The 144,179-nt window shown below is 37.0% G+C and overlaps 1 protein-coding gene and 1 non-coding gene across 4 annotated transcripts; both read right to left on the bottom strand.

The window, feature by feature from the left end:
• Positions 1-30,945: 30,945 nt before the first annotated feature.
• On the bottom strand, positions 30,946-78,510 carry AGTR1 (angiotensin II receptor type 1). 3 transcript variants are annotated; one of them, XM_025448946.3, is made up of 4 exons: positions 78,224-78,509; positions 72,684-72,774; positions 68,899-68,983; positions 30,946-32,960 (listed from the first exon to the last, which is right to left on the bottom strand). In XM_025448946.3, the coding sequence occupies exon 4, from the start codon at positions 32,908-32,910 to the stop codon at positions 31,831-31,833; it is 1,080 nt and encodes a 359-aa protein (XP_025304731.1). In that variant the 5' UTR covers positions 32,911-32,960; positions 68,899-68,983; positions 72,684-72,774; positions 78,224-78,509; the 3' UTR covers positions 30,946-31,830. The 3 variants fall into 3 exon arrangements, with proteins under 3 accessions (XP_025304731.1, XP_025304730.1, XP_025304732.1); XM_025448945.3 differs by lacking the exon at positions 72,684-72,774; XM_025448947.3 differs by lacking the exons at positions 68,899-68,983; positions 72,684-72,774 and having other exon boundaries at positions 78,224-78,510.
• A 54,782-nt stretch (positions 78,511-133,292) lies between these two features.
• Positions 133,293-133,399, bottom strand: LOC112661239 (U6 spliceosomal RNA). The gene has a single exon (XR_003137545.1). It is a non-coding gene; the product is annotated as a U6 spliceosomal RNA (small nuclear RNA).
• Between the last annotated feature and the right edge of the window lie 10,780 nt (positions 133,400-144,179).

Genomic DNA, 144,179 nt, shown 5'->3' with positions numbered 1-144,179 from the left:
GCAGGTTTGCAGAGGCAGACCTTTGATCTGATAACATTTTTACCTTGACCTACTTAAATTTGTTCTCATGTGGTTCTGGAATAGATAGAACCAATGGCAAAATTGATCACCATGGGGGCTGCATGCCTCCATGGTAACCAGTGGCTGATGAGATAGTGGAAGTAAATGTTATAAATTCCTGATTTATATAGTCAGATGCCTCGGGTGTCTCTCCAGAACAATTCTATTAAGTTCTTGGTACTGCTTTCACATGGAAAACTTACATTTTGTGCATGTGTATTGGGTAATTGAGTGTTTAGCTGCTTAATTTGGATACTGACATTTTTATGTGTAATAGATATGACTGTCATATTCAAGAAGACCGATGCAATTTCAGAAAATGGATTTATGATAATAACAAATGGTAGACTCTTTTGGCTGTCCGCAGAGTATTGCAGATAGTTTAGTGGCAAAGAAAAAGTGTGACTTTCGATGGCTTATTATTGGTTGAGACATATTCTACAGAAAAATTAGAGTAGAATAATTGGCGATATATCTTATGTTTTACGATCTGCAGGTTCTTGAATGCAGATTTGTGGTATTATTTCTTAATAAGAGTATAAGGTATAGTCATGTGTACTAAGACAGGCTTAATGAAGAACACATTTATGATACAGATTTACCTTGTGTAAATAAGTAACAGAAAGATAACAAGCAAATATATACACCTGGAGCTGTATTTTTACTTATTTCTGCTCTTTATTATTTCCTACCTTTTATTTGCTTTGGGTTTGTTACTCTTTTTTTTTTTTTTCTAAACTTTTGAATTGGGAGCATAGATTGTAGATTTGGTAGCTTCCTTTTTTACTAATATATGCATTGAGTACTACAAATTTCCCTTTTGACACTACCTGTATCTACTTGTATTGTTACTGAGTGAATTTTTTGCCTTCCTTTGAGACTTCCTCTTTGACCTATGGATTGTTCAGAAGTATCTTGTTTATTTTTCGAGTTTATGGAGATTTATTTGCCTGTTATCTTTCTGTTACTGATTTCTAGTATGATTGCACTGTGGTCAGAGAATACACCATATTAGTTTGATGACCGTGCCATCACAGAATACCACAGTCTGGGTGGCTTAAACAACAGAAATGTATTCTGCAAGCTACAGGTCCAACATCAAGGTTTTGGCAGGCTTAGAGGGATCTGCCCTTGGATTGCAGATGCTTACCTTCTCACTGTGTCCTCATATGGCCTTTCCTCTGTGCACCACAACCCTGGCATCCCTTTTTCTTCTTATGAGGACACCAGTCATTTTGGATTAGGGTCCCACTCTTAATGACCTCATTTAAACTTAATTACCTCTTTAAAGTTCCTGTCTCCCTATACAGTCACAGTAGGGGTTAGGGAGACGCAATTCAATTCATAACATATACTATATATGATTTCAATTCTTTTAAATTTATTGAAGTTTATTTTCTGGCCTAGGATATGGTCTATCTTGATATATATTCCATGAGCACTTGAAAATAATGTGTGCTTTCTGCTCTCATTGGATGAAGTATTCTATAAATGTTTCTGAGTTCTATATCCTTACTGATTTTCTGCCTATTTTTTCTGTCAGTTGTTGAGGAAGAGGTGTTGGAGTCTCCAATTATAATTATGAACTTGCCTGTTTCTCCTTTCAGCTCTATAAGTTTTCACTTCACATATTTTGCAGTTCTGTTGTTTGGTGTATACACATTTAGGATTGCTACATCCTCTAGGTGGATTTCTTTCTTTCTTTCTTTCTTTCTTTCTTTCTTTCTTTCTTTCTTTCTTTCTTTCTTTCTTTGTGGGGAGAGAGAAAAGGGAGAGGGAGAGAGAATCTTAAGCAAGCTTCATGCTCAGTGCATGAAGCCCAGTGAGAGGTTGGATCTCATGATCCTGAGATTATGACCTGAGCCAAAACCAGGAGTTGAATGCTTAACTGTCACTCAGGCATCCCTGTTTCTGGTCATTTTCTCTGTTCTGAAGTCTACTTTATTTGATATCACATAGCCACCCTTGCTTTCTTTTGATTAATGTTTGGATGATATATCTTTTCTATCTTTTTGGTTTCAACTTGGTTATATCATTATATTTGAAGTGAGTTTTTTGTAGACAGCATACAGTTAGGTCATATTTTGAAAAACCACTTTGCTACTCTCTGTCTTTTCACTGATTTATTTAGATCATTTACATTTGTATTAGGCAGAAAATGTTCCCACAAAGATGTCCACATCCTAGTTTCCAGAACTTATTTACCTTACATGGCAAATATATTACCTTACAGAGGGCAGCCCCGGTGGCGCAGCAGTTTAGCGCTGCCTGCAGCCCAGGGCGTGATCCTGGAGACCCTGGATGGAGTCCCACGGAGCCTGCTTCTCCCTCTGTCTGTGTCTCTGCCTCTCTCTCTCTCTGTCTCTATGAATAAATAAAAAAAAATCTTTAAAAAATTATATTACGTTACAGAGATAAGGGGAATTAGGGTAGCAGATAGAATTAAGGCTGTTAATAAGCTGACATTGACATGGAGATACCTGGATTATCTGGGTGGGCACAATGTAAGCATCTAGGTCTTTAAAAGTGGGAGAGAAAGAATAAGAGGTCAGAGTAAGGCAGTATGAGAAAGACTCTATCTGTCTTTACTGGTCTTGAAGATGGAGGAGGACTGGGGGCAAGACGGCGGAAGAGTGGGGTCCCCAAATCACCTGTCCCCACCAGATTGCCTAGATGACCTTCAAATTATCCTGAAAATCTACGAATTCGGCCTGAGATTTAAAGAGAGAACAGCTGGAATGCTACAGTGAGAAGAGTTCATGCTTCTATCAAGGTAGGAAGACGGGGAAAAAGAAATAAGGAAACAAAGGCCTCCAAGGGGGAGGGGCCCGGCGAGGAGCCGGGCTGAGGCCGGGGCGAGTGTCCCCAGGACAGGAGAGCCCCGTCCCGGAGGAGCAGGAGCTGCACCAACCTTCCCGGGGGAAAGGGGCTCGTGGGGAGTTGGAGCAGGACCCAGGAGGGCGGGGATGCCCTCGGGCTCCCGGGGACACTAACAGACACCTGCGGCGCGTGCAGGAGAGTGCGCCGAGCTCCCTGAGGGCTGCAGCGCGCTCGGCGGGACCCAGAGCAGCTCCGAGGGGCTCGGGGGCGGCTCCGCGGAGGGGGCTGCGGGGCGGGAGCGCGAATCCAACAGCGCAGGCCCTGGAGCACCGGGCGCCGGGACACAGCCCAGGATCCGGCCTCCCCCTGGGACAGGCAGAGGCCGGGAGGGCCCAGGACAGCGAGGACGCTCCTGCCCCAGCTGAGCAGATCAGCGGCCCCGCCCCGGAGCCTCCAGGCCTTGCAGGCGGAGAGCTCTGGAGTTCCTGCGGGGGCTGAATCCAGGGCTGCAGAGCTGCCCCGCCACTGTGGATGTTCCTCCTGGGGCCTCACGGGGTAAACAGCCCCCACTGAGCCCTGCACCAGGCAGGGGGCAGAGCAGCTCCCCCAAGTGCTCACACCTGAAAATCAGCACAACAGGCCCCTCCCCCAGAAGACCAGCCAGAGGGACAAGTTCCAGGGGAAGTCAAGGGGCTTAAAGTATACAGAATCAGAAGATGCTCCCCCGTGTTTTTTTTTTTTTTTTATTTCTGATTGCTTCCCCCACCCCTTTTTTTCCCTTTCTTTCTTTTTCTTTCTCTTTTTCTTCTCTTTTTTCCTTTTTTTCTTCCTTTTTTCTTTTTTCTTTTTCTCTTTTCTTTCCTTCTTTCTCTCCTCTCTTTTTCTCCTTTTCCCAATACAACTTGCTTTTTGGCCACTCTGCACTGAGCAAAATGACTAGAAGGAAAACCTCACCTCAAAAGAAAGAATCAGAAACAGTCCTCTCTCCCACAGAGTTACAAAATCTGGATTACAATTCAATGTCAGAAAGCCAATTCAGGGATCCCTGGGTGGCGCAGCGGTTTGGCGCCTGCCTTTGGCCCAGGGCGCGATCCTGGAGACCCGGGATCGAATCCCACGTCGGGCTCCCGGTGCATGGAGCCTGCTTCTCTCTCTGCCTCTCTCTCTCTCTCTCTCTGTGTGTGTGACTATCATAAATAAATAAAAAAAAAAAAAAAAAAAAAGAAAGCCAATTCAGAAGCACTATTATACAGCTACTGGTGGCTCTAGAAAAAAGCATAAAGGACTCGAGAGACTTCATGACTGCAGAATTTAGATCCAATCAAGCAGAAATTAAAAATCAATTGAATGAGATGCAATCCAAGCTAGAAGTCCTAACGACGAGGGTTAACGAGGTGGAAGAACGAGTGAGTGACATAGAAGACAAGTTGATGGCAAAGAGGGAAACTGAGGAAAAAAGAGACAAACAATTAAAAGACCATGAGGTTAGATTAAGGGAAATAAATGACAGCCTGACGAAGAAAAACCTACGTTTAATTGGGGTTCCCGAGGGCGCCGAAAGGGCCAGAGGGCCAGAATATGTATTTGAACAAATCATAGCTGAAAACTTTCCTAATCTGGGAAGGGAAACAGGCAGTCAGATCCAGGAAATAGAGAGATCCCCCCCAAAATCAATAAAAACCGTTCAACACCTCGACATCTAATAGTGAAGCTTGCAAATTCCAAAGATAAAGAGAAGATCCTTAAAGCAGCAAGAGACAAGAAATCCCTGACTTTTATGGGGAGGAGTATTAGGGTAACAGCAGACCTCTCCACAGAGACCAGGCAGGCCAGAAAGGGCTGGTAGGATATATTCAGGGTCCTAAATGAGAAGAACATGCAACCAAGAATACTTTATCCAGCAAGGATCTCATTCAAAATGGAAGGAGAGATAAAGAGCTTCCAAGACAGGCAGGAACTGAAAGAATATGTGACCTCCAAACCAGCTCTGCAAGAAATTTTAAGGGGGACTCTTAAAATTCCCCTTTAAGAAGAAGTTCAGTGGAACAATCCACAAAAGCAAGGACTGAATAGATATCATGATGACACTAAACTCATATCTTTCAATAGTAACTGAACGTGAACGGGCTTAATGACCCCATCAAAAGGCACAGGGTTTCAGACTGGATAAAAAAGCAGGACCCATCCATTTGCTGTCTACAAGAGACTCATTTTAGACAGAAGGACACCTACAACCTGAAAATAAAAGGTTGGAGAACCATTTACCATTCAAATGGTCCTCAAAAGAAAGCAGGGGCAGCCATCCTTATATCAGATAAACTAAAATTTACCCCGAAGACTGTAGTGAGAGATGAAGAGGGACACTATCTCATACTTAACGGATCTATTCAACAAGAGGACTTAACAATCCTCAATCTATACGCCCCGAATGTGGGAGCTGCCAAATATTTAAACCAATTAATAACCAAAGTGAAGAAATACTTAGATAATAATACACTTATACTTGGTGACTTCAATCTAGCTCTTTCTACCCTCGATAGGTCTTCTAAGCACAACATTTCCAAAGAAACGAGAGCTTTAAATGATACACTGGACCAGATGGATTTCACAGATATCTACAGAACTTTACATCCAAACTCAACTGAATACACATTCTTCTCAGGTGCACATGGAACTTTCTCCAGAATAGACCACATACTGGGTCACAAATCGGGTCTGAACCGATACCAAAAGATTGGGATCGTCCCCTGCATATTCTCAGACCATAATGCCTTGAAATTAGAACTAAATCACAACAAGAAGTTTGGAAGGACCTCAAACACGTGGAGGTTAAGGACCATCCTGCTAAAAGTTGAAAGGGTCAATCAGAAAATTAAGGAAGAATTAAAAAGATTCATGGAAACTAATGAGAATGAAGATACAACTGTTCAAAATCTTTGGGATACAGCAAAAGCAGTCCTAAGGGGGAAATACATCGCAATACAAGCATCCATTCAAAAACTGGAAAGAACTCAAATACAAAAGCTAACCTTACACCTGAAGGAGCTAGAGAAAAAACATCAGATGGACCCCACGCCCAGCAGAAGAAAAGAATTAATTAAAATTTGAGCAGAACTCAATGAAATCGAGACCAGAAGAACTGTGGAACAGATCAACAGAACCAGGAGTTGGTTCTTTGAAAGAATTAATAAGATAGATAAACCATTAGCCGGCCTTATTAAAAAGAAGAGAGAGAAGACTCAAATTAATAAAATCATGAATGAGAAAGGAGAGATCACTACCAACACCAAGGAAATACAAACGATTTTAAAAACATATTATGAACAGCTATACGCCAATAAATTAGGCAATCTAGGAGAAATGGACGCATTCCTGGAAAGCCACAAACTACCAAAACTGGAACAGGAAGAAATAGAAAACCTGAACAGGCCAATAACCAGGGAGGAAATTGAAGCAGTCATCAAAAACCTCCCAAGACACAAGAGTCCAGGGCCAGATGGCTTCCCAGGGGAATTCTATCAAACGTTTAAAGAAGAAACCATACTTATTCTACTAAAGCTGTTTGGAAAGATAGAAAGAGATGGAGTACTTCCAAATTCGTTCTATGAGGCCAGCATCACCTTAATTCCAAAACCAGACAAAGACCCCGCCAAAAAGGAGAATTACAGACCAATATCCCTGATGAACATGGATGCAAAAATTCTCAACAAGATACTAGCCAATAGGATCCAACAGCACATTAAGAAAATTATTCACCACGACCAAGTAGGATTTATCCCCGGGACACAAGGCTGGTTCAACACTCATAAAACAATCAATGTGATTCATCATATCAACAAGAGATAAACCAAGAACCATATGATCCTCTTATTAGATGCAGAGAAAGCATTTGACAAAATACAGCATCCATTTCTGATCAAAACTCTTCAGAGTGTAGGGATAGAGGGAACTTTCCTCGACATCTTAAAAGCCATCTACGAAAAGCCCACAGCAAATGTCATTCTCAATGGGGAAGCACTGGGAGCCTTTCCCCTAAGATCAGGAACAAGACAGGGATGTCCACTCTCACTACTGCTATTCAACATAGTACTGGAAGTCCTAGCCTCAGCAATCAGGCAACAAAAAGACATTAAAGGCATTCAAATTGGCAAAGAAGAAGTCAAACTCTCCCTCTTCACCGATGACATGATACTCTACGTAGAAAACCCAAAAGCCTCCACCCCAAGATTGCTAGAACTCATACAGCAATTCGGTAGCATGGCAGGATACAAAATCAATGCCCAGAAATCAATGGCATTTCTATACACTAACAATGAGACTGAAGAAAGAGAAATTAAGGAGTCAATCCCATTTACAATTGCACCCAAAAGCATAAGATACCTAGGAATAAACCTAACCAAAGATGTAAAGGATCTATACCCTCAAAACTATAAAACACTTCTGAAAGAAATTGAGGAAGACACAAAGAGATGGAAAAATATTCCATGCTCATGGATTGGCAGAATTAATATTGTGAAAATGTCAATGTTACCCAGGGCAATGTACACGTTTAATGCAATCCCTATCAAAATACCATGGACTTTCTTCAGAGAGTTAGAACAAATTATTTTAAGATTTGTGTGGAATCAGAAAAGACCCCGAATAGCCAGGGGAATTTTAAAAAAGAAAACCATATCTGGGAGCATCACAATGCCAGATTTCAGGTTGTACTACAAAGCTGTGGTCATCAAGACAGTGTGGTACTGGCACAAAAACAGACACATAGATCAATGGAACAGAATAGAGAACCCAGAAGTGGACCCTCAACTTTATGGCCAACTAATATTTGATAAAGGAGGAAAGACTATCCATTGGAAGAAAGACAGTCTCTTCAATAGATGGTGCTGGGAACATTGGACATCCACATGCAGAAGAATGAAACTAGACCACTCTCTTGCACCATACACAAAGATAAATTCAAAATGGATGAAAGATCTAAATGTGAGACAAGATTCCATCAAAATCCTAGAGGAGAACACAGGCAACACCCTTTTTGAACTCGGCCACAGTAACTTCTTGCAAGATACATCCACGAAGGCAAAAGAAACAAAAGCAAAAATGAACTATTGGGACTTCATCAAGAAGCTTTTGCACAGCAAAGGGTACAGTCAACAAAACTAAAAGACAACCTACAGAATGGGAGAAGATATTTGCAAATGACCTATCAGATAAAGGGCTAGTTTCCAAGATCTATAAAGAACTTCTTAAACTCAACAGCAAAGAAACAAACAATCCAATCATGAAATGGGCAAAAGACATGAAGAGAAATCTCACAGAGGAAGACATAGACATGGCCAACATGCACATGAGAAGATGTTCTGCATCACTTGCCATCAGGGAGATACAAATCAAAACCACAATGAGATACCACCTCACACCAGTGAGAAGGGGGAAAATTAACAAGGCAGGAAACCACAAACGTTGGAGAAGATGCGGAGAAAAGGGAACCGTCTTGCACTGTTGGTGGGAATGTGAACTGGGGCAGCCACTCTGGAAAACTGTGTGGAGGTTCCTCAAAGAATTAAAAATAGACCTGCCCTACGACCCAGCAATTGCACTGCTGGGGATTTACCCCAAAGATACAGATGCAATGAAACGCCGGGACACCTGCACCCCGATGTTTCTAGCAGCAATGTCCACAATAGCCAAACTGTGGAAGGAGCCTCGGTGTCCATCGAAAGATGAATGGATAAAGAAGCTGTGGTCTATGTATACAATGGAATATTCCTCAGCCATTAGAAACGACAAATACTCACCATTTGCTTCAAAGTGGATGGAACTGGAGGGTATTATGCTGAGTGAAGTAAGTCAATCGGAGAAGGACAAACATTATATGGTCTCATTCATTTGGGGAATATAAAAAATAGTGAAAGGGAATAAAGGGGAAAGGAGAAAAAATAAGTGGGAAATATCAGAAAGGGAGACAGAACGTAAAGACTCCTAACTCTGGGAAACGAACTAAGGGTAGTGGAAGGGAAGGTGGGCGGGGGGTGGGGGTGACTGGGTGACGGGCACTGAGGGGGACACTTGACCGGATGAGCACTGGGTGTTTTTCTGTATGTTGGTAAATTGAACACCAATAAAAATTATTTTATTAAAAAAAAAAAAGAAGATGGAGGAGGGAGCTACAAGCCAAGGAATGCAAAGACCCTCCAGAAGCTGAAAAAGGCAAGGAAACAGATCCTATACAGCCTTCATAAAAGAATGTGGATTTGCTGACCCCTAGATTTTAATTTAGGCCTAGTGAGACTTGGGTCAGATTTCTGACCTAGAGCTATAACACAATACATTTGTGTTATTAGAGAGCCCCCAAGTTTGTGGTAATTTGTTACAGCAGCAGCAGAAAACCAATAGAGCTTTTAATGTAATTATTGATAGGTTAGAGCTTGTTTTATTGATTTTTTTGTCTTCTATTTGTTCTGTTTTTTATTTCTCTGTTTTCCCTGACTTCTTGGGTTATTTGAACAGTTTTTAAGAGTTGTATTTTATTTATGTATAGTGTTTTTGAGTGCATCATATTATTTAGCTTTTTTAGTGGTTGCTCTAGGTATTATGTGTGCCTAACTGCTCACAGTCTACTGCTATTGTCATTTTATCCTCCTCCATTTATAATTGTCTTAATATTTCCTCTGCATACACTCAGGGCTGTATCAGACACTGTTCTACTTCATCTTTTAACAGTCAAATGTAGTTTAGAAAATGAAAGAGAAGGAGAAACTATTGTATTCACCATGTTTTTTTCTTACTGTGTTTTTTCTTTTTTCATGAGGTTCTGAGTTTGTTCCTTTTGTCATTAGCTTTCTGTTTAGAGAAACTTCTGTAGCTGTTCTTATAGAGATAGGTTTGCTGGTGTCTATAAGTTTATCACTCTTGACAAAATACAGAAAGTGTTAAGACATCATGTCTTTGACTACTTTTTCAGCCCAGCCCTCTTTCTCCTCTCTGTGGGGCTCTGGTGACATGAATGTGAAATTTTTTTAGCAGTCTCCCAAGCCCCCGAAGCTCTATTTATTTACTTTTTTATTTTATTTTATTTTATTTTTTTTTACCATCTGTTTTCTCACTTTTTCATGTTGGGTAAGTTCTATTGTTCTTTCATTTCTCTGATTCTTTCCTATGCTCCCTCCATTTTGCTGTTGAGATTATCCACTGAGATTTTTATTTTGGTTATTTTCCACTTCTAAAATTTCCTTTTTTTTTTTTTTGTGTGTGTGTGTGTGTGTGTGTATCATCTGTTCGTTTGCTGAGACTTTCTCCCCTTATTGAGGCTTTTACTTTTTAAAAAATTTGTTTTAAGAGTGTTCACAATTGCTCATTGAAACATTTCTATGCCAGATAATTCTAACATCTTTATCATCTCAATGTTGGCAGCTATTGATTTCCTTTTTCATTCAATTTCAAATTTCCTGGTTCTTGGTGTGATAAGTGATTTTTGCTGGAACCTGGACATTATATTGTGAGGCTGTGGATTTTACTTAAGCCTTCTGGTTTATCTGGCTTTCTCTGAGTCTGCTGTGTCCGGGGAAGTCACAGTGCTACTTCATTGCTGCCAGAGGGAGTTAGAAGTTCAAGTTTCCCACTTAGCCTCTTCTGACACCTGCCTGGGGCCGGGGGGCTCTAACCTTACTGCAGGGAGGGTGGAAGTTCTGGCTTACCATGTGGTCTCTACTGAGAGGAGAGGGTAGAAATCCAAGCTTCCCAGTGGTCTTTACTGACATTAGGGGAGGACCTGGTTTCTGGCCAGGGGAGGTGAAAGTCCCAGCTCACTACTTGACTCTCACTGAGTGCAGGGCTGTTGAGGTTCCTCATCAGGTGGAAGTCTAGGCTCTGTACTTAACCTTTGCCTGCTGTGGGTGGGAGTGAGGCCACATTTTTTCTGTGGTATTTATCTGGAGTAGAGCAGTTATTATCTAAAAGTGTTCTTCTTTCTAGGCTGCCGTTTTCCTAGTCCTCTGGTTAGAGCAAGTTTTGGATGGGGCTAATTTTTGTCTGTGCCTGTTGATGTTTCTGCATTGTCATATCAGTCAACTTCAACTTCAGATAAAACCCCCAGGAACTCAGCATCATGTCTTTTGTAGAGTCCTGAAGCCCCTATCTAGTCTGCTGGCTTCTCTCCATCTTTCAGAGTCTTCTTGTTTTTATCTTCTATATAATGACCATGGTTTTAGTTGTACTCAGTGGGAGGAATAGGGAAAAGTACCTCTACTCCATCTTCCCAGAAGTGCAAATCCCCAGGGGCTGTATTTTTATTATTCCTGTGGTATTTCCAACTCTTCCAAATGTATATGCAAAGTGCCAGGCACTTTTTAGGAAACATATATACTAAGGAAATAATTTTAAAGAAATAATATTTGATGTCTTGTGAACCACTTATCTATGTTCATTTATTGACTTGAAAATATTTTCCGAGGTGTAGAGGACACCTCCGCAGCTTCCTAACTGGTCTCTCTGTGTGTACCTGTGCCCTCCCTAATGTTTATTCATCACATAGTTGCCAGAGTGAGCCTTTACAAAGGTAAAGCTGATCGTGAACGCTTCTTCCTAAAATGCTCCAATGATTTCCTGCCCTAATTCTGAAGGAATCCAGAGCCTTTACTATGATTAATTCAAGTAAGAAAAGATTCCAGAGTGAGGAGCACTGGAGTTCTGACCTTGGCTCTGCCACCCAGATAAGGGTATGACATTGAGAAACCATTTGATCCCTCAGGGCCTCTCTTTCTCTGACTTAAAAATCAGCGAGTTTTAGATCAGACCCATCCCAAACTTGCCACTGTCCTTTAATATTCTATGAAGATAACAGACAAGTATACTTAAGTACTTATGTATATAGGATTTTTCATATTTGTGTAGAAGTGTATCTCTCCTTGTTTCAGAAGGAATCTAGAAAAATTCTAGAAATTCTACTGTGATGTTACTCAGAATAAAAACCTTATAATAACCTACATAATCACTGCAAAATTTGCATATCCTCCCCACTTTGCATTTGCCTTTCTTTCTGCCTAGAATGCTTTTCTCCGGGATATTACACTGGTTGACTTCTCATTATCTTTGTTCAAGGTCGCTATCACAATGAGGTCTTCCCTGATACTACCCAATTTGCAACAGAATCCCTGCCTCACCCCTAACACTGGCAATCGCTAACTTTTTGCCCACTTTTTTCCATAGTACTTACCACCTGTGTGTTCTATGTATCTTATTTATTTACTTATATTCTACTTATTTTACTTGTCTGTCCCATTCATTATCTTCTTACTTCTTGTAGAATGCTATTTCTGTTAAGCAGAGGTTGTTTATTTTAATGTTTAATTGTTGTATATCCAACAATTTAGGAGTGTTAGGTGCTCAAAAATATTTGTTTTTAATTAAAGATTTTATTTATTTATTCATGGGGGGCGGAGGGAGAGACAGAGACATAGGCAGAGAGAGAAGCAGGCTCCATGCAGGGAACCTGATGTGGGATTCGATCCTGGGATTCCAGGATCATGCCCTGGGCTGAAGGTGGCGCTAAACCACTGAGCCTCCCAGGTATCCCTCAAAAATATTTGTTGAATGAATGTTACATTCACGTCTTATTGTGAGTTTAACTTTACTTTGTCATTAAGAATGACAGAGAGAAGGAGTTGACATTCTTAGATCCTTCTTTTCATCAACCTTCAGTTTTGCTCATATTTATCAGTTGTCCAGCACATCGAACCAGGCTCATGAAGGTACATTTTATTTAAGTGCAATATCAAATTATCAAAAGGAATCAGATTCCAGCAGCACTTAGAACATGTGAAAACAATATTTAAACCAACGAAATGCACAGCATACTAGTGTTGTCTGCTGAACCTACCAAGATTTTGTATGTTGGAGTATGATCTCACACAAATGAAAGCTCTGATTCACACACTGCACAATATTGTTACCAAGACTGACTCATCTATGTGACTATTTCAGCTCTTAATTGCTTTGCTAAATGCAAATGCTGAGCCATGGCTCAAGATGTGGGTGGGCTTGCAGACTCTTTCTCCACTTGGGCACATCTGCATTTTTGTGTACCCAGATACCTTAGCTGGTGTCCTATCTACTCTTTTGCATCTCCCCTTAGAAATGGATTTCTTTTTTTTTTTTTAAGATTTTATTTATTTATTCATGAGAGACAGAGAGAGGCAGAGACATAGGCAGAAGGAGAAGCAGCCTCTTTGCGGGGGGTCGGATGTGGAACTCCATCCCAGGACCCTGGGATCATGCCCTGAGCGGAAGGCAACACTAAACCACTGAGCCACCCACATGCCCTTAGAAATGGATTTCTGATCTGTGAGCCAAGAATGGCTCAAAGGAAAAGCTGGCACCATTATCTTCTTAATTTGCTTGGAGGTGAGAGCAATCTTACTGTTACTAATTCTAAACTGCTGAATAGAAAGGAGCATTTTGTTTAAAAGACTGAAGACATAAATGTTCCAGTCTGGCCACCAACTTTGAGTCTGGTGAACATTTAGCTTAAGAGTATAAGGAAAAAACCACTTTTAGAATAAGAAATCTTGATTTTTTGTAAGTGCCTTTTTTTTAATGGGCTCAACATTGTTACTTACCAGTGACTAGCCAAATCCTGGGTCTTACTATGGAGATTTGTAGAAAAAATAAACTGAAGCCTAAAGGAGAATCTTCAGTTTATTTGGTGCTTGCACCATTGGCTTCCTTCCAGTTATTCTGGGTCTGTGTAGGTTTCTGCTGAGTTTTCAGTAACAAGTGGGGCCTGACATTTCCTTAGCTTATCCATGAGGTCAGTTTTATTTCTTAGGCAGGCTATTTATCTTGTTCATAACAAACCATTGGGGTGAGAAACAAACTGGCCTGGGCAGAAGCAACTTTCTTAATTCATGTTAGTACTGAGACAACATCTCCACTCTTTACAAAAAAACCCCAAAAAACAAAATAAAAAAGCCCCAACCAACCGACCAAGAAAACAAAAAGTCCTCTCCTATGGATTTTGCAGAATCTCTAAATTGTTTTATGCTCTTCTTCAGTCAGAATAATTTTGCTTGTTATGCACTGTTGATGGTGAAGCTGTTGGTAGGATTTAGCGTCTTGTTCTTTTATTTTATGAGAACCAGGGCCGGCACAAAATGTTATACATCATCTGAAAGAAGATAGATTGGAAATGGAAGCCATCACTAAGTCCTGAAACATGAAATCCTGAGCCTGAATGGTGGCTTAAAAATTCATCCCTTCTTAGATAAGCTGACTTGATAGAGCTAGATTGGTGAGAATCTCATGTACGATATGGTGTGTTTATAAAGTTACAGGTCATTTCCTTTACTTTCCTAAACATGTTTTTCAAATTGGTTTCAAGTTGATCCAGCTGCCTCTAGCAGAGTATCTCAAAAGCATAACTGCCCTAAATATGACAGATAGCTAGCAGCTGTTGTTGCAAAACTGACACTGCATTGGAACTGCCTCAACAATGAAGCTGTGCTTTGTAGAAGCCACACACTCTGAAATATTTGTCTTTGTGATAAGCTTTTGCAAGAAGTCTGTCCTGATGGTAACACTGAGAGGGTGCATCCTGCTATCTTTGGATTTTGTTATAAATCTTTCCAGGAGACCAAACTAAACTGAGAGATGTTATGTACATTTATCAATGCAGAGTCAGCATTTTCTACACTGATTTCACAGATATTTTGGTTTCTTATACCATATATCACAACTTGGACTTTCTCTCCATTAGCCTTCAACTATGTACATTTGGATTTACTTTATGATTTGGGGCCTGTTGAATGCATTATTTCCGTGTAGGTAGAGAATATGGCAATATACAATGTTAAGTGGGTCTTTAGGAAGGACATGGAATTTATAAAAATCATCTAATCCATGTGGATATTTTTCTGGCTCATCTTGGTGCTCTTTTAATTTAAGCTTTTTCTTAAATACTGTATTTGCAATTTAAGCACTGCCACATGCTGCCACTGCCGTTACAAAGATACATTAGATTGATAGAATGATGCTGCATTCTTTATGACTGAAGAAAATAATGACTTCCTCTGTTCTCTCTAATCATGTTTTTATGGTTTGTTTTCCAAAATACTGCATACTTGACCTTAAAAGGGGAAAAAGACTGCACATTTCATTTAACGAGTAATAAAAAGTTGGGTTCTCATTTTGCATTTAAACCTATGGGGAATACATTTTACTATAAGATATTTTCATCATGATCCCTAGGTCTCAGACAATTCTGGCTGACTCTGGCTGCTTGAGGACTGTATGTCTTAATAATTGAAAATAGATGCGATGAACTTTGACCCATTTAACTTTCTGTGTCTCGAGTTGAAAACTACTTTTCAGTCTTCCATGAGATTTTAGGAAGCCACTATTTTAAGTAAAAGGAAAGAACAAAATAAAACAAAACTCATATTTTATCCTCTCCCCTTCATTATGTTACATTTTAATGGTGCTCCCATTACAATTTCTAAAATAAATGGTGATAATGATCCTCTCTGTCGCACCTTATTTAAAAGGTAGAGCACTTTTAATGTGCTCTTCTGAGAGAAGTACGTTATTTGAATGCTTTTCTGATTTAAAGTATACATTTAAGAAACCTGGTCCTTTTTGACGCTTCAGATCTCCTATATCAGGCAATTTGTGTGTCCAACATCATTCATAAAAATGGGGAGAGCCCTAAAAGAACACTAAGCTCTTTCAAGCGTAATAAAAAGCATCACGACTGCATTCCTTGGAAAATGAAATAACATTGTAGAGAAGACAAAAAATTAATTTGGAACTTTCCCTTTAATTGGTTAAGAACCTAAAGTCCCCCAATTTTGGTTACATAGACCTTACTCCTAAGTTGTGAGGTTAAGGAATAGACTATGTCCTTTTGGCAGATTCACAAATTTTCTACCTGTCAATTTGGGCCAGAAACTTTAAATAAAAGTGCATTTCATTTGTGTAATGCAGTGTCTAAAATACTTTGGTCATGCTGGTTAATTTATCAAACTACAAAATTATGCATGGCTCTGATGAGTCATGTAGTTTAGAATGTTTACCTTAGTTATTGAAAATTATACTATATTCATCTTTAAGAAATCTTGAGAAATTTCAAGTAATATATTTTAGAGTATATTTCAGGGAATCTATAAGCTTTATTTCATTCTGACCAAAAATAAGTGAGTAGCAGTTTGTTAAATCTATTTGTTTTCTCTTGGACTAATTGTAGAAAGATGCTCAGAGGTTGTTATTCTCATTATGCTTTTCTTAGCTTCAGCAGAGTGTTGAATCCATGTTCCGTAGCTGCTTTTCAGAATGAATTATTAGTTTTAATGAAACAAAAAATATTCATAATCCATTTAATTCATTTACTGATCATTCAAGAATTTGGTGTTTCTTTTGCTTTCTAACACAGTATAGAGAACATGTTTCGCTTAGGATTTATTTGATGAATGTCGACTTATTTTCAAAAGAAATGAATCGGTGTTAAAATTTAATCAGAAACTAGTGACTAAATTGTTACTCAGTCTATACATAATCCAGACAATGTGTTGCCACTTGCTAAGTAAGTTTTTAAGATTTGTTATTTTTAATCTTTTTAATTCACACTCACAATCACAGACACTCACTCCATATAGGGAGGCCAACAGCAAAACTTGTTTGGAGGTTTGCGTGTATATAAGAGGGGTAACAGTGGGGGGTCATTTTTGCTAAGTGTCCACTCTGCTCTGGGCATGCTAGGTAATTACACAGGTCTCATTTTTTTTTCAGGTCTCATTTTTGTAATGTGCAGTTGTATGTTTGGAAAGCGAATCACACCTTGGCCATTGTGGCTTATGCATAATTTTAGTTTCTCAGCTCTGCCTGTCTGCTGGTTTCTTTGTTGTTGCTCATTGTAGAATCAGAGACTGGGAAGCCTTGGAGACTTTCTTATAGATCAGTGGAAGGATTTACCTATGGGATCTCCGAGCTGTTAGATACTTTATTATTATTTTTTTAAGGATTTTACTTATTTATGAGAGAGAGAGAATGAGCAGAGGGGATGGGTAGAGGGAGACGATGACTCCCCACAGAGCAGGGAGCCCAACTTGGAATGTGGTCTCAGGACCCTGGAATCATGACCTGAGCTGAAGGCAGACATCCAACTGGCTGAGCCATCCAGGCACTCCTGTTAGTGACTTTAGAGCTCATCTAATTCAATCCCCTAATTTTGTGGAGGAAGAAACTGGAACTCCAGGAGATTAAACAGCTTTCTCAAGGTCCCACGGTCACTAAGTAGTGGGCTTTTTGTACTTCTGGACTATTTTCCTTGCATTCCAAGTCTATGGTGTGTGGATGAACTCTCTTCGGTCTGCAATCTCTGGATTAGATGGATACCCTTATCTGTTTTTTTTTTTTCTTGTTGTTTTATTGTCTATTTAGTTTATTTCGTTGTCTGCCTTTGCTCTCAGTGCCATCTTATTCCTCTCTTTTGGTGGCATCTGAATCTTTGCGAGTATTTTACTGTTGCAATGTTGGGCTTGGAGATTTTGAGAAATCAGACTAGAAGTTTGACATTATGGAGCTTGAATGAAAGTAAATTAGGATTCACTCAGATGTATACCAGGAAGCTCAGTCACAAAGTTGGTGGAAAGACTAAGCCTGAACATACAATCTTCCCATGTGTTACATGATGCATTCTTTGGTGCCTGCATTACCTATTAAAGTTTCAAAAGTGTTTTTTTATTCAAGCCAGTGTTAGAAGAATGAAGAGTTTATGAAAGGATCAAAGCATTTATTCCTCAATTTCCTTGAGCTGTAGTACGAATCCCTTGACATTGGTGAATCTATTCATAGAAACATGTGTTTGTCAGAGAAAAAGAAGTCACTCGGTATCCAGTCAGCGAAATACTCATTCGTTGTGTGTGTGTGTGTGTGTGTGTATCAGGGTATGATAAATTATTATTTCCACAAACCCGTGTTTTCTTTGGGCTGGCGAGGGGATATTACTCAACAGGTTGCCTTGAATTCATTGTGAAAATAATAATTTTCCCTGAACCCTCTAACAACTTGTTTTGTCATTTTGTACTTCAATATCTTTAAATGTTGAAGATATCTTAAGATGGTTCCTGAAGATATTTGTTACAATAATTGAAAATAACCTTCCCGGCTTCTAGCTTTGATCTTCATGAAGTTCTCATCTCAGGCATGTTGGCACCACTGTGTGGAGGGCTGCCCTCTAAAGTGTGTATTGGTATACTTAGAGCTGGTTTTGGTTGACACAAATTAATTAGAATTGTAAATCATTATATGACTCTTCCATTCTTCATTGGGAGCAGTAGTTAAAATGCTGGCACCGGCTAATTAACAGGCTCGGTGCTGCCTTGTGTGTGAGGCTAGTCCATAAAGAATTTGATGCTTTCTTTCCTGAAACAAACAAAAACAGCTTTGGAACTGTCAGGAAATAACAGCAGCACTTGAAGGCTAATCATTACCAGCTTTTGTCATGTGGTTGTAATTGTTGCATGAATTCTGCTTCAATCAGGGAAAAATATGCCTAAGTGCCAGTAAAAGTTTTTATGCTGCTATGAAATTTTGCAATTTATGGCTTTGTACAGATCAGCCTGTGTTACTAGGCAACACTGTATGTGTCATTCACTCAAATTATTCCTTAATCCCCAGCATTGCTACAAACTCAGTTAAAAAAAAGCACACACAAAAAAACATAATAAACTATTGTAACATAGGGTTAAATCTGATGACAGAATTGAAATGGAAGTTATGATGCTGACAAAAGAAGCCGCATTTGAAAAAAATACACTGGACAGAAAACAATAAGAATATTTAGAGCTTAACCATATTCACCTCAGAAAAAAAAATAGTAGTTCAAATGGATTTAATGATTATGTAGTTCTCTGATTGGCCATTAAGCTGGCCAGGTTTTTGGCACTTAAGCAATCATATTTGTGATTCTGGTTTTAATTAAGAAGTACACTGCAGGATATTCAATGACCAGGGAAGTGTGGTATTGCTGCTGGCTTGCTGTGCATCCATATGCATTTGAGAGAAGATAAAACCCTGAAAGAGATATAATGGCTCTTTCTCTCCATCTTTTAATAGACAGTCTGCCTGAGACATTGCTGCACAGACTGAGTCTTAGAATTTACATGAAGTCTAAGCACTGTCATTTTAACAGGCAAGAAATTCCAGCTTGTTCCTCAAAGCAATACCACATTACGTGGCAAAGACAGAGTGATAGACACTTCAGAGATGTTCGATGACTTGGAATGGGATTAGAGAAACCCTAGAATCAGGGTGGGAGCAGCTGCAGTAACCTTGGTTTGTGGTGTGAAGCGTTTTCTGGTTTGAATGCATTTAGTGTTTTGAGTTTCTGCTATTATAATTGTCAAGCAGCCTAAATGATACTTCATAGATAGTTATTATGTTGAAAGTAACAAAAGTCAAATTTTGAGCAGAAGCTCCCCAAGATTCATTTTAGTACAACTCTCTCATATGGGAAATACTTCCTAGGTGACAGCATTTCTCCTAGGAAATAGGAGATTTGAGCTCAAACTTTGGCTGTACTCAGACTTCCTGTACTAACTGGGTCCTCACTTTCCAGTGTGAGTAGATAACACTCCTGAAGCAGGGTTGGATTGTTCCTGCCACAGGTCCTTTGCTTTGCAGTTTCACTGTCTCAGGAACTGGGAATCACAGCCCTTGGGGCATGTGGAAGTTGTCGCTATGAAGAAATAATGACGAACTGCTACTCGGCTGGGTTTGGCTTATTTGAGCAGCTTCTTCATGTAACTAGGTTTCTCCTTCCTAATTACTGGTAAAGCTAACTTCTCTTTTTCCCCTTCCCCAGATCCCCTGAGAGGTGACTTGTCATTTCCTCTAATTGCCTTTTCCTATTATCAGGGTTGACCTATGGAGTGATTTCAGGAGTCCTAGAAACATCTGCTCCAAATTTCTCTCCCTCTGTCCCATATTTAAGAGTTGGAATTCCATTTTCAAAATCCCATTTCTTGTAAGGCATTGTCCTGTGTTAAAGCCGAAAGCCTCCAAGAAGTCTAGGTTCACCTTTTAGGGCCATGGTGTCATTGCCTATGAAATGAAGGGGTTGCAGAAGATCATATCCAATGGCATTTCTTTTCCTAAAGTTGATAACATGTGCAGCTTTATTAGACCCTTTTTGATGGAACTAAAATCTGCCTTGATAAGGGACAGGGGAAGAAAAATTTATACAAGTGTAAGGTATTTGGTAAGTAAGAGATTAGCCCTGAAATTTACTAAAAGAACATATAGTTAAAGGGAAGAAAAATTAATCTTTAACTTCAACAAAATTAATCACCTGCCCCCAGTATTTCTTAAAATGTGAGGTTATAATAACATGATTTTTATGCCCACCTATGGTAAATGGATATGATTACTTAGAAAGTGTACATTTAGGCATTAGCAACACAATGATTTATATTTTAAAATAAAGATGGTGTTTTAAATTTTTCAAATAACTGTGGAATATGAGAACTTGTTCGAAACTAAGCCTAGTGATATGCTAAATGGATATAAGGGGGGAAAAAGTTGAGAAGCTAGTTCCACCTAAAAATCCATTGGATGAACCCCATGAGTGTGCTTCATGAGTGAGTATATCCACACAGATCTTGAGGGCACATCCATACACAAAGCAGTAAGAGGTTCTGGAAAGTAGGAATACTAGGAAGTGACATATCAGATTGGCAGAAAAATAGGAAGATTGATGGGGCATGAATCCTGAATAAATAATATTATGAGATCCCTCTATTCCATGACGAGTTTTTCTGCTTTCCACTACTGGGAAAGTACTAATATTGAGTACCACTAGACTATCAGTAATGGGGTTGAACAATTCTCTATCTTACATGTGTGTGCTAGAATTTTTCTAAGGAAATATTCTGACAGTCTGCTTCGGGGAGAAACTGAGTCATTTCTGACAGTCTGCTTTGGGGAGAAACTGAGTCGCTTAGTCTGCTTCAGATATGGTTGATAATCAGCAGTGGGGAGATAGTGAGGTAAATGACTAGGCTGCTTTATATGAAAAAATAAGAGAAACTGGATTTGCTTTCCCAAGGGAGATGCTAATATTAGAGGAGAGTGTGGAGAAAGAAAGGGATGATGTATGAGATGGGGTGAAGGTGGGAACTTGTATGGGATATAGAGAGAGATGTCCAGAGGGCTTTTTGAATAAAAAGTATCCTTTAATGTCTATGAATGTGTGTGTGTGTGTGTGTGTGTGTGTGTGTGTGTGTGTGTAGTTGGAACTGTTTTACATCTGTATCACATGGAATGGGGGCATCCTACAGCCTGTATGGAATAGTGAGATGACCTCTAAACTGAACTGGGAGAAGCAGATGGCTCGAATGAGACCATGGAAATGTAAACTTCTCAGACTTCTGCAGAAAGTTTTGGAGATCTTGGGCTTTCTCAGGGAGTCTGAGTCAATCTTACTAAGATTTCAGTGGACCCAGAGGTCCCCGCTGACCTCACAAGTGCATTGCTATTCCTGCCAAGCACTGCTTTTGTACCACAGTAGTGGATACCCTCACATCACCACCTACTGGATTGGTGGTGTCATGCTCTTGGTCTTTATAGAATCATTACAAAAACAACACTATAAAAATCAGTCCTAAATGAAAAATGATCCATCATGTGACTGTTTATCTCCATCCACAATCCTATATGAGAAATTCTCTTAAGGAATCTAGTGTCAAGACGATTCTGCTCCTTGGGAACCTGGCCTGCTGTTGCTTTGATAGAAATAACTGGAAGTACTGTAATATTTTCTTCTTTTCATCCTGCCTGCAAGAGGTTCAGAACCTAATATCTTTTTCAGTCACAACTCTTCTGTTAGCCTGCATCGTCGGTCATTTTGCTTTTTCCTTTCTGTGGTCCTTATTTCTGATTTCTACAATATTGCCCTGTTTTAATGTGATCTTTATTGAAAGCTGCTAAAATCCTCTGTGGAAATATCTAGAGTAAAAATAAAATATACCTTTGATTTTGTTCAATAAAATTTTTCATTAGAATTGCATCAAATGCTAGAAATACTATAGGGTGTCCTGGTAGAGCTGCCAGCTGCACCATCATGCCCACGTATTTCATTTCTGCACTTAGTGCCTTCTCTGAGGATTAGCTGCTTAGTGGGACCCACACCTTTATTTGGTCTCCCGTGGAAGTGGAGGTGTAACCACTGGCTTTAAGTCATGCTACCAGCTGTCTTTGTTCCCAATATTCATGAGTGAATTTAAAATATACATTTTGTGCAAGCCTATTAGATTTGCCTATTTAGCCTCAGAAACGACACTGCATTCTTTAAAAAGATTTACTTATTTATTTTAGATAGAGAGAGGGAGTCAGCAGGGGGAGGGGTAGAGAGAGAGACTATCTCAAGCAGACTCCCCACTGAGTGGGGCTCAGTCCCACAACCCTGAGATCATGACGTGTGCTGAAACTGAGTTGGATGCTCAACCGACTGAGCCACCCAGGTGCCCTGACACTGTACTTTTTATTACAGTTTTTCCATGAAATAGGTTATTTGGATGAAGTCACATGCAGTGCAATTTGAGAAGGTGAGGGAGAACACATAAAAGAGAGAGGGGGAAGAGAGGGGAGAAGCATGTAAAAGAGAGGAGTCATAAAAATTGAAGACCAAATACTTTCTCATTTACTACCATGCATGATGCTAACACATGCTGCTTGCATAATGCTCTTCTTTTCCTTCTTTTCTTTAATTTTTTTTTTTTAGGATTTTAATTATTTGAGAGAGAGAGAGAGCACAAGTGAGTGAGAGAGAACACAAGCAGCAGGGAAGGCCAGAGGGAGAGGGAGAAGCAGGCTCCCTGCTGAGCAGGGAGTCCAATGCGGGCTCCATCCCAGGACCCTGAGATCATGACCTGAGCCAAAGGCAGATGCTTAACTGACTGAGCCACCCAGGCACCCTGCCCTTCCCTTCCTTCTTGATCCCAAGAGTTGTCAAACTTGGCCCTGATGACATTTTGGACTAGATGATTCCTTTGTTGTGGGACAGTTTTGTGCATTATAGCAGCATCTCTGATCTCTCCCCACTGGGTGCCAGCCAGTAGTGCTTTCTTCACCCAAGTTGTGACAACCAAAAATGTTTCCACACATTGCCAAATATGCCCTGAAGCACAAAATCATCCCCAGTTGAGAATCACTCATCTACCTCTGTGCTCACTTTCCTATCATGATAGGTTTCATCACTACTTTCTGATTCATTTGGCTGCTGGAACTTTCATCATGTCATGGCCATTCTCTCAGCTTGTGGCTGAATTGCTTTAAAACGTTAAGAAATGTTTCATATGTAACCAGTACTTTCTATCTGTCCTGCAGCTGGAAGCAAAAAGTGAGGTGGTAAGCATGTTTTACCTCATCAGTTGCAACTCTCTTATCTCTCACTGTTTTGAGTACCATCTATTTTGAGGTGATTTTTTTTTTTTTTTAAATAATGCTCCTAGAACTGTCCTCAGGACTCATGGCTGTGATTTTCACCTTCATCCTCCCATTTTCTAGGCATAGTTCAAATAAATAAAATCACACTTTTGTTTTCATTATTCGAGGTATATTCTTCATATAAATTTATTGCCAAATCTGAGCTGTATACCCAAAAAGGATATCTATCTCAGAATAGAGTTTCTCCACAATGTTTTTTCCAAAAGGACATTATTCCATTAGGTTGTAAGGAAGTAAAATTCGATATGAAAATTATTTTCGGAATTTCCTTCCCCCTTTCATTTAGGAAATGCTATCTAAAATCTTGGATGCAGAAAGGACCAGAGAGCACTGAACTAATTACTGTGATGGTTAGCAGTCATAGCCTGTTTATTTGCTAGAACCAGTATAAGCTCATCCAAAATCAAATTACAATAAATGTAAAATCCAGTGTTATGTCGTATAAGGTCAATTAGTACTTTCCATTAATGAGTCCAACTTTCAAGGATGAAGACTATTGTAATTATAGCTCGAAACCCAGTAAGTATGAGTTTAAGACAAAGTAAAATATTACACTGATTTTGAATAAGCAGATGTGGGCAATATTTTGGAAGGTACCTATATGATTCATATTTTGTGATGCCACCCCCCTTTATGGAGGGAGGCAGCATAGTTTAGTAAATAAGAGCACATATTCTGGAATTAAAATGCCTGGGTTTAAATTTCATCTCTAGCAGTTGCCAGTCATGTTATCTTGCACTGATTATACAAAATCTCTAAGCCTCTTTTTGTCTCATTGGATAATAATGGAATGATAAACTGGTTGTTGTGAGGATTAAATAATATAATGCATATAAACAGGAAACTCGGTGACTATCCTGTAAGAATTTGATAAATGGCAGCTGTAATTTAGATTTTGCTAAGGATTGGATTTTGGTTGACAGAAAACCTATTAACAGGCTTAAGAGAGAAGAGAAGTTTAGAGGGTAATGCTAGCTCCTGGCACAGAAAGTCAATTTTAAAATGATGTCATAAGGACTTGGTTTCTCTCCATTTCTTAGTCAAGCCTTTCATATCTTGATTTCATACATTGGCTTTATTCTTAGGCTTCCTGTGAAAACTCTAGGAAATTCTTGCCTCTCCCTTTTGAATGACCAAATGGTTGCAACTTCTCCTCATATCTACTTATGGTCTGTATGAGAAAGAGAAAGCTTTTTATCTGATAGCCTGTTTCAAAATCAAGAGATTCACCTTGATTGGTTTCAATTAGGTTATGTGCCCATTCTATTGCAATCAGATGGGCAGATTTGGTTAGGTCCTCTCACATTCCCCATTGGATGTTTTGGCAATAGGAGTAGAGCTCTACCAGACTCTGGACTAAATATGGGAAGTGGTGGGCACCGAATGGAAATAGGTGGCTGTTTCTGGAAGAAGGTGGAACAGATAGGGGGATTCAAAGAGCGGCCATAAAGATTATATAATTAGTGAAAAAGTCTGTCCTTCCTTCCTTCCTTCCTTCCTTCCTTCCTTCCTTCCTTCCTTCCTTCCTTCCTCTATCCTTCCCTCCCTCCCTCTTTCCTTTTCTTTTCTCTTCTTTTTCTCTTCTCTTCTCCTTCCTTCCTTCCTTCCTTCCTTCCTTCCTTCCTTCCTTCCTTCCACTTGTTATATGAATGAATGAAAATCACATTTACTTATTTGTAAGGGCATCAGATTATGTGTTTGGGGACTCTATTCTCTCTCTTTTTTGTTTTGGTGCATGTCTGCAATGATTGAAATTGAGGTACAGCTTTACATTCTCTGGCTAACATACCTTGCTTTGTGTCCATTCAGTACTCTTTAGAAACTTGGCTGTAACAATAGCTGCTAGGAGAATGCCAGATCAAAGCAAATCCAGATCTGGGGGCTTCTCCATCACACAGTGCTAGCTGATGCATAGTATCTCTGCTCAGGAGTCTGCAGATATGATGTTTTTTTTCTCTGTGGTGAACTCTATGAAGGCTTCTTTCTGTTGGCTAACCCCAGCCTGCTTTCTCTCTGCCATTTAGCAGAATCAAAGCTTATTTTGTGAAAATTTTCATTTAGCAAATGTGTGTGCTGATCTGGCATAGTAGTACTTCATCTGGCTTGGAAAGAGGTTCTGTGAAGTATGTCCCAACTCACTGGGAGGGTCAGCCAGGATTACTATTTTTCATCGTGTTCAATTTTTCAAAGGAAGCTTATTAAGACATGGAAAGAATGAAGAAATGGACTCAGAGACATATATGACTCATTACCATTTTGATATTTGAAGCAGAGTAATTATAATGGCAAACTGGCTTATAACAGTTTCAAAATTAAGGGCTCCTGGGTGGCTCAGTCAGTTAAGGGTCAGACTCTTGATTTCAGCTTAGGTCATGATCTCAGGGTTGTGAAATCATGAGATGGTGAGATCGAGCCATATGTCAGGCTCTAGGCTCAGCTAGGAATCTGCTTGAGATTCTCCCTCTCTCTCTCTCTGCCCTTCTCCCTATGCGTGCTCTCTCTCTCTCTAAAATAAGTAAACAAATCTTAAAAAATAGTTAAAAAATTAACATTTATTCATCAGATTTACATCTCTGTGCACATAGTATTTTCCTATAATACTGATTGAAGGGCAAATCTCAGGTATTTAAATTCTTAAAGGGTTATTCTACAAAGCTAATTTGTATAATGGGTGATTTAGATTAAATACCATTAAAGATAAATTCTCTCATTCTAACATTCTTTTGAAAGAAAAAAAAGACAGTAGGGCACCTGTCTGGTGGCTCAGTGGTTGAGTGTCTCGCCTTTGGCTCAACTTGCAATCCCAGGGTCCTGGGATCGAGTCCCACATCAGACTCCTCGCAGGAAGCCTGATTCTCCCTCTGCCTATGTTTCCGCCTCCCTCTCTTTGTCTCTCATGAATAAATAAATAAAATCTTTTAAAAAATGAAAAAAAGAGGCAGTAATTTAATTTTGGCTCACTCTGAAAATTTGTATTTTTGGACCTTATTTACTTCATTTCTCAAGTATGGAGGGTCAGCTTGTTGAATGAAGGTCTTACCCATTGGATTTGGGGAGGGTAGGATATGGTATTCATAGGGTTGAAGAGTTTAGAGAACATCCAGGTCATAGAGAGAGAGGGGAGCCTAGACAGCATGCAGATCATGTATTGGAACTCTCAGGTGATACGGGTGCTCATTTCCTCTCTATATTTACCATTTCATGGTCTAGATCATATTTATTATAATGCTGTAGGCAACACAAGAGTGTTTTATCAGTGTGAAAACTCAGGGGGAGAGTTCTATTTAAAATAATTTATGACAGTAGGTACTATGAGTACCCTTAGTCCCATCCAACTACAAATCCTTCCATATCACCATACCTCTTCCCTCTAACAGGCATACTACACTGGATGTCCTAGTCCTCACCCTCTTCTAAGGAGACATGAAAGAAGGACAGTTCATGTGACCCTTATTAAGTTAGGGACCAAGATATTTTGGGACCTAGACTGGTATCATTCCCACTAGATGGCCAGTGAGTGATGTGCTGGCCACTAATAAAAGGAAAATCTTTTTAAAATTTTATTTTATTTTATTTATTAGTTGAAGTATAGTTGACATACAATGTTACCTTGGTTTCAAGTGTACAACAAATGTAGTGATTCAACAGGTCCATATGTTATGCTATGCTCACAAGTGTATTTACCATTTTTTACCATACATAAGGTAAAAAATATATTTTTTTATATTCCCTATGCTATACCTTTTATTCCTATGACTTATTCATTCCATAACTGGAAACCTGTATTCCCTTTCCCTTCACACATTTTGCCTATCCCCATACGTACTTCCCCTCTGGCCACCATCAGTTTGTTTTCTGTATTTATGGGTCTGTTTTTCCTTTTTGTTTGTTTGTTTGTTTATTTGTTGTATTTTAGATTCTACCTATAAGTGAAATTATTTAGTATTTGTCTTTCTCTATTTCTCTTAGCATAATACTCTTTAGGTTTATACATTTTGTTACAAATCGCAAGATTCTTTTTTTTTTTACAGCTGAGTATTCCATTGTGTGTGTGTGTGTGTGTGTGCCCACACACACATGTATATACACTGTGTGTGTATGTGTATGCATATCTTACATCTTTTTTATTTATCCATTCATTTATCAGTGGACACTTGGGTTGCTTCCATAGTTTGGCTATTGTACGTAACGCGCAATAAACATAGGGATGCATACATCTTTTTGAATTCGTGTTTTTGTTTTCTTTGGGTAAATGTCCAGTATTTGAATTACTGGATCATATGGTATTTCTATTTTTAACTTTTGGAGGAGCCTCCCTACTGTTTTCGCTAGTGGCTACATCAATTTACCTGCCCCCCAATATTACATGAGGATTCTTTTTTCAACATCCTTGTTTACACTTATTATTTCTTATTTTTTTGATTCTAGCCATTCTGATGGTGTAAGGTGATATGTCATTGGTTTGGATTTGCATTTCTTTCATGCTTAGTGATGTTGAATATCTTTTCATGTGCCTATTGGCCATCAGAGAGCAAGTTTTTATTGGTCAAGCAGGAAGGAACACATGTAGCTATCAGCTATAGATCATTATATTCTGTTCCTTGATTAGAGACATGGATGCTGGTTCTGAAGTATGACATAGGCATCAGATACAGGTAGAATCAAGGACTCAAGCATCTCAGGGCTTTTTGTCTTTTCTGTTAACTTCACTCTCACTTGGGTCCTGGTTGCTAATAAATTCCAAGCTTACATTCACAACTTCCAGCATTGGGAAAGGGCCAAGTATCCATCAGTATCTGTTTGAAAGATCCTTAGGAAAAAAATCTGTGATTGGTTTACTTCAAGCCTGGATCAGTTAACTGTGGCCTGGGGATAGGATTAGGTAGGAAAATGGCTCATTCTGAGATGGTCCTGTCCTTGAGTGAGGTGGGGAAATTCCTATGAAGAGGCACTGCATAGATAGTTCCACAGGTGTTCACTACACAAATATATCAGATGATAGTGGATGTAGTTACAGATGTCATATTTTAACTATTCAATCAAATTTTTAAATTTGGAAAATCTGACTCTCTAACCATTAGCTCTGATATTCTATCTCTTCCATTTTCTTGTTCCTTTTACATTAATTTTTCAGTCTCTTCAAAGCCTCCAGGACCTTTTCTCTCCCAACGTGCAACCTGAAATATATAAAAATCATAAAGGGACAAATCTTGCCCCTTAACATTGTCTGCTCTTTATAACTTGCTTCCCTCCCTAATATTTAGGTCCCATCTTCCTCTGGTTAGTCTGGGTCCAGTGGATACAACATGGCCCTGGGGACCTAAACATCCACATTTAGCTCTTTTGTGAGGATTGCACCCTGAGCATTGAGGCAGTATGTGGCTGCCTCCAGGCTTCTGTTTACTCCTCAGTCTCATCTGTTACTGATTTACTTTCTTCTTTACCCTTGGGAAAATCATCTTACACACTAGTATCCAAAATTCCCTGGGACTCGTTTTCTTCACTCACTTCACTTTTGTGATTTATCTGAATCTGTTTTCTCTTCTCTGGTTACCCAGATTGGCATGTTCTGTTGGGGGAAAAATGGCCCAGTATACAGATTTATAAAACTGAGAATCTGTGGCATCCAATCTCTGTGAGCCTTTCCATGGCTTGCCAATCAAGCTACTGCTTACTTGGCTCTCTTTCATACTGCCCACAGCAGCTGATTGAAATGTTTACTGTTGGAATGCATATTGGGATGATTTGGCACTTGTATCCTTATGGTAAATATTCCTTTCTGCATAAATTTTCAAAATATTCCAAAAAAATTCCAAAAAAATAAGGAGTTCACCTAACCTCTGAATATGCCCATGAAGAGTAAATTATGGCATCTTGTCCTAACATTTTCGTAAGTAGAATCTGCACTTCAATATTAAGTTGGTCTTACTGAAAAAAGCAAGATTAATCATTGAAGTTACCAATGTCCATTTCACAAAATGGGACTGGGAAAAAAATCACAATATAATTTGATTAAATTTAAATGAAAATGAGGCTTGGAACATGTTATTCATGCCAGCTAATAAATGCATGACATAAAGGATATCTAAATGCAATTATCTGCCAGAAATCTTACCAACTGTAACTTACCAAATGGTTCTGCAAATTTGAAGTACTTGTAATAACTTAGATTAAGATGAGTATTGAATTAAAAAATGAACAGTTATACGTTTGACTTGGAGGGAATTCAAATAGGATAAGTTTACACTATAATTTGGAGTGAGATAGAATTTATTTTTTAAGCATAATACTTTGTGAAAATAGCAACAGAACTTTGGAGTTAGTGAAATTAAAAATAATGTTAAAGGAAAATAATATGAGACATATGTAGCCACATTTATTCTCAAATAAATTCTCTATCCTTGGCAATGTGAATATAATAGGCTGTTTTGTGGAGATTCTGACCAGCCCACCAACGCCTCTCTGAATGCCCGCCCCCTTGCCCACAGCTTCCATTGACTGTTTCATACATCCCCCCTTCTTTTGGCTACTGTTTATTGAGTCAGATGATCACATCAGCCTGCTCCATGTGGGCTCCCAAGCCAGTGAGGCCTCTAGGGAGAAAAATGAGGCAGGAATGCTAGAGTACTTTCTCTAGGGCAGGTGCATCCCTGTTATAGGATGTAGTAACTGGATTCCAGTAAAATTTCCTTATTAAATTTAGTAAATATGGCATGCTTCGGGAACTGTGCTGAGATATATTCATACATAGTTGGTAGTATTATAAATTGTTATAAGTTTTCTGGAAAATATTTGGCAATATGTATTAAGAGTATTAAAAATGTTCATATCTATGTCCTTGGTTGTACTGCTTCTAGAACTGTACTGTGAGTAATTTATCAGATTAAATACTTGCACATTTGTCACAGTGCAATTTATGATCTTGAAAAATCAGAAAAAGCTAAATGTTCCAATTTTAGGACTAGCTAACTATATCAGAATGTGTCTGTATTTTGTAATGTTACTCAATTATTAAAATGTTTTAGAAAAAATATTTAAGGGTGTAGCAAGCTACCATGCTATGACATCAAGTGAAAAGTCTGTATACAAAGTACTATACATATTCTAACTCAAATATACAATTCATATATGTATGTGTTTATAATGAATGCAAAAAAAGTAGAAGAAAATGCACCCAAATGTTAAAAATGGTAATTTTTAAGCAGGAAAACTAATTGTAACTTATTTTTTATGCTTTACTATATCTTCATTTCCTACAATGATCATGTATATAATTAGAAAAGTTCTATTAAAAAAATTGTGTGTAAAACAGTGTCTTATATTAGTGTCATAAGAAATGGGTTTTTTCTTTGTTGCATGAAAAATTTTGAAAAACTCAAAAGGATATATTTTTTCCATGCTGTGCAGTGGAATAAATTGTATTATTTATCTTTGCAATGGCAGGATATAAAATGTATAAGAAATAGTATTAAACTGTCTGTTGTATTAAAATTTAAATGGAAATGTGTTCATAGTTATATTTGTCTTGTTTTAAAAAGAAATCAGCATCTATTTTAAGTAATGGAGATTAAATACGTTACAATAAAATTATTTTATTTTAATGTAAATATGTTTACCAGATTTTAATCAAGTAACAACAGTTTAGAGATATAGATATACATATACAGATAAAACATATATTTTTTAAAACTGTAAGGCATACTTTATGATATATAATCTTTTTACCACAAAATATATATACTTCTCAGATTATGAAACACAACCGATATGACTAGGAAGACACTACTACCTAGGACCAGAGTAACACCTTTACAAGTAGTTTAGCTTTTATATATGACTTTGGTAATATCTGTATACAAATAAGCCAAATAGTTGGCATGTTTTGGCAGTGTGAATCTGTAAGACAGATGAATTTCACAGAAGTTTCTGAAACTTGACAATTACTACTTAGCAAGTCTATGTACAGAATGTGCAGTAGCAGGTACAAGTGAGCCAGGGTTGCTAATAGCTAAATAGGAACAAAAGCTTACTGCCCTTTGGAAATTGGGCAGAGCAATCTTGAGCTCTGATCCCCTGTTACTCCTCTCGAGGTTTAACATATTCCACATACCTTTATGTGGAAATCAAACTTAACAGAACAAGAGCAGACTGGGGAGATGGAATTTCTGCCAGTAAAATTTTCCCAATCACATTCATCCAGTTTCTGACCTCATTCTTTGAGTGGCCATCATCTTTCTAATGTAAAATGTGGCAAAATGTGGTTTGCTTTGTTTTGTTGCACGGGGAAAGGAAAGCTTTTGTTCAGAGCTTTAGAAAGGTTCACTGAGACCAAATGACCTTCTTAAATTCTGAAAAGTAGCTAATGCTCATTTGATAGTGAAGGGGAATATACTATAGGGGAATGTTTTTCTTGCTTCTTCTTTTACAAGATTACTTCACCCACAGGTTTCAAGTGTGTCACTCAACTTCAACACATGAAGCAGACTTCTTGGTGGATGCGTTTCCATGATCTGAGGGGCGGTAGGAAAGTGTGCTCATTTTTGTTGATAGGCTTGAGTGGGATTTGGCCTTTGGAGGGATGTATTTCAGAAGCTGGAGAAAATATTTTTTAAATTTTTTCCCCAGAAAGCCATAAAAGAGAGGATTCAGGCAATTGTTAAAATAAGCTATGCAAATAGTGATGGGCATGGCGGTGTCAACAATATCTGCAATTTTACAGTCATGTATGATGCCCAGCTGAATCAGTACGTCCAGAAAAGTGAATATTTGGTGGGGAACCCAGGAAAAGAAAAAGAAAAGCACAATTGCCATAATTATCTTGAAAATATCATCATTTCTTGGCTTGTTCTTCTGAATCTCATAAGCCCTCTTTAGGGTCTTCCAAATAAGAGTATAACTTGTAAGAATGATCAGAAAAGGAAACAAGAAACCCAGTATGTTCTTGGTTAGGCCCAGTCCAATGGGGAGGGTTGAATTTTGGGATTCATAATGGAAAGCGCAAACTGTGATATTGGTGTTCTCAATGAAAAACACATTTCGGTGGATTATAGTTGGCAAACTTGCCAAGCCAGCCAGCAGCCAAATAATGATGCAGGTGACTTTTGCCATAAGCATTGTGCGCCGAAGGCGGGACTTCATTGGATGAACAATAGCCACGTAACGATCGATGCTTAGACATGTAAGTAGAAACACACTGGCATAGAGGTTGAAACTAACACTGGCTGAAGCGATCTTACATAGGTAATTGCCAAAGGGCCAGCGGTATTCCATAGCAGTGTAGACAGCCCATAGTGGCAAAGTCAGTAAAAAGCACAAGTCAGCCAATGCTAAATTCAAAAGAAAAACACTGGCCACAGTCTTCAGTTTCATGTAAAAGTAAATGACAATCACTACCAAGCTGTTTCCAAATATTCCCACCACAAAGATGATACTGTATAAAGTAGGGATCATGACAAATATATAATTATGCCTTCCAGCTTTGGGACAGTCATCTTGGATTCTTTTAATACCATCTTCAGTGGAAGAGTTGAGGATCATTTTGATCTCCTGGGTTAATTAATCAGTCTCAGACACTATGCCAAATGCACCTGGAGAAAATAAAAATGAAAAGATTAAAAAAATTAACTTTGGGTTATAAACATGCAGTTTTATTTTTCAATAATAAATATAGTAACTCAACTTTAGTCTTAGGAAAAAATCAATAATATTTTCTGGAGAAAAACTGAACTGAGAGAGTCTAAGTTTACACATTTAAATTAATTTTTAGAACATATTGCTTTTCTAGGAAGTGATAAACACCCTCCGGACAAATGGAAGTGGGGATCCTATGTAAATAAACTTTATGTCTTTTACATTTTTTCTAGAAGTAAATCCTAGCTTCCAAATTGATTTTAAAAACATAATCTAAATCTCAGAAAATAACACTGAATTAAATTCATTATTCAGGAAGACTTGAGGTTTTTCAGAGGTAGGCAAGGCTAATTAATTAGTCTTTAACCTTAGAAGTATGACAATCTGTATCTTATTCTTCAAACCATATCTTACATTTCATAATCTTTACTTAAATATAAACATTATTAGCATCCTCCCTGAAGTGGTCAGAATAGCTGCCTCTGGGTTACTGAGGAATTGGTCATTGTGGGAACTGATTTAGGAAGGGATAAGGGAGAGGGCTCAAAACTTTGTGGACTAGCATTCTTGCCATGGTTTCCCAGGCCACTACAGTCAATACCCACTTTATTCTTTAACTTCCAGCTCAGTCTAGGAAAAGAGACTGAATCTCCTAACTTTTGTGCTTGCCAGAGATTTCTGGAGTGAACTCTGGGGTTAACCATTCATATAACAGGAATGTCAGATGAGCAGAATAGGTCAGGGTTATCAATAAAACATATCTTTTGTGGGGGCTTAAGATGGCAGCAGTTCTTTAGGATTTTTGGAAGAATCAGATGCTCAGTAATGGGCTCCATAAAGACTTTTGCAAATATTTGCTTCAATATTTTACATAATAAGTAATCAAGTTATTTATTTATGTGATTTAGAAAATCAACATCTTCTGCCCTAGCAGAGTCCATCAGAAAACCTTTGGGAGGGAGGCTGAGGACACTGCAAGTGTAACATCACAGGATGTGGCACAGGCACACTCTGAGGTAGAAGCTCAGCATCTGGCACAGGTGGGTAAGGGGTGCTGGGTGGGGGAGGGGGTCTGGGTAGGAAAGGGGTGCTGGGTAATGACCCTCTTGCTACACCAGGGGCAGGTCCATAGAAGGGCTTGGCCATCCATTTCTCTTGTAGCAAGGTGTCCTGGACAAGAAGAGGAACAGGAATAAGACACTGCTAGTCTGCCCAGGATAGCTGTGCTTGGCCTCCAGGAGAGCTGGATGAACACATACACCTAATGGTGGTGTCCATCTTGGGGTAGGTGGTGCTGTGAGAAGGATAAGACTCAGGTAGCCAGATCTTAAGAGAGAACACTAGGAAGAATGAGCTTCTTAAATGGCTCTTTGCCTCCCCCGAGAGGTAGGTATTCTCCTTACCCAAGGTTTTGGCTTTTTATCCTCATTATCTTCTCCTTTTCTACTCAGCCTTATGTAATTGGAACTTCTTCCCCCCTTCTCTCATTAGCATCCACAAACAAGCAAAGGTGACATCCTTTGTGGAGCCTTTCTGACTTGTCTAGGCAACTGGCTGTTCCATTTGCTAAGCCACTCTGGATACAGACACTATAACGGTCTGTTGACCAGTGTTCTCCAGTGGTACATCAGCTGCTTGAGGGCAGGGCCTGTTTCGAATAATGTAGGCCCCAGACTATTCCAGGGGACAGATGATAAATGTTTGATGAACAGTGTGCCGGAGGACAAAAGAATGAGTAAATAGCATATAACTTAAAAGCTATGAGTATAGCATATTGAGAGTAGTTTCTTTGGGACCAATGAAATAATTTATATTTGTTCCTGAAAGGATCTTACAGAAAACACTCAGTGTTAACCTGGGCCTCGCCTTGCATAAAAAAATCAAAACCAACAACAAAATCATACCAAACCCAACAAACAGACAAAAAAAAACCTCCTTGGTACTTTTAGAAGTATTTGGTTTCTAAAACAGAAGAAGATGAAAAGAAGGAATAAATATAATGGAAACTAGGGCTAGGCTCTCAAGGAGATGTGACGTGTTTCTTCCTCATCCAGAAGGATTTCCCTACATTTTGCTGACTTTTCAGTTTATTTTATCATAGTTGCTGAAATTATACCAACTTAGAAGTATAAATTTCTTTAGGTAAATAACTATTCCCTATTAAAAATTAAAGGCTTCATGGAAGGTTTATGGGCTAGCAGTCATTTATGCCTTAATGTGTATTAATTTACATATTTGTTCTAACATCTGGTTGAGATCAGTTGGATTTTGCCTAGGAAAAAAGTGGAAATGTCAAGGTTAAAGAATCTCAAAGATTAAAAAGCAGCCAGGGTGAACTCTATAACTGAAAACTAGGGCAGAGGTAAATATTTGTTTCAGCTTGGATGCAAGGCCACTAACAGATAGGAAGGGATAAACTTAATGCTTTAGAATCCCTTGGGTGCTCTGAGCTTGGGTGCTGGAAAATAGGGAGGAAATTCTCCTCTTTTTCTTTTCTCTCTTGACCCTAACTCTAAGAGTACACGTCTCAGGCTGGTTCTATGAATACTATCTCTGAGTGGATAGAAGGTTATTGAATAGCCTGGAACCGTAACCATCATATATTAAAGAATTTCTATGGGAAAGAGTTTGCATTTGAAAGAACCGATTTATAAACATAGGTTTGGACTCCAATTCCTTCACAATCTGAGTTCAGTTTCTTCAGTCCCATCGATCCACGTTGACTAATACTCAATATATAAAAGGCTGCTCTGAACAACTAGGGGAACATCCCTGGACATTTTAGTAAGGTATTTATTATTTAAGTGAGTATATCACTTGAGAAACTCTGGATATCACATTGAGTATACTAATTAGAAGAACATTTTACATAAATGTTTATATAAGTAACGACCAAGACTTCCTGCCAGGTAAGGAAACAACTTTTCTCATATTTGAGGGGAACGGAAAGGGAAGGGGAATTTTAGATGATAGAAACTGTGGGAGCAAGCATAGGGAAGCATAAATGCAAACAGTTCATTCAGTGGGCAGTCATCCATTTATCATATATCCGCTGAACACCTACTATGTGCTGGGGTTAAGGATGCAAAGTGAAAAGTTCATATTCCTTCAGGCATTTGAGTCTAGCGGGGGCAAGGCGGGGAGAAGAGCTTTAAAGACAGAATTGTTCCAGTGTTGAATACTATACCATAACAGGGTCATGTGGAATATTCTGTATTTATCATTGATCCAGTTTGGTGGTGGGAGACTGGAGGAGTGCTCAGGGGCACTTCCCAGAGAAGTTGGCATTTGGACTTTGGAAGACGTATGGAAACAAAGTGGTTAGAACTTAAAGGCAACAGTGGGCCAGCTGAGGTAGAGTAGACATTGTCATCATTGAACTTTGCCCTCCCTACAGACATCTGCAGCCTCACTCATGGGAAACTGCTCTTGTAAATTTACAGATATCGTACAATCCCCTGGGCAGTGGTGTGGGGTCTGAATGTGCACTGGATGTGAGGGTGACATGGCCATACTGGTGTGCAAGAAATCTCATTCTCAGTCTGCACTGTTGCCGCTGATAGGCTTTCTAGAGAAAAACTGATTCTCAGGAAGAGGTAAAATGGAACTCCTGTGATTAGTAGGCACCTATGATGATGATAAATGAGTGTGAAAAGTGTAGGGTTCTTTTCTCTTTGAAGCTGAAAGGACGCTGTTTTGATGAGGAACCAAAGGAAAGAGATGTGATGTTTAGGGACGGCAAACTTATGAGTCCTAGAAAGCAGCTACATTTTATCCTACTTTTTCTCCCAGTAGGGTTTTAGGCAGGCAGGTTATACTGATAAAACAACAACAACAACAACAACAACAACAACAACAACAACAACAAAACACAGGAGGATCCACCTCTCCCTATTTCTGGGTCTCACCATAGCTTTTACACAGTCTGTGTGGCTTATATAAATTCCATAGCACTATTTCTTCTTTAGGGGAAAAGAGATGGGATTTGGAGTCAAAATATTTATAATGGAATCTTCCCTTGCCACAAATCTGTATGGCTCTGGGTAAGTCACTTCGTTTCTCTGAACATAAGCCTCAGTTCCCTTATTTGTAGGAAATGGGAACAGTGATTCTTACTGCACAGGATTGTTATGGTAATTAAATGAAGTAACACAAAAGCACTGGGCATAGTTTTCAAACAGTTTGTTTTTAATAAATGTGTTTTTCTGAATCTTTATTATTATTATTTTTTTAATGCAAGGCAAACATGGACTTAGGCATGGCTCAAAAAACCATGCAAGATTTTTTTTTTTAATTGTATCATTGCTAAGCTCTTTCTCTTGCCATAAAAGGCTAAAAATAGCAGGATGTTGTTCCTTCAGAGTATGAGTAAAAAAGTCACCTTAAACAGCTGAATACATTGGCCATGAGTCAGGTGGGAACTTTCAGTCTGCTGTAAACACAAAGCTGGCCCTTGGTGGTCACACTACATTTATCCATCGCTTGCTTTCATAGTAGATACCTTGTGTTCCTTGACAGCTTCCTTTATTCTTAAAAACAAGCCTAAGAAACATTCTTTCTCTCTCTCTCCCTTCCCTTCCTTTCCCTTCCCTTCCCCCTCCCTCTTCCTTCCTTCCTTCCCTTCCTTCCTTCCTTCCTTCCTTCCTTCCTTCCTTCCTTCCTTCCTTCCTTCCTTCCTTCCTTCCTTCCTTCTTCTTTCTAATGCTAAGAATATTTCCCCAAGACTTTTGATTAGAATATTAATACCTCCTTAAGCTTTTAGGCAAGCCAAGACCAATCTAATTAAATTGTTCATTACAAGCTCCTTTTTTAATGAGTTTGTAATCTAAGGGAAAAAAATACCACATAGTTTCCTATGATAATAAAGAGAGAACTAACAGACAAAGTAATTATATTTTAGAATAATCTTCTATCAAAGTATCTTTCTCAGATATCTAAAAGAGTAGACTAGTGTTTGTAAGTCATTTGCTTACAGTGCTGGGCAGCTCAATAAACCATCCTGTTCAAAAGTCATTCTCTTTATTGCTCTTATTTTATAATTCAGACTTTAGAAAGCAACTGTTTCTGCTCCTGTGTGTTTTTTTCCCCTCCGTAATGAATGAGGCATTCTATAGGGAACAACTGTTAGTCAGTATCCATTTGTGAATTCATTGAATCATAGAAATTGGCAGTAAAATTTTTAGAGTTTCTACTTGTTTCTTTTTCAAATCGACTTGTTCTTATTTCTTAACCTTCTGTTCTTATTTTATGGGGTCTATTTGTACCCTTCTCTCTTTAAACATTTCAAACATCTGTATGTTAAGAGTCCCTATCCAATTCTTTTACTATTTGTAGTTCGTAGTTCTTCTCATATAAATTCTGTTTGTTTCATCTGTGGACACTCTTTCTTGGCATTTGCCTTCATCTAAAATTTTATAATCTCTGACTGTGAGTTAATCTGTAGTGGGGATTAACTTCTTTAGGAGGCCTGGTGTCTGGATAGTGGTGGCCTGTGAAATTTCTGCTTGGACATAAAACACTCACTTGATCTGGATAAGTTTTTAATGCCAGTACTCAGCCTAGTTTCCAATGCCATACTTTTTCTTCAGATAATGCAAATTAGGCCTCTCGCCCATTCTCAGATTTTTGCTGGTCTGCAGAAGTTATCTAGTTTTGGTCACAATAGGCAGTAATTTTCCAGTTTCTGGCTTTACCTAGGAAAGCCTGTTTCATTTGCCTTTAGTGCACATGTCTAATGGTCTTGACTTCCATCCTGGTAAACTCATTAAAACTTTATCTTGATTGTGTAACCGGTATTGATTCTTCTCTGGCCCATGTGGTCTCAATTATTTTTTTCTTTTAAAAAATTATTTATTTTTGAGAGAGGTTATGCCAGAGAACACACGACCTAGGGGGTGGCAGAGAGAGGGAGAAGCAGGCTCCCTGCTGAGCAGAGAGCCTGACTACATGGGGCTTGATCCCAAGACCCTGAGATCATGACCTGAGCCCAAGACAGACCCTTAACTGGCTGAGCCACCCAGGAGCCCCATGTGGCCTCAATTCTTCTTCAGAGCTGTGATCTGATATTTTATGTGTTTGGAGAAAGAAGGGTAATGCCCATGATTGCTAAGTTCATTGTCTTCATCTTGACGGGAAGTTGCCCTACACATTATTTGGAGATAATGGTTAAGTTGCTTGGACCCAGTAAGCTTTTGATTATAGTCTTGCCCCATTCATGTTTACCCTCATGCCTTTTAGCGAAGCACCCAAGCCCTTCTGGTGGTACTCTCCTCCACAGTGGTAATCCTGGCAGCCACGAAGAAGGGAGCTTGGCAAAGAGCTTGGCACCATGGGGCAAGTGACCAGAATTGCTTTTAAATCAGATGCAGGAGAGAATGGCTGGCAGTCCAACTAACGTCTCTATGTTAAATACTTTTCTGGGAGATGATTTGGTTCACCTCTGCAATTCCTAGGTGAATATTTCTCTTAGGACACACAATATATTTTGTTAAAATTATTGCCATATTAAATAAGTACTCAAGATTCAGTGTCCTTAAATTTAATGATACGTCTAAGTGGTAAATAGTGGTTTCTGGCCCTTTTCCCAAGTCAGTTTCATCCACTATGGCCCGCCCTCACAAGAAATGAAAACAGAACTGCCTTCCTATTTCTGCACATACCAGTTGTAACCAGCTGTGGTGATGGTGGTTAAATGTCCTGCCATCTTCAACTAGCCTTCCCCTTTGCTTTGCAAAATAGCCTAAGAATAGAAAGAACTCAGCTTTCTGGAAGGAAAATCAGAAGTTCCTTCCAAGTTAGGTGTACACATCAAGGAAAGTAATCCTAAATTTTTGCTTGTTAGAAATGATTCAGTACTTTAATATATAAGAAAGTAACACCAAACTACTGTTCAGCTTCTCTCCACTTCAGATGCTTCTATTTATCATAATAGTTCAAACAACTCACTTGTGATGAATATTCCAAGCCCCCAAACAACTAACTCCCTTTATTCCTATGATATTTCTTCCCACTCTGTTCTAACTCTTGGCTGTTTTTTGTTGTATTTTTATTTTTATTTTTTATTTTCAAAAAGAAAAGAGAAACAGGTAGGGATGAAATATATGTCCTAAGTCTAATCATGTGCTAGAAATCTTCCTTTGACATGTTGGTGATAGTCGAAAATATTCTTATGTTAAAAATAGAGGGTCATGGAAGGCTTCAGTGAGCCTTGAAAGAGTTGTGCTGCACAGACTAGGGGAAAAGGAAAATAAATCCAACTTGGAAGAAAGTTTGTATATAAATAAACTCCTGTCCTCTTATACTCCCAAATTCCTCAAACTTAGGGACTCACTGAATTTCCCCAAGGGAATCATAATCACATTTCAAAGGATCAGCATCTCGGCCATTCATCAAAAGGGAGGAAACATCATTTTTAATAATAAGGCTCCTGGAGACTGTTCACAAGCTTTTCTTTTTCAACAGATGAAAAAGGCAGCTCCTATACAGGTATCTCCATCAACAGCTGTTTTATCCAACTTGTGAGCAAACCCCCAAATTTTGTATGTTAAGCCACTGCATATTTGCTTCTCTGAGACTTTATTTCTTTTTATTTATTTATTTTTCTACTTCTCTGAGACTAAATCAGCAGCAGAAGCTGCTTGTCTCATTTCACATTCCACTTTAAGGAGTATGAGGAAAGTTACTGGGAAAGAAAGGAAGCACTAATTAATTTGTACTCTTAAGAAATTATGGTATTACTGCAGAATTTATATGCTATATGAGTTTTATGTTAGAAATTATTGGCCACATGGCAATTCATTTCAGATTAAAGTTTTAAACATTTATAGAAATCACGTGATCATACATTTTAAATGAAGCTAGAAAGATCAAATAATACCTATATTGTACATGTTTCCCCAAATTGTCCTATGTTCTGATTGCAATAGGAATACTCTCTGAATGATAGTCTACAAATTGGTCCTACACAATGTATAAAGAGCCTAGGATTCTAATTTTGAGTTTCTCATTCACTAATTAGGTGGCTTTGAACCAGTCATGGTTCATGCCCTAGTTAGAAAGTCTGGATTACATCATCCTATGAAAAAGGTGGCACAATGTGTTATTGTTAAAATAACTCATACGAAACAAACCTATTTTCAGGTTTCTTTGTGGGGAAAATACAACTTTTTAAAGTTTAGCAAATAGTTAATGGGATTCAGGTGGCCAGATAAAAACACAGAGGGTGAGGGCAGAGTATTATAAAAGAACCTCACAGTAATATATTATTTGGAAATACTATTTTGAAGTGTTGTATTAGTCAGTGTTTTGAAGGGCTAAATAGATTTTTTTGCCCTAAGAAAATGAATTCTGTAAGGTAATGTTTGATATTATCAGAGAGTTACTTTTTTTTGATATCATAGACTTACATTTATTTTTGAAACAGTTTTATGTGTTTTTTTTTTTTAAGGCATTAAAAACTGAGACAACAGAATAGTCTCTTAGAGAAAGCACTGGACTAGAGTCCTGTCAAATAGTCTGCTCTGTCACTAACCACTGACACAATCTTATACAGGTACCCCTTAAATATCACAAAATGTTTAGAATGGAAATACACTTGTTCTCACCTCTCTATTTCATAGATTGTTAAAAGTAAACAGTGAAGTCTTCGGAAGACATAAAAAGAATTTGAAAATATAAATCTTATAATTTCTCTAATGCAAGGATGAGTGAAATTTAATGAAGGAAAGCTCAGAACTTCAAAAACTAGTGGAGCTTTCTTCATTCAGAAATTCAGCAAAAATATTTTTCATTATTTTAATCTAATGCATTTATTTCAAGAATTATAATGAGGCATTTGATTAATGCTGAAAGAAAGCTCAAATGGCAGATACTGTATGGCTTCTACATTTAGTACTTGTAGCAGCAAATGTCTGGGTATAAAGTGGGGCCCTTAGATTAAATCTGACCAATAGATGTATCTTCTTTGGCCCCTGAAGCACTTATGGCTTTTGGGATTTGAATTTTCTGTGGTTTACTAATCTTCATTGCTCTCTATTTTCCACTTCTTTGGGTCACTGCTGTTCAAAAGAAATTTAATGTGAACCACATACGTAATTAAAAATTTCATAGTAGCCATACTAAAAAAGTAAAAAGAAAAAGATGAAATTAATTTTAATAATATATTATTTAATCCCATATAGCCAAAATATTATCATTTCAACATGTAATCAGTATACAAATGGAAATATTTTACTTTTTTTTTGGTACCTAGTCTTAAAAATTAAGAGCATAATTTATGTTTCCAACACATCTCAGTTGAAAGCAGCTGAACACTTCAAGAGTTCAGTCATCACTTGAGGCTGACTACCAAATTAGAAAATACAGTGTTAGATGCTTCCCTCACCTACAGAGCCCTTCTAGCAATGGTTCTGAAAATGTGGTCCCAGAAACAGCAGCATCAGCCTCACCTGGGAATTCCTCAGGAGTGCAAATCTCAGGCCCCACTCCAGACCTACAGAATCAGAAACTCTGTGGGTGGGGTCCAGCAGGCTATGTTTTAATGAGCCCTCCAGGTAGTTCTGATGCACACTAATGTTTTAAAATCATTGCCCTACTGTCACCTTAATTTGCAACTCTGGCTTGTATGCTGCTAATCATGATTAATAAGCAAAACCAAGTCCAAATGACAAAAGTGCCCTTGGCTGAAATGTTTTTCATTTGGCTCTTCTGAGGCATCAAAACCTAAAGTCAGTATGACAGACTCCTAAAATATAGCTTGAGAATTATTCATTAGATTGTGTATTTCTTTCAGACACTTAGGACTAGTGTAGTTTAGGGGTGCCCAACAGGATGTTATCCAGTAAAATACCCCTTGCACTTATTCATAAATGTCTGGAATTTCTCTAAGGGGGAACTGGGTTGACAGTACCCACTTCTACACCTCCAAGATCTGCCGGAGGGAGGAAACAGATACACTGACTCAGGTAAAAGCCAGACTAACACAGTAGAAGAGCATGGTGATGGAAACTGAAAGATCTGAATCAGTAAATGAATTTATCTCTTATGAGCTGTGATGTCTTTAGCTTTCCTCTTAACCTGTGACTCATTTTCTTCATCTGGAGAATGATAATGACAACAAAGAAGTAAAAAAAAAAGAAAAAAATTCCTGTCAGTGTCACAACATTGTTGGGAACCTCATGAGATTGTGTATATGGAGCTGTCATAAGATCCTGAAAATTTGAGACTTTTGTTAGTGTTATTAAATGTATACGACGGTATAAATGACTAATTTCCCCCCTACAAGCAAATCTGGATAAGGAGAATTGGGAAGCTGCACTGGGTGCTGGAAGTGGAAGAAGCTAATGTACCAAAAAAGAGGCAGAGAGGCTCAGAGAGGGAGGCAGGTGGCACTGCTGACAAGCTGCTTGGACTGGACGGTTCTCCAGCTCTGACCATTCTCTCGAATACCTACATAATTTTTAAATATGAATTACAATGAAACCACACCACTGATTGTAACAAAAAGTTTAGACCCTTCTATCTTGCTATTATTTACCATTCCATTCGCTTCTATGTGGGACTACTTGTATTTTCTAACTAAACAGCCTGTGATAAGCGGCATGAATGCTGGGCCAATAAAAGGTAACAGCACTTTGCCAACTGAAAAATACAATGAGATCCTGGTGACTGCTGCTTCCTGTGAAAACTTCATTAGCAATAAATGGGTTACCAGATGTCACACGTCAGATTTGAAATTAAAATATATTCCCAGTATTTGTGTGCAGTCTGAGCGGCAGGGAAAAAAAAAAAAGAAGCCTTTCCAAGAGAGCTGCATAAGATGCTGCACCACTTTTGCCTTCGATTGTCTGTTTCTCCTCTAAATGTAAAATAAAATGCATCCCTTGGTTTGTAAAGTGGAAATACAGCATTTCTGCATAGAAGGGCTATGTAGTGAAGTGGCATATTACTCATGCAGCAGCAACTCTTTAAGAACAAGGAAATATTTTTGAACATTCTCTGCCACACCAAGACCACCATCTCCTCTTGTTTTTAACTTTGCCAAAGCAATTTCTCCTTTTCTTGCCTCCGCTTTCAGCAAGCAGTCTCTGCTTTTAATTTTTTTTTAATTTTTATTTATTTATGATAGTCACAGAGAGAGAGAGAGAGAGGCAGAGACATAGACAGAGGGAGAAGCAGGCTCCATGCACCGGGAGCCCGATGTGGGATTTGATCCCAGGTCTCCAGGATCGCACCCTGGGCCAAAGGCAGGCGCCAAACCGCTGTGCCACCCAGGGATCCCCAGTCTCTGCTTTTATTACTGACAACAAAACTGCTCAAGTCAGCAACTGTTAACGTTGACTCCACTCTTCCCAAACCTGCTGTAACAACAGCACTTCCTTCTCTTCATGAGAGTAAAAGTCTTCTTGTTCTTCCAGCTAGCTAAGTCGACTCTGTTCTTGTCCTCAAAGTTACAAGCCTCCAATCAGAAATCAACTGTAGTTAGGGAGGGAATCCCAGTCCCAAATAAGACAGCACAGTTGCACTTGAGCCAGCAGAATTTTCAAATGCTAAGCCAGTGTGATAGAAATATCTAACATCCTCGAGTTTTTATAAGCAAATATTTTTGGCTAAAGAAGGCCCATGTTCCTTTGCAATTTCAAAATCTCGACAGTTACTTGGCTCTAGCTGAAGACCATGGATGTTTGCAACTATTCTTTTTCCTCCCCAATTTATTTTGGGCCTATCTTTTGTAAGACAGGTGAAGCTTATAAAACAAATTAGAAGGTGAAAGTGAATTATCACTCTTAAGCCTCCTCTTGGAGAAATATTTACAGTACTCCTCCCTTATTTATTGGGTTACATTCTAAGACCCCCAGAAGATGCCTGACACCATGGATAGTACCGAACCCTATATATAGTGTGTTTTTTTTCCCTCTGCATAAGTACCTTTGATAAAGTTTAATTTATAAATTAGGCATAATGAGAGATTAAGAACAATAGCTAATAATAAAACAGAACAATTATAACAACATACTGTAATAAAAGTTATGTGAATGTGGTTTCTCTCTCAAAATACGTTGTATTATACTGACCCTTCTATTATAGTGATGTGAGATGATCAAATATCTACGTGACGAGACGAAGTGAGGTGAATGATGTAGATTGTGACCTAGCATTAAGCTGTTATTGACCTTTTGACACTATGTCAGGAGGACAGACCTCTGCTTCCTGACTGCAGGTAACTATAACTGTGGAAAGTGAAACCACACATTAGGTTGGGGACGGGGAACTACTGTGCATAGAATTTCTTACACATTGAAATCCACCAAAGTACTTACAAGTTTCTTTCTGGAACATTAACTACGCATCACACATTGGGGATGCAAGACCTACTGCCCTTTGAACTTCACATGGAGGCAGACAGAGCATCCTCAAAGTGATTAGCTATGTCAGTGGGGAAAATTCCAATGTAAACTTTTCAGTTAATAATTTCAGCATAATGTGACACACAAGAGTTCAAATAAACTTATTTAATGTACCATTGTTTCACACTCCTCTATGATTTTGCTGGTATCTGATTCACTAAGAGGACTTATAAAGGTGCCTTAGTATTAACATTAGTAATATTTATGAGTTATGATTAATTGAGTGTTTATTATGTGCCAAGAATCGTGATAATTGCTTTTGTATCTACAAGAGCCCTGTTTTGGACTGAATTGTGTCCTTTCAAAATCCATAGGTTGAAACTTTAATACCCAATGTGACTGTATTAGAGGTAGGGCCTTTTAAGAGGTAATTACCGGTAAATGAGTCATGAGGTTGGGGCTCTAATCCAATGTGACAAGTGTCCTCATAAGAGGAAGACCACATCAGGAATGTGCCTGCATGGAGGAAAAGCTATGTGAGAGGGTGGCCATCTGCAAGTGAGGGTTAGAGGTCTCACCAGAAACCAACCCTGTGCCATCAGAACTGTGAGTAAGTCAATTTCTGTAGTTGAAACCACCCAGGCTGTGGTATTTTGTTAAGGTAGCCCTAATAACAACAAAGGCCTATGAGGGTAAGTATCATCATTCCCATTCAGATGAGGAAACAGGCTGAAAAAGCAGGTCCTTATATTTTTGAGATTCTAAAATTTCAAGGCTCAGTTATTTTGGGGGCGTGGGTAAGGTCATCATTTCATTCTCGAGACGAGAATTCAGCGCTTCTTGATGGGGGGGTAATTTTGCCCTCTAGGGACATTTGGCAATGCCTGGAAACATTTTTTTTTTATTTTTTTATTTTTATTATTATTTTTTTAAATTTGTTTTTTTATTGGTGTTCAATTTGCCAATATATAGAATAACACCCAGTGCTCATCCCATCAAGTGCCCCCCCTCAGTGCCTGTCACCCAGTCACCCCATCCCCTGCTCACCTCCCCTTCCACCACGCCTAGTTCCTTTCCCAGAGTTAGGAGTCTCTCATGTTCTGTCTCCCTTTCTGATATTTCCCACTCATTTTTTCTCCTTTCCCCTGTATTCCCTTTCACTATTTTTTATATTCCCCAAATGAATGAGACCATATAATGTTTCTCTGGAAAACTGTGTGGAGGTTCCTCAAAGAGTTAAAAATAGATCTGCCCTATGACCCAGCAATTGCACTGCTGGGGATTTACCCCAAAGATACAGATGCAGTGAAATGCCGGGACACCTGCACCCCAATGTTTCTAGCAGCAATGTCCACAACAGCCAAACTGTGGAAGGAGCCTCGGTGTCCATCGAAAGATGAATGGATAAAGAAGATGTGGTCTATGTATACAATGGAATATTTCTCAGCCATTAGAAACGACAAATACCCACCATTTGCTTTGACGTGGATGGAACTGGAAGGTATTATGCTGAGTGGAAACATTTTTAGTTCTTAAAATAGGGGGAGTGAGGGGAGGGGCAATGCTACTTGCATCTAGTGGGTAGAGACCAAGGATACTACTAATCATCTTGCAAGGCACAGGATGGGACCCCACAACAAAAAATTATCTAGCCTAAAATGTCAATTGTGCAGCTCTTAAGAAACCTTATTCTAGTACCCCTGGTTTTTTTCAATTCTTGGTTCTGTAGTTCTTGGGTTTTTTTATGGAATAAGTTAACTGTATACTATATTTTTATTAGTAGCTTGTGTTTCAAGTATTATATTCATATCATCCCAGGGAAACTACAGATCAAAGGTAAAATCCTGCTGAGTAACCTTCAAATGTCCAAGGGCATGTTGAATACTTAGTAGGGGCTCTGAAATTATGAGAGTTGACTAAATATCTGTTGTGCCAGATTATTCTAGAAAATACCCTCTCTAACCATTTTCCAAACTCCAGGATTCTGCATAAGTACAGCAGAAAAGAGATCTGAGCTTAGAATCATTATAAGATGTTTAAGAGGTTTGATGGCTGTTATAGCGGACCCTAAATTACCTCGGGAAGGAGGAAGCCACCATGTCCGGAAGTCAAACCCTGCCCTCTGGTGGCATCACTGCCATAGACACTGCTGAGAATCTGACAGGACCAGAGTCAATCTGCAGTGTTAGGGTCTGAACTGACTTTGCAATATTTAAATTTAAATTCAGCTTTACATTCACATGAGGGCTTTTTTTTACCCCCTGTGGAATACACATTAAATGTAGTCTGTCATCGAGGCTCTCACTAGAATAAAACAAAGTACAAAAAAGTGAGAGAGCGGATGAACATACCATTAGTTACAAACCATATTCTGCAAGTTTGGCAACCCAAGAGTTTCAGTTACTTAGTTTGAGTCTCTCATACTTGCTTCCTCTACCCAACTGCCATTCTGATCCATAAAGGCATTGAGTAATTGTTTTTGTAGCCAAAGAAGAACATTTCTGGAAAAAGGATTTCTAAAGGAGCAATAGTAATAGAGTCCCATGAGCAGAATATTAATTTTTGGTTCATGTGGTACTGTCCCTACAAATTCCTTATGGACTAGTTCTAGAAGACAAGACAAGCACTGTTGTGTTTGAAATACCAGCTAAATCTGAGGAAATTATATTGCCCCATTTTCTATTAAGAACTCTAGTCTCTCACTAGGAAAACACCACTGTACTTCTTATCACAGAGTGCAGCTTTTTCTGTATACTGATGCCAAACGGGTAACATTTTAGTGAGGCATTTGAAGTTGTGATATGCAACTCCATGGGAGACAAACAAGGTCATTTAGAAGGTCTTTTCATTGAGAACATCAGAGCTTTCAAAAGATGCAGGCAGCCTTTCCTGGATAATTGGGGTAAAAGAGAAATAAGGGAAAAAAAACCCCCATAAAGTACAAAAAAAGGGATCAAATGGAAATACTCAGAATTAAGAGTGAATAGATATAGTGAATGTTGATGTCAAATTTTAATGCTATATAAAACCAAAAGCAATGAGTAAGAAAGCAACATAATTTAAGAAATTGAAGAGTAGAAATCAGTTGATTGCAGGATTTAACAGGGGTAAAAAAGGATTAGTACAAACACTAGTCTAGAACTGGGGCTGGAGGTCCTGGGGGTTTTTTTCTTTGTCTCTCTGGAAATTGAAACCTTAGGCAAATCATTAAACCTTCATTAGACTTTGACCTGACAAATGGGAATGAGATTATAAAGCCTCTACCTTACCCTTGGAAGAATGATGTAAGAGTATATGTTTAACATAATTTACTTAAAAGACCGTATATTATACCCATTCAGTATCAATAGATACAATAAAAACAAGTTTAACACATGACTGAAGTGGAAAGCTAATGTATATATCAAGAGGTATATATATTCAGCACTTAGAATTTTAAAAGGAAACATTAGCTTTAGTAGAGTCTGTTGGCCATCAGGCATCATAGGAAATAATCCATAAGCTTTGCAGTCACAAAGGTCAGTTAAAATATTGGCTCCACCTTCGACTTAATCATGTAACTGGTTAATTTATTCAATCTCTTGGAGACTTAGTCTCCTCATCTTTTAAATGGGATAAAAACTATATACTGTTAATGTAAGGGTTAAATAAAACATGGGGGAAAAGATTTCCATATGTTAAACAGTAAATGTTACCTATTGTTATTATAATTACTTATATTCTTGATATATATTATATGTTCCCACAGAATACTAAGTAAATTACCCCCTAAAATTTTACTTTACATATGTGTAATTTGTCATGTTATCACACATAGCCAGAAAACAGGCTGGAATGATGTTAGGAGCCCTGTCCATACAATACAATCCAGAAAACAGGCTGGAATGATGTTAGGAGCCCTGTCCATACAATACAATCTAGTGATATAATTTGTTACTAATCCCATAAAGCAATGTAAAGGATCTGGGAAGAATCCATTTTTTTAAAAAGAAGTGAAAGTGTGAACATCTAAAGGGCAGATGGTCTTAAGATTACTTTAAGTTGGAGGGAGAAAAAATATCACACAATGGACCTTTGGATGGTGAATCATACCTCAACTAATTAAACGGCAAAAATTTCCTTCAAAATGCAGAACTCAGAGAAAAGAATTTCTTTGCCAACAACTCCCCTAGTATTCATATAAGTTTCTTCCTTGAATTAACTGACTTAACATGTGGTAATTGTTGTTCTTTAATATGATTTCATGAGATTCACTTTCTAATAATTATACAGCACTGTATTGTTTCTGGTAATAACATTTGTGTTACTACTTTATTACTATATAAAATAATGGGAAAACAAATTAGGCTAAATATTTTTGTGCTCAGAATAGAGCAAGGCAGATTTGTGAAGTTCATTAGAATTTTGTGAGAATAGCAAAATGTGCTAATAATTTTGGATATCTTGATATAAACAGGTCCTAATTCACAGAAAGTGTTTATAAATCAGTATTTCAGTAGGCATAGTTGTATACATGTCAATGATCAGTGTAAAGCCATTCTCTAGATAAATTACATGATTTACGTTACACCAACAAATTAAGATGTTCTCTTTACATAAAAAAGTCGAATGACTTTTGAATAGTCTTTCAGCTTACGTTTGGAGAGCAGTTTTATCTCAATGTGGATCAGGAAGTCACAGAAATTTCTGCTATAGAAGGAAATTTATAGGTCATATTTATTCCTTTTCTTCTTCATAGAATACATATTAGGGCAGTGTAGTGTATACATAGGCAGTGTGTGTGTATGTGTGTATATATATATATATATATTCATCCTTTGTCCCTGTAAAAATACATAATTACTTTATTCTAAATGGTATATTTGTTGTCAGGTTATCCAAGCAAAGTCTATTTTCACCTATAATGTAGTTGAACTATAGCTGAACTGTAGTTGAACACCTATAATGTAGTTGAACATTATTATCTACAGTCTTTTGCTTTTATTGAAACAAATCAGAGATTCATCACATTTTATTGCTGGAATTACATGCTCCAAGGTTCACATATTCAGATGTTACAGGGGCTGGGAATAACAGTTGAGGGAAGCAGTCATGGTGGTGAATGGAGGACTCTCCTTTTTCTCAGAGGAGGTGGGGGGTGGGAGTCTCACCTGATTTATAGCCAATTGTGCCAGTCATGATGTGGGGAGGCACTGACTGATTTTTTTTTTAAAAGATAAGCTAGAGATTTAAAGCTTTATTTGAAATCCCCTGTCTTGAAATGTATTCAGTTAATGCAAATAATTACAATAGCAATGCTGCCTAGCCCCGGTGGCGCAGTGGTTTAGCACCGCCTGCAACCCAGGGTGTGGTCCTAGAGACCCGGGATCGAGTCCCACATCAGGCTCCCTGCATGGAGCCTGCTTTTCCCTCTGCCCGTGTCTCTGCCTCTCTCTCTCTCTCTCTCTCTCTCTCTCTGAATAAATAAAATAAAAATATATCTAAAAAAATAGCAATGTTGCCTAGAACTAAACAGAACTCTTCTTCAGATCAAGTTTGGTCCAAGGCCTGACAATTTATAATCTAGGATCCAGGCCAACTGCCTAATTTTACAACTCAGAAAACAGACTCTAAGCCTCAGCAAGATGCTACAGACCCCCATATTTCAGTGTTTTTATTTTTTTATTTTATTTTTATTTTTTTAATTTTTATTTATTTATGATAGTCACACAGAGAGAGAGAGAGGCAGAGACACAGGAAGAAGGAGAGGCAGAGACACAGGCAGAGGGAGAAGCAGGCTCCATGCACCGGGAGCCTGACGTGGGATTCGATCCCGGGTCTCCAGGATCGCGCCCTGGGCCAAAGGCAGGCGCTAAACCGCTGCGCCACCCAGGGATCCCTATTTCAGTGTTTTTATATTACACTAAATACTTGAAGTGCATCTCTTGGAAATTCCCTTTCCATTTCCATATTCATATTCAACATATTCAACAACTCCTCTATGATAGAGGAGTTGGAGGTTGTTGGAGAACAGATATGAGATGGGCTGAGGTTATTGTTCAACCCTGCTCTCATCCAGCCAGTCTGCCTCATTTGGCTCTGCAGGAGGAGAGCCTAGCTCAGAGTATTAGAACTGTCCCAGAATGGCAGCCTAGATGTCACTCCCTGCTTCATTGTTCCTGATGGCAGCTTATTTTTCCCTTTTGATTGTTCCACACTGTTAAAGATACTATTAATCTTTTAGAGCCATTGCTTCATTTCATGGAAGTCTCCAAATGGGTGAATACAGCATAGAATCTGTGACATTTGGGTATACTTGCTGTTATTTTAACATTTATTCAAAAAATATCATCTAGTACCAAAAGGATGATCAATAATGAAAGAGACTGATGCTAATCATAGAGCTACACTGCCCTAATGGCCCTGGTTATATAACTGGCATTGAGGTTAGGTTTTAAAATATTTTTTAATAAGTGCTGAAAAATATTTATTTTTGAAAACTTCATTTAAGTAAAGTGTTTCTAAGGTGAACTGTTATGCGCCAAGCATGAAATTATTTACACATTTGTGCTTTTGATACAAATATATTTTCTAAATTAATTCACTGTAGGTTTAAGGACAAACCCAGATTATTTGTTCCACCTCTGTGAAAAAAGTTGATGGTATTTTGATAGGGATTGCATTGAATGTATAAATTGCTCTATTTGTATGGAACCAGAAAAGACCCTGAATAACCAAAGGAATGTTGAAAAAGAAAACCAAAACTGATAGCGTCACAATTCTGGACTTCAGGCTCTATTACAACGCTGTAATCATCAAGACAGTACGGTACTGGCACAAAAACAGACATAAAGATCAGTGGAATAGAATAAGAGAATCCAGAAATGGACTCTCAAATCTATGGTCAATTAGTCTTCAACAGAGCGGAAAAGAATATCCAATGGAAAAAAGCCTCTTCAATAAATGGTGTTGGGAAAATTGTGGACAGCCACATGCAGACGAATGAAACTGAACCATTTTCTCATACCATACACAAAAATAGATTCAAAATGGAAGAAAGACCCAAATGTGAGACAGGAATCCATCATAATCTTAGAGGAGAACACAGGCAGCAAACTTTGTGGCCTTGGCTGCAGCAGCTTCTTGTTAGACATATCTCCAAAGACAAGAGAAACAAAGACAAAAATGAGCTACTGAGACTTCATCAATATAAAAAGCTGTTGCATAGCAAAGGAAAAATAGTCGACAAAACTAAAAGATAACTGAGTGGGAGAAGATATTTGCAAATGATGTGTCAGATAAAGAGCTAGTATCCAAAATCTATAAAGAATTCATCAAACTCAACACACAGGGAACAAATAATCCAATCAAGAAATGGGCAGAAGACATGAACAGACATTTCTCCAAAGGAGACATCCAAAATGGCCAACAAACATGAAAAAATGCTCCACATTACTCGGCATCAGGGAAATACAAATTAAAACCACAATGAGTTACCACTGCACACCAGTCAGAATGGCTAACATTAACAAGTCAGGACATGAGAGATATTGGAGAGGATGCAAAGGGGAGCCCTCTTATATTGCTGGTGGGAATGCAAGATGGAGTAGCCACTCTAGAAAACATTATGGAGGTTCCTCAAAAAGTTGAAAATAGAGCTTGCCTTCGACCCAGCAATTGCACTACTGTACCAGAAAGGTACAAATGTGGTGATCCGAATTGGCTTCTGCACCCCAATAGCAGCAATGTCCAAAACAGCCAAACTATGGAAACAGCCCAGATGTCCATCGGCAGGTGAATGGGTAAAGAAGGTGTGGTATACACACACACACACACACACACACACACACACACACAAATGGATTACTACTCAGCTATCAAAAAAATGAAATCTTGCCATTTGTAATGATGTAGGTGGAGCCAGAGGGTATTATGTAAAGCAAAATAAGTCAATTAGAAAAAGACAATTACCATATGTTTTCACTTATATATGGAACTTAAGAAACACAACAGAGAATCATAGGGGAAGAGAAGAAAAAATAAAACAAGATGAAATCAGAGAGTGAGACAAACCATAAGGACTCTTAATCATCAGAAACAAACTGAGGGTTGCTGGAGGGGAAAGAGGTGGGGGGACGGGATAACTGGGTGATGAACATTAAGGAGGTTATGTGATGTAATGAGCACTGGGATTATGTAAGACTGATAAATCACGGATTTTTACCTTTGAAACCAATAATACAGTATATGTTAATTACTTGAATCTAAATAAAAAGAAAAAACAAACACAGAAGTATGTAAAGAGAATTTATCTGATATTGATTAGGTGGATACACTGAAGGAATTATACAAGATTAAAAATGAATATGGAGTATTTCTGATGAATAGTAATACTTGGCTAGCAGATACATTTCTTTGGCCTCTAGCCCTGATAAAACTTCCTGGACATGTTGATTTTTCAGTTTTATTGGAAAAATAGTTTAGTTCTTGTGAGCATGTTTTGCATTTTGCAAAAGGACAGCATGTACATTTTGGTTAATTGCCTGGTTAGCTAGAAGAACACAGTTCATGATTTTACGCATAGTACCTTAGATGGGAAGAGTGGGGAGCATCAGGGAAATACAAATCAAAACCACAGTTAGTAAAAGTACTAACTTCTACTTAAAATTGTGTGAAAAGATCAAATTTCATGCTTTTTCAAACTACAGAGTTTTCAAGGTAAGACATAAAAGACAAAGATAAAAAAAATGTTGGTCTGATAATGTGAATTTCCTTTTAACTCAGGAGGTGCATGTTGAGGACCACTAGCAGCTAGTTTACTGAGGAGTCTGTATAGTAGAATGAAGGAGTAGCAGTTCATGGAAAGTAGTGGAATCTGCTCATTGGGGAGAGATAGGCAGTGGGGTGGAGGGATCAAAATGAGATGGCCCATGAGGGCTCCATGGCCTCAGGAATGCTATCGTCTTTAGCTGGTAACCACCTATTAAAGGCAATATTTGCCTGGGAATTGTAGTAATAAGCAAATATTAAGTATTAGGCTGCTGGGATCAAATTCAGGATACAGGAAAAAATACTGTGGGTATAGTACAGTAGAAGGAACGTCTTAGTATCTGAAGTCTACATGTGCATTTTCATCTGAGATACCATAGTTTCCATCTCCAGAAATTCAGTTTCAGTCTTTCTTATATATTCCATGTCTCTACCTCATGTGTTCAAACTTTCCTTTAGCTTCTTGAACACATTGGAACCCATAATAGCCACTTAATATCCTTCTGCATTAATTTTATCATCTGTATCATTATCAAGTCTGTTTCCATTAATTGATTTTTTTCTCTTTATAGATTGTACTTTCCTGCCTCTTTTATTTAATACCTGGTAATTTTTGAATGGATGTCAAATGCTATGGATTTTGCGCTCTTGGTTATAGGATGTTTTTGTGTTCTTAGGAAAATTCTCCAGCTTTGTTCTGGGAGGCAGTTAAGTTCCTTGCAAACAGTTCGATTCCCTCACATCTGCCTTTTATGCTTTGTTAGGTGGGACCAGAACAGCATTTAGTCTAGTGATGATTTTTTTTCTTCTTCTGGAAGCAAAAAAAAAAATCCTTTTGAGTATAGTACCAGATGCCCCATGAATTACAAGGTTTTTTATTCAGGCTGGTGGGAACAGGAACTATTTTTTGGCTTTGGGTGTTCTCTGGGGATCGTCCCCTCTAATCCTTTTGGATGATTACTCATACACATGCACCGAAGCACAAGGGGAATACTTTGCAGATTACTGGGCTCTTCCTTTGTAAAACTCTCTGGTACTCTGCCCTGTGAACTCTAGCTCCTTGCCTCTCTGGACTCCCAGCTTTATCTCCTCAACTCAGGGAGACCTGGGAGCTCCTTCTGGATTCTTCTTTGTGCCAAGGCTAGAAACTACCCCCAGGCAGTGAGCTGGGACAACCATAGGGTTCACTTCATTTGTTTTCCATCCCTCAGAGATTACTGCCCTTTATTGCCTGATGTATACTGTCTTGAAAACCATTGTTCCTCATATATTGTTTCATACAAATATAAATCATTGTTTCATATATCACACACACACATATATATGTAAACATACACACACACACGGAGAGAGAAAGAGACAGAGAGAGAGAGAGAGAGAGTTAATTGTTGTTTTAGGTGAGAAGGTAAATAAATCCCTGTTACTACATCTTGGCTGGACATAGAAGTCTCTGGGTTTGAGTTTTGACCCTACACCTTGTGTGCTATTTGATTTTGGAAGAATTACTCAGCCTCTTCCACTTCGTTGTTTATGAAATGGGGATAATAATACAATAATTAATTGATGGAATCATACAGGGGAGAACATGTTATAGTCCATGAGATTAGGCACAGGAGTATCCATACACTGAAAGTGAACTTTAAAAAAACAAAACAAAACACAGCACCTGAATGGGATAAACTTTCTCCCTAGCAGAAATCACCTGAACCTTTTTTTCTTGTCCAAAAAAGGGGCATTTGCCTTATATATTGCCCTTACTCTAAATAATGACCCTGCCATTTACCTGTGGACCTACTGGTAAAGGGGGCACAGGCCAAAAGGCAACTTGTCTCCTCCAAGAACCCATGGGGCAAAAAACAAGTTTACCTGAAACATTCTGTCAAAGCTATACCACCACAGTATTATAATCCCATTAGCAGAGTCTGTGTAATTTGTGGTTAAAAAAATTGTTTTTTTTCTTTATTTCACCTTAATCAGTTTTACCAAATTCCTATGAAGCAAAATACATAATTATAAATTGAGAACATCTGCCTACAATTACAAATATATGGAATTCATTCAGTTTATGATCACTACTTTGACATTTTAAAAGAAAGTGATGTTTTTTAAAGAGAAGATATCTGTTTTCTGACATATTAAAATTCTAACTTAGTAATGTGAGAAAATACTAAAATTGTATGGCTTTTTTATTGCATGTTTATTTAGGCCAAACCAGTATGAGGCAGCTAGATTAATTACTTTTTTACTGTTAAGTACTGTACATAGTTAATTATTTCATCTAAGTCGTGTCTGAGCCAAACCTGTGAATTACTGTTCATGCAGGGCAATGATGATAATTTATGTACTCCCTCCATGCTACAGCTTGTTAATATATTATTTTTGATTTGAAACTAGATGTTAAAAGTTGGCAAGAGGCTTTTAAAGACTACTCCGTGACATAAGTTCTAAAATTATGGATTTCAAAATTAAGGTTGACAACATGCTATAATAGGAAATTATTTAGATGATGGAATAATACATTTTGTCTGAAAAATATATTTTCCCATTTTCTACTCTGATCTATTGACTCTTAGATTTCAGCTTGTGCTTTTTTATTCTGCTTGATTTTATGATGTGGATATTATTTTGGGACCTTAAGCATGCACAAAACCTGATCTCACCTGCTGTCCAGGTATGGCTAATCAGATATTTAACTGTAGCTACAGGTGCCCAATGGCCACAAGTGCTTAGAGAGGTGCTCACAACCACCATGAACTCAAGATAACCAGATGACACTGAATCCCTTTTTAAAATGTAAGTTCATCTTTACAGAACTTGAGTAACAGGTTTCCAGTGTTACTTGTACATAGTCAAGTGAAAGGGAACTTAAAAAGTTTTATAAACTCAAAAATTAAATTTTAAGAGATGCCATTAAAAAATGAAGAAATCAGTAAAAACAAAAAGTCTTATTTAAAAAAATAAAGAGAGATGTTATAAGATCTCCTTGCTACTCCCAGCCTGGTCCTAGATGAGCCATATTAGTTAGCACCCTGGGGAGTTTACTAGTAAAGCAATCTCAGGTCCCATCTACACCTACTGAGCCAGAATCTGCATTTCAACAAGATTCTTCAGGTGATTTGTGGATTCACTTAAGTTTGAGAAACCTGGTCTAGTTAGACATTTAACAATCACTTAAGCTGTGATGGATCCAATGGATTGCCCATCCTGTAGACTGTGGAGAGCCCCAATCACTAAGCCCACTCCAGTGGAGTGAAGCTGCCCTTGGAGAGACTGGGGAACAGGACAGGTGAGCTTTGGCTGTGTGAGGGTCTCTTGCATTTTCTTGGGGAGCCCTTTTCTGGGAAATTTAGAAGAGTCCCAGTGAGGCAAAACTGTGTACCAAGGAACGGAAAGCTATTTCACGTAACACAGATATCTGTCAGGTTCATTCATATAATAAAAGAACTGGATGTTAATCTTTTGGATGAAAATTAACACAGATCCAGACTTCTTGCTGGGACTTTGGTGGGAGGGTCCTTGCTTATTTTAGGAGAATCAAGAGCACTGAAAAGGAAGGCAAGTGCTTCACATTCCCATGAAGCACATGCTTACCTTTTGTGTGTGTGTGTGTGTGAAACGTGAATTTTGCAATGCGAGTAATTTTATCTAATAACTGTTTTGGGTTTTTTTTTCCTCCTTAAAATGCCTGCATTCCCCTCACAATTTCTTTTCCTTGCAGAGGCTTTCAAACTGTTCAACCACTAGAGGTCTGTATTACCTATTTAAAAAAAAAAATCATACCCAACTGGCTGAGACTTTCAGTTCTTAATTTCAATATCATTTCTATTTTTTAAGATTTAAAATCTTTTTAAGACATAACACCTGGGAATAAAAAATCACCACACTTTAGGAAATGAAGGAGATAACCTGTTTCCCCTACTATTTCCACTAGACAGCTGAGCACAGCTTCATAGTCAAACTCAAAACTCAATGGCCAGTCACAAATCAGAGGAACAGAATTTATTTTCTGCAAAACAGTTGTTTCCCTGATTTATTTAAAGATGCCTATGTTTTTTTAACTTTAGATTTTAAAGCATTTATTTTTCTCTTTCAACAAAAGTTATTCTCAGTTTAAGACACCAATTTTACAACTTTTATGAGGGTTTTAAAATAAGATTTTCTTTAATTGGTCAACCAAGAATAAATTAAAAATTAATGTTCTTTCAGGCTTACTTTGTAAGACTCTGCTGTGATTGTATAAACTAACGAACGAGCCTGGGTTTGCATGGTAAAGCAGTGATTGAGGCGATGATTGTTAGTGGCACCTACTGCAGCCTGGGTCCCCCAAGTTTTCACTGTGTTCCATGTTTGCCCAGGGATTTTTTTTACTAGAGTAGCGCATTTGGGTCTGCCCCCTGCCAGTAGCATTACAGGTTCTGAGCTTTCCAGAAATCTAAAAATGAGGTGTCCTGTTTATAGAATACCTGATTAATAATGGTAAAAACCTTTCCATAGGCTTATACAGCAAGGCTCCCTGAAACAGCACACTCATATATTCACATATTTAAATGGAACGGTTGAAAATATTACAGACATAAAAGCTGTAATTTACTGTGTATTGCACCAGGGGTTTGGGATTCTGATGCTAGATTTTCATAGATTCTAATTATGCCTGCATTTGGAGTAAGTGGCTACATTTGTTGCCAGGCAAGGTGTAATGCTAAGAGGCTCCCTTCTTTTAAAAAGCATTATTGCATAATGTTCCTGGCCTGTACTGCTTCCAGAAGCATAAGCAAGTCTAGTGTGGCTTTTCTCTCAGTCTGTCACTTTATTAAAACACAACAATTTGCAAGTGTTATTTAGCAGATCAGCTGGGTTCATTTCAAAGGCTAATATTTAACAGAGAGGGAAATAACCCATCCCTATCCTTTTAAAAAGTGTTTTCTCTGTATTCTCAGGCAAATTACCTAGTGTCTTCCATAGATCTCAAAGCTAGGATTCAAGGATAATTTTAGTAATATCTTACCCTGCTTGCCTACATAATCCAAATGATCAATTCTACAGCAGAAGGAAACTAATTCACAGTGCACTAATTGGGACTACAGGCCACATTATTTAAAGTTGTTATGTTTTTTTTTTCTTCATTTCCTGTTGCATTTTTGTGTCTGGCTGGTGGCATATGAATTAACAATTTTCTCACTGAAATGTGACAGAAAAATATCTGCTTTACTGTCTCTTCAACATTCCTTTCAGAGCTCTGGACTCTCCTACTATTCAAAATGATGGTAGCTTAAACTTGCACCCAATAGCAGTATAAACAAATATTAACAAGGTGTTCACTTATATACATATATGTTAAAAAATGCTGATGGTGAAGCAGATAATTAAAAGCAACAGCAGGAAGATCTCAGGCTCTGGAGAATTTAATGGGTTATATCTGGAAAAGAAATGGTCAGAACCAGGGTGTTGGAGTCAGTCCCAAATTCCAATTCTGGTCCTGACACTGGTTAGCAAAGTGGGTCCCTTAGGCTCAGCATCCACGCAAAATGAAGCCAATAAGAGAAACTAGCCTATAGGGTTGTTTGTTTGCTTTTTGGTAGATTAAGTAAGAAAATGCAGATGAAGTGATGGACTCAGTGCCTGACCCAGTAAGTGTCCAGTTAATGGATGTTATTTTCTCTGCTGCTTTGTGTCTATATTTATAAAATAGTAATACAATTCAATGGTAACAATCATAGTTACCTATTAAGTGTTGTGACAAGTTAAGATTATACGTATGTTGAAACAGTACCTGGCGTCGTTGCTTCTCGAACAGGTCTCCCAGAGTTTTCACCCATAAAACTAACTCACAGTTTGGGAGAATTTCAGGGATGATTCATTCCTGGATTTGAGATTTTTCGTTTTTAGTTTTTTGAGTGAGAAGATTTGCCATTTAGATGCTTTACATCTCACTTATTTTTTTTCTGATCTAGATGATGACTTAAATTTGTGAGTCTACCACATTAAGAAGATAAAATATTGCATTGAAATAGTAGGCAAGTAGAGACAAATTATTTTCGGGGAAGTTAAAAAACTGAAATTAGAATCTGTTCGACCTCAGGGAATGGAAAGAAAAAATGTGATCGTGCTTAAAATACTATTTTCAAACCTTTCATTACTCCAGCCCTAGCAATTGAGGAAAGTTTGTTTTCCCTAAAATGCTGTATAGTAAGTATCTCCTTTCAGGAGGGAAAACTGTGGGAGAGGGATTGGAAGGAAGCTGTGACTAACTAGCTTTTTATTAGGGACCGAATACTGATTAAATTACAGGCATTATTTTAACTCAACTTGTCTTCCCAATACTACTGGGAGTTAGAATTAGAATTGCTGTATTTTGCAATGAGCACTGAGGAGAACAAAGACCGGCTACTGACATACAACTAAAAAGGTTTTTCTCAGAGAAGGACTAGACTTGGCAGTTTGGCCTTTATGCAGCAATTTCCAAGGACACGTTGGAGTTACAAAAAGAGGTACATGCTTTCTGAAATCAGAGGCACTCACCTGGACAGAAGTCCACATCAGTTCAAACTGACTTTCATGTTTTTGTGTGAGAAAAGGAAAACCTCTCATTTAAAGTTATGTGTTGTATATTCTCAAAATGTCTAGTTCCTTGTCGGGCTGATTTTCTGGGATGTCATTGACATATGGGGTAATGGGAAACAAATTTCTGTATAGTTATCAATAAATAACTATTTGTACTATTAACTAGGCTTAGGACCTGGAATTATACCAGAAGAAGTTCTTTTGGGTCATATTTCAGTTTAGAGAGCCAGCCACACATTGGCAGTTAAGGACTGAACCCCTATGTCTGTCAACTCAGCACAACCCCATTTTCAGGAATCTCCCTATATCACGACCACTTTGGAAATCAAATCATCATATCCACTTCTGAGCACATACCCTAAAAACTCTCCACATGTGTGCAAGAAATGTACAAAAACATTTACTGTAGCATTGTTAGCCAGCCATTGAGTATTGCTTTTCTAGAATAAAGGAAGTTGCATTTTTTTTTTTCTCATTCTGTTCATGATCACTTCTCATTTATTACTCTTAGGGAAGTCTCTAATGGAGGCCTGTAGGGCAGCTGGCCCATTTCGGGGGAAGCATGACATCACAGATGCTTGTCTCTTCCTTGGCCCCATCTGCTAGAAATAGTAACTAAGTCCTTTACCTATGCTGGTAGGAGAGGAGCTGTAGAAAATCAAATTAGCAGGAGAGAAACTATTAGTCTTCATTTTCTTGTTTCCAACCTGCAAATACAGATTGTTAAATACACTTGTTCCCCAATCCTCATTAGGAAATCTTGAAGAATAGCAGGACAGGAAAAAAGCATGGGGATTATGAGAAAACAACAGTACTAAAATATAATGCAAAGTCAGGACTGTTCCTTCTCTTCAGACTATCTTATATTTGTAGAGTTGGTTGAATTTGAAATTTTTCATTAAATAATTTCATTCCTAGTTGTATGTGGATGAATGCCACATTACAATTCCAAATGTATCTTTTTATTTAGAATTTTCTTTTTGGGGATCCCTGGGTGGCTCAGCGGTTTGGCGCCTGCCTTTGGCCCAGGGTACGATCCTGGAGTTCTGGGATCGAGTCCCGCGTCGGGTTCCCGGCATGGAGCCTGCTTCTCCCTCTGCCTGTGTCTCTGCCTCTCTCTCTCTCTCTCTCTATGTCTATCATAAATAAGTAAATAAATCTTTAAAAAAATAAAAAATTAAAAAAATAATTTTCTTTTTGTTGGACTTGTAGATGAAATAATTGAAATGGGATAATCAATATATGAAATCATTTTACATATGGCGGTATCCCTGGGATGGTATCCCCTTGTTAAGTTCACTGGTGTTAAGTTCCTTGGTATATCTGTCTAAGGAGGCAAAGCTTTCACTAAAAATAATCCAATGGCAATGTCGTGTACCTGCAACTCTTTATTACTTGAGGAGTTTCACTTTCAGACCCAGAGACAAGGGATTAAGGCCAGTGATAGGCAAAGTGTTTTTAGAGTATACTGAAGGCCCCAAAGAAATCAGTTGGGTGTCCAGGAGGAACTGACATCAAACATACGTTTTTAATATTTAGAGTTCAAATTATAGCCACAGAACCAACCATTGGGGATTGAATCATAGATCTGACTTCTTTTTGAAAAATTCAATTTTGGAAACATTTCACTACATTTTAAAGCAGTGTAAGTCTTTAAATCATTTAGGTTTAAAATATGTCTCTTCTAGCATCCATTCTTAATGCCCCTGTTTCTTTTTTTTTTTTTTAATTTTTATTTATTTATGATAGTCACACACACACAGAGAGAGAGAGGCAGAGACACAGGCAGAGGGAGAAGCAGGCTCCATGCAGGGAGCCCGATGTGGGATTCGATCCCGGGTCTCCAGGATCGCACCCTGGGCCAAAGGCAGGCACTAAACCGCTGCGCCACCCAGGGATCCCTAATGCCCCCAGTTTCTAACTATTAGTTCTGGTATCCTTCAGTAACTTGATCTCTCTTTTGTCATACATTCTTCTTTTGTGGTTTCTAAGGATATTGGCCTATTTGCTGTGCCTTGAATTTGCTGGCTCAGTACCGCCTATGGTCTTTGCTTTTGCCTAGAGAAATCCTTCCCCAGATGTCCACAGAGTTTCTTCCTTCTTACGAAGGAGGCTTTCTGTAAACACCCTTTTATTTTTATTATTTTTAAAATAGATTTTATTTACTTATTCATGAGAGACATAGAGAGAGAGAGGCAGAGACACAGGCAGAAGGAGAAGCAGGCTCCACGCAGGGATCCCGGGTCTCCAGGATCACGCGCTGGGCTGAAGGTGGCCACCCTGGCTTCCTCTAAACACCCTTTTAAAACTGCACTGCCTCATCTCATTTCTATTTCCATTCTCCATGTCATGGAACATATTGTATCTTCTACTTGATGGTTTTTCTGTCTATATGCACTAGATTATAAGTTATATGCAGCCAGGGGTTTTTGTCTGCTGCTCATACTTTGTTTTCAGGACTGAGAATAGTGACTGGCGTGTAGGTATCTGACAAAAATACTCATTAAATGAATTACAGCAGAATCTGTTGCAAACTACAACCCTTCATAGGAATAACTTGTATTTAATATAATTCTCATTCAGAAGGATTCTTACTGTCATGACATTTTATTTGATATTTTTATTTTAGAGTCTGAGGAAGAAACTTCAGAATTAACCAATACCCACTTAGTAATAAACTTCTAGATCACAATAGTTTTAAACTGAAATATCATCAGGATTTGAGCAGTTAAATAAATATGTGAAACACCCTATGTAAAATGTAGGTAATGATGAGGTCTGTGATACATAGGGGAGTTTATATACTGCCCTATTATAAGGCATTTGGATTTGAAAAAGAAATTTAAAACATAGCACTGTCTGAAGAAAACGTGTCTACCTGTGGTTTCAAAGGCCCATTTCAGCACTCAGCATGTGGCTGACAGGACCATGAAGACATTTTGCAAATCACATTGTTTTTTCTACTTCTTTTTACCTATGTACTCAGGTCTGGATATGTGTCTGACTCCACGTCAGGACAGGAATACTCAACTGATCAAATCTAATTACATTTGCTTCCCAGCTAAATTGTATATCACCTTCCCCTCTTGTGAGAGATATGGCCCCTCTTGGGTCCTCAGCATCTGATTATTGCAAACCTAATTGATTTGCGACATTTCATTAATAAAGTTAACTAAAACTAATTATACATATTGAATAAAAGTTTCCTGTGAAATGAATTATTCTATTTAGCTTAAGGGTTCTTAATTGTTAGAATGAATTGCTGAGGAGGATTTCAGAATTACTTTCTCTTGGGATATATATATATATATATATATATATATATATATACATACACTCAACCAATATGGGTTGATGGATAGTGACACCATAGAAACTAAATGCAGAAAAAAATTGATTAAATATGAAAATTAAAGATGTCAAGCATCTTCCTAAGAAGATAAAAATCATAAAATAGGTTACATAGATCTCTTCATTTTAAGATATTAAATTAGGTCTGTTAAATCTGTCATATTAAGGTAGCTAAAATAGAAATTTTAATATATTGACATTTATTGTTTTATTCATAGTATGAATTTTCCTTTATTTAATTGGAACATATTCTATTTCTTACTCTTTAATTCAGATGGTATGTTCTACGTCATCCATCTAATTAAATCTAAATTCTAGCAGAAATCCAGGGGGAGCCTACTACTACTTCAATTGTCCCACCAAGCTGATGTGTTCTGGGCAAGAGTTCTCACAAATCAGGCCGTTTCCAAAGCTCCTTATTTGTTCCGTTGTGTATAAATAAACATGTTCTATATAAAACAAAGACTAGCATTTATTAGTGGCTTAGAGTTGAATAAAATATGGCTGACCTATTAGTATTACATATATCACTGTTGTCATTGGTGACTCAAATTTACATTGCTTTCACATTGTCAAAGCAGTTTGGACTTCTTGCTTTACACTGTTAAGGCAATTGTTTTCATCAGGCTCTGTACACCGACCATCCTAGAGGGACCAGAAGTAATGAAATACCTAATCTGTTCTTCCTCTTTGACTTGGGAACATCACTGAGGAGCCAAGTTTCAAGGTCTATGTTAAGAGACAGCCTTTACCCACTGCCTGGTTTTATCTACTGCAGCTCTGTTTGCTTTCTATGGTGACCTATGTTGTGTGTAGAAATATTTTGGCCTTGCCTGGATGAGAGGAGGAGGAAAGCTGCTCCTGACTGGATTTTGGACTCGCAGTATGACATTGTTTCTGTTGTCCCAGGGCTCCACAGCATTTGTTTAAGTTCTGGAAAGGTGCCCAAGACCTAGTTCCAGGTAATTGGTTACCTTCCACAAGGTCTGTGCTGTGTTATTACGTTTCTAAGCTATCCTACACCTTTCTGGAATTTAAAAAATGATTCCGATACATCTAAGTCTTCCTAAAAGTCTTAAAAGGAACGACTAGTTGGGATCCCTGGGTAGCTCAATGGTTTAGTGCCTGCCTTCGGCCCAAGGACATGATCCTGGAGACCCGGGATCGAGTCCCACATCAGGCTCCCTGCATGGAGCCTGCTTCTCCCTCTGCCTCTGCCTCTCTCTCTCTCTCTCTCTCTCTCTCTGTCTCATGAATAAATAAAATATTTTTAAAAAAGGAATGACTAGTTGAACGGGAAGGATGACAATATTTTTAGTACTAGTCAAAAGTTCTCCCTGCCAGCAAAACAGTCTCCACATTTTGATGCTAATTCTCTGAGCTCTTTTAATTATTAAAAATATTAACAGTAACCTAAATTTGAGTCTCCTATACAGTCAGTTATGAGCTAAGCATATCTAGCTCTATTTTCAAGCCTAGGAACAGTGTTTCTATAGATATACTGTGGATAATGGCTTAATTGAAGGTAAACTTGTTACTCTAAAAAGAAAGTTATAATATATATGTTAGTATTATACTATAATATTAGTATTATTAGTAATTATATATATAAAAAAAATTGAAAGAACAACCACTCAAATGAGTACCCTTTACTTTGCTTTTTTTCCATTGGTAAGATTCAAGGATTTATACTTGATAATTCTAAACTGGGTACAAACTTCTATTATATATGCTTTTATCGAAAAATAACGCTATTACATGTGTAAGGGGAATATAGGCTAGATATGTATATGCTTTTCTCATAGTTAGTTATATAGCTGTTTCAAACCCTTGATGCTTCAATGACTCAAAGACAAGTTTGTTTTTAATTTTTTGCCTGTGTAACACACAACCATTAGTCCAGGAACCAAATGGATTTGAACTACTAGGTATAAGTGACTAGAAAGTAATGGAGACTGACATTTTAATAATGGGATCATATTAGTAGAAAAATGATGACTAAGAACTTTAAGAATATACTATATAACATGTAGTGATTACATTAATTAAAAATTGAAAAACTACTGTTCTCTGTGATACATATAATTTGGAAACAAAACCAGAGACTTCTAGCACCTTGTACATTTCTATAAAAACAGAAAAAAAAAAGAAATAAGTCATCTAATACTTATTTTGCTTGGCTCTCCAATTTCTGAAAAAACATTAAGTCATCTGTACTTACGTCAATACAACTGAGACCTATCTATCACTGCAGAAAAAAAAAAAAAAACCTCACGGAATATAAAGAATAAAAAAAAATGTAGGTTTTTAGAAATGACCTATATCTTTTCTAGTTTTGTTTACTTGGAGATAAACAAAACACTGCCCTTTCAGGTTCTGAGTATAACACCTAGCTTCATGACTCCATAGGGATTCATGCCTAGTAGAGGGCTAGACCATAGGGGGACTAAGAGGTGCCTTGTCTCCAAGATGTCAGTGGATTGGAGATGTCAGTGATGCAGGTAAAAAAAAACCCAACAGCTATATATTAGTTCAATATAATTGCATGTACCTCTTCTCACGATTTTTAAGAAAACGAGAACCTCTAACTTTAGAAGAGACATAAGATACTTAATTCCATGTATTTTTAATATGCAAATAAATAGGAAAAAGACAAAAGCACTGTGAGAACTATATACTAGATATCCTACAACTGAAAAAAATTGGAATTTAAAAAATACTTTAACATTTCCAAATAAGTTTAAAAGAGCAAAAAAAATTCCTTCCAAATAACAATGGAATTCCACTACAATTATTAGTAAGTTACTAATAGCAATAGTATCATAGAACTTTCTATGGTGATAGAAATGTTGTAAAGCTTTGCTGTCCAGCAGTGTAGCCACTAATTACATGTATCTATTGGAATACTTGAAATGTGGCTAGTATAACTGAGGAACTGAATTTTTAATTTCATTTAGAGTTAATTTATATTTACATTTGAATAGCCACACATGGCACATGACTACCACACCAGACAGTGCAAGGCTACAGATTTTAAGCCACTGAATATAGTCTTTATTTATTCTTCTAAATGTCCTGGTTTTCCTCATTTGTCATAAATAGATTCCACCTTAAATTCCTCTGGTCCTATAAAACAAGCTCTGAAATGCTGTTTACACATTACTGGTTTAAATCAATAAGAGATCAGAGTTCTTTAGTTGTTAAGTTGGTAAAATGGACTCTCTAATGTTCAGAAGGTCTGAACACACCTTTTGTATTTCAGTAAGTGCCCATGGTTTGGGATGGGGCCTTGGAGATTATTTTACAAGAGACCAAAAGCAAAGTTGCTAGTTAGTAGCAGAATTGGTATAGCATCAGTTCTTTACCAACCAAAAGATAACTTCTTCGAATTAAGCGTGTTTTGCGTATTCATCTGCAACTTAATGGTTTGAAAAGGCTTAAGATTTTATAGTGTTCTTTTTTTCAGTTTTGTTATTTGTAAGCAAAACATACTATTCTGAAAGTCTTGCTACAAATGTGTGAATGTTAGAAATTGAGGGCTTCTAAAACAAGGAAGAGAGGATGTTCATAAAATTATTTCCATCAGGAACCTCCCTGGATTACTGCCTTGCTTCTTCTATTATAAGGGTGATGGGGAATTATGGACAAAGAGTTCCTTCTGTTCAGTTCTCTTAGGATGTAAAATAAAGCTTCCTATTAAGAACATATATTTCAATGTACTTTTTCTAGGGCTGGATTTTTGCTGAAAACATGTACAGCCCAGCTTTCTAAGCTTAACGACACCTCAAAAAAACAAGAACACCCCCCAACCTAAAGATTTCCAGTAACAAAACTCTGTAGAATGTTACTGTTTTTTGTCTCCAAGATTAAAGCAATCTTAAACGGTTTCCTAACACCACCATGGAGTGCCTTACAGCAACTATTTCCTATTTGCCAATGACTCAAAGAATAAAGTCACCTCTAACATTTGTCTACCCAGTTACCACCTATCCTATCTTTCTTTTGCTTTGATAAAATATAATCACAAAATATTCAGAAGGGGACAAGCTACTCTTTTTATTCTCCCTGGAGGGACCAGGGAGTGTCTCCCTTGTTAATTCAGGAGGTTAAGGGCTTGTTCCTTGAGCTGAGTTTTTGTCAGGATCAAAAAAAAAAAAAAAAAAAAAAAACCTTTTGATCTGGAAAACCCAGGAATTTTATGAAAAATATCAGGCAGGGCCATGTGATAGGAAATGGATGGACAGAGAAGTCCCTGATTACCAACACTGCCCTTTCAGGTTCTGAGTATAACACCTAGCTTCATGACTCCATAGGGATTCATGCCTAGTAGAGGACTAGACCATAGGGGGACTAAAATTGGACTATGTCTCCAATTCCACATAGCCTTTTTACCTGTATCTTACTGTAGCAAGAGAAACTTTTATAAGAATGAGACTCAGAGACATCTGTATTTTCTGAAGGTGAACAGGTCAAGTTTCAAGGTTTATGGTCTTTGGACACATGTTTCTGGAAGTGATTGCTTCATAGAGCTCAAATCCCCCATTGGGTGGCTGAGGAGAGGACAGTCATTTCCTCCCTGGTTCTCTTAAAGCCCTAGTTTGAAGAACAATCCACCCATGGAAATCCTTGCCAAGGGGTTACAAATCTCTCACATGGTTTATATCAATACAGGAATATCATGATAATTCTAACATTGTTGACATTTAAAATTACATAAGTAAATATGTTCTTAAGGTGCATATAAGGGATAAGACTGGATTACATTCTTTTCTGCTTCCTGTTTCTGTCACTAAAGAATAGTGTGTATATGGCTTCTTGTGCTACCTCCACTGTTGACACATTAGAGAAAAACCACTGACAGATACAGTGCTATAGGTGTAAGACATTTTACCTGGATGCAGAACTTGTGGGATGGCTTTTGCGTCTTATTCAGATGAGAACTCAGACATTTTCGACCAATTTATCATATATTAAATCTGGAAAGAAAAAGATTAATGTGATTCACTAAATAAGGTCAGATTTTCATTTTTAATTGACAAAGTAACTATTAACACTATATCTTAAATGTATTTTTAAAGGGAATGAAATCATCTGGTCCCTATCAAGGATATATTTGTCCTTATGTAGAGTTAGGCTGTGCTAAGTGGCAGTCTGTCATGGAATTTCATCCTCTTCCTGGTTATAGTCAGCATCTTTCCCCATTCCCTTGTAGATACGCACTAGAGGAGAAAAAACAATGTTTTCGGGTAAAATAGTGCAATGTTATTTAAGATACTTCTGTAGACGTAACTACTAATATAAGAAATAAAATAGATTAGATACTTGTGAATCTACAGTTAAACTTTGATAAATGATTCTTTTTAATACAAACCTATATAAGTGTTATTGCACCAGAATTGAAAAAAATCTTTTTTTTTTTTAAGATTTTATTGGGAAAAAGAAAAGATTTTATTCGGCAGCCTAGGTGGCTCAGCAGTTTAGAGCTGCCTTCAGCACAGGGCGTGATCCTGGAGACCCAGGATCGAGTCCCACATCAGGCTCCTTGAGTGAAGGAGCTTGCTTCTTTTCTCTCTGCCTGTGTTTCTGCCTCTCTCTCTCCCTCCCTCCCTCTCTCTGTGTGTGTCTCTCATGAATAAATAAAGAAAATCTTAAAAAAAAGGAATTTATTTAATTATTTATTTATTTATTTATTTATGACACACAGAGAGAGGCAGAGAGACAGAAAGAAGGAGAAGCAGGCTCCTTGCAAGGACCTCAGTGCAGGACTTGATCCCCGGATCGGGATCACACCCTGAGCAGAAGGTAAATAGATGCTTAACCACCCAGGCATCCTGAAAAAAAAATCTTTTTAAAAGATCTTTTTTTCTGTATTTCTGTTTTTATTTTTCATTGTAGTGATACATGCTTGCGATATCAATGTCAAGCTATAAAAGAGTATAAAAATAAAAGTACATGTCTCCTAGCTTTCTGTAATGGTCTTTCAGATCCACTTCCTAGAGGTACTTACTACTAACAGTTTCATATGTATCCTTTTACGACTTTTAAAAAGGATACACATGCATACAAATGTATATATCCACATTTTTTTCATTTTACACATCATACTATTCTGTTCTTTGCTTTTTTTGGTTAAATTTAATATGGTTAGAGCTATTTATACTGTATCCATATATCTGCCTCATTTATTTTGATGACTATATAGTATTCCTTTTTTTAAGGTTTTATTTATTTATTTATGAGAGACACACAGAGAGAGGCAGAGACATAGGCAGAGGGAGAAGCAGGCTCCCTGCGGGGACCCCGATACAAGACTTGATTTCAGAACCCTGGATCATAGTCTGAGCCAAAGGCAGACCTCTACCACTGAGCTACTCAGGTGCTCCACTACACAGTATTTCATTCATTGCACTGACACATGATAATTTATTCAACTAGCCCCCTGTTAATGGGTTTTATGGTTTTATTTTTTCAGTTTCCCTTTTGGGCTGCTTGAGAATAGGCCTCAATGATCCTGTTTTTACATAGGCATTTCTAAACTATGTATCAGAAAAGTTTCAAAATGATTGTTGAAGTAAACTGTATAATCCACATTTTTGAGAGATACTTGAAAAATGTCCTCTATATAGGTTATACCAATTTATGATCCTAAAAATCTAGCTTATATCAAATCTCAAAATTTTTTTCAGTCTGATAAATGAAAAGTATATATTTGTCTTGATTTGCATTTCTTTAGTTATGAATGAGGGTGAGCTTTTTTGTTGTTGTTTTCTTATTTTTTGTAGTTATTCTACTAGTTTGCCTAGTAATGACCCTTTGCTCATTTTTCAACTGAGTTGTTCACTGTTTCTCATTTTAAAGAGCTCATGTTATATTAAGGAAACTGGCATTTACAATATAGAATATGGCAAATAGCTTTCCCAAGTTCCTGTTTATCTTCTGACTTTGTTTATGGGTCTTTTTCCTTTATGATCATTTTGATATTTTTATGTAGCCACATTAACCGATGTTTTTCATTATGGATTTGGGGGACATTTTTAAGAAAGAAATTTTGTAAAACTGAAGAGATTCAAGATGGCTATAGGTATAGTATAGGTTACTTTTTAAAACACAACGTATACCGACTTTACTATAACATTGTTATATGGAATGTTTTTGGCATTAGAAAAATCTCTTTTTATCCCAGTATTTCAGTGGTTTTGTTGTTATAGAAAAAGAAATTTCCCACAAGATTATTTCTCTTAGAAAAATACCACCATGGTATAAAACCTTGCGAACTCCTATAAAGCACTACTGTACCTTAGGGGGAAAAAACAAAAACAAAAACAGAGAAAAGGTTAGATTTGCCAGTATCATTCTCTACAGAGTGAGTAGCAGTTGTCTAAAGATCTGAAATCTAGAGTTAGTTGGAAGGAAAGTAATAGAAATTCTGAGACAAACTGAAAGTAAGGATTAAAAAAGTAATAGCGATTTTGAAAGCGCATACCAAAAAAGGGGGAAAGAAAAAAGTAACTTTTGATCTTAGCCTTGATCTTAATAACTCTCCAAAGCTTTTAAGATTGTTATATATTTTTCCTAGTCTTATCTGTTCTACAAAGATGCAGCTATTTAAAAAATATATCAGTGACTTTAATCACAAATCAGTACTAATATAACTATTTTCATTAGAACACCAATGACCCAAGTAAGGCCAAATGGCAACCTGACAAGAATCTATCAAACACACACACACACACACACACACACACACACACACACTGGATCACAGTCATGATTTATGTTTTAGGTATTGCTCTACTCACTTATGATTATCTTTCCTTGCCATTAAATATTATTAACTATGTAAAAATGACTATATAATGTCCCATCATATGGTTTAATCTAATAGGAACTCAAAGAAATAGATTTGTGTTTCTCTCAAAAATTTATTCTATTAAACTAGAAGATTAAATGCCAGAACATACTCAAGAAATCATTACGTAGGGATCACATCAGATTCTTTTCCATTCCTGATAAAGTGGCAGCAATTAACTGTGTGAAGGTGAAGGGCTGGGATCCATCATGGTACAATGTGTTTCATGTGAAGTGACATCATTTGAACAGAAAGATTACTAAAGCTGGGTTAATGGACATTCCTGTTCTAGTGGCATACTACACAGATTTAGAAGCATGTAGAATGCATTTGAATTGGATAATAAAAGGAGTTTGGGTCAAAAGTGATGATAAAAGTACAAATGTATGAAGTTTACCAGAAGAAATGCCTTGTTTTTCAATTTATTTCAGAAAAAAAACAGATGTAGATTCTTGTGCAGCCAGAGTCACAAATATTTGGGCTCAGTGAGACCGTCAGGACTGTAAAGGATCATAAGAGAATCACTGGCATTTTATCATTTATTAGCTCTAGGAAACTGCTGCTATGTGCAGTATATCTCCTGGGCACTACCGCCCTGCCAGGCCCCTACAACTTGGCATTATGGCAGCCCTGGGTTGACTGTGTCCTAAGCTGTAAGTTATAAATTAGATACTGTACTCTTAAGTGCTGCCCTAACTTCCAGATCTAAGCAGCTGGTGAAGTTCCATCTCCCAAGGATGTCCCTTTATCACTGGGAAAATTGTAGCTGCTAAGTCCTGTTGACACACCTCTCCTCTCAAACATCATCACAGGGAACCCAGACTCACCTCAGTCTTTTGACCAACATCAATGAGCCCTTGTCAGAACAACAGGCTTTTGGCCAGATCCAACTGACAGCTCTCAGAGAATCTACATGCACTAGAAGAAATTGTTCAGAGGTTCAGTCATTTGGAGAATCACTGGCTTTAAAATAAGCCACCATTTGCTTGCAGACTGGTTAGTAACTATGTTCATCTAGTTTTGTGAACCATGCTTGTAGATAAATGTTTATATTAAAGCTGAAAAGAGTGGTATATAATTTGAGTTGGAAGGTTGAATAGTTTATATAGGTAGGGAATTACTTAAAAGAAAAATTTCTCTTTATAGAATCAGAACACCAAAAGGTAAAAAGAGTAAATTTTAGTAAGTTATGAGAAAAAAATAGAGATATAAAACCTTAAGTTTTAAATAATGAGCTGTCATAGTTTTAGTATTTATTTTCCAACTAAAGGAATTTCTAGAATTCTTCATTATTGCACTTAAAGGTAAGGTGACAGGCAAATGCAACAACTGAAATGGAATAGATTACGTTTTTTCTATGAGAGAAACAGAACTTGATTTCAAATTATAATATACAATAAATTCTCAAATAAAAAGCAGGCAGCCTAATGTAGAGCAGACGGTGTGGGGTGTCAGCTAAAGAGCACAGGAATCAAAATTCCTGTTTATATCTTAACTCTATCATTTACCACATTGGCGTGAGTTATTAATCTCATTATGTCTCAGTATCCCTTACTTCTCCCATTATTACTCAGTATCCTAATCTATAAAATGAGGATAAAGCAGTGCCTATTTCATAGGGAAGTTGTGAGGCTTAAATAAAAACAATATTGAAGGCTGAACATTGTGTCTGATATATTGTCTGTGCTCAATAAATGTTAGCGTTAGGTAAAAATGCTAGTCTATTAAAAAGCCAATAAAATAACCTCTAGGTAATCATTCTGAACAAGGCCTAGGTGCTGTACACTTGGACTCCTCTAACTTCATTGTGCATCTGAATCACTTGAGGATTTTGTTAAAATGAAAATTCTTATCCAGTGGGTCTGGGTGGAGTTAGAAAGTCTGCATTTCTAACAAGCTTCTACATGATGCCCACGATGCTGGTCTTTGCCTCGACACTTGAGGTAATTGTGGATGGCTGCTCCCAATTTACAACACAGCGATTCTCAGTAGGGGAAATGGGAATAAGGAAAGTATAGACAATATATACAGATTTAGCATGCCTCCCAGGTGATTGTAATATGCTTGCCTTACCTTTTCCCTAATACTTAAAGAACTATTGATTTGCTATTTCAACTTTTATTCTGTTTCTCCTTTTCTTACTCTTTCCTCCACTTTCCCCTTGTCTTTACAGCTTTAGACTAAAAAACAGTACTAATAGTTCCCCCAGTTAGTAAAACATCAATTTCAAGTCATTTTATTGTGTGCAATAGGATTCTATACCCAAATGAGGTTAGAAAAATGGTTTCTCTTTAGTGTATCTCTTCTAAAATATAGGTATCTGAAAAATGTATTTTTGATTTTAATTTTCATGGAAAAAAACATTTTCCATGGTTTTAGCTGAAAACAACTAACAAGCAAGAAAGTGATTTGTGGAACATTTAGTAATAGAATACAAGGATGCATTAGATGTGGCACATATAGTATCAAAGGAGGTATACTCCCATAAGGAAGGGAAAGTTGGGGTGGTTATTATGGAATCAAACAATGTGACCACATTAGACATTCCACTTGGTCTGAAAAATAGGACAGAAGGAGGCTTGGTTTAAAATGGCTTCCCACTCCAGTGGCACTGAGATGATTGGAGAGACTCATATCCAAATATGTATTCAGCTTGACCAACATCTCTCTAGGGCAAAGACCATTTTTATACTTTAGTGTGTCCTTAAGGAGCTAATATCACTCAAACACATAGTATTCCTTTGTAAGTATCTTCTATTATTGCTGATACATTTCATACATGTAATTCTTTGTTTTCCAAGGTGGATAGAGCAAACTTGATTAATATTAATTGGTAAATATCTAAAGACAAGTACACAATCATGTATGTATTCTTCAGTATTCTTACTCTGAAGTTAATCGTTCAAAGTACTTAAATCCACTGATCTAAATAAGTTTTAACATCATTTGGTGAAGAATAAAGCAGCTTATACGCGTATAAAATGAATAAGAAATCACGTAAGACTTGACCCAAATTCTATGATTTTAAATTTTAGGGACATTTAGACTTAGGACTTAGAATATGAAGGCACAATGTGATTAGGAAAAACAAAGCATATCCATTTCTTCACCCATTTTATAAACTATTAAATTTTAAAAAATTAATTAAATGTGAGCCTAGCAACCCAATTTAAAATATTCTTAGATATAGGAAGGAAAGTATAATAATCACTGCAAATCTAGACATTTATTTCTATTTAAGACGTTCGGATGATGCATCTACTTAGGAGCCAGACAAATACGACAAAAACTCTTCTAAACTGGTCTGTAAGAATAATGTAAAATATAGTGGTCATACAATATTTATAGCATATAGTGACCTATGTTAGTAAAATATTTGAAAGATGATTTTAACATTCAAGGGAATTTTTTTCCTTGTGACCATCTGCTACAGAGAATCAAAACTCAGATAGCAAAACTTTCAATGTTAATGCACCTACTATTAAAATTCACTTGTCATTTCTATGACAGTTCTAGATATATACTTTATTTTCTATTTCAAATTGTCAAATGTGTCATTAAAATGACCACTGAATAATAAAACATTTGGCAAATGTATAGTTCATGTATAGCTTTTTAGTTTGTGTGTGTGTGTGTGTGTGTGTGTGTGTGTGTGGTGTTTGCTGTGATTTATTTTGCATGTATTTAAGAGCTTTAAAATGATAATGGTCATCATATGCCAAATCAGTTGAATATTACCTTAAGTCCCTATAGACCTCCTTGATTTAAGATATATTTTATATATTAAGCTGCTGAAAAGTTGAATTTTGGTAGCTAAAGTTCATATAATGAATAAAATAGAAAAATATAAAATGACAGCTAAATTCAGGCTGGAAATGGAACAAAACTTACTTTCGCTCATGGGAACTTTGATATACTATTTTAATAAGTAACTACATGACAAGGAACACAAACCAGGGAATCCAACGACTGTAGGCAGTTTGGAAGGGAAGGCATAGAACTATTTTGAAGAAAAATAATAGCATTTTTCAGTGGTGATGAATTTAAAAGGTGATTTGTCCAGTTTACTAGACAGCATGGGAGAAGAGCATTCCCAACCTGGCCTTGACTGCTCTGTCACAGTTTGTTGATCTGGCTCTATATTTGTTATTTGCCACAGTGTGTCTTTAAGACAGCTTTCTAATCTTTGAAACATTTGGATTTACTTCAAATATCTAAATAAAATTCTTAATTGGCTAGCTTACTTGGGACACTGGCACAGCCCAGTTATGGCCAAGCAGTCAGAGCACTAGGTAAACGAATGAGTGTGAGGCTAATGGATGGGAGCCTGCATCAGGCAGCCAAAACATGCACGTGTTATAGGACTTGGTCTAGGTCCCTGTAACAAATCTGAAAACAAAATACAGCAAATCTGTTATTTGCTTGAAAAGGATGTAGTGGCACAGATCAAACTATAGAAAACGTGCGTCGTGCATTTAAACTATTGGTGTTAGGCTTCCCTCAGCTAAGTATTTTACCTGGGCTTTGGTTAAGTAGCAGATTAACTTTTCTTCCACTATTTTCCCTCCTGTGTAGGGTAAATAATCAGTGATAGTCACAACAAAAGTAATAAGCAGCAGCAACAAACCAAAAAATGTGTATACACGTGTGCCCGTGTGCGTGCGTGCACACACACACACACATTCTTACCTCAAACTAGGGGAAAAAAAAAAGGAAACACAGTGTAAGAAACCTGAACAATCCATATTCTTTCCCTCTTGAACACTGAACTAGGGTTAAAGAGCGACAGGAAAGCTTTAAGCTCAGAACTCTTGGGACGGACAGCGTTGGCAAAGCAACGGTGACTCAAGACATTTTCTACATCTCAAGGAAGAGAAGTCTTCCTTTGGTGTCACTGGAGCCAGTGGAAGGAAACCAGTTTGCTTCTGAGTTGGACATTGGAGCATTTGATTCAGCTTATGGTCAAAGAAAGGAGATTTACCAGAAATGGAGGCTTCGTGATGGGCACAAAAAACAATGAAGTCAGAAATAAAAAGGGAGAGACAGAGTAGATGACAGACGTGACACTAATAATTGTGAAACTCTAACAAATGCTGAGAACTGGCACCGGGGGTACACTCCCTGAACCATGGAACCAGGTTTTGGGAACTGCCAGCTGTAATCTGGGTGTGTGTGTGTGTGTGTGTGGGGGGGTGTATGGACTTTTGGAACCAGCCTTGGAAACTTAATGATTTTCCAGAACAGATAATTTACCAGGGGGGTTATTTAGAGAGTGTTGAGGGTCCCACACATGGGCTAAAAGGGTAATTATTTTAGAGTACTATTTTTTAAGCAACTCACTAGGAAACAAAAGGAATCAAGGGATTTCATCACTCACTGGAGGGAACCTGATGGCCTGGGGCCTGAGGTTCAGAGCTGTGAAATACTCTGCTGAGAGTACAGGGCCATTTAAGGGGGTCTCTCGGTCGGGCTCCTGTGCTCCCCCCTGCACTGTCTGCGTGGGACGGGTTAGAAGGCAGAACAGCCTAAACAGAGATGATCCAGCGGGGCCTCTAGAGCTAGGGACGCTCCACAGCACACGGGGAAGCAGACGGTGCCGCAGAGAAAACGTACAAAACGGTCACAGCTTATGCTACAGGCAGTAAACGCCTGGGGACCCAGGCCACTCAGCCGGTATCTACCGAACGATGTTGGGGACAAGGCACCTTTAGGAGAAACGAGTTGCTCAACAAAGTCCTAAGACAGAGCAGTAGGGTCCCAGATTTCTCGCGTCCCTCCCTGTTACTTTTCTCTTGTCTGAATGACACTAGAAATAAATGTAGCCAAGTCCCAAATTTGATCCCGGGGGAACATGGGCACCCAGACTTCCACTGAGAAGAGGGGTTCTGAGGGCCAGTCGCAGCAGTCTGATGCCCCAGCAGGAAGCAGAGGAGGCAAAGCAGCCCCAGGTGGGTTCAAGAGCGGGGGTCTCTACTGGGTGCCCCAAAGCGGCGGGGCGGGAGAGGCCCTGGGAGAGACTTGCTGAGGTCTTGGGGAGAAGAAGGCTGGGGGGGGGGGGTGGCCGGGGAATGGGGTTCTAGGTAGGCGGTGGAGGAGAGCAGCCAACAGGAGCTGCTCTTAAAACCCCGCCTCCGTTCCAGAGGTGCCGGCCAGGGCCGTGGGGGTCGGGCCGTGGGGACGCCCAGGCTTGTGCCCTTGCGGGTCTGAGGAACCAGAGGGCCCCCGGGGGCAGCTGAGGGCGGGGGAGTGAGCTCCAGGTGGGGACCCAGTGCCGTTCCGAGGGCCCCCAGTCGGCCTGCAGCGGGCTCGGGGGGACACGAGCTGCCGGGGCCGCGGGGCGGGGGGGCGGGGGCGCCGGGAACTTCACCTGAGAAGCAGCACAACTTTTAAACGGACGCCCCGCAGGACTCACGCCGGCTTCGCCCTGGAGATGCGGCTAAAAGCCTCGGGAAGAAAGTTTTCCTGGTTGCATCCCGGTCCCGCGGAGTCCGCGCTTGTGGCTCCGAAGGGTCTGGTCGACTCGGAACGAGATCCGGGGGCCGCGCGGCGAACAGCCCCCGGTGGTCCCCGCAGCCCTGCGCCCCTCGCCTGGTGTGCGGGGTGGGGGTGCGGGTGCGGGTGCGGGTGCGGGTGCGGGTGGGTGCGGGGGCGTCTCCGCGGTGCCCGCAGCCGCCCAGCGCCCGCCCGCCGTCGGGTCCCCGCCCCCGCCCTCCGGGGCGCTCCCCGGGTCCTCGCGCTGCGCCCACCGGTACCGGCGGCCGCGGGCTCCGCTGCCAGGCGCTGCAGTCCTCGGCGACCCGGCAGCCCCGGGTTTATAGCGAGGGGCGGCGCCGCCCCGGAGGTGCCGCGGCCCAGGCCCCGCCGAGCATCCTCTCCCGGCCGCCCCGCCCCGCCCCCGGACCCGGCCTCCCGCCTCCCGCCTCCCGCCTCCAGACGCGGGCGCAGGCGGGGGATGCGCGCAGCATCCCCGGGCGCGGGGCGCGGGGCGCGGGGCTCCGGGGCTGCCCGCGGGGGTCGAGGCCGGGCGGGGACCAGGTGCGGGGGCGGGTGCGGGGGCGGGGCGCGCTCACGGCCCGGGGCTGCCCCCGGCGCTCGCCCGCGCTCGACTGGGAGAACTTTTTAAGGAGGAATGAGCCGACGTCTCCTTCCTGGAACTCCGGCTTTGGCCATCCTGTCGTGGATCACTGCATAGATGGATTTGAGGTTCAGGCGCTGAAAGGGTGGACATCTACGGCCTCCGCGTTGGGGCCGGCGCTCAGAGCTGCACGGCTAACCGGGAAACCAGCTAGGGGTGGAGGAAGGGGAGCGGGCGACTGCGGGGCACTTGGCGGGATGAGCACGGGGTGTTGTTCTGTATGTTGGCAAATGGAACACCGATAAAAAATAAATTTATTATTGAAAAAATAAAAGTAGAAAAAAAAATAGTGGGCAGCCCCGGTGGCTCAGCGGTTTAGCGCCGCCTTCAGCCCGGGGCGCGATCCTGGGGACCTGGGGTCGAGTCCCGCGTCGGGCTCCCTGCAGGGAGCCTGCCTCTCCAGCTGCCTGGGTCTCTGCCTCTCTCTCTCTGTCACTCATGAATAAATGAATAAAATCTTAAAAAAAAAATAGAAAAAGTTAACGAACAAAATATGACCACGTATTTAAGGAAGAATTAATAGAATTTCTTCATAAGCTATTCCAAAACGCAAAAGAGGATCACTTCCCTCATGCAGTGAGGCCACTATTGCCTGATACTAAAACCAGGTAAGACAGAACAAGAAAGGACAACTCAGATAAATATCTCTCAAGAATGTAGATAAAAATCCTTGACAGGTATTAACAGATTGAATCCAGTGACATATAAAAATGATTGTACACCATGATCGAGTGAGATTTATCACAGAAATGCAAGATTAGTTTACTCAAAATCAATGGATGCAACACATCCTATCAATATATTAAAGGACCAAAAAACCACAGGATCATCTCAATAAATCAGGAAAAGCATTTGACAAAACTCAACATCCTTTCATGATAAAAATTCCCAACAAACTAGGACTAGAAAGGAACGTAGTCAGTAAAACCCATCTATGAAAAGCTAACATCATACTTCATGGTGAGAGGCCAAATGTTTTTGCATCTAAGATTAAAACGAGAATGTTGTCTCTCCTCACTTCTATTCAGAATCGTGCTATAGGTTCTAGCCAGGGCAGCTGGGCAAGAAAAAGAAATAAACGTCATCTAGGTTGGAAAGGAAATAAAAGTATTTTTATGTGCAAATGACATGATCTTATATTTAGAAAATCCTAAGGAATCAATTAAGGGCTATTAGAGCTAATAAGCGAGGTCAGCAAGAAACAATCCAAAAATGAAATGAGGAAAAAATGCATTTACCATAGGTCAAAAAAATAAATACTTAGGAATAAATTTTGAAAAGTGTAGAACTTGTATTCTAAAACCATAAAACATTGAAAGAAATTAAATTAGACCTAAATAAATGGAATGACATTCTATGTTCATGGATTGGAAAACTTAATATTATGAAAATGGCAGTAATCTCCATATAACATATGGATTAACACAGTCTCCATCAGAATCCCAATAGGCTGTTTTTGGGGAAATAAACAAGATGATCCTAGAATTCAGGTAGAAGTGCAAGGGACGCAGAATATCCAGAACAATTCTGAAAAAAGAGCAAAGTTGGAGGACTTACATTCCTGATTTCAAAATTTACTGTGAAGCTGTAATAACTTCAACAGTGTTTTATTAGGTGTAAAGATTGGTATACAGATCAATGGGATAGAATTGGGTCCAGAAATTCTAGCATATTATGCTCACTTGATTTTTGATAAAGGTACCAAGACAATTCCAATGGGGATAATGGAAAATAGTCTTTTCAACTAATGTGACAACCAAATGCCAGAGTCTGTGAATGAAATTTGGAAATGTTTCTGTAATTATTATATGAAGTTCAGGAGAGCCTCATATTTTAAAATTGACTTAGTGCTATAAATCACTAACCACCATCATGTCTGTACTAAATTCCTCCTTGTTTTTAGAAATGATGATAGTTTTGAGGACCAGTCTTGAGTAGAGAGTCAGCTATTTTGGGTGAAACTTCTGGAAAGGGTAGGCTTTGCTCTTAGGGACATTGTATCATCAGAAACAAGCAGATGAGAAGGAAAAGTTTTCAAGAAATTAATGGCATCATTATTGTGGTGAATCAGCTGAGTAACGGTATGGTTTAAACACTTGGCTTTTCTGGATATAATAACACATTGATCCTATGCAAAAGGGTGAGCTAAGGATTTACGACTAGAGACAGGGATTTGAAACCCAGCTTCAAATATACACACACCCATATGCATAGAAAAAAATGGATGTACTTTAACAGTGGTTATTTGAAGGGCATACTTATGGATACCTTTAGATTATATTTGCTTTTTATATTTGTGTATATTACCCGAATTTTGTATAACAGTTACATCGGCATAGCAGGGTGAACTAGAAGGTAGGGAACTTAGCTCAGAAACTGTTTGGAAAACAAGGAACAACTGTGTGGACACATTTTGCTGACACTAAACTTGAAAGTCTAATGGCTGCAACCACATGAGTGTGCCACCTTGTGCCACCTGTACTCTAGGGCATTCCTATGGTTTAGAATGTGCAGTTGGTTCTTTCATATTTATGACAAGTCAGTACTTGGCATTTATATGAGGAAAAAAGTGTTAATAAACATACATAAATATTCAGTGTTCAGGTTTGTTCCCAAATGGAGTCCATCCTAGTGACTGTAGAGTTGCTAAGAGAATATAGCCAGGCTTTTGAGATGGATACTATGGCAGACATTAATGTAATCTACTCCTGCATGTACTTTGGTTTATTGTCTCGAGAGAACATTGATTGGGTAAGACTGATCGCATCATGTACTCTTATCCTATGTATAGTACTTCCAAATAATTCATTGTATAGCTACTGGTGATTATAAATTGGAATTCATGCACAGGCCACTTACAGTACTCAAAATGGAAAGAAACACCTATGTTTTCTATATTTTTCTTGCTCTAAAATTTTTCTCAAAGAATATATCATTAAGCCTTGTCAAGTTTAAACTTACAGAAAGAATTTCATTTTGATTCCAATTTCTCTCTCTCCAACTTTTAAAATTTTTACCTTATACTTAGATTTTCTCAGATGTGCCTTTCATATCTCTTCAGGTTTTTTGCCCATATTGATCCATTTCTCGACTACCTTCCAACCTTTGCCATTTGAAAACTTGGCTGTCTTCAAAGACTCAGATCACATGCCAGTTTTTAATTTTCCCACTCACATCTGCCAGAGGTTATCACTTAATCCCTTGAACTTTATGTGACTGTTTTTGAAAATATAAAGTAGCATGATTTTATGGAAAGAGATGTTTAGAGACCTGGAGTCCATTTTCTGTTTTCTTAAGAGGCAACAGTAAAGGTTGGCCAAACCAGTGGACATCTAGATCTTTCCATAAAATAAGGTTTTCTAATTTTCAATATTCTGTTTATAAGTTATATGAACTTGAGCAAGTTTTTTAACCTTTTTGTACTTGAGTTTAATTATTATTAAAGTGTGAGTACGAATAGTACCTGATTCATTGTGAGTGAGGAGTAAACTAATATAACTACTATGTAAAGCAAATAGAACAGAGCCTGTTCTATAGTTAGTATTTTTTAAAAGTTAGCTTTTAGAAAAAGTTAACTCCAATAATTTAAGCATGTATGTTGTCCAATTATTCAAATATAGTCACTATTCTAAGAAATATTTTTGATAAGATATAGATCTGTCTTATACAATGTACTTTACCAAAATTGATATCCTTGCTTTAAATAGTTTTATAGGAATATAGAGAAAGATATGACTATGACAACAAAAGAGCATTGTTGAATATTCTTTTACAGATGTAACCTCTTAAAAAAACCAAGTTATAAACTTCATATATCATTAAGGAAACAGCCTTTCTACTATTTCTTACTATCTTCATTTATAAAGATAGAGAATGAACATTTGCAAGGTTCTATAACTCACCAGAGCATAAGAATAGTCCAATAAATGTTATCCAAGAAACTGGCAAATGTGACATAATTGTAGAGGCTTGGAAGATCTAAGAGTAGAATCTGTTACTCAAAGTTATATTTGACTTTAACTATGATTAAACATTTAATATTTATTTAAATGTTCATGAGGAATGAAGGAAAAACTAGTAGGAATAAAGCTATTCTTAACTTTAGAGATGAAATCAGATGTAGTAAGTGAAGATGGATTGATTTAGTATTGAATTAATTTCACTCTCTAAAAAAAAAAAGCAAAGTTAGTATATTGATACTATAAATAAAAATGTTGATAGATGATAGGAAAGAATTTAAAAAAATCCTACACAAATAAAATTCCCAACAAGAGAGTTGTAATATATCAGTGTTTTAAATTTATAAACATCATTATTTTTTTGAAGATCTATTTATTTGAAAGAGAGAGAATCTCAAACAGACTTCCTGCTGAGAGCAGAGCCCAACACACAGCTAGATCTCAGGACCCTGAGAGTACGACCCGGGCCGAAACCAAGAGTTGGATGCTTAAGTGACTGAGCCACTTCGATGCCCCTATGAACCTCATTATTAATAATCATTTAATTGGGATAGAGGAAATGACATACAGAAGAGTTGTATAAATTCACTGAATATTTAATTTAAAAGGAGGAGGTTTTATATAATTGCTAAAACGGTGGAGGTGTTGAGAAATGAAGTATTTAGGAAGAATAAGGTAGGTATTTAGGGTGGCAAGCAGGATATATTTTGACCATATAAAGAATTCAACAGATTTTCAGATTAAAAATTCTAGAAAAATGAGTGATGTTTGTAAAATTGTGTTTGAATTTAAGTGGTTGAGGAAAGATAAGGAAATTAGGCTATCCCAATTTTAGTTAAATTCCTGTTGTTTTCAGAATAGTACAATCTAAATATTTTCCACCACATTATTTGTTTTGGTTCAGTTTTGGTGGGTGACCCTTTACTTACTGTCAGATTGTTCATTCACACAATCATCTTGGCTGTCCTTTAGTCACTACATAGGTCATGATATCAGGCTGCCCACTTGGCTAATGCTTCTTTGGCATCTGGCCATCTTGAGAACACCCATGCTGGCCTAGGATACACTCCTGCCCTGTGGATTGAGCTGCAGGATACCTGGTCCAAGCAGAAGGCTCCTCCCTAATCAGTGAAAGGCAAAGGGGAGATGTTTATAGCTGTTCTGAGCCTTGCTGGGTTAGAGACCATTCCTATTGAATGAAGCTTCCTCTGGCCCATTTACAATTTTTTTTTCCTATTTACAATTTTTAACTTGACCATGCAGTCCCAAAATACTTCCCTACACATAAGCAAATTATCTTAAAAACAAAATAAAACAAAACAAAAAACAACAACAACACAAAACTTAATGTACTCACTTGCTGCCCCTGTGTTGCTAACAGAAGTCATCTAGTTAGGATTTCATCTACACTAGTTTTCATGTTAGAGGCATTCACAAAGACAACCCATATAAACAGTTTACATTTGGATGGCTTGAAAACTACTTATTAGCAAAGTTTGAGCAATTGTTTGTTGGGAGATGAAGTAAGAGTATTGAAGTAATACTAGCACCACTCCTATGTACTTCTTTAAATCTGCTGGTGGAGGTGTGGTTGGGTTGAAGGTTTCTTCTGACTAGCAAATTTTTAAAAATGAGGTCCTATCTTTTCTAGTATATCAGCCAAAAGTTAATTTTATATTTATCCTTATAGGATTATTTTAAGGACACGTTTTCAATGGCTATTGTATAATTTTAAATAGACAAATTCAGGTTCCTTTGCCTGACTCTGCTTGTACTCACACTTTCTGTCTGGTTAATATTCCACGATCTTTCTACATGAACTCATGCTGCTAGTTGTTCATTAAGTTGTTCTTGCCTAAGTACTTCTTGATCAATTCTATTATTATTTGTTCTTATTCTTTCCTAGTATTGATGTTAACTGCTTGGTAATTTCCTGGATCTCCCCTTTGGCACATCTTAAAGATTAGAATAGTTATTATTATAATTATTTTCTTGAATCTTTCTGCAGCCCATCCATCATTCTCTATTTTCTGCATTGTTTATGACTTGAAGATCTACAGGATGTAAATATATTATTCGTAAAAGACAAATATCTTACTGTGAGGATAATATTTTCAAATATTTCTTAGCAAAGAGATTTATATTTTATGAAACTATACTTTGAACATATTAAAATAAGACATAAAATTACTGGATAAAAATTATGCATTAACAGATAAAATATACTTTTATTGGCAAATCATTTGGCCTTTCCTCAATGAACAAAATGTAAAAGTAAAAAATTGTAAATTAATTACTTAAAAATGCAAATAAAGTACTATTTTATTCACATCATTATCGATGTACAACATATGCTGTCTCTTTAAATATTTTCTTACTATTTGATTGGTTTCAAATATCGCTTATTATTATAGTGTAGACATAAGCCAATTTTGGGCCTTTAGTCACAGAAGAGATACTATTAATTAATTAAAGCACCAATAATAACTACTGGATTAGGCATGAGGGCATCAATAAGACATAGCCTCTGAATATAAGATGCTCACAATTCAGGGAGATATTTGCAAATGAAAGAATGGCTAAAACTAAAAAAACACAAAATTAGCAGGGCTGTATAACACTATGTTTAAACATTAGAGATATATTCAGGGAATGCAAAGAAGTCCAGAATTAACTCTGATAGCCCAGCTGGAGAAAGTTACCATACCAGGGGGATGTTTGAGCTTTGCTTTGGTTATAGTATTCTAGACAGAGGTCACTACATGTACAGATGACACCATGACAATGTATCTTTTCCAATATGGGGAGGAGGGTAATGGTTCTTTGTTTAATCTTGATCTCTTCTGCTGTATTGGAATCCCCCAGCAAGCAAAGATCATGGTGGCCTTATTCACTTCTGTACCCTTAGTCTGGCATAACAGTTGGCACATAGTACACAGTACACGCTCAATAAAAATTTGATGAAGGGATGAATGGATGAGGTGGGGGAAGATTTTGAAAGGTCAGGTTCAAGTATCTGACTTATCCTGTGAGTAATGAGAGTCATGGAGGTCATTGAGTAGGGAGTCCTATAATATCATTTGTTATGTAAGAAGGAAATAAGTAATTCTGGTGGAAATGTAAAGGATATATCCTACTGGGACCAGATTGTGGTCCCAATGAGTGAGAAATTCCAGGAGACAAATTTAAAATATCAGAAGAAAAATGAAGAGGACTTCAACTAAAGTGCTGGCTCTGTGGATGGCGGAATAAGTTTCTTAAATGCAATGGAAAGGATTCATCAACTGACTAGTTGGATATGAAGGGTGAGAGAGAGACACAAAGGAAAAGATGAGATTTCTGGGTTGGGAGGTTGGGTGGATGGCAGTGCTATTAACTGAAATCAGGAATACCAAAGGGGAACATATTTTAAAGAAAGGATGAATTTAAATTTGGCTGTGTTCAGCTTGGTTTCTTGAAGGACATCCAAGTAAAGCAGGATCTGGGCTGGGATATGTGGTTTTGGGACTCGTGAATGTAGAAATGATACTTGAGGTTATGGGAGAAAATGAGGTTTACAGAAGAGAGTGAAGAGAAAAGGGAGGAGAAAAATTAAGATGAAGTCTCGGGAAACCCATATCTAAATGATAGACAGAGGGGGAAGAGTCAGCAGACAAGAGAGCTAACATTGTTTCGAACACAAACTGTGAGACAGATGCTGTCTTACTTATTTTGCATATGTTGTCTAGTTTAATTTTCACAACAGCCCTGGGAGATCTTATCAGAGAAGTAGGAGCTTTTCCAGGCATCCTGAAAACTTGGCTGGAGTAACTTTTAAGTAGGCACTGGCAAACTTTTTCTGCAAAGGGCCAGATAGTAAATATTTTAGGCTTTTTAGACAACCATACAACTCTGCCTATGAGGGGAGAAAACAGCCATAGATAAGCAAGTAGGTATGTCTGTGTTCCAATAAAACTTTATTTACGGACACTGACATTCAAATTTTATATAATTTTCATATGTCAAAATATTATTCTTCATTTAACTTTCTTTAAACCATTTTAAAATGTGAAAACTCTTCTAGGCTCATGGGCCCTATAAAAGCAGGGAGCAGGCTGTGCTTTGCTAAATCTTGGTTTAAAGAAAAAGAGAGTATTAAGTGTCAGATGCAAACATGTGAACCCAAAAAAATATCACTGAATCTCCTCCTCCTCAAATAGGAGGAGGTTCATGGCCAGCAAAAGTGGTTTCTGTAGAATGGAGGAGCAAAACCCCATTATAACAGGTTGGGAAATAACTAGGAGTTCGACAGAATAAGTATAGACTTTCTTAACAAGTTTGTTAGGGAAGGAAAAGACAGAATTAAGGTGCTACCTTAAGGGAAAGGTGATGACTAAAGAGTATTTTTTGTGGTGTTTTTTCATTTTAGGATTTGGTTTCCAGGGAAAGTTATTTAAAAGAAAAAAATGAAAAAAAAAATAAAAGAAAAAATAAGCAAGTATGAAAACAAAATAAATGTCAAAACATTTCAGGTCATAAGAAAAATATGTTGGGAAAAGGAGTTTTATATTAGTAAAGAAACAGTAGAAGTTGGGATACATCAAAATACAAAGCTTCTGCACAGCAAAAGAAACAGTCAGTCAACAAAACTAAAAGGCTATCTACTGAATGGGAGAAGATATTTGCAAATGACATATGATAAAAGGTTGGTATCCAAAATATATAAAAATTGGATAAAACTCAGCACCCAGAAAACAAATGATCTGATTAAAAATGGGCAGAAGACATGAACAGGTATTTCTCCAAAGAAGACATCCAGATGGCCAAGAGACCCATGAAAAGATACTTAGCATCACTGATCATCAGGGAACTATAAATCAAAACTACAATGACATACCACCTCACACCTGTCAGAATGGCTAAAATCAAAAACACAAGAAACAACAAGTGTTGATGAGGAGGTGGAGAAAAAGGAACCCTCTTGCACTGTTGATAGGAACAAGGAACCCTCTTGCACTGGTGTAGGCACTGTGGAAAATAGTTTGGAGTTTCTTCAAAAGTTAAAAATAGGACTACCCTATGATCCAGTAATCATACTAGTGGGTATTTATTGCCTCCTCCAATACAAAAACACTAGTTCAAAGGGATATTAGCATCCTTATGTTTATTGCATCATTTTTTTTTACAGTAGCCAAATTATGGAAGCAGCGCAAAAGTTCATCAATAGATGAATGGATAAAGAAGATGTGGTGTATATATACAATAGAATGTTATTCAGCCATAAAAAAGGAATGAAATCTTTCCATTTGCAACAATATGGATAGAGCTAGAGACTATAATGCTAAGCAAAATAAGTCATATGTTTATTTTTTTAAGATTTTATTTATTCACTAGAGACACACATAGAGAAGCAGAGACATAGGCAGAGGGAGACGCATTCTTCACACAGGGAGCTCGATTTGGGACTCAATCCCAGGACTCCAGGATCACATCCTCGGCAGATGCTCAACCACTGAGCCACCCAGACATCGTGTCATATATTTATTTCAGGTATTCTTCTATATGTATGTAACATTTTACATAAAAATGTTTTAAAAATTATTTCCTGTGTTTCTTCTACTTGACTATTTTGAGTTTTACATGAAGAGGTTTCTTGATAATTAGATAATTCCTTTCCAGGAAATTTTATGCTTTGAAATAATTTCCTTTGGTTCCTAATCCTTAATTATGACAGTCACCAGATATAATAAATTAGAAAAAAATCCAAAACATTTTGTTTCTGCCACGTCTTTGGGAAAGGCATCATAGGTGTACCTCCTTTGATGATGAAGACTATTTGTTCCAGACACATGTGCTAAGCATCTGTTTTTCGAAAGAGATACAACATAGAAAATATAACTGCATTGTTTGATCTCAGAAGGGAAGAATTATAGTATGAAAACATCATAAATAATAATTAAAATAATACCGGTGTGCCAATAAAATATATAAAATTTTATTCTGGGTGACTTTGGACTGGGATTTATCACAGTAAGGGTCAAGCTTACTGATAAACGAGTGATGTCCTCAGGGACAGAAAAGTGGCAAGAAAGCAACTCTAGGGCAGGAGGAAAAAGGCCTTCTAAAATTAAATGTAACTTAAAATAGAGTCCTAATTAGAGCTGTGAAATAATTTATTCAAAGAGTAATCTAGCCTTAATATGACATATTTGATTTCTACTACTTGAAATTTAGAAAAGTCTGTTTCACCTTGACATTATTTTCCTTTCATAGGCAAGCATTTATTATAGGTAAGAAGAAATACTGAAGTGATAATTTAGGAGGCTTGAGTAACAACCTTTCCTACCAATTTTCTTTAATGTTTTAATATTTTTATTAAGTTTTTAATTTTAATTCCAGCATGCTTAACGTACAGCATAATATTAGTTTCAAGTGTACAATATAGTGATTCAACCCTTCCATACAACACCTGGTGTTCATCACAAGTACACACCTTAATCCCTATCACCTATTTCACCCACCCCACTCTCTTCTGGTAACCATCAGTTTGTTCTGTATAGTTAAAAATCTGTTTCTTGGTTTCTCTCTCTCTCTCTCTCTCTCTCCCCTTCTTTTCCTTTGCTCATTTGTTTTGTTTCTTAATTTCCACATATGAGTGATATCAAATGGCATTTGTCTTTCTCTGACTTATTTTGCTTAGCATTATACTCTCTAGCTCCATCCATATTATTGCAAATGGAAAGATTTCATTCCTTTTTTTGTGGCTGAATAACATTCTATTGCACATATACACCACATCTTATTTATCCATTCATCTATTGATGGACTTTTGGGCTGCCTCCATAATTTGCCTAATGTAAAAAATGATGCAATGAACATAGAGATGCAAACATCCATGTAAGGACCGTGTGTTATGCCACTGAATTTTGTCCTCCCAAAGTTCATGCATTGAATCCCTTACTCCAGTATGACAGTATTTGGAGATAGACCAGATAATAAAAGTTAAGTGAAGTCATAAGGGTGGGGCCTTAATCCAGTAGGACTGGTGTCCTTACAGGAAGGAGGGAGGACACAAGAACACTCTCTCCCCCTACACAAGTACATGGAGAAAAGGCCACATGAGGATGCAGTGAGAAAGCAGCCCTGTAAAAGTCAGGGAGAGAGGCCTTAATCAACCCTAGCAGTACCTTGGTCTTGGACTTCCAGACTCCAGAATTATAAGAAAATAAATGTCTACTATTTAAGCCCCCAGTCTGTGATATTTTGTTAAGGCATCTCTAGCTAACTAATATACCGTGCAAGTAAAAAAATAGAACATTGCCAGAATGTGAGAAGCCCCTATTGTGTCTCTTTTCTATCACATTCCTTTTAGAGGTCACCAGTATGCTGACCTTTATGATAATTATTTCTTTGTTTTTCTTTGCACTTTTTCCACATATGAATATATCTTTAAACAGCATAGATTTTAAATGTCATGTAGACAGAACTATACTGTTAATGTATATTGCTCTACATCTAGTTGGTCCCAATTTTCTATGTTGTTATGAATAGTGTCTGCCTGCTAATTTTTATTATGACAGAGTATTTAAATGTATTGATATACCTACCACATGAATTCTTTTGTGGATAGCTATTTGGGTTGACATTTTGGCTAATATGAGTATTGTTGGGATGAACATGCCTGTATATGGTTTCACTTACATACACATTTCTCAAGGGTACATATGTAGAATGGAGTATCTGGCTCATAGAGTTTGTTAAAATAATATTTCAAGTATAAATTTATTTTAGAAATGTGACTTCTGTTCTTCACTCCAGAAGACAGGATCATACCGTTTTTCAGAGAAAAAGCCTAGGTTTAGGAGCATTGGTTTTAGATTTGCCATTTTGTGGTAGCTTTGTAATAACCACTGTCTTGGAGAATACATTTGAAAGCTTTTTATCTTCATGCTATTGTCACTTGGTGAACTCCAAAAAGGGACCCTGACCTGGATAGGTCAGTCAGTTGAACGTCTGACTCTTGGTTTTGCCTCAGGCTTTGATCTCTGGGTAGTGAGATAGAGCCCTAGGTAGGGCTCTGTGCTCTGTGGAACCTGCCTGTCCTTTTCCCTACCTCTTTGCCCCCCATTCCCCACCTCACTCACACCATCTCTCTCTCTCTCTCTCTCTTTCTCAAATAAATAAATAAAATCTTTAAAAAAAAATGAAGGGCACTTAGCCCTTCTGGTGTGATGATTAATCTCCATTTGCACCCATACACTGCAAAAATCCATTCAGTATCTTCTATGTTTCTCTGTTCCTAGAGAGATTGACTACTACTGAAGACATCATCTGGTTGTCCTGCTGGTTGGCCTCTGGCTGAAATTGGTCAATGGAAGATTGGATTTAGCTTCTGGTTCTGGTATTTTGTTGGATTTGGTTAAAAAGGGGGCACAGGCAAAAGGTCGGAAGGGCGGGAGGTTGGGTTATTTCTTCTCAGCTCCCTCTCTGCTTTGGTATGGAGTCTCTGGCAGTAGTGTCACTCCTCCAAGTGTCTAGTTCATTCTGAGAAACTCATTCTGTATAGCTCCAGTTTTCACTTGGCTCTCTTCGTCCCGTTAGTCCTAGGGGTTGTAATGGTTTTCCACTATTGCTTGTCTCTAAGTATCTTATTGTACCTTATTTATTTTCTTACCCCTATCCACACTTCTATAAAGATTTTGAAAATTTCAATGATCCTGCTAGGGTAAATTCTGTTTCTTATTGGGACTCTACCTGACAGCTGGATTTTAAATTTCTGTTAAATAGAAATTGTGTTTCTTTAAACACAATGCCCATTCAAATTTCTTGAATAGTTGTCACATTTTATTTTAAGTTTAAGTAGAAAATGTTGCTAAAAGTGAAAACGCCCATCCCAGTATAAAAAGAGATATCAAAGACTGGCTAGGTAATTAAGTACTAGGTGATTTGCCTAAAAATGATTTGAAATATGCCATATATGAATTAGCCTAGGATCATAAATGAGAACCCATATGCCTTGTCTGTAAGTTGATGACTAGTCAAATTATTCATGGTTTTCTAAATCTCTAATACTCAAGGGTTTATTATTTGCCTTACTTTAATAAGTGAGTTTAAGAGACTCTTCTTCAAGACCAACTAAATTGTTCCTCTGCATTTTGTCTAACTTCCTTTTATTCTGGTCTTTGCAGAGCATATCAATCATACCCACAAATGTGGTAACAAAGTTGAATTACTGAAAGAATCAGAATTTTCAGCTTTTCACTGGTCATAGATTCTACCTCTGTTTTTTAGCATTTCAGTTTAGAAGAGGAAAATATGTACAGCCTTTCCAGAATTCCTGCTCTATTGAACTCAGAATAGCATATAATTCTAGCTTTGCTTTCATAGGCATTGTTGGTGTTGATAACTCTAAGGTTGGTTTGAATTCCTAAATCTACACTGAGGAAACCCATATATTTGCTAATCTGTTTTTGTTTCGGGTATTCTGATTTTATTAAATTTTAGCTCAAATGATAAAAGGAGTTAATTTTTAAAAACCATTTATAGTTTAATTTGAACATAATATGAAAAACTGTCTTCTCCTAGCATTGTTGTACATCGAATGTACAAGCATATAAACATGAAATATTTAAGCACAAACACCCGAAGGCTTTAGGCCTATAGAGGAAGAAAAACCAAAAATAAGGGTCAACATATTCAATTTCCTTAGAGATACTTGGATAGATATAAGTAGTGACGGTTTTATTTGTTGAAATATTTAATCAACTCCCTTTGAATACGTAAGCTGAAATAATAGAAGAAATCTTGGTCTTCCTATGTTACTGCCAAGGAAAAGGCTGGTGTAATATTGCTCATGAAATTCCTGTTGTTCAGAACAATGACTGTCACATATTAGATGCTCAATAAAGACCATATGTTGCTGTTGAGAAAGCCAAATGTCATCCATTCATTGAAAAAATCCATTCTGATCCTTCATACCTGCCAAATATTTATTAACATACAAGCCTCATTTGCTATTCTAACAGTTCTGTTGCTTATAGCTTTGTGTTTTGCAGGCAGTATGAAACAGATTGTAAAGATGAACTCCTATGGAATATGCTGTGATTGAGGCTAATTCCCAACCACCAAGATGTTGTTTGTATTGTTAATAGCCTCTGAAATCAGTATGAGACTAATGTACAGTTAATAATTTTACAACTGTCCTCTCCTAACACAAAACATAAGGCTTTTAAATAAAGAGAACAAGTTTAAATATAATTTGCATCAACACATTACACTAACATTTGTACCTAGGGAAAAGAAAAAAAAATGTAATGGATTTTAACACATACTGCAGTACAAGTAAACGCTCAGCATTATTTTGACATTACAGTGCCTTTACAGTTTTCAAAGTTAATTATTTTTCCTTTTCTATTAACTTTTAATTGCTTAAAGTTCATAAATAAGTGAAATTTCTGAGGATTTATAATGAATCTATTGTTTTATATGTGTGTGTGTGTATATATATATATATATATATATATATATATATATATGGATATTTTTAATGCTGAATAATTACTGACTCTGGCTTCTGATCCTTGACTAAATTTTAATTGAATGTGTTAAGTACTCTGAAAAAATACAAGATGAAGCCAGTTAACATCATAGGAAAAATCAGTACTAAGGTAAGATGCCAAAACGAAAGTAGAGCGTAATTAACATTGGCAATAGAAAAAGCAGGTTTAGCAGTATCCAATCAACATTTTCAAGTGAATTGATTAAGGTTCTTGGGGTAATTTTGGATTGTGTAACAAGAGTATGCACATAAAAACATTTAGTACAGTATCTGAATAATAGAAAGAGCTCAGTGTAGTACAGTATCTGAATAATAGAAAGAGCTCAGTGTATTCTTTGAAACTTCCCTGTTGAATAAATTTTTACAGATTTCTCTATTTACTTGCCACAAACTTAGTAAAGCACATGGAAAGTGTCCTGTAAAGACATACTGATTTTTCATAATTCTTATTGCTGTAGAGAGCTGTAAGAACTTGGAGGGTCCTCTTATTGTATAGGTGAGGCAATTGAAGCCTGGAGTAGTTAAGTGACTCATCCAGTTTCACTTGTTACTGATAAAACCAGGACCAGAAATTTAATCTGCTAACTCCCTTACGCAGTGTTCTGTTGTTCAGCACATGTCAAATGATTACTTAAATTGATAATGAATTATAATTAATTAGAAAAAACACTGATATAGGTCTTAATTCCCAAACTGATCTTCATGTTACATTATTAGAGTATGAATGTCTTTCACACATAAAAAAAAAAAAAGAGAGAGAGCACTAAATATAATGAATCAATTCTGGATATTTTAAAGAAAACAGAATAATTTGACAAGAAAATAAGAATTTTTACTATTGAGATGCATTTCATAGGTTAATAATTTTAACTGCTTTTAAAGGAAGCAGAGTATAGGAGAAGGGATACAGATTTGGAGAAAACTGGATTTCTTGTCCTGGATTTATCATATCTCAGCTGTTAGACTTTGGAAAGATTGCTTAACTTTTCTGAGTCTCAGCAACTTTGGTTTGAAAATGGGTATATTTACCTCTTGGCTTTGGCAAAAAGATGATGTGATAGCATTTTATAAACTGCAAAGCATCACATGATGCAAGGTGTTGTTACATAGTAGAACATAGTAGTTGAGAATGACTCTTCAGCTACACTGTCTGTGTTATTGTAGTGTTTTTGTTACTTATTGGCAAGTAACTTCCCTAGGCTCCAGTTTCCTCATCTGTAAAATGGATGTAATAATAACATTTTTTTTCAGATTTTGTGAAGATTAAATTGGTTAATTTACACGAAACTAACATAGAACCACAATATTTTATTTTTTACCACAATTTTATGCATCAACTTTATGTGTAATAGCTAAAACCACTTGAAACAACCCAGAAGTCTGTCAACAGGTACATAAATAAATTGTGGTATATCCATACAGTAGAATACTGCTCTGCAAAAAAAGGAAAAGAAACTGCTGATCATGATTTTATTGGTGATTGATCATGATTGAGAATGATAATGATCAATATTGATATTGAGATATATCTTTTGGGGCACTTAGGTGGCTCAGTTGGTTAAACATCCAACTCTTGATTTTGGCTCAGGTCATGATCTCAGGGTTGTGAAGTCAAGCTCTGTGTTGGACTCTGCACTGGGCATGGAGCCTGTTTAAGATTCTGTCCCTTTCTCTCTCTGCCCTTCCCTACATGTCTCTCTCTCTCTCCCTCTACAAACAAAAAACAAAAATCTCCTTTTTCCCAGTTTATTGAGAAATAATTGACATATGTCACTGTATAAGCTTGAGTTGTACAGCATGAAATTTGATTTACACATATTATAATGATGACTGCAATAAGGTTAATTCTATCATTTCATATAGATATAATAAAAACAAAAAGTAAATTCTCCTTGTGATGAGAACTCTTCAGATCTACTCTTTTAAAAATTTTCTATTTACCATGTAGCAATGTTAACTATAGTCATTATGTACTTCATCTTATAACTGGAAGTTTGTATCTTTGACTATCCTCCTCCAATGCTCCCTCCTCCCACCCAATGCTAATATATTTTCAACATTATTGGTAATGACCTCAAGATGTTTTTATAATTATAAAATCAATATTTTAATTGATTAATAAATACTATGATATCATAAGGGTAGTTATTAATAAAAGAAAATATTCTAAAATGCGTTATTTATTAAAATATGTGATATATTGGTAAATATTAAGGAAAGAGGATTTCCTTGAATAAATTCATGTGGAGGGACTTCATGATGAACACGGCTATTTAAAAACCAGACTAGTAACTCTCCTTACTTAGAATTCTTGTCATTTCCTGGCTTAAGTGACTGTCATAACCTTATTTGTCTTAATGATAAATCTTCATTTTATTCTTAGCTCTTCACTGTCCTAGAATTTAAAGGAAAGAAATTTAACAGATTTTGGCCTGAGTCCAGTGTTCAGAGAGAGCAATTATAAACATGTGAAGATTAGTAAAGTAGTTTCTACTTTGCAACTGAAAAAGAAGGAAATGAGAATCAATAAGCAATAGGTAAATAGGATTTTAAATAAACCAGTAAGATTTTTGCAGGGTAAATCCCTCTCCTAGAGCTTTCTGAGAGAGATAGTGTATGTGGCTCTGACATCTTGATTTTAAACTTCTAGGCTCCAGAACAGTAAGAGAATACTTTTCTATTCTTTTTTTTTCTTTCACATATCTATTCTTTCAGGCCACCTAATTTGTCTTAATTTGCTATGACAGCCCTAGGAAATTAATACAGCTCCCAGACTAGTCTTCTTCCCTCCAGTTTTACTCTTAGAGAAGGTGAGAATCTGCATTACCTAAAATGGAACTTTCTAAAATACTAATCTTTTCATGGAACTCTTCTACTTCAAAATTTGGTTGGAGACTTCAGAGTAAACTATAATATCCTTAGCCTGGCATGGAAAGACCTTTATAAGTTAAGTCTTATGCAAACTTCTCCAGTTGCAACCCCTTCCACTCCCATGCAGACATCTCAAATCCTATCCATTCCTAAAGTTACTAGCAATTTATAGCATACTCTCAACTCCTAATCAGTTTTAAGACTCAGCTCAGGAATCCCCTGTGGATTTGATCATTTAAGATTGACCAAGATCCTTATACCATTCTTGTGGAACATTTTATATTACACTTTAATTTTTCAATTACTTCTTTGTCTCCTACACCAGAAACTAGGCTTTTGGGCATCTGATATTCTTGGATATAGTATGAGTTTAATAAGTAATTTTTGTTTGAAGGCACACAAATAGATGGATGGGATTACAATGGGAAATGGAGCCCAGGTTGGTTTGGCTGAGGAATCAAGAAGTCTTCCTTGGGACATATCTTTCCAGATTATCTCTTTATTTTCTTCTTTGAGATAAAATTAGTACATAAATCATGCCCCCTTACCCCCACCCGCCAGTTATTTGTGTCTAAGGGACTTCAACTTATTCCTGTTTCTTGCAAAAATTCCTTTCCCTCCTAAAACTTTTTAAAATGTTGGAACAAATGTTCTTTTCTAACAGGTTTGCAGCGATTTCTTCATAATGCTTAGGAGTTAACTAAATGGAGTGGTCATTCTCCTCCAACCAGAATACAAGCCCAATCGTATTTTACTCATTCATTGATGTATGCCCAGCACATAGAACTGCATCTGGCATATGGTATACCCACAATAAGTATTTGTGGAATAACTTTGTTCATAAGATGTTTTGACTTTAATTAATTTAATTAATGATATGGACTTGTTAGGCTTTTTTTAAAAAGAAATATGATTTTGGTGTAATAATTTAGGGTTCTTGCAGTCTATTTTTTCACGTCTAATAACTTTTGGGTTTTTTTTTTTTAAGCCTTGTTTAGGACTTTTTTTAAAAATTTTTTTAAAATTAAATAGAGACACACACCAGCATGCCATTTTGTAGACCATTGTCTGAAACAGATTTACTTTCTTTTTGTTGATAAAGTATTTTAGGGGATCGCCGGATGGCTCAGTGGTTTGGTGCCTGCCTTTGGCCCAGGACGTGACCCTGGAGTCCTGGGATCGAGTCCGATGTCGGACTCCTTGCATGGAGCCTGTTTCTCCCTCTGTCTATGTCCCTGCCTCTCTCTCTCTCTCTCTCTCTCTCTGTGTGTGTGTGTGTCTCTCATGAATAAATGAATAAAATCTTTAACAAAAAAAAAGTATTTTAAATCATATATTTTTAAAGATTTTTATTTATTTATTCATGAGAGACACAGAGAGAGGGAGGCAGAGACACAGGTAGAGGGAGAAGCAGGCTCCATGCAGGGAGCCTGATGCGGGACTCGATCCTGGGACTCCAGGATCACGTCCTGAGTTGAAGGCAGACACTAAACCGCTGAGCCACTCAGGGATCCCCAGTATTTTAAATTATAACAGATATATCATGTTACTTTAAAAAGTAGAGTTTGTTTTTCAATAATTTTTTTTTGTTCCTCATGTATGTTTATGTATATACATATTTTTCTGTGTGTATTTGTGTGCGTGTGTGTGTGTTAGGAAGGGAGAGACTAGTTAAAGGAGACATAAAAATCTAGCAGTAATTATTTCATAGTTAACACACATTTTTGTTATGTCATGCTGTCACCTTGCATTTGCTATATTTAAATTCAGGAACAATGCACCTGGTCAGCACCTAAAATTCAATGAATAAATGATTGTACAAGTTCTTCACAGAAACAAGTATGAATCATGGAGACTATCTCTCATTTTTTAATTACTTTATTCATTCACTTTTTATATGTTCTGCTTGAAACTAATTCATATTATTTTACTCACCCCATGTACTATGTATGTGCAAATTAGGTAAGTAACCTTTTCTTAGAAATAGAATGTCACTGTAAACAAGTTATCATTAAAACTGAGCACCTACAATGCTAGTAGTTCACTTAATTTGTTCATAAAATGCATAAAGTTTAAGTTTGGTGTAAAGTGTCAGAGACTTGAGAGATGGACAATTTCCTAGGCTATGGATTATTTCTCATCTTGCAGTAATAAAACCCTGCCTTGGCCAGACAAAATAAATGTCAGAAACTTCAGGAATAAAGTCACTTATCAAAAATTTCTCCCTTGTTACTTTCTTAGATTAGGATCCTCCAATATCATCACTTTAGTCATGTAGATCATATGTCTCTTAAAGGCAGAGTGACTGGAAGTAGCCAAAAGCCATATTTTGCTTTATCCACCCATCCATCAATCTGTCTTGATTGCTTATTAGTTAACTGCAAATATTTATTAGGTACATGCTATATGCAGGCACTGTACTAGGGGCTTCACTACCTTTATCTCATTAAATCTTTATAAAAAGTTAGTGCTCATAAGACTGGTCAAGTAATTCATCTAAGGTCCTAGTCTATAAGTGCTTGAGCTGGGATGAAATTCATTTATGTCTGACTCCAGACACGACACATAAAGAAGGAGATCAGTAGTAGTTTTGCTGGATCAACTTGTCTTAAATGTTTTTGAGTTGCGGTTCAGCATTGGAGGACACGGGGAAAAAGTCATTTACATTATACCTTTGTATTGATTAGAAAAGGCACTTCTTCCTCCAAGCCAGAGCATAGAGATCAGAGAGTAGGGCATGTGCGTTCAAGTCTAGCCCCTACTAACTTTCTTACTAGGTGCTCTTTTACAGGGAGCAACCTATGAAACTATTTGTGGTGGTCCTTATTAGAAGCATGAACCATGGAGGGTTGACAGGGTTGCATATAGGGAGACATAGCAGATGACTTCCCTTGCAACTGACTCCCACCCAGTCCTGGCACTCTCACCTCCCAACTCTTGTGCTTCATTTGTAGACAGAGATAAGTATAATATTATTAATATATGGTTAAAAATTAGCTAATTTTCCCCATAAAGCAAGCAAGGGACCTGCATTGTTCAGAATTCTTGGCTAGGTTTGCAGTCAGGCTGCAAACCATCTTACTTATCTATGTTTTCAGCATGAATTCAGCTCTGTATGGCATTTTCAAATTCATCATATTTTACATCAAATTATTAACATTCTAAGAAATGATAAATGAGAAAATCATCTAAAAATTACAATATAATAAGATCTAGAAGATTAAAAAATAGCATGTAAGGTAATATACCAAGTTGTATTCCAAGTTAAACAGTAGAATAAAACAGTACAAATAAAGCTGATTTTTTTTTTTTTTTGTCACATAGGGACTATGGAGAGATAATGTTCAAGGGAGTAGAGAATACTGGGAAGTAATTATTGAAGAACTGAAAATTGAGGATCACCTCGAGAGGAAAATGATGAAGTGAGGAGAGGATGGTTGCTTGGAATAAAGTGGAAGGGCAGTGGGATTGGAGGGCTCAGAAAGTTAAAGGAACAGGAGGAGTAACTGCAACCGATAGTTAGTAGGAATGAAGGTTGTGGTGCCAAAGCAGCATGAAGGTGGAAGTGCCTGTTTAGAGACCAAGGAAGCTGTGAGTGAAGTGAATATGTGGGCCCCTACCAATGAGAAGACAAGGGAGAGGTCAAGGTGTTGGGTAGTTCAAGTGGCCATTAATATTCCCCAGAATTACATCAGATCTTGATGTGGGGAAATATAACAAGATAGATGCTAACATCTTCCAAGAGTGATGGTGATGTGGAGGGTATTGTCAGAGAGGGAAGGCCTCAAAGAGGCAACCATTTGCTACAAACATTGGAAAGAGGTATAGAGGCCTGGAGCTGGCACTGGGAAGCAAAGCGACACTGTCTCTCACTGTGAAGCCACAGGGAATGTGGTGTCTGATTAGAAAAGCCAGTTTCAATATGGGGAAGTGGGAGATGAAATGTTCAGTCGAAAAAACTGATAAAAGAGGACACTCTGTTTATGATTCCATGGATCTGAGGAGAAGAATCTGGGTGTGGGAGCCCAGAGCATGATGGGGATTAGTGAGGGAAAGATGTGAGACATGAAGGTTTTACTGCTCCTAAGTTTCCCATCAAATGTTCCCAGCTGTCTCTAGTGTCTGATGAGAGGAGAGAAAGATCAGGTCTCTCTGGATGGTCAGCTACTCCTGAGGTGAACCACTTGTCCTAGGAACTCTTGGTACAGATAATCAAGTTGGTCCCAGGATCTTTGCTGCTCTTATACCCAGTAATTAAACTGTTTTGAGTTTTGTGAAACTAAAGATTTGCACTTCTTACTGGACAGTACTGTGGGAGATAAAGCAAAATGCACGCAAGACAAAGTAGCTAATTCTAGGCCCCTTGACTTATAAGACTGAATTTCAACTATGTGTAGTATTTAGGAAGGAGAGTTAACTTTTAAAAAAGATTTTATTTATTTATTCATGAGAGACACACAGAGAGAGGCAGAGACATAGGCAGAGGGAGAAGCAGGCTCCCTGCGGGGACCCCGATGCAGGACTTGATCCCAGAATTCCCGGCACAACCCAAGCCAAAGGCAGATGCTCAACCACTGAGTCACCCAGATGCCCCAGGAGAGTTAACTTTTCAGGTTAATCTTGGACTAGAGATAAATCCCATAATTGGAAGATGACACATGGACATTCAGAGAGCAGTAATTCCCTTACATGGGCACTTCTATCCCCAGAGGTGGAGGATGATGATGATGAGAGGTGAGATGATGTGAGAGAGGGTTGGAGTGGAGAGCTGGATGGAATGAGGATGAGCACTTCGGTCTGTGAGAGGAGTAAGTATGAGTGAATAAGTGCAAGTGTTTGCCTTGGAGTTTCTCTCTGAGTTGTCTGAATTGAGGATGACTTGGGGAGGGGTTGTGCAGCCAGTCCTGCTGATCAGATGTAGACTCAGTGGGAATAAATACTGTTCTAAAACACCAGTATCTTACCTACAAATAACTTTTATAGCTCTGAGACCATAGGACATGAAAGATGTGAGCATTCAGTCATGAATTTAGCAAGTGGGTCCTGATTCACCAGGTAGAGTAAGGGGGCACAGGCACTGCATTAGATGGGTATGTATAGTACCATTCAGGAGTGAAATATCATGGGATGTCTGGGAATATTGAGAAAAAACAGAAGTCACACTGGGAATATAAATCAAGTAAAATAGTTCATAGCCAGATATGAGGCTAGTCCAGGTTAGTCCAGCCTATGCTTTATAAAGAAGATCAGGTGACATAACAGGGTAGTTGCTTATATATGAATGGAATTGGCAGGACTCTGGGACTCTATAAACAGAAGCAGGGCCCAGAACACCTTCCCAACATTCTCAAGCAATGATTTAGCCACTTGTATGCCTAAAAAACCCAGAGAACTTCTTATAAATTGTCTATACTGATGAAATCCCTGGCCATCCCGATAGTCTCAAGCCAATTCTGCTATCAAGAGAAAGAACAGTGTTGTTATGGACATTTGAGAATCTTTCAAGGTTTTTTATGGGTAGTTTAGCAATCCAACAAGGAGGGGTAAATAAAACATTGCTATCTCAGGGAAAGAAAGAGATTATGGATAATAAACTTTTACAAAGCAGATTTGAAAAGAAAGATTATATCAACATAATTTTAACTCTTTACTAGGAAAAGCATGGAGCTAATTTTAAAAGAATGGAATAAGAACACTTTTGGAAGTTATGAAAGTGAACATTCTCCCTTGAAAATTTGAAAAAGGCCCAAATGTTCAGATAGTCTCCTTAACACTGATTACAAACTTTTTAAATAGATGGACTATGTCTTAATGATTTCTGCAGCAACCAAGAGCAGTGACCATTAGTCAGTATTTGCTAGTTGAACCTAATTGAATTAAAAAAAAAAAGAGCGTAGTGGCAAATTCAGTTGGATAAAGGAGACCACATATTGTGCCCAGCATTATGAAGTTATTAAAACACATAAGACACATTCTGAAGGAAATTCATTATTCAGTTCTGATGCTAAAATTATGTTTCTCTGTTCTTACGTGTTTGTAATATTAGTACATACTCTTAGGGCTTGCCAAAAGAGAATAACTCAGGCTGAAATGCTTTTGGTGGCTTTGATACTGATTATAAGGTTTTCACATTATTCATGGTAAGGGGTGGGGGTGGGGAATGGCCAGGGGAAGATGGGAGCCAAGCTGAGAGAAGAAAAGGTAGGACCCAGTTAAAGTAATAAATTCAGCACTATTTACAAATTTTCTATTTAGAATACTAGAAATAAGAATGGTCCCGACCCATAAAAACCAACTGGAATTTTACTTTCTTAATCTTTTCAAGTTGACTATTTGGAAGGTAAAAGAATACTCAGATAACAAATGTTAAGGAAAGAATAATTTGATCCCTGAATACACTTACATAGCATGAGGCAGGAATTTGCAGGGTGCCTGGTTGGCTCAGTTGGTTTAGCATCGGACTCTTGGAGTCAGCTCAGGTGAAACCATGACCTGTTGTGAGATGGAGTCCTATGTGGGGCTCTGTGCTCAGTGGGGAGTCCGCTTGGGATTCTCTTGCTCCCTCTCCCTTTGCCCTTTACCTCACTCATGTTCTCTCTCTCTCTCACACAGACACAAACAAATAAATCTTAAAAAGAAAAAAAAATTGCTTAAAAGAATTACCTAACTACCTGTCTATTTATTTTTGGATTTCAAGTGTACAGCACAGGGTAATCACAATCCTCAGTTCATATCATAGTATCTACATTGGTCTTGCGAATCCTCTCTTTCATTTTACTTATTTGTTCTCTTTTATGCCTATTCTGCACTGAGGCAATGTTTCTAATGTGTTTGTTGTACTTCCTTTTATTTATGTGTGTTATTGCAAGTATGCATTGTTGTTGATGTGCATGTATGTTTAATTAATATAGTGTCTTTTAAAAAAATATTTTATTTACTCATGAGAGAGCGAGAGAGACAGAGACAGACAGAGAGGCAGAGACATAGGCAGAAGGAGAAGCAGGCTCCCTGCAAGGAGCCTGATGTGGGACTCAATCCTGGACCCCAGGATCATGCCCTGAGCTTATGGCAGATGCTCAACCACTGAGCCACCCAGGTGTCCCTATATACATAGTGTCTTTTACTAAATAGTGTGATTACATTGGTTTTTTTGGAAGGAGAGCCTGAGACAGGAATTTTTGTTCAAGTGATTTTACTGAAGAACAATCTCAGAAGAAGGGGAGCAAGGGAAGTGGGATGCGTCAGGGGAAAAAGCTAAGCAAGGATGTGGCCTCATTGAGTATCTTCAGTCAGATTCCACAAGGAAGCTCTGGAGCGCAAATTGCAGTACTGAAGTGATCCATCTTGAAGGGAGGTGGGTGGCCTTGCGTTCACTGCCAGTCATTCCCTGACTGAGGACCTCCCATTCCTGGCGATGTGGGGAAGTACTAGTTTCCAGGACCAGGAGGCTCCCAGAAGGGGGCAGCTGTGAGCTGTTAGCAGCCAACACTCAACCAATAGGAAAGGGGTGTACCAGCCAGAAAGGGAGTCTAGGCTAGGCATCAATAGTGTTCATTATAGTCTTGCCCTTGCACAACACAGAAAAACTTGCTTTTCACCTTAATTTTAGTCTATTCTGGGCACAGCTTCTGCAGGATTCTTGCTTGGTTATAATTTCTGAAGCTAATAATGGATTGCTACTGCTCTCCAAACTTTATGAATTTATTGGTTTGATAGAAAGCAGGCTGTATGGTCACTTGATGTCCAATGGTCATATGCTCAGTTTCTGTCAGGGCCCAGTTGCAAGCTGGAACTGGTGATATATTCTTAAATGATATATTTTCCTCTGCTACAGATGACCTGACCTTGCTCTAATACACTAGAGGTCTTTACTACAGCTCTTGTAGCATGCCAAAGACTTCCTAAGATGTTTCCTTTGCCGCTGCCTGGATATGTTGCAAAACTCTAATCTTGGGGAACCATTCAAATCAACCAACCAGTCTTCTGTATGACCCAATACAAGAGTCATTGTGTGTTTTTTTCTTAGTGGTACTATGCAGTTTTTACCTTAAAAAAGATATTCCAGTATGCCTCAGACTACCAGATTCCTCTATTGAAGGTCTTTGATCATTACAGGATTTTTCTTCCACCCTCTAAAGCTTATGTGCCTTATGAAGGCATCCAGAGTGCTTGCCATTTCCTGCCTATCAGGTCTAATGTACATGATTCATCAATATAGTGGACCAAAGCTATATTCTGTATGATGATCAGGTCATACAGTTTCCTTTGAACTGTATTATAATAGAGCACAGGAGAATTGACATAGGTATAAGACAAAAATCATGAATATGAACTGCTGTACATTCCAAATGCACTCAAGCTATTTCTGATCCTTTTTTTCTAACAGGTCTGGAGAAAATGCATTTGTCCTATCAGTAGCTGGATATAATGTACCTGAGGCAATGTTAATATCTTCCAGTAAAGATACCATATTCAGCACAGTTGTGACTAGAGCTGTGATTTAAGTTTTTAGTAGTCCACTGTCATGTACCATGATATATATAGTTTCTGTGAAGACCAGATTGGTGAATTAATTGGTGATATTTGAGAGACTGCCAACTCCTATATCTTTTAGATCCTTGAAGGTGGCATTAATCTCCTATTCCCCTGGGTTGCAACATTGTTTTTGACTTACTACCTTGATGGTATAGAAGAGTAGTCTCGGTGGCTTATATCTGGTGCTTCTTACTATAGTAACTCTTGATTCTATAGGTCAAAGGATAAATCTGAGGATTCTACGTGCTTAGTATATCCATTCCAAATATTTATTTGAGAAATGACCACAAGATGGACACTTGGCCTCTCTGTGAGATGGATCTGGGCCAGGACTCTAGTTATTACCTGATATCCATGTGTCCCTGCTTGAGCCATTGTAGTGCTTTAGATCCTGAGTCGTCATAACTTGGAACCTGTATCCAACAAGTATTCTCTTCCCTCAATATATCAATACCTGAGTTGTGCCTATTGCTTCCCTTGGGGAAGAACTTGAGGAATCACTTCTATGCTCATTTGCCCAGCGTTGCAGGGTCATTTATTATGGGATGTTACCTCTCCTTTAGTTGATAGGTTTTGTGTTTGAGAATTTGTCATCTAGTTCATACTAATGCTCCAAAGGTTAGTTTTCAAGTTGCAAAGTAATTGGAAACTCTTCAGAAAAACCAACAATCTGATTAGAAAGTAGGCCAAAGACCTTAGTAGATGCCTCACCAAAGAAGAAATATAGATGACAAATAGCATGAAAAAATGTTCCACAGTATATGTGTCATCAGGGAAATGTAAATCAAAACAACATTGAGATACTACTGTATACCTTTTAGAATGGCTGAAATCCAGACACTGGCAACACCAAATGCTGGGGAGCATGTGGAACAACAGGAACTCTCATTCACTGTTGGTGGATATGCAAAATGGTACAGTGACTTTAGAAGACACTTTGGTGGTTTCTTACAAACTAAGCATACCCTTACTGTAAGATCTAGCAATGATGTTAATTGGTATTTACCCCAAAGCGCTGAAAACTTACGTCTGCACAAAAACGTGTACATGGCTATCTGTAGCAGTTTTATTCATAATTGCTCAAAGTTGCAAGCAACCAAGATGTCCTTCAGTAGGTTAATGTATAAAGAAACTGTGGTACATCCAGACAATGGAATATTATTCAGTACTAAAAAAACAAATGTACTATCAAGCCATGAAAAGACATGGAGGAACTTTAAATGTGTCCTGGAAAGTAAAAGAAGCCAATTTTTAAAGGCTGTATACTGTATGATTCTAACTATATAACATTCTGTGAAAGGCTTTAAACTTATGGAGATAGTAAAAAATCAGTGGTTGCCAGTGTTTGGGGATGGGGAAGGGAACGATGAAGAGGTGGAACAGAGAGGATTTCTAGGGCAGTGAAACTACTCTGTGTTGTGATACCATGATGGTGGATACATGTCACTATACATTTGTCCAAACCTATACAATGTATAATACCAAGAGTGAACCCTACTGTAAAGTATGAACTTTGGGTGGTTATGATGTGTTAAGATAGGTTCACCAACCGTAATGTACCATTTCTAGTGGGGGGTGTTAGTAATAAGGGAGGCTGTGCACGTGTGGGGCAGGGAATATATGAAAAATCTCTTTGCCTTCTCAATTTTGCTGAGAATCTTTACTCTAAAAAGATAAAGTCTCAAAAAAATTGGACAGTAATGGGCATTTGTTGAATAATATAAAAATTGGAAATATGGATTCTCCCAGAGGAAACGTCAGTTTCTGAGATGGTATGCAGCATAGTAATTCCTACTTTTAAGGAGTTCATAATCCAATTATGGAATCAATAACTATATATATGGAAAGGTTACTGAAATCTATTAACTAGAATCCCTATTATAGTTTATCTTAAAGGAATTTTCTAAATATTTTTGAGCCAAACCAACATTGTCGTGGTCAGCGAAATGAGATTTTCAAAATCTGCTTTTGCAAGATTAATGCTGGCCCTAGCACTATATTACACCTATAAAATGAGAATCCTCTGCAGACCCAACTTCTCTGACAAAATGTAAATTATTTTCTTCCTTAATTTAGAAAGCTTTAATTAGAAAAGCCACATATAATTGCTTGCTAGAAATTGGAATAAATTCAAATGCACATAACTCCTGAAATTGAGTGGATTAACAATGAGAAACTAAGAAATGAGCCTTTTCTGTAACAAGTAAATATTATACTATCAGCATGGAAAACCCGGTGGAAATACAGACTACATTTTCTTTCTAGTAGGGATATGCTTCCCCAATATTAGCCATATCTCTTTTGGTTCCCAGGAGATGCTGTTTCCAGGGAAATATCTAAAGGAATCTATAGGAGGTAATTTTCATTTGGCTCAAATGATGCACTAGGGATTTCTTAAATCTAAGCTTAAATAGATTAAATTTACTTTTATTTACAGTCTCTTCAAATAACTTTCTGTAAAGTCATCATTCTTTTAAGTAAAGATTCTTCACTCACCCCAAGCTCTCCCTTAATTACCAAAGCCATGTAAAATGTTTCTAAGTGAAAAAATTTTCTTCGTTTTGATGATTTTTTTTAAACCTTAGTGTTTTCAAGGTGCTTCTTTTTCTTTCCACAGCTTTCACAATTGATCAGATGCCTCAGTCATATGTATGCACACGTAGTAAATACAAATACAACAGGTATTAGATTTCCTTTTGTACGATGGACATTAGAAAGAGTTTTCGTGTTTCCATCTTCAACATCATGTGTGCTTAAAAACATGATTTAATTGCATAAACCTCCAGTGAAAGAACTAATAGTGAAAAAGATAATTCCTAGAAACAATGTCCTTAAATGCCATCAAGAAAAGGAACTAAAAACATGTTCTAGAAATATAGAAATAGTTGTCATCTCTCTTGCACATGTTGCCATGTCACACATGGCAAACTCGGTTCCTTTTTCTCCACCTCCCTCTTTGCCTGCTGCTTCCTGTATGTGTCCTCACATTCTTTAAATCCAGTTGCATTGTCACATCCTCCAAGAAATGCCCCTTGAAATTCACACTAGGCTGATTTGCCCCCTTTTTGTAACCCTGGCACGTTCATGTGGTCTTTTCCATCAGACTATGAGCTCTGGACCCTCAGGGACTGTATATGTCTAGTGAGGTGCTCTTCACAGAGTTCTGGCAACAAGAACAGACTTTTTAAATTTGTTGCATATTGTTTAATGAAATTGTTTTAAGTAGTTCTTAAGGATTTTCTCAAAGGTAAGCAAATATTGTTTATCATATGGTAGAAGTAATTTGGAGTATAAATATGATGTAAAAATATACTAGGCAACAACCATAAAGGATATCATAGCTAAAGAAAACACCACTAGCTTTGCCATGATTTGTTTTTCCCCCTTGAGGATTATTCTCTGTGAATTTTAGCAAGCCAGGAAAACTGTTTGTTTTTCCCTAAGCTGTGTTTATGAAATGCTGTGTTTAACACAGATATTTTTCTGAGTTAGATAAATTCCATACAAGTTCATCCATTTAAGCACAAAACACTTGACCCTCATTTCATTTCAGTCTCCTTCTAATCAATTTACATGTACCACTGGCCTCACTCTCACATATTTCAAAATTCATTCCACTCTTTCAACCACCCCTTCCCCTCAAATAACCCTCAGAGGAAGAGCAATTATTTGAGAAAATGAAATCAAGTAAATACGCTCTATTAAAAGAGAAACCAAGTAGCCAGCCATATTAAAGATATGCTGGGTTTGTGTGTCTGGGTGAAACAACAATAAATATTTATTGTGATGCTTTTTTTATGAGCATTTCAGGGCCCATCTGTGGTATTAATGGCTTTTCAAGCAAACCTATGCATTAGAGAAACTGTTTTCATTTAGATAAATGAAAGCAGAGGCAAAGGAAAATGATGCAAGGTTCACCTTGTAAAAGTCACAAATTAGATACGAAGCACTGCCACAGGCAAATTTGAATTCAATAGAATAAAGCTGGCAGCCATGAACATAAGGTAATAGGCTTATCAAATGAGGTTTTTTATTTTTTTATAATGTACATTTTATTGGGACCAGTGTAAAACTAGTGACTAGAATAAAATATAATTTAAAAAGAAAAATTCAATGAGAGGCTCTCTTTCTAAATTGAAAAACAACCTGTCTCATATTTGCACCAAATGAAGGGCACAGAAAAGTTTCTAAATATGCTTCCTCACCTCCTAATACCTTATGACTATCCACAGTGTCTCACATTCTTCTTCTATGTATCATCTTCTAACCCTGCATCAACAAAGGATTAAGAGGACAAAAAATCTACGTTAACACTTGGGATGTAAAACCACATGGATTTGGCTTAAAAAATAGTTATTGTTTTGGTTATTGACATTATTCTATAAGTACTTTTATCCAAGGTTTATTGAATATTCATTATATTCTAGGCCCTATTCTAGGTGTTTTTACGCTATGGTCTTATTTAATCCTTACAAAGATGCCAGCAAAAAAAAAATGGGATTATGTCTTTTAAAATAAAATCCATTTACATGAAAATACAAACACTGCATGTCATAAACATCTTATGTCAAACCACCTTGGCCTTAATCTAAAAATCAGGCCTTGTCCTATCAAGATTTGTGTTTCCATTGAACTTCTGCCAAATTTAGAAACCTATAGAAGTGTATGTATTGTCTGGTTTTTTGTTTTTGTTTTTGTTTTTCTTCCTTGCAAGCTCATATTGCTATTACCCGTTCAGGGAGGGTTTAGTTGCATACAATTGGATTCCTTTCTTTCATTGCTGCCCTCATATTCCAGTAGTTAATAGATTCTGTTTCTGATCCTCTATGGACCAGATTAATTTAATATAAACAAACAAAGTTCTAATTAGATAGGAAGCTAGCATACAGTCATAAATCTCTTATGTATCACCCCTCTGCTAGGAGCCTTAGAGTATGGAAACATGACAAATGTGTATGTTGTAAGGTTGACATATTTATAGACAGAGAATCCTAAAATATTGTGACATGTGCAAAAGTGGAATTATGTACAAACCAGAGGAGTACATGGCAGGAATGGAGCCCACTGGCAGAATAATTCTTCACAGAAGCTTAGGAGCTGGATTTTTAAGGATTAATACGAGTTGGTCAAAGACAAAGAGCCAGACAGATACAGAGCCGGAAAGAGAATAGGTAGAGAAAATTAGGGATTGTGAGCAGAAGCATCAGCATGTACAAACACACGGGAGCATGAAACTGCAGGGTTGATCTGGGAAATTGTACATAGATTGTTCTTGGTGAAGCATAAAGTGCAAAAGATGAGGAATGTATTTATTATTATAATTCCTGCTGCTTTAATAAATGAATCTCGAAATTTCGGTGGCCTAATAGAACACAGATTTATTTCTTATTCGTGTAAGGGGCCAGTGAGGGCATTCCTGATTGGGAGTGCTTTTCTTCTATCCCCATACAGAGATTCAAGGGCCCAGGCTCCTTTCATATTGTGGTTTTGCCATCCCTCAAGACTTTATCTCTGTGTCCAGCTGCCTAAGTGAAAAGAGGCAGTGAGAAGAAGGTACATCTACTTCTTCAAATGCTTTAGCACAGAAGTGAGACATTTCACTTCTGTGGACATCCCATTCACAAGAACTAGTCACATGGGTCCCAACTAGATGCAAGGAGAGCTGGGAAATGTAATCCTTGACCGGGCAGCCACTTCTCAACGGCAGCTTATGCTACGGATGGGACACCATGTATGGTGGACAGCTAGTCTTCTCAGCCATGAGGAACTACTTGTCCCTTTAGCCACATTAACTTCTCACTGATCAGTTTGATTAAGTCTAAATTAGAATTAAAGAGCTGTGGTAGCTCGTTAGAGGGAGCATAGATGGTAGAAGGATAGTTGTCTTTTCCACCCTTTCTGAAGCCCCTTGCTTTTTTCCAGAGCAGGTATGGATCCGCTGAAGGGAAGATCGATTTAGTTATTGAGGGAACAAGATTATAACCTTTAATTATATTTATTGAATTGTCATTGGAGATATCAAAGAATTAATACTCACTTTACTGATTCACTGATTAAGATTTGGGTAGTTTTTTCTTAGAAGCTGTGTTTATTGTGAAATCACCTGTCCTACAATGATTACAAGAATTTTAGACTGTAAATCAAATGGTAAAACTTTAGATTTATTGAGAAGCTTGCATTTTATCCATAAATTGATTCACTCATTTATTTAACAACATCTTTTTATGTACTTATTATATATGAGGCATGGTGCTTGAAGAGGAAAAGAGCTGTAAGTATATTTCTGAGTGAGTGGTATTTAGAAGAGTAGTCCTCAACTTTTTCTTCACCAACACAGCTAAGGGATACCACATATTCATAATCAGCCACAGTAGCTCATTGTGGTATTGATTTTCAGCCTGTAGAATGTGCTGTTCTCTCCCATTCTCACCTGCCAGAAGAAGCTATGCCAAATCTCCAGTGACAGGTGTCTATAATATGCAGCTTGATAAAGTAGAATAGATGATTCTGATATGACACTCTTTGGCAGGTCATGACTCTTTCTTGTGTCCCACCAATAATTACTGATTCCGAAATTAGGTTACCATATCAATAAGAATAAATGGATTTCACACGAGTAAGCCAGAGATCTCCATAGTCAGAATCCAGTGTCTCTAGAGAGGAGAAAAGGCAATAGGAAACACAGTGTTTAACAGAGACAGCTCTATCCCAAGAAAGTATTGCTTTAAAAATATCACCAACTCTAGCTAAACCATCCAACTGTGCAATAGCTGCCTAATTACTAAAGACAGCTTTTTGACAGATATTATCTATGTGAGTATTTTTGCACCTGAAATCAAAAGAAAAAAACCCTAACATGCAAATTTAAGACAAAAAATACAAAGAGAAAGTTTCAGAACTTGATGTTCTTATGCAGTTTGACGATGCTAATGCACTTGAGCACTGCTGAATAAAAAGGCCCAATTACAATGGGTGTTGAAAATGTTCAATGAAATAAGTTCCTGGTGAGTCTTACGTCCTTTGAAAAGTGTGCATTATGCAATCACTAAGAACTGTTTGCACAAAATCAAGTAACTGGTCTACTTATACTTTGCTACATAAAACTTTCTTACATTATTTAGATGAATTAATCAACACTATGGTATCCAGCTTCATAAAAGGCAGAGACTCTATCTGGAATTTTTATAGAAGGAAACAATTTGCTGCTATTGTGGATAGATATCAGTTGTCAACTCCGGTTCTACAGGCCTGGAATAGTTTTTACCTTCTGTCACTTTGGGGTCAGTTTCTTATTATGAATGAGAAGCTGCCTTTGCCCTTCAAGAAAATGAAATAAAACTAGAATAACCTTCCTGCTTCCACTGCCTGCCTTCTCAGCCCAGTATTTCAGCATCTGAAGAGTTTATTTTTGGATGTCATTAAATACAGCTAGTGATCCTTTAAATGAAATGGATTAAATGGCAAATGGCTTACTATCTTCTACCCTTCAGTTTAGTCACCTGAAAAAATTCACAATTCAAAATATGATTTATAAAATAACCCTAGCTCATCTCTATTTCTCTTATTTCTTGGGGAAAAAAACTTTCATTGGTGATAATGCTGTGGTGTATGCTGATGTATCTTTTATCAATATCTTGTGGTAGAAAAGAGACTACTGTCAGTGGGCTCACTTGAGGTTTGGAAATTGCCATGGCTTCCAAGACTTTACTAGAAAAGGAGACATGCAATTTCTACCAAGATATGCTTTGCCAATGGAAAGTTTTCTGTCTTTAGAAATTTTCATAAATATCCAATATTTTGAGCTATTTGTGTTGATTCTGACAATTTCTTACAAATAGCCCTGCCTGCAAAACCTAAGATTATACTATAGCTGTGTCTATGATTTAAGTAATAGTATATATGTATGTGTATACCTACACACACACACACACACACACACACACACACACATATAGTTGTATGTGTGTATAAGTCTATATAAAACTACAGGTGGATATATATAGGTGGTAAAATTATGTGAATATACTATAAGCTGTAAGGTCTTTTTATTTTATTTGTAAATTCTTATTGAATTTGAATAAATTTAAATTTATTGAATAAATTTGACATATAATGTGTAAATTTAAGGTGTACCACATATTTGATACGTTTATATATTGTAATATGATCCATGTTGTAGCGATATTCATCACATGACATAGTTATAGTGCAGTACTGTTGTCTGTGTTTATTATACTGTGCATTAGATCTCTATGGTTTATTTAGTACTCACTGCAAGTTCATATTCTTTTTTTTTTTAATTTAAGTTTGTTTATTTACTCAAGTAATCTCTATAACCAATGTGGGGCTTGAATTCATAACCCCCAGATTAAGAGTCACATGTTCTTCCTACTGAGCCAGCCAGGCACCCCTGCAAGTTCCTACTCTTAAACAACTGAAGTCTTTTTTAAAACTAAAGAACATTATTTCACTTATTTTTTTTCTTTTGTTATTTCAAAACTGAAGTCTTTTCTTTAATAATGAGACAGAATTGATTGGACACATGAGGGAATATGGCCTAAAAGTCTTTAAGGGAAACTTGGGTATTTTATACCCAATTTTTATTTAAAAGTTTTCCTTTTAATAGAACTAATTAGTTTAATTGTGAAATTCATTTGATTTGATGACTATGTATTGAATATCATCTATGAGTCTAGGAGGCGGGTATGAGAAGAATATGTGTAAAGTGAAACACAAAATAAGTCTCCAGGTTCTCAGTCCCTGAGAAAATAACAATCTAGGACTGGGTTTAACTGTGGGGCTTCCCATAATTTGTACAAAAATATATCAGAATCTAATGGTTGCAGTCACTTTCTCTCATTGTTTTCTCTCCCATTGTCAGAACTATTTTAATGGCTTGCTTTGTATAACAATTGACATGACTCATGTAATTAGTAAACTCTTTCCTCAAAGGGCAACAACATGTAAACTGGATTTCTCATATAAAGTAAACCTACTATCTGGTTTAAATTAAAGGATTAAAAGGCAAAATAATCCTCAGGGCACCTGGGTAGCTCAGGTTATAATCCTGGGCTCCTAGGATGGAGTCCTGCATCAGGCTCCCTCTGTCTCTCTCTCTCTCTCTCTCTCTCTCTGTGTCTCTCATGAATAAATACATAAAATCCATGATCACGCCCTGAGCCAAAGGCAGATGCTCAACTGCTGAACCACCCAGGCATCCCAGAAAATTCCATGCCTAACAATGTTTTAGAAACTGTCATCTTTTTTGTTTGTTTGTTTTTAAATTTCATTTAATGTATAGTGTTATACTAGTTTCCAGTGTAGAATTTGGTGATTCATCACTTACATACAACACCCAGCACTCACCACAAGTACCGTCCTTAATACTCATCGCCCATTTAGTCCACACCCTGCTACCTCCCTTTTAGCAACCCTCATTTTGTTCTCTATAGTTAAGAGTCTGTTTTATGGTTTGCCTCTCTTTTCTCCTACCCCCTCATGTTGATGTGTTTTGTTTCTTAAATTCCACATGTGAGTGAAATCATATGGTATTTGTCTTTCTCTTACTGACTGATTTCACTGAGCATTATCCTCTCTAGCTCCATTCATGTTGTTGCGAATGGCAAGATTTCATTCCTTTTTAATAGCTGAGTAATAGTCCATTTATATGTGTATGTGTATGTGTATGTGTATGTGTGTATACACCACATCTTCTTTATCCATTCATCAGTCAGTAGACATTTGGGCTCTTTCTATAACTTGGCTATTATTGATAATGCTGCTGTAAATATCAGGGTGCATGTGTCCCCTTGAATCAGTACTTTTGTATCCTTTGGGTAAATACCTAGTATTGTAATTGCTAGAGTGTAAGGTAATTCTATTTTAATGCTTTCAGGAACATCCACACTGTTTTCCAGAGTTGCTGCATCAGTTTGCATTCCCACCAACAATATATGAGGATTCCCCTTTCTCCACATTCTCGCCAATACCTGGTGTTTCTTGTACTGTTAATTTTAGCCAATCTGACAGAGGTGATATCTCATTATAGTTTTGATTGGTATTTCCCTTATAATGAGTGATATTGAGCGTATTTTCATGTATCTGTTAGCCATCTAGATGTCTTCTTTGGAAAAAATATCTATTCATGTCTTCTGTCCGTTTTTTAATTGGGTTATTTATTTTTTGAGAGTTGAGTTTGGTAAGTTCTTTACAGATTTTGGATACTAACCCTTTATCAGATATGTCATTTGCAAATGTCTTCTCCGATTCCAAAGGTTGCCTTATAGTTTTGTTGATTGTTTCATTCTCTGTAGAGAAGCTTTTTATCTTGATGAAGTCCTGATTCATTTTTGTTTTTGTTTCTCTTGCCTCCAGAGACATATCTAGTAAGAAGTTACTACGGCCAATGTAAAAGAGGCTGCTGCCTGTGTATCTCCTCTAGGATTTTGATGGATTTCTGTCTTACATTTAGGCCTTTCATACATTTTGAATTTATCTTTCTGTATCTTCATTTATCAAATGAAAGTGGTCCAGTTTCATTTCTCTGCATGTTGCTGTCCAGTTTTCCCAGCATCTTTGTTTAAGAGACTGTCTTTTTTTCCAATGGATATTCTTTCCTGCTTTGTTGAAGATTAGTTGGGCATATAGTTGTGGGTCCATTTCTGGGTTTTCTATTCCATTCCATTGATCTAGGTGTCTGTTTTGTGCTAGTGCCATACTGTCTTGATCACTACAGATTTGTAACAGAACTAGAAGTTCGGAGTTGTGATGCCTCCAGCTTTGCTTTCCTTTTTCAAGATTGCTTTGGCTATCCAAGAACTTTGGTAATTCCATACAAATTTCAGGATCGTTTGTTCTGGTTCTGTGAGAAATGCTGTTGTTATCAGAAACTATTATCTAATAGGAGAGAAATAAGTGAATACTTACAATTTAGGCAAACTGTAAGAGAAATACTGAGTTATGCAAGCATGTGATAGCCCATTCTGTCTCACCCTTGCTATAATAATCACTTTGCTTATCCTTTCCAGATCAACAAAGCATAAGTAGACTATCATGGTCCACATGGACAGAAAAGAGGAGGGCTAGTGGGTCAAAACATTGCTCACAGTATCTGATGTTAGGTGTGTGCTACTGTAAAACCTTCTGAAGAGTATTTGGTGATGGGAATCAAGACTTCTGTAAGTCTTGATTAATATCCTTTGGCCCAGCAATTCCACTACTAGGAACTTACCTTAATGAAAAAAATCAGAAGACTTATGAAGATAAATGTATAAAAATGGTTATTCATCATAAGGCTATAGAATAATGAAAAATCCCTGCAAGCATAGAATAATTAAATCAGAGACACCAAGGCAAGTGAAAGCTAGTTCACTTGCTAGTTCACTGAAATTGGTGAACTAAGCTGGTTATGGGACTGTAGGAGAGAGTAGTGGCAGATCAGGAGTGCTTGTGGGCAGTTCTAGTGGATAGTTGCCATGTGTATGGGTGTTGGATCAGGGTTGCTAGAGCTTTTGATTTATATAGATAACTTGGTGAACTATATTTTTTGTAAGACATCTTCTAAGTTTTAAGATTATGTGCAGGGAAAACCAAATGTAGTTGTGGGCCCTAAGTCATGAGCTGCCACTATCCAACATTGTAATGACTACATTCATTGAGAACAAAGCAGAGAGCCTTGCAAAGTAAATTATATGAGAATCTATAGTAGAACAAAATGCCATTATTAAAAACAATGCTATGGTTGCATCTTTATCAACAAAGTAAGATACTCCAGATGTTGCAAAATAGCATATGTAATATGATCTTAAGTTTTGCAGATACATACAATATATATTTGTTGCATGTGATTTGCATTATATTCACTAAAATCATCATGGCTATCTCTGGGTCAGGAATTCAGGGACAGTTTGATTTTATATTTTCTATTTTTTCTGCTTTGAATATATATTGTATAATGAAATTTAGTTAAAAATAGCAAAATATATTTGATTCTACAATGGAATAGGTAATACAAAAGGCAGCAAGAGAACAGCATGAGAAGAACCTGAAGATGGCAAAGAATTTAATAGGAAATTAAGAATGCACTAAGGCTGTTGGAGTAAAAAATTAAGGCATTCAAAAGCCAATTTGACAAATATGTTTTATATTACTAGCAGGGTTATTTTCCAAAAGGGTACCAGAGTTACAAAGATAAATAAGATAGAGTCTCTTCCCTCTAGGAGTCCAGAGTCTAATGAGGATCTCCCAGTGTTACCTTTTAATTGTGTAACTTAGAAGTGTAATCACAGAATAAAATAAGGGCACAAGAACAAAGGAATTTAGAGATTGGAAAAACTAATTTTGTTTTTGTGGCCTGATTTAGAATGTCAGGATGATAAAAGTCACAGAAATCAATATTATTATGGAATTATACTTGATTTTAACTGGGAAAATGTCATGATATAATTTAGAGGTATTTTAAAATACAGAGGAAAATTGAATCCTAATGATTTTATTAAAAAATTATACACAGAAAAGTTACAACTGATTTATGTAATTTGTTTTCTTGGGATTCTAAACATAATTAGGTAAATGCCATGTTCCTGATACAATGGTTGCTCCCTTTTTCTAGTGTCAAAATCTATATAAGGCAAGTGTATCTTGGAGACAAATACAAAAAAATTTAGTTGCTAGAAAGATTTGTCATCATGAAAAATTGTTAAAAAAAAGTCACATACCCTAAGGATGATACTTTTAGGACATTTTGATGTATTTTCTATTATATTGGGAAAAAAAGGAAGAATTAAAACAATGAAAATTTCAGATAGTTAAAAGTTTAATTTGTGCTTTGTAAAAGCATCTTATAGAACTTCACAAGAAGCATTTAAGACAATTAAAATATATACATAGAGCAATCGCTTGCAAAATGAAACATGAATTGACACAATGAAATGTGCAAATGATGTAAAATGGTGGTAGGGGATGCTAAGCATAAAGGACACAATGAAACTGAGGGAATTGGCTGACTAGAAAGAGCATATGTAAATAAATGGTATCTGTAATTCAATATATAGAGATGTAAGGTAATGATCCTAGACACTAAATTCAAAAGGAATGTGCTGTCAGTAGCCATATGCTGCAAAACATTTAAGAGGAAAAGAATCTCTGGGTATTGGTAGAAATGCACAGTAAAAGTTCCTGCATAGGTTTTCAGAGCAATAACCCCCTGCACAGTTCTAAGAGGCACTAATAAACATCAGGTTTAAGTAGAGGGAATTATGAAAGGGTTTTTAAAAATGTTGCTGGGTCATGTGTAGAAAGCCACGTGCCTTTTCTTTTAGTGTGAAAGTAGGGAGATGATAAAGTTAAGAAAAACAACAACATAATACCAAAATGATAGAAATCTAAGATTTACTGAAAACAGAAAAAGAGATACATGAAAGAGCACCAGTCATAATCAAGTCTTGAAGAAAATGTTTAGTTCACAATTCTGTACTTTTCTAGGGATATGTCTTTTTACAAATCACATTTTCAAACTTGTGTTACTTTTATAAATACTCTTTCTTCAGTGTTTTTATTATATTAATTTGAACATTGCACTCCTTTCAAACAAAACTAGATTGGTACTGAATAAAGACATTCTTAAACCTTTATTCTTAAAGACTATACCTGGTGGCATTGAGCTTAATGTTTATCATTCTGATGCACACTTTTTCCATTAACTTCCTCATCGGGCTCAGGTTCCCAGGTGTGCTGGGCTTGCGGGAATGAGATTGTGGCCTCAGCTCCAGTCCACTCTAGGCAGAGGCCAGGATGAGAGCACTTGCTAAACCACATCAGGTTTCAGGGCCTAAATCCTTTTTCTTCTCTTTGACCTTTGCTATCACTTCCTCTTCCTCCTCCTCCTTCAGAACCAACTTTTTCTCCAGTGTGAAGTCTGATATGTAACAGTCATTTCCAGGCCATTCTGTGGGGAAGATCAGGGTACTTGCTCTATGAGGACTCCTGGAATTGATTAAATTTTATACAAATTTAATTTATGATCATTTGAAATATTATGACTTAAAATATTAATGAAATTTAATTGCCATATCATGCTGGAAATTAAATTAAAATCCTTCTTACAAGGATTTTTCAAAACCCAAAAGTTCAGGAGAAATCTTAGACTCTGCTTGCATATTCTGCATTTATGCTGAAACTCAAGATCAAGAAAGTTTGTCCCATGTTCCAAATTAAAAACAAAAACAAAAGCAGCAAAATCAAAACTTGCATACTTTCAATCACGGACAGGTCCAGTAATTTACAAACTAGTCTATTTCTAAGCTGGTAAATAGAAAGGACCCGTAACCATGTCACAGTCTTATAGGGACTGGCACTTTTTGGGGATAGGGGTTTGGTCAATGTATTACTCTTCTATTGACCTCCATGGTTATTATACTTTGAAATCGCAAAAACTCTCCTCTTACAATATCATGAACATTCACTAAATGGTGGAGATACTCACCTGAAATTTGGCAATTTTGGAAACAAAGCTAGATGTCAAAAAACATGGCTAAGAAGGCTAAATATTGCCATGCTAATTTAGGAGAGAATACTCTGCAAAATATCAGTGATAATATTGAGACAAAAAAAAAAAGAATCATTAAGCAAAACTACTTTCTAAAGATTATAGATATATGCAGGCAGGATATATACTCAGTACTTTCCATTTATTCTATTGGGAGAAATAATCTTGAATAATTCCAGTTTTGAATTATAGGAGGACCTTTAGGAGTGGATGCCTCCAATGCATAAAACTCAACTACCCTGTAACCCTGAGATTGCCTTAATAGGTAGCCTTAACTACAGTCCACCCCCCCCGCCCCTCCCCCACCACACCCTGACTCTTCCAAAGCCTGGGGCTTCAGCTTGCTTGAAATTTTTGAACTCTAATAATGGAGATAACACGAACTCCAGAAGACCAGTACTGGGCTTCACTTGTCTCACTGCTGCATGGTGTCATGCCAGCAAACTTAGTTCAGTTTCTATAGTAATAGAAGATAAACCAATGTACTTGATTGTATCCTTTTAAAGACTTATTTTGTCTTAGGCTGAATTATCTGTGTAGGGTTTTGTGTGTTGGGGGTGGGGGGCAGTGTTCATATAGAACACTGCTGAAAAGCCTAGATATATATTGCTGGTACAAATCCTGAGTTTCTTTTCTATTATATTAGCGTCCACAGTTTCTTAGATTGTACCTGATTGGTACTTGACAAACACATAACGAAATGATGGAAAGTATGAAATAAATTTTGTGGTCTTGCCTAGCTTCCTAAACAATATTCCTAATATTTCATCCACAGTAAAATACATTCTGAGCTCCCAATAACTAAGTTACAAGGGTGCCATCGGAACTTATTCTGCTGATTTAAATTAAGGCTGGTTTATAAACAATAAGTTGAGAACCACTGCTGCAGATGGATTATTTGTGTCCACAATTACACTGCAGAAAGCAAATTATGCCATATCTCTTAGGCAGCAAAATCCTTTCTAGTCAACCTATGATGACTGTGTTTTAACTTCCCTATCTTCAGAAATGAATCCATTCTTTTCAGCTGTAATTATCTTGGCTCAGAAAACCTAGGCTTTTTTTTTTTTTTTTTTTTTCTGCAGAGTCTCAGTGATTCATCATAAGAAACAGAAACTGGCCAAAATAAATTGTGCCAAGATTCCTCAGGGAAAAGAGCTATATAACTGATTGTGGATTCAATTTTGCAGTCAGTATTCTTTCTGTAAGTTAATTGTGTCCATTTAAGGTCATGAAAAGAAAGAAAAAAAGAAAAAACACAACAAGTAAACAAAATACATTTCACTTAGGACATTTTGTTCATGATAGTTTTGTATCTTTAATAAAGATGCGCATGTATTCCCATCAATACTGGGCTAATAATACTGAGAGAGTCTGAAATTGCAGCCTCTGAAAAGACATATGCATCACTGTCACACTGTTTCTTGGCCTCACATTGGTGCAGAAAGATAAATACATCTAATGATTATTGTACCACTAAATGGCCTACTAGATCCATAAGAGATTTCATAGATTAGTTTCAAAGAATTGGAAAAAGTAAAATTATGATTTGAATATGAAATCAAAATCTTCTGGTTTTAGTGAAAGAAGACTAAAGATGGAGGGCAGCTTGCAAACTGGTGAATGTTTGTGGCTTATGGCATGTTTCCTTTTTTTTCATAGAAAATCTAGATAGAACTTACAAAATTTACAAAAGGAACTCATATATAGCAAGAGTGTACGCTAACATGGAAGATGTTAATAGTGCTATTAGCCAGTGTGATTTCTATCATTATCAGCCATTATTCTAAGAATGGTAAGTGGCAGATAAAGAGCTCAGTTGAAATTTCCATCTTTTTTGTAGTCAGCATGTAAAATGCATATACTATCTCTAAATTGTCACCCTTTTGTCACAAATTGCTCATTATATTTGCTTAGACTTGTGAAATGGAAAATATTTTATTTAAAGGACATAAAGGCAGGAAACATTGAGTAAAAGACCTGTGACTGTTTTTAGAATGTGTATTTTAAAATCTTTAGTAGTAGTTCTAGACTATGAATGAGTCAATAGAAGCTAGCAAATCTCCTGGCAATTAAAAAAAAAAAAAAAAGAAGAAGAAGAAGGAAAGAAAAGAAAGGAAATGGGGGGGAAAATGCTCAACTGTGGCTAATGTGACCTGGAGAGAAGCTCTAGATTTTTTTTTTTTTTATTAAAAGTAATTTTGAAAGCCTCACTTGATAGGGGCCTCAATGAAGCAGTTCAGGAAGCTCTTGAAATCATCTGTAAGTGACTTATTTTGATCAGGAGTTATGTGGGTTAATATTTAGTGGCTAAATGTGGATATATAAGTGAATATAATGCTATGTAGGAAAAGTTGTTAATACTTGTTAATACTTACATGTCACATTCAAAGATTAAAATGCAGATAGAATATACAAGAATTTTGATCTGATGTAATGACCAGAAGACAAAAAAGAAGACGTCAAAAAAAAAAAAAAAAAAGGATAGTTTATATTGTTCTCTTTAGGAGAGAATGTGGCAATATTCATTTATTTCAGATTAACGTATTATAATCTTTGACATTGAGTTGCTATTCTGCTTGTGGAACAATTTCTTAGATGCTTAATGTTGAAATAGTGATTTGACATCCCAAAGCCAGGAGATACCATGTTACAGAATTTGAATTTATGTTAAACTTTTCTTTATGCAGAATTCAGTTTGTACTTTGTAAATGCCCAGTAGATAGAATTTAAATTCATGTTCTGTGCAATGAGAATGGCTATACATAGCAATAGCTCCCAGATTACCAGACTTTAAAGTGATTTTTGAACCATTATCATAGAAAAATTAAATTTTGTTCTTGAATAGCTTTAGTGCAAAACATATTTTGACTGGACTTGAATTCTGTAAGAATTTTAAATATGTATATAACACGTATGAAAGCTCTCAGCTTATTGAAAAAAACTGTTAACTATCTCCTGCCATTCTGAATGCATTAGAATTGACTGCATCATATTATGGTCTCTAAAAAAATGGTATTTCAAAGGAAAATATTTCATGAATGGGTAAGCCTTTATAATATATAGGGCATTATTATAAACATTAAAATATATTTATTAAAAATAAACATTTTATTTTTAGGGTATTTACTAGAAATACCCTAAAAGAATAACAGTTTGACATCCACCATTTTAAGCTAGTGCTCTAAACATTGCATCAATAGTGTGTGCAACTTCTAATATATGCTTTTTAATCATTCTCCTTGCTTCTTCAAGCAAAAACAACAACTTACACTCACTGGCATTAAATGACAGAAATCACAGTTAGTAATTCTGGTTGAAGCCTTTTGTTAATACCTCATATTTATCAAAAAATTCCCTGTTCTAGGTTATAATGTATACTGCAATTGAAAAAACACAAATGGTACCAGAGAGCATACGGTTTTTTAATTTCCTTAAAAATAAAAAGCTAGGGAATTAAATGCCTGCTAATGAAGTGTTACATTTCTTAGTTTTCTGCAACTCATTTTAATTGAAAAAATCCCTTAAAGTGTCTCCCATTTTCCAATTCTCAGAAGAAAAATAAGAATGATCTATAAAAGAACAAGCAGTTCAATGACTAAAAAACTGAAGCGAAAGGAGCTTTCTTTTAAAAATTTGCATTCTTTATATATACATGGGAAGAGGTACAGCATTCAGATGTTCAGACTCATTTTTAATAGGTTTTTCAAACATTTGTATAGATATTTCTGTAGAATAATCTTAGTAGTTTAAGGGAGTGACAAATGAACATTTTAGGCTCACCTGACCCCTGGCAACACTGAACTAAATTACCTATTCTCCAAGCAGAGCCCTCTATACATCTTTTTCTCCCTTGAAATGCCGATTAAAACAGCAAGAGGCTGATGAAAAATATGTTGTGTTGACACAGACATAAAGCAATAAGGGAAATGTATGAAATTATAGTGTGATTCTGGGACCAGGTACAAGTTGAATTGCAAGGTATGAGTAGGCTTCCTGAGGCTCAGTTTCATCCACAAGGAAGGGCAATCGTTTGAGGGCTGGGGAAAGGTTGAAGTCTTGGTCCAAGGAAGACAGGGTGAGCTTGTGTCTGTAAGGGAGCTTGGATGACCCAGGACACCTAATTTCTCCTCTTTGTTCTACCTTTTACTCAGGGAAATAATTGTGCTGTTCATGAAGGCCTGTGTTCCAACATCATCTTTGGTTTTGTGAAACTTTGTTATTAGCCATGAAATGAATGTAAGACGCTCAGAGAAGCGTTCCCACATATTCCCACACATTCAGGACATTCTCTACATCTGAAGCTAAAGAGGGTGAAGGTGATGGGGGATATGAAAGAAAGTAGAGGAAGAGATATACCTGAAGGGAAAGCAGGGAGAGAGGAAGGAGAGGGAAAAGGAGGAAGTGGAAGAGAAGGTGTAGAAAGAAGGCTAATGTCTGTTTTTTCAAGTGAAGCATGCTCACCTAGAATCAAATACTATGTGTGTACCTATGTGTACATGAGAGTACTCTTGAGCCCCCGTGCAAGTGCACGTACAGTGTTTACTCAGGCATCCTACAAGAATGATGAGTGGGCACTTGGCCTCAGGGTGGCAGGGACCTCAGTGGTACAATGGATAGAGCTCTGTAGTCTCTGAGAACACTGTGGACTGGGCTGCCAGGCCTGTGAGGGCTTTGCCACATATCCACACTGAGAAAAAAATGTTTTTTCACACTTCTTCACTCTCCCCTGCTATTTTAATGTCCAGTCTCCAAAATCTGAGGATCCCTATAACTTCGTTATGAAGGAATTTCGGTACCTGAGATGTCTTGGTATCCAATCTTGCAGCAGAGCTGTTTTATTGATCTAGACCCTGTCTTTTTGTGGAAGGATGTTGTATCTCATAACCAGAACAGGGAAAATGATAGTATCTGTTTCCAAAACATGAAAAACAATGGGGGCTATATCTTAATGAACTTACCTTTTTGATAAGAATGTACTCTTCTAAAAAATATAAAACATTCATAGTGTGCAACTTTTACACATTTCCCCAGAGTACACATATTTCTTTTATTCATTTATATACCTATTTTTGCCACTTAGGATTCAGACCAGCAGTGAGGCTACCATTTTTAGAAAATGGATCATGAGAATAGTTGAGTGGGAACAAATAAAGGAAGGGTGAATCATCCTATAATAAAGGAGGGGTGAATCATCCTCTAATAAAGTAATTAGTCCCTTTATAAATCAATTCTTTAGAGCCAAGCTGATTGCATGATTGATTTACTTGACACAGATGAAGGAAAGGATGACATTTAAAGTTAAAATTTAGGTACCATTAATGGATGAAGATCAATTACAATGAGGGTGAAGGAGGGAAGGAGATGATCAATTGCCAGAGTTTTTAGTTCACATAATTCTCCCCTTCTATCCTCTAGAACTAAATTCTGAGACTTTTGGGGGAATATACTACAAATTGATTAGACAAGTTCACCAGAGGCGTTTTACATGGGGGCTGGGGATTTTCCTAGGAAAGCACTTACCCTGAAGAAAAAGGCACCTGGACCAAGACATTGAATGAGCGAGAAAGTCTTTTGAAGTAGAACACAGTAACTGACCCTCAGCTTTATCTTCTGGCTTAAGCATCCTTACCCCTGGCTCATGGGTGAGGCCAATGCAGATTAAAGCGGCCACAAGAGAGACTTGTTGACCTGAAAACTTTGCAAGTCACTGGAACACAAAGAACACAGCTTTAGAGATGCCTCTAGACATCATGAAGCAGGAAGGGGAACAGACACATTGTGAGCCCTCGAGGGACCATGCTTCCTTGAACGGTGGGAACATCATTTGGCAAGTTCGATTCCTGGGCGAAGATGGAAGAATAGTACCACAGCTGTTGTTGGAATCCCCTTGGGAATCATCACAAATATTTGATGGGATTTTGTAGGGCGCTAAAGGTTTTGAAATTTCTGTGAAAGGCCAGAGCCAGTGAAATGTGAGGGACAATTTTTGCTGTGATCCTATTATTTCATAAAGTCTGGGAATATTGAATTTCAACAGACATGTATATTTTTTGGGTAAGATGAGCTGGAAGTTTTGGCGTGGTTTGACATTTCAGTGGGCTTACAGCAATGTTATTGGCTTTGCAGGCATTTTGGATGACTCTTGTGGTGGGGAAGAGATTCCTGATTTTAGCCTCAAAAACTGTCAGAGTGATTTAGCACTTTAGGGGATCTGGATGGAGAGTTACGTTCTTGCCAATAGAAATTAGGAAATAAAACAACTATAGGATCACAGCTAAAGAAGCTCAAACCATGGCCAGTATTCTAGGAGCTTTCCTAGAATGTGTCTGGAAGGTGTTTCTACCTGAGCCAGTTGCCACAACAGCTAACACTCACCTGGCAGTGTGGCAATGTGGCATTGTTGGTGAAACCCTTTGTTAGTAGATCTTTACAAAATTTATACACAGTAATGTCCTACTTGGCTAGAGGTCAGACTCCCAGCACCCTCTGTTCCCTGTAATGCAAACTTAGAAGTAAGCAAAAAGGTCCTTGTGTACTCAAAATAGACTATGTCCCCAGACTAAAGCCATGGACTTTCTTTCTTACAGGCTTACGTGCTGTCACTTAGAAATTGTTTATTCTGACTTAACTGAGGTCATAATAATTTGGGAGTTTTCTGGTTTCCCAGCTCAAAGTAGATTAGAAGTAACAAATTGGAAAGGGACAAAGGAATGTTCGAAGCAAACAAACTAGCTGTAATGAAGTGACATTTATTAGGTAAGGAAAGGGGAAGCAAAAAATTAAGAAACACAGAACCATGTGTGTTTTACAGAGTTATGCAGTGATAATGATTCATAATGATAGCACAGTTATCAAAAAGGCCACTTTATGTTCAGCACTTGCTATTTTTAAAAAGGCAGAGGGGAATTTAATACAGTTTTCAAAAATTTACATAAAGTGATATAAAAAATAGGTTTGAGCATCCAAAGGGGTAAGTTTGAGCTATCTAGATGAAATGCATGGTCTGCCTCCTTCCCAAAGATGATTACTATATTTGAATTCTCAGAGCACTCTATTTGTACCTTTCTAATGGCACTTGCTGTTTTCATCATTGTATTACAGTCATTTGAGTTCATGCTAAATGCCATTTAACTCACTTGGAGGCATGGAGGAAGCTGGATTTAGTCTCTATCATGCTATGATGTATGTGACTTTGATGAGTCAGTCTCCCTGCTTTAGCTTTTTTATTTATAAGACGTGGGATTTGGAACAAATGAACTTGAAGTCCTTCCAGTTTGTAAATTGTATTCCTTTATTTAGTAAATTATAAGAATTTTATAGTGATGTGCAGAAGTGTAGATGGGATCCCAGCTTTACACATTAAGGACATCTGTAGTCACAAGCAAACCAATTACATGACCCTATTGCCTAATAAATACTCATTCTTTGCAACATAAATAAAGGTCTTTTTTTTTTTTTTTTCAGTTATATTTAGCTTCCGTTGTTCGTATTGCTTGGCAACCATTTTCTCTTCTGATACTACTTTGGAAAAAAAGCCTTTGCTATTATCTCAGTTTCTGTGGTCCTAGTGAAGTGACCTCATCTATTGGCTCTAGGATAGTCAAATGACCCAGACCTGACTAATCAGCATAAGCCATCCTTTAGGTCAGAGTGATTGGTTCAATGATGGACATGTACCCAAGCTGATACAGGAGAAATCACTTCCAGGACATTTTTTGGAGATATTCACACATTCAGGAAATGTGTAGATATTGTACCTTGTTAATGCTTTATATTTTCTAAAAGAGTACATCCCTATAAAATACAAGTACATCGAGTTATAGCTTCGTTGACCTATAAATCTACATATATCAGCAATATATTTCTTTCATTTTTTGAGTAAATTAAATTACTTATTGTAATTTGTAACACAAATTGGATAGTACGCAAATTAGTTGTAAATCATCCTAATGAGTTCCAAAATTTTGTAGATTTTAGATATTATTGATGTGATCTTTTATTTTTATTTTATTTTATTTTATTTTATTTTTTTTTGCATGCATCTGTCCCTTGCTAAGTAATCTTCCACCCAGGTGTTGATTTGAAATAGGAAATGACTTTAACCTCTTTCAATGACTTCTCCATCCTCACAATCTAATTTTAGAACATTTTCATCATCATCAAAAGAAACCCCATGTCTATTAGTTGTCTTGCCTCATTCCTCTACCATCCATCACCATTTACCCTCCCCAGCTTGCCCTGCAACCTATGGCTGTAAGCAACCACTAATTTACTTTCTGTGTCTATCAGTTTGCTTATTTTGGACATTTTATGTAGATGGAGTCATACAACATGAGGTCTTTTTGTATGACTTCTTTACTTAGCATAATGTTTTTAAAGTTCACCAATGTAGTATCCATAAGCACTTCATACCGTGTTTTTTCAATAATAGTGCATTGTGAAGATATGCTATATTTTGTTTAACCATTCATCAGTGAATGGATATTTGTTTTTTTCCATTGTCAAAATACTATGAATAATAATACTATGCATAAGGTATGCACAAAGATTTGTGTGAACAAATGCTTTCATTTCTCTTGGGTGTATATCTAGGAATGGGATTGCTGGACCATATGGGCATAGAGATCTTAAACCCAGGTCTTGCTAACTGTGAACCCTGTTCTGTTTTCCAATTACTCAAGACTGCTTTTTCATCTTCTACATAATTTATTAGAAGGATGTACCACTGAGGTTTTAACTTCAACTTTGTTCTACAAGAAGTTGAATGAATAGTAGTAATTTTCTTCCCTCTGTCCCTGACTTTCCCTAACACACCACCTTCAGAAAATAGTCTTGCCAATTTGTTCTGGGATCTCTTGTCCCAAGGGAAATTAAAGCTATTTGTGTTTCAAAGGCAATAAACAGGCCTCTTGTAGGCCATTTGGGGAAAGGATGGAAGAGTGGAGGATTTGGGCTTTGTGAATTTCCAAGAGAGATTTAGGATGTGTTTTCTAAATGGAGGGTATAGTTGTGTGTATCTATTGGGAGAAATCTGGGGAGCAGTGTGTGAGATGCCCCTATGGCTATGGATAGCTATCAAAGGCACCTCTCTGACTTGTCTGGAGATACAGTGAAGGACCAGAAGGTAACAATAATAAATAGAATTATAGTAAAGGTGGTGACCACCGAAGTTTAGGCATGTTCCCTGATCTCCTGGAGCCATAAATTCCCAAGGTCTATTCATAATCTTGAAGGTGCCAGACTCAGTAATGACCAGAACTGGACTGATTCTGCGAAATCTGGTGGTTGCAGCCATATTGATCTAGGGAAAAAAAAATGTTGCTTAGGTGCTACAAAGGGACTGGCTATAACTGTTTTAAGTTTATAAAAGATCTAAGTTATATGCCCGTCTTTTAAGATATGTAAACTATCATGTTTTTAAATAGCATAAGTAACATTATTATTGGCCTCATAATTTCCTTTATTTCAAATAAACAATAACTGATAGGGTTTCACTGAACCATAGAGAAAACAATTACCAATATATTTTCATATCCATGATGTCCAGATGTGAAAATTGGCAGCCATAGTCATTACTTTTTCTTTCATGCCATTATAAAGCCATTTTTAAAACAAGAGATGGTTATGAAACCTGTTTATCAGGAGACATTTAACAAGTTATATTAAAATGAGCACAACTTTCAGTGACTTTTTTCCTCTTTAATAGTGTATTTTGGTTTCAGTGTTTTTCACATATTTGAATATAGGTACACATATATGTATATATCAATAAACACTTTGAGAAAATGATAGTAGTTGATCATTTATGGATTGTCTAGTAGTTCTTGATATTTCCTAGATGCTAGACATAAATTGTCTTTTCTAACTTTAACAATTAAAGTTTTTGGTGGGTGTGATTTTCATCTTTTTATTGATGAAAAACAGGGACTCAGAAGGTCAAGGAGGTTGCCCAAAATCATACATATAGTAATGTATATTGGTCGAGTTAGTTTTTGATCTTGTTCTTTCCACCATGTTTTGTTCTGAGAATTATTAATTATGATAATGATTCACATTATATTATTATATTCCTAGTATGTGCCAGACACTTGGGTTAGAGTATCAGGGATGAAACAATTGTAGCTACATTCTCCCATATTGTCACTTAAATTTTAATTGTCATCAACATTTCCCTCTTACCTCCTCCTTAACTACTTGATTCTTCCTTCTCATTGCCCTGTTTATATCCTGTAAGCACCATCACCTTTTTTAATGGTGTCCTGATCGGTACACTTCCTGCTCAAGATGTACTAGTAAAACAAGTTATATATGACATAAAGCAAGGAAAACATCAAAGAGGCATTGCATTCACTAGGCTTCCTGGGAACAGCTGAGTGCGAACATTGTCCACAGGCTTAGGTTTAAGGAGAAAAATAATTTACAATGTCAAGTACTATATGGATACATGTACATTTAATGCCACAATCAACCCAAACATATCAATAGGACCTTTGAAGCAAAGTCTTAATGTAATAACATGTAGTTTCAGAAATGCAGAGTAAGTGAAGATAGATGTAGCAATTTCAAAGTACTAGAATTGTTTAAGAAATTAGCCCCAAACTCAGTCTGCTCTAAATCAAATGGATTTATCCTCTTCTAAATATGGGAACCAGGAAGTAACATATTACTTGATTAGATTTTGACCACACACACCTAAACAACCAGGAGGAATCAACCAAAAATATGATAGTAGGATACCAGTTCTCAGCAGACTAAACTTTCATTCTAAATTTTAGGTGTGTGTGTGTGTATATATATATATATACACACACACACACCTAAAAAAAAAAATATATATATATATGTATATGACAAAACAAAAACCTCAAATGCCAAAAATAAACCGAAGTGAAATACCATGTAAAGCATTTCTTCCTCCAACCCAAGTATTTCTGTGGGGTAAATCAGCTTGAAGGAATTCAAATTCTGTTTTGATTATGTCACCACTTACATTGCCTGCCCCAGGGATTTATGCCTTGCCTGACTTAGCACCAAAATCCTGAAAATAGAGTGAGCATTTGGCCTGTATACCCCCACTTGAAGAGTATTGGAAATATTAAACTCTGGACTGAGACCAAATGCTCTTACTGGGTCTGAAGATAAAGGATGACTGTCTGAACTTGTTTATTTTTGTAGTGGGGGGTATTAAATTGTATTTCATGTGTTATTGTATACCAAGAATGAATTAGTACTATTTAAAAGCAAATGCAAAAAAATAAAAAAATAAAAAAAATAAAAAAAATAAAAGCAAATGCCTAAAATGTTCATTTTTGAGTTGTTTTGTTTTCAGTAATCCCCCTAGTCTTGCCATTTTTTCATATTCCTTTTTCATTAGTGGGTGCATTTTATGTAATAATAGAACTGTAAAAACACGACATTTTCATTTTGCTTTCGTTTAATTTCTTATCTAAATGTTTAACTGTTCTTCATGATTTTATTCTGTACACACATTTTCCTTCTTAACTGCTTCCTTAAGTGAAAGAGGGATGCATTGAAATACTCCAAGTCAATCTATAGACTTTTTAATATATGTGTTTCTCTGCCTGTGTAGAGAATGTCACATTCATTTAATTTTTATCAGGTTAATACAGAAAAGTGTTTTGGGGCTAATCAACCAGGGCTGAGGTCTACTATGTAAGTTTGTTATCACATTTACCAATACCTTAACATACTCTAGGTTTTATTTCTTTTCCACTGCTGGCTTGTTCTAACCATTCCAAGTTAACATTTAACATGTAACTAATATGCATACACGTTATATATATATATATATATATATATATATATATATATTATATTTATATAAAACATATATATATATCTTTAATCATGGTGACTTGAGAGAATATCGATGTTTTGGAACATTTATTAAAGACACCTAATTCAAGAAATAAAACACTGTCAATACCCTAGAAGCCATCATGTCTCTTCCCGGTAATATTCCCTCCCTCTTTCCAAAGGTGATACTATTCTGGCTGTAACACCAGAATAGTCTTGAACGTTTTAAAATTTACCTGCTAGCTTAATAACTTTTGGGTCTGGCCATGTTCACTCAACAAATGCTTATGGAATCATTCATGCTCTTTGTAGAATTTATTTGGATTTTTTATTATATTCTGTATTGTATGGCTCAGTGAATTATTTGATTTTTAAATCATTTTTACTATTGATAAGACTTTGAATTGTTTCTAGTTTTTAGCCATTATCATTATTGCTACTATGAATATTTTTTACATGCCTTCGCATGAACATATGTACCTTTTTCTGTTAGTATATATGTAGGGATGGAGTTGTTGTGTCAAGGGGTGTGCCTATGTTCATTTATCTTAAGTAAATTTTGTTAGTTTTTCAAAATAGCACCAGTTTACACTTCTACTAGCAGAGTGTTAGACTTCCAACTGTTCTGTATTCTCAGTATCACCTGATATTGTTAGTCTTTTTTCATTTCTTTAAAAGTTTTTCTTTTTTTTTTTAAGATTTTATTTAATTATTTGAGACAGAGAGAGAGAGAAAGAAAGAAAGAACAGGGGGGAGAGGCAGAGGGAGAAGCAGACACTGTGAGAAACAGGGAGCATGATACGGGGCTTAATCCCAGGCCCCTGGGATAATGACCTGAGCCAAAGGCAGATGCTTAACCAACTAAGCCACCCAGGAACACTTGACAGGTAGTCTTTTAAAAAATTTTTACCCATTTTGATGTGTGTAGAGTGATATCATATTTGGATTTAATTTGCATTTCTTTGGTAATTAATGAAGGCAAGCACCTTTTAATATCTTTATTATTCATTTGCTTATCCTCTTGTGAAGAGATGATTCCAGTCTTTTGCCCATTTTTCTATTTTCTTTTCTTTTTTATATAATTTGTAGGCATCTTTTACATATATGAAATATAAGCCCTTAGTCAATTATATATACTATTATCATCTTCTCTACCTTTGTGTTGTGATTGTTCACACACCTGAAAAGTTCTAAATTTTCATGTAATCCAACTAATCAACTTTTCTTTTATGGTTAATGTTCTTTATTTTTACTTAAGTAAACTTTGCTGCCCTAAGATCATTACTATATTCTCTGATATTATTTTGTTGAAACTCTATTGTTATCCTTTCATGTTTGGATCTGTGATCTGTTTGGAATTAATTTTTCTGTGTGGTATAGGAAGGGTTCTAGTTTCATCATTTTCCATATGGACCACTAATTCTTCCAGCACAGTCAAGTCTTTTTTTTTTTTTTTTTAAGATTTATTTGAGAGAGAGAGGCAGAGGCAGAGGCAGAGGCAGAGGGAGAGGGAGAGAGACACTCAAGCAGACTTCATGCCCAGGTGGAGCTAGACATGAGGCTCCATCTCACCACTCTGAGATCAGACCTGAGCTGAAACCAAGATTTGGAAGCTTAACTGGCTGTGCCACCCAGGTGCCGCTAAGAAATATTTAACCACTGTTCTACATGCCACATTCCCCAGATTGTGAGTCTGCTTCTGAAATATTATTCTGCTCCATTGGTTCATATTTGTCTATTTTTGCAGCAAGAGAAACTACCTTTATTATACCTTAATAGTAAGTTCTAATGTCCAGTAAAAGAATATAGAGTAGTATCCCAACTTGTTTCCTCCTAAAGACTGTTTTTGGCTATTCTTGGCCATTTAAATTCATATGTCTTTGATTACATCTCAGTTAAGGTATTTTTAATTTCGGCCTGATTAGATCTCAATTCTGCAGTAATGAAGTCTCTAGAATCCTTTATGCTTTTTGCAGAGCCACCAGTAACTTTATAATTGTACTTCTGAATTGAATTTTTAACATTATATTTTAAAAAAATATGGAATACTTCACGAATTTGTGTGTCATCCTTGCACAGAGGCCATGCTAATCTTCTCTATAGTGTTACAATCTTAGTGTATGTGCTGCTGAAGCAAGCACTCATATGCCTTTGAGAATCAGATTGACACACAAAAGTTCTGCTGGAATTGTCATTTGCATTGCATTGAATCTAAAAAGTAATTTGGGGAGCACTCATATTTTTAAAAATCTTAAGTCTTCCAGTCCAAGAATTTAGATTTATTATGTTTTTCTATATATTTACATATTCTTTATTTTTATATATGTATATATATATATATATTATTTTTTGGTAGAGAAGTCTGCTATACTTTTGTTGGCAGATCTTCACTTCTTAGGTACTAAAAACCTTTTATTTTATTTTATTTTTTTAAAAGATTTTATTTATTTATTCATGAGAGACAGAGAGAGAGAGAGAGGCAGAGACCCAGGCAGAGGGAGAAGTAGGCTCCATGCAGGGAGCCTGATGTGGGACTCGATCCCAGGACTCCAGGATCACACCCTGGGCTGAAGGCAGTGCTAAACCGCTGAGCTACTGGGGCTGCCCCATAAGCCTTTTAAATCTAATATAAATTAATATTTAAAAAGTTTTATTTTCTAACTATTGTGTCTGATTTATGGAAATAAAATTGATTTTATAGTGATTTCATATCCAGTGCTCTTACTAAATTCACTTACTAATGCTAAAGTTATATACTCTTCTGAATTATTTGCATGGAGAACTATGTTAGTCATGTTCTCTTTTATTGTTTTTTGGAAAAGTCTGCATAAAATGGACATAATTTATGAAAAGTTTGAAGGAATTCACAGGTGAAGCATATCTGATCTTGATATTGTCTGTGTGTGTGCGTTTTAATATTTTATTTATTTATTCACGAGAGACACAGAGAGAGAGAGGCAGAGACATAGGCAGAGAGAGAAGCAGGCTCCCTGCAGGGAGCCTGATGTGGGACTCGATCCCTGGACCACGCCCTGGGCTGAAGGCAGGCACTAAACCGCTGAGCCATCCAGGGATCCCCTGTGTGTGGTTTTTTAATAATGATTTTAATTTCTTTGTTAGATACAGAAATATCTGGATTTTCTGTTTCTTAAATCAATTTTGGCAAGTATGTTTTATTTTCAGTTTTTGTTTATTTTCAGAAATTTGTCTATTTTCTACTTACTTTGGGTTTAATTGCTTTCTTTTTCTAGCTCTTTGAGATGAAGCTTAGATTATTCATTTTAACCCTTTTCTTTTTTAATATGTATATTTAATGCTATCAGTTTCCTTTTTGCACAGTATCACTGCATCTTACACATTCAATTTAAAATATTTTTTAATATTCAGGGGGATCCATGTGGCTTTGTTGGTTAAACATCTGCCTTTGGCTAGGTCATGATCCCGTGGTTCTGGGATTGAGCCCTTCATTGAGCCCTGTATCATGCTCCATGACCATTGGGGTGCCTGCTTCTCCTCCCTCTCCATCTGTCCCTCTCCCCTTTCCCCACTTGTGCTCTCTCTTTCAAATAAATAAAATATTTTTAAATTTTCATTGTGATTTCTAATTTGACACAAGTATTATTTGGCAGCACATCACTTTGTTTCCAAACATAAGAGGATTTTTTTTATTGCTTTCTAACTTAATTCTTTTATAGTCAGAAAACATCTGTATGATATCAATTTGTGAAAATTTGTTAACATTTGTTTTATGCACTAGTGTATGATTAATTTTGGTAAATGTTCTGTATACACTTGAAAATAATGTATATTCTGCATTTATTTGATGCAGTGTTCTCTACTTATTAAGTAGATAAGTTTGAGGTGGAAATTTTATTTTATTTTATTTTATTTATTTTATTTTTGAGGTGGAAATTTTAATTTACCTTTGGGACAGACCATTTTTGTATTTTGAGGTACAAAAAAAGAAACAAAAATTTTAAGTGTATTTAAAGCAAATATCCAAAAAAAAATAAAAAAAATAAAGCAAATATTTAGTCATGGTACTTGGGAAAGCCCTTTATAGAAATGGTCCAAATGCAGATATTCACATGAGAAAGTTGTATTCTGTTGGATGCTATAAATTGGGATTATCTTTATCATATCTCTGTTTTGTGAATTATGATTCTTATAAAATTAATATTGAGGAAAAAAATTATAAGGCCTTTTGCAGAGTTGTATTTATTTTTCTTTGATCAGTTGACTGTAGAAGATGGGAGCTATGTGAATAGTCTAGGAAGGCTAGGCTTTTCCTGGACCTTGGTTTGTAGTCTAAAATGGAATAACCCAGGTTTTGAGAAATATAGTGACGTTGGACTACAGTGCTCTAACGTCTTGAGGGAGAGTGAGAAGCAAAGGGCAGGGCTATGAATGACACCAAGGATAAGGTCATAAACTTGATTTGCATTTTTCAGTGATTGGAAAGATGTTCCCTTGAAGGGAGTACTGTCTTTTTGTTAGTCCTGTAATTGAAAATGAGCTCTTGGAAAGTACTACCTCTCCCTCCTTGGGAGGTACCCAAAGGGATATCTTATCATCTTTCTTCCTTTTATCAGAACCTATTTTTAAATTGTTAATATTAAAGCCTTAATCCCTCCTTAGTTGGCTCTTGAGGAAATTCTTTCATTTTTTTCTCTTTACTCTTATATTCCTAGAACTTATGGGTTTCCTGTCAAAGGGGAACTTTTATATAATATGTATTAGTATAATGAATCCCATAAGTTTAATGCAATAAAATTTTGTTTTTCATTCATGCAAAGACCAGTGGGGGTTAGTGGGAAAAGGAAGGGAGATCTCCTGTATGTGCCTCCTCCAAGAATTAAATCAGGGGATTATTTTTCTAACTCCCATGTGCCCCTTCAACCTCAACATATTTCACATCTAACAATATAGAGAGTAAAGAGAGTGTGTGAAAGATTTCAGGGGCATTTAATGGGTATCTAATGGTAAGGACTAGATTTGGCATTCTTTATTGACTCAATCTAAGATACATGGTCCTACTTAGATAGAAGTGTGTGGGAGCTGGGAATGGGAGTTTTCTTGTATGCACAGGAGGAAAAAGAGATGGTTTGACAAACATTATTTCCATTACAGCATATGCTTCTTCCCAGTGTTGGGATAATTGCTTTCTCTTTTACTGGAGCAGTAATACTGCAATGTTTATGGGGAAAGAGACCATCTAATGAATAAGGCAAAATACACCAAAAGATATTTCAAAAATATTACTCCCATTACCTTTCTAAAGCCCATGTTGTGGTTCTCTGTTGTTCTTCTTGATCCTTAGCTACTGTAAGTCTGTATTTTGATTAATAAAGGCTGGTTCGTTTTTGTTCTCAGTCTCCTAATTTGTAGAATGGGACCCTTATAATAACTGATCTGATAGATACGTAGTTAGGGGTAGTAAAGTGATTGCTAAGCCTTGAGAAAAGTAGTTCAAAGACATTACTTTCTTAATATATTACAGTTTCCAAATACAACACCTTTGTTGGCCAAAGTTGAACAAATGTTGAACAAATGTGAATGTTAATTCACAAAATGCTTTGCAAAGTAGGGTATGTTTAGCTGAAAACGTTTATATTATTTTGTATATATGTTAAGAGTTATACTTGTTGGGGTACCTAGGTGGCTCAGTTGGTTAAGCAGTTGGCTCTTGGTTTTGGCTCAGGTCATGATCTTGGGATCCTAAGATTGATCCCTGTATTGGGCTCCATGCTCAGTGAGTAGTCTGCTTCAGGATTCCCTTTCTTTGTATCCTCCCCCTGCTTGCTCTCTCTCTAAAATAAATAAATAAATCTTAAAAACAGTAAACGAATTATATTTGTAAATGGATATTCTCCTTGGAGGATAGGATAATCCTACTATAGGCTTGAAACTTCAACTAACTACTAAATATCATCATGCTAAATATCAACATAACTACCAAATATCAACATGCAATAATTTGAAATATCAACATATAAGAACTATTAAATTAAAAAAACATTGGGTGGGCAGCCCTGGTGGCCCAGCGGTTTAGCGCCATCTTCAGCCCGGGCGGGATCCTGGAGACCTGGAATCGAGTCCCATGTCGGGCTCCTTGCGAGGAGCCTGCTTCTCCCTCTGCCTGTGTCTCTGCCTCTCTCTCTGTGTGTCTCTCATGAATAAATAAATAAAATCTTAAAAAAAAAACAACATTGGGAAAATGGTTTCAAATAGCCTAAACATGTCTAGGATTATTTTAGAATATAAAAATAACGTAAAATTATGATTTTGTATTATAATTATGCTACATAGTTATATTTTATAATTTAAAATTGTTTTCCTTATTATACATATTATAATTATACATATTATAATTATAATTATATAATTGTAATACCAGCTAATTTATCTTGAAACATTATAAATTTATAGTTGATGTTTCTTCTTTTCTCCTCCAAAAATTATAGATTATTTTGCACCATTAAATTATTGGCCTTTAATTTTTCATTATTAGAATTTTATCAGAGGATTAATGTATACTTTTAAATGTTTTTGCATCTCATCATCACAAAAATATCAAGCAGAAGATGAATAATGGGAAAATTGATGTTAATGTATTCTGGCTCAGGATATATGTTATTATTTGACAGCTATGTCCAAAGTAATGGAAACTGGTGCTCTCTTACATGGTGACTTAATTTTTATGCCTGATTTCATGTCACATAAAATATTTCCTGTAAATATTTCCTAATTCAAGGTCATGCATTAAAAAAATTAACTAGCTGGGAGCCATAACAATAAATGTGATTGAATATAAGTTTTAATGGCTTAAAAGCAATAGTTAGTGTTCTTAGTCCTTTCTTCTTTGGAAATGGCTAATTTTATTCATCTCACATGTTTTTCTGGAATATTTTAATGATTATTTCTTAGAATCCTGTTAATGCTTCATGAAAGGTTGAAATACATTAGCAATTATCATTGGTGACAGAGGTATTACAGTTCTAGAGAGCAACATATGGTTCTGTTATGTCAGAAATAGAAAAAAAAGACAAGGATGAATTTTTTCCTATACAATAAACTTTTAATTTTATACGTGGAAGTAATTTCTGCACATCTGCTATTTTTGGGACTAGGGAAAACATATACATTTAAAAGTTAGAGCCTCTTTGACATAATTTCATCATGCATATTTCATATACATTAGTTTTAATAGGTCTTACAATACAGAAAATTTTAGAATGGCCTTGAAAATAGGAAAACTATATAAATAATCTCAAATGAAATGTTTGAGGTCATTGGAAAATGAAATGCTTTAAGGAAGCCAGTTCAAGATGGCAATGTAAGAAGACCCAACTCACCTCCTCCATGGAATACACCAAATTACACCTATTAATAGAACAATTCTTCCTGAAGAAGAACTGAGGGCTACTGAACAGCTACTGAACAACCAAAGACAAAGGGAACCCCTACCCCTGATGCTGTGAAAGGCAGCAGAGAGGGAAAGCACTGAGGGAACAGGAACAGATCTCTTTGGTCCTTGGGCACAGAAAAAAAACATACAAACAAACCATGATTTAACTAGCATATAAAAGAGAGAACACTAGAACTCTGCCAAGTGGTGGAGGAGCTGTGGAAAAGCTCTCCGGGTCAAAGGGACTGGAGAACAACACAGTTTACAATTTTCCCCCACCCCACTCCACCCCACCCCCACCACCCCAACCTTAAAAGCCTTGACTGGAGCAGAGTGGGACACCATAGAAGGTGGATCCAGTTGTCTCAGTAAGCTTGTGACTTCAGTGAGTCTAGGGTCCATAGGCCCATACCAGCCCTAGCTGCACTGGGACACAGAAAAAAGAAAAAAGCCATAGTTCAAAGGGCTGAGGTACTGCAGGAACACACTTTCGCCCTCCACCTTAGAAGCCTAGACTGAACAGGACCTAGGTGGCATAAGGGGTAGGTTCAGACACCAAAATTGGGGGGTTGCCAGGTCTGGTCGTTAGAGAGAGCTTTCAATGTCAGTGTGCCCAGGGTCACCAAGCCTACACCAGCTGCCCTGTGGTATTGGGGCACAGAAACAGCTGCAGGTTTTCCTCTTGTTTTATTATTATTATTATTATTATTATTATTATTATTATTATTATTACTACTACTACTTTTCCCCCTTTATTTTCTCTGAAAAAAAGCTATGGTTTAAAAGAGTGACTAGCATCCAACCAGCAAAAATCACCAAGTACACAGATCCTGTATAGGGCTCACCATACAGAAGATAACTTCTTTGGCTTTAAGGGAAGTAGTCATTTGCCCAACCCATATAAACAAACACAGAAAGTCAAGCATATAGGAAGACAGAAGAATATGCTCCAAAAGAAAGAAAAAGAAAAAAAACTTTAGTAAAATAATTAAATGAAACAGAGATAAGCAATATGCCTAATAAAGAATTCAAAGTAATGATTATTATAAAGAACCAATCAGAGCTGAAGAATATAACAACTGAAATTAAAAAAAAAAAAAAAAAACCAAACATGCTAGAGGAGTAGATTAGAGGATGCAGAAGACTGTATCAGTGGTCTGGAAGAGCAGGTAATGGAAAACACACGAGCTGAATAGCAAATAGGAAAAGAAATGAGAGTAGATTGAAACTGCTTAGACAATATCAAGTGAACAAACATTTGCATTTTAGGGGTCCCAGAAAAGAAGAGAGAGAGAAAGTTGTAGAAAATTTATTTGAAGAAATAATAACTGAAAACTTCCCTAAGAAGGGAAGTGTCCAAGTCCAAGAATCCCAGAGTTCCAAACTATGTACTCAAGGAAGTACATAGCATGGCATATAATAATTAAAATGTCAAAAGATAAAGATAAAGAATCCTAAAAGCAGCAAGAGAGAAACAAAAAGTTACCTACAAGGGAAAACCTATAAGACTGTCCGCTGACTTTTCAGCAGAAATTTTGGAAGTCAGAAAAGAGTAGTGTGATGTATTCAAAGTGCTGAAATGGAAAAACCTACAACCAAGAATACTCCATCCTGCAAGGTTAACATTCAGATAAATATAGAATTTCCCAGAAAAACAATAGATAAAGGATTTATCACCACTAAACCAGCCTTACAAGAAATGTTAAAGGGATTTTTTAAGTGGAAAAGAAATGGCTATAATAGGATATAAGAAAAATGTGAATAAATTATGCAGAATATGACAACATATAAATAAAATGTGGAGAACAGAGTAAAAAGGGAGAAGAGGAAAAAGCAAAAGAAAAAAGATTTTTTGTTATATTCTTTTTTCTTTCTTTTTATCTTTTTTAAGAATGTGTTTGAAGTTAAATGATCATCAATATCATTAATCAAAATCATTAATTATTAATCATCAATATCATTAAAATAGACTGCTATTTACTTAGGATTAGTTATATATGAATCTCATAATAACCACAAATCCAAAACCTGTGATAGATAGACAAAAATAAAGAGAAAGAAAGAAAGTCAAATAGAACACAGATACTTACTGATCACAAAGGGAGCAAGAGAAGAAAGGAAAAAAGAACCATAAAACAACCAAAACCATATTTTAAAAATGGCAAAAAGTACATATGTATGAATAATTACTTTAACTGTAAATGGTCTAAATGCTGCAATCAAAAGACATAGAATGGTAGAATGAATAAAAAATAAGACCCAGCTACATGCTGCTTACAAGAGACTCATTTCAGACCTAAAGATCATACAGACTGAAAGTGAGGGGATGGAAAAATGTTTATGCAAATGAAAGTGAAAAAAAGCCAATGTAACAATACTTACATCAGACAAAATATACTTGAAAACAAAGACTGTAACAAGAGACAAAAAAGTACATTACATAATGATAGATCAATCCAAGAAGAGGCTATAGCAGTTGTAAATATCTATGCACCCAACCCTAGAGCACCTAAATACATAAAGCAAATATTAACAGACATTAAGAGAGAAATTGGTGGTAATATAATAATAGTAGGGGACTTTAACACTCCATTTACATCAATGGATATATCATCTAGAAGGAAAATCAATAAGGAAACAATGTCTTTGAATGGTACATTGGACTTAACAGATATATACAGAACATTTCATCCCAAAACTACAAAATACACATTCTTTTCAAGTGCATATGGAACATTCTTCAGAACAGATCACATATTAAGCCATTAAACAAGCCTCAATAAATTTAAAAAGATTGAAATCAAACTGGAAAAAACACAAACATGGGAGACTAAACAACACAATGCTAAACACCCAATGAGTCAATAAAGCAATTAAAGAAGAAACGAAAAAAATACATGGAGACAAATGTACCACACAGTGGTACCAAGTCTCTGGGACACAATGTAAACAGTTGTAAGATGGAATTATACACCAATACTGGCCTACAACAAGAAGTAAGAAAAATCTCAATCTAAATTTATACCTAAAGGAACTAGAGAAAGAAGAACAAAAAAAAAGCCCAAGGTGAGTAGAAGAAAGGAAATCATAAAGATCAGAGCAGAAATAAACGATGTAGAGACTAAAAAATTTGCCAACTCACTAAGTTGTACACCTGAAACTAATGTAACATTGTGTGTCAACTACACTCAAATTAAAAAAAAATGATAAAATGCTTAATACTTTCCCTACTTTACACTTATTCAAGTTCTGCTAGTTATAAATTCTGCCCATTTTTCTCATTCTTGATGAGGATGGGATCCACTGATACAGCATTTCTTAGGATGTGGCTGGTTCTTTACAGTAGAGAAGGAGTCCTAGGAATTTTTTCCTAAAAATTAAGTTTTGGGGTACACTGATTATAAACAATTGAAAACAAAATTTACCCATTAATAATTACCTAGTTTAAAAATAATTGCTACTCCAGTCTTTGCCCAGTAACTGCTGTAGATATTTTCATCAATCTGTTGACATGTTAGCAACTGAGTGTTCCTATCTTATCTAGAATGTCATCATTCTAATTTTTGAAGAGGAATGTCACCCAGCATATGGTTGGTCATTAAATAACTTGAGCATAATAATCAGTTCTGTTTTAACTGAATGGTGACCTACAGTGGGGCATTTAATCTCTTGAAAGCTTAAAGCTTAGTTTTCCTCATTTGTAAAAAAAAAAAAAAAAAAAAAAAAAGATTAAAGTACTTGTTTGGTCCTTCCACTTCTAAAATTCTATGAGTCTATGAAATTTTCTAGTATGGCATGCAGTTTCAGAGTTCTCATATTAGCTAGGAAGGAAATGGCTTGAATGGATGGTTGTTGAATGTCTCCCTGTCATCCATTCCTCCCTTCTGTTAGCTTAAATTGTTCTGATTTTGTTCTGTTATCTTCTCATCCTCCACACCACTATGCAGAAACACACACACACACACACACACACACACACACACACACCACATGCATCAGAGCAGTCAAGCCCCTTGGACTGTGAATGATTCAATAATAGACATGTAAAATGATTCGGGACAATGAGGTATCTCTCAATGAGAGATTTCCGGGAAACTTTTTCCTTCCATCATCGAAGTGAAGGAAAGAACTTTTGAGGAAGATATTCAGTTGGACGTGTAAGAGGAATGCTGTATCTCCCGTTCTATTTTTGGCGGTGGTCCTCTGAGGAAAGCAGTATGATTAAGTTGACTCTAGAAAGTAGAGCAGAGAATCAGGATTCTTGATGACATCATTAAGTTTCCGGAGTAGTTAACATTGGAAAATCTTTATATTTTTAGAAACTTCGGATCTTATTATTGTTTGGCCAGTTTGGATTAGGTTTTCTTACTAATGACAGTTGAAATATCTGTATACAATGCATTGTATTTCATTAGAAAATACATGTGAAAGTGCATCCAGGAAATAAGAAGTGTTATAGAAACTCAAGGGCTTAATTGTTTGATGGAACTACTTCTCTGCAACTAATGTACTTATGTAATTTATTTATGTAAATATATTTGTTCTCTAAATATTTATTGAGAGTTCGTGTGTTGCTGGGCATCACATCAAGAGGTTAGCGTTAGGACACATCCCAAGTGACTGAATTCCTCAAGGCCACTTGGGAGAATGAAGCAGAGATAGATAAAAGAGCAGGAATATTGGTTTTTAATATAACTAAAAGACTTTCTTACACGCCTTTTAGTACCTTGGTAAAAATTTTTGCTTCTTGGAAAGAGACATTTAAAGTTAGAATATGCTACTCCTAAGACAAATGTCTTAGGACATTTCCAGCTAAAAGTGAGCTATTTTACAATTCTCTGACACTGTTTCAGGTAACAGAATGAGTGAACTATTGCACATTCATCATTGTCGTAGGAAAATTCAGATCCTTGGGCAAATAGTGTCTGTTGCCTTTTAGTACATCCTGTCTGAAATGAACACATGCTTAATGACTATCTCATTTGTTATCATTACCATTTTCTCTAGTGTGGACCCTTTTAACCTAATGATTTGGTTAATGTCAAACTTTCTTCATTCATTCAACAAATACTGAGTTCCTACTATATGCTGGGCATTATACTACTGGGATCTGAAAGTCCTTCTTACTTCATATCACTCATACCTCCCAAGAATTTCTAATAAATTGGTAAAAATATTTACCTGTCTTTGAAGATGTTCATATTCTTCCTGTCTTTTGACCTTATCTTCTACTCCATTACTCCATTTTAGGAATTTTTTTTCTGATGTAAATAGATCTTTTTTTAGTCCTCAAATGCTGTTTGCAGTCAACCAATTAGTATTTTTACTTTCAGAACGCTTTTATTCTTGCCTTTCTTGGCTAACATTTTTTAATTGTTCCAAATATAGCTTAAGTCTCATCTGTTTTGAGGAAAATTATTATAAACATAGGCTTTTACACCTAAAATATTAGGTGTGAGAGCAACATAAAAAAATGGTTTTGGAAAACATGGACTCAGGAAATTCATCAACAT

Source organism: Canis lupus, chromosome 23, assembly GCF_003254725.2.
Source record: "Canis lupus dingo isolate Sandy chromosome 23, ASM325472v2, whole genome shotgun sequence".
Lineage (NCBI taxonomy): Eukaryota > Metazoa > Chordata > Mammalia > Carnivora > Canidae > Canis > Canis lupus.
Note: the sequence above shows the minus strand (reverse complement) of the source record. Positions and strands in the feature narration are given on the sequence as shown.

Coding starts and splice junctions, on each gene's coding strand:
- AGTR1 (XM_025448947.3), bottom strand. CDS start 32,910: ATGATCCTCAACTCTTCCACTGAAGATGGTATTAAAAGAATCCAAGAT.